This window comes from Budorcas taxicolor, chromosome Y, assembly GCF_023091745.1.
Source record: "Budorcas taxicolor isolate Tak-1 chromosome Y, Takin1.1, whole genome shotgun sequence".
Lineage (NCBI taxonomy): Eukaryota > Metazoa > Chordata > Mammalia > Artiodactyla > Bovidae > Budorcas > Budorcas taxicolor.
In genome coordinates this window covers 8542722-8686900 of record NC_068936.1, presented here as the reverse complement: position 1 = coordinate 8686900, position 144179 = coordinate 8542722, and the positions used below count along the sequence as shown (strand labels likewise).

The 144179-nt window shown below is 39.1% G+C and overlaps 3 pseudogenes; all 3 read right to left on the bottom strand.

Annotated features, from left to right (window-relative positions):
• Nucleotides 1–11403: 11403 nt before the first annotated feature.
• LOC128070956 (heat shock transcription factor, Y-linked-like) lies at nt 11404–13629 on the bottom strand (annotated as a pseudogene).
• Nucleotides 13630–27345: 13716 nt separating this feature from the next.
• On the bottom strand, nt 27346–102862 carry LOC128070955 (zinc finger protein 280B-like; annotated as a pseudogene).
• Nucleotides 102863–103291: 429 nt separating this feature from the next.
• On the bottom strand, nt 103292–120484 carry LOC128070954 (zinc finger protein 280A-like; annotated as a pseudogene).
• Nucleotides 120485–144179: the final 23695 nt, after the last annotated feature.

Sequence of the window (144179 nt, the reverse complement as noted above, 5' to 3'; positions counted from 1 at the left end):
CATATTATTTCTCTGCCTTTTCATTCTTTTTATAAACTTTTTGTGTTTGAGGTCTCCTTTTCCCAGCTACAAGGTTTAATTCTTTCTTCATTTTGGTTTCTGTCCTCCTAAGCTTGGTCTATTTGTTTGCATATGGATTGTAGAGTATGAGATTTGAGCTGAGTTTTTGTTTGTTTTCCCTCTGATTGTCAAGGATGAGTGATGTAGAAATACTGTCTGCTGATTATTGGGTTTTTATTTTTATTTATTTATTTTTGTTTGTTTGGATGAGGTGTACTTTACAGGGTGCTACTGGTGGGTGGGTGGTTTCTCAGCTTGTATTTAAATGGTTTCCATTCTGTGAGTTCTCACTATTTGATACTCCCTCGGGTTAGTTCTCTAGTAGTCTAGGTTCTTGGAGTCAGTGATTGCATTACAACGACTCCGTAATTCCCAGTCAGGAAGGAAGATGGCACAACTGGCTTATTATGGGGTTAGGTGAAATTAAAATAAATATCCGAAAATGAGAAGCTATTCATGAACCCTAGACAAATGGCAGTCACAAAATCAAACAAATAATTAAAATAATGGAATATACACATACACATATACACCCAGGAGCAAAGTGAAAATCAGTACAGTTCAGTCACTCATTCGTGCTCAACTCTTTGCGGCCCCATGAATCACAGCACGCCAGGCCTCCCTGTCCATCACCATCTATCAGAGTCCACTCAGACTCATGTCCATCGAGTCAGTGATGCCATCAAGCCATCTCATCCTCTGTCTTCCCCTTCTCCTCCTGCCCCCAATCCCTCCCAGCATCAGAGTCTTTTCCAATAAGTCAACTCTTCACATGAAGTGGCTAAAGTACTGGAGTTTCAGCTTTAGCATCATTCCTTCCAAAGAAATCCCAGGGCTGATCTCCTTCAGAATGGACTGGTTAGATCTCCTTGCAGTCCAAGGGACTCACAAGAGTCTTCCCCATCACCACAGTTCAAAAAGCATCAATTCTTCAGTGCTCAGCTTTCTTCACAGTCCAACTGTCACGTCCATACACAACCACTGGAAAAACCATAGCCTTGACTAGACGGACCTTAGTTGGCAAAGCAATGCCTCTTCTTTTGAATATGCTATCTAGTTTGGTTATAACTTTTCTTCCAAAGAATAAGCATCTTTTAATTTCGTGGCTGCAATCACCATCTGCAGTCACTTTGGAGCACCCAAAAATAAAGTCTGACACTGTTCCCACTGTTCACTCATCTATTTCCCATGAAGTGATGGGACTGGATGCTAAGATGTTCGTTTTCTGAATGTAAAGCTCTAAGTCAAATTTTTTACTCTCCACTTGCGCTTTCAAGAGGCTTTTTAGTTCCTCTTCACTTTCTGCCATAAGGGTGGTGTCATCTGCATATCTGAGGTTATTGATATTTCTCCTGGCAATCTTGATTCCAGCTTGTGTTTCTTCCAGTCCAGCACTTCTCATGATGTACTCTGCATATAAGTTAAATAAGTAGGGTGACAATATTCAGCCTTGACGTATTTCTTTTCCTTTTTGGGACCAGTCTGTTGTTTCATGTCCAGTTCTAACTGTTGCTTCCTGACCTCCATACAGACTTCTCAAGAGGCAGGCCATGACTGAACTGACACATAAAAAGAGTTTAATTCTACTTTTCTAAACTTCTCAGTCATTTTCTAATATTACTTCATTGAGAGAAATTCAATAGAATAAGAGTGGACAACTTTTTGTTGATTCTGATCTTAGAAATGAAGCACCCAGTCTTCTACCATAAAATATAATGTTAATTATGCAGTTTATTACCTTCATTAGATTGAAAAAGTTTTCTCTCTGTTGTTTGCTATGAGTACTTTATACAGAATGTGCTCCCTTGCTCAGCTTTGTGCAGGTCTTTGTGACCCCAAGGACTGTATGCCCATCAGGCTCCTCTGTCTATTGGGAATCTCCAGGCAAGAATACTGGTATAGGTTGCCATGCCCTTCCCCAGGAGATCTTCCAAACCCTGGGAAGGAGCCCAGGTGTCCCTCATAGCAAATGGATTCTTTACCAGCTGAGCAAAAGGGAAGCTGTAGAATAATCAAGTGGGTAGCTTATCTCACTCCTCCAGATGATCTTCCCAACCCAGGAATAGATGTTAGATTTTACCATATTATTTTTCAGCATTTTTCATGATAACACTATGGTATTTAATTTCTAGTTATTCAGTAAGTTGAATTACACTGATTGATTTTCAAATATTTAACCAATGCTGCATCCTTAGGGGGACAAAAAATAAGATTATGCTGTGTTGTACATTGTATATATTGGTGTAGTCTGTGCTTCATTCTGAACACTTTCTATTGCTACCTCTTCAAGGGGACAGTTTTCTCCTGTGGCCCAGTCTAATCTTTTATTTTTTTCTATCATCGGTGTTTGTCATCTGACAGTATAGTTTTCATATCAGCAAGATTAAATTGAGTGTATTTTAAGACTTCCATATCTCTATTTAAATTTACAACCTACTGAGCGTATTTTAAAACTTCCATGTCTCTACTTAAATTTACAACATAAAACACAGTTATTCCAAGTTTTTAATGTCTGTGCATTTTTTAAAATCTATTTCATTTCTGGGTCAGTTTGATATCTCAAGGAAATTTTAATATGATTTTTCTTACTTTGGTGAGATTAAATGTCTTCTTAATGTGGTTAGGGGCTAGATCAATACCTATCTTGTGAATTGGCTGCTCATGTTTTTTAAACAACTCTTAATCAAGTTAATGGACATTACTACATCTTTCTTAGAAACTGTTGGCTCATGTCTTTTTTACATTTTTCTAACTTGTTTTAGGGTTTGTTTTTTTTTCCAAACATTTTTGAGTCATCTTTTATGTTTGTTTATAGTGTGCTTTCTTCTACTTCTTAACATTTTAAACAGTGTAATGCATCCTGGGTGACTAAGCAATTGGAAGACTCCAGGAAAGTGAGCACATCACAGGAAACCTGGGATACCCACTAAGGCAACAAACAGTGTCCACAGGGCACACTTCAGGCTAACTGACCCTGCTAGTCAATTAGGAACACAAGGACGGCAGTGAAGCACACAACTCGTTACCCTTTCTTCCAGAGCCAGCAACCTCAATAAGAGATCTTGGGAACTAGATGAGTAGGTCAGATTACTCTCTGTTTCCTATAAGAAGTTGGAAGCTTTTGGTAGCTTTTCATGGAAATGAATTCCACCATGGTCTCAAATGTGAGGTAAGCTCCTATGGATGTGCCAGCAGGAAAACAAGATGAGAAAAGAGATTTGTGAGGGCAAATGTTGAGAACACTTCTGCACATGTGGCTTACACACCTCTGAGAATGTTTCACCCCTCCCTGGGAACACTAATCAGTTGCAGGTGGTCATTCCCTCTCTGGAATCATCTGGCACAACCTGAAACATATATTTTAAAACCCTAGCTTGGGTATTATATCTAGTGAGGTGAACATGAATCCTAGACTTGAACCAAGACAGTTTCAAGTGGAGCAAGAGCAAGTGTATTCAGTGCAGACTTACAGCATAAAGACAGGGGTTTCAGGCTGGAAACTAGAAAAGCAAGGAGAGGTAAGTGAACACTGAGAAAAGAGGTAGTATGGAAAAGGTTTCTGGTAGGTGGCCCAGAATTAAAAGGTCTTCAATGTGTTTTAAGACCACTTTGTAGAAAAAATGTGGAATGATTCTCATTTCCACAGACACTGAAATACAGCCTAATTATTATGGAGTAATTTTAGAAAATATATTGAAAGCTAGATAATGACTGAAGATGAGCGAGAACGGAATGAAACCCCGAATAGCATGGCTGTCAGGTGAGGTTTGGAGGAGACACACTCTCCCTGCTGTGTGACCCTTCAGAGTTGACTCAGAGAGATGACGATGCAGGTTAACTTGGAGGGCTCTTTTGGGGGCATTAAAATGCCTCATATTTCCTACTAAAACATCTGAGTTGCTCCCCAACCTCCTCTAGATGTGTCAGGATGGGGCTTTGTGATGTCAAGGCTCACTCAGGGCCACTATTGGATGGGGAAGTGATTTTCTGACCTCATAAAGCATAAGGGCGTGCCCCTTTAAGGAGAGTATATATAGGGGTGCTCAGGCGCTCTGAAGCAGACTGCTGGGAGTCCTCAAAATCACTAAGGTGACTGGGAAGCCACAAGATTCTTGCAGTTATGGAACAGCCGACTCCATATACCTAGGCAAAAAGATGAAAACCTCCTATCAACTGAGATCCAAAAGAAATGTCAAGGTAAGCTGAACCCACCTGAGTTCTTCTTACCCATTGACACTGCCCCATAGGATGCCCTCCCCTGTCCTTGCCTGGCACATACCCCTTCTCTGCCCAAGTCCCTTCTCCTGAAGCCATCATTTCCAACCATCTTCACCCTATTCCCCTAACCAATGCCCTTCTGTGCTCCCTCTCTTGTTTCCTCCAGGTGGCCAGGTTAACCATGTGGGTGAATAAGCATATTCAATCACAGCTGACCCAGAATACTCCCATCTCTGAGAAACTTATGAAAATCAGAGATTCAAAATCTGTAGTCAGTGTTCCAAAGTGAATGTAGAGCTGAATCAGAATTAACTGGAGAAGGTTCCAGAGATCATGGAGTCCCCTGTCACTCCAGCTGGACCAGTGGGCAGGCAGTGACTTCATAGCATGACTAGAGACCTCAGAAATCTTTGAAGGTCTCACCACTGAGAAGTGGCCAACAGTACAAACGCTGAATTTTATACCAACAGCACACATTAAAATTAGATAAATGCAACCCGATGTGAAATTATGTGTTTCTCTGAGCTCTATGGAAGATTGGGGGCGGGGGGAAAGAGGGCATGCAAGGGGAAATTGTGTGAAGAGGGATGGAGTTGAATCCTGTGGGTTTGAGGATGAGACAAGAAGGTCCATTTATCCTGAAAATAGGGGAAGAACTGGGATCAGACTGAAACCCAAAAACACACTTCCAATGGGAGAAGAGGTTGAAGACTTGGTGTTTCTGTGTGTGTGTGTGTAGAGTTGGGAACTTAGCTGGGAAGTCATGTCATGTGTAGTGTCAGTGCCAATTGCTAAGAAGGCACACAAAGTAGACTCTTGGGCACCTATATAATAGTAGTGTTTATTATACCTCAATATATGATTGAGCCTCACAAACTCAATCTTGCTTAGTAACAAGTAGTCCACAGGAGTGAAATATTGATGATTTCCAATATGGAGATTTCTTACAAGGCTAAAGTGGGACAACATATGACCTAGTGATTTCGTTAATGGATATATATTAAAACACACACACACACACACATAATGTTAATTAAAGAGAGACATGTACCCCACTGTTTATTGAAGCACAACATTCACCAAGACATGGAAGCAATCTAAATGTCCATCAGATGACAGATGAATGGATAAAAATGTATATATATACACACACACACACACATATCATATGTATGCATATATACACTATGGGATAATCGTTGTTCAGTCACTAAATCATGTCCACTCTTTGTGACCCCATGGACTATACCCCTCCAGGCTCCTATGCCCATGAAATTATTCAGGCAAGAACCCTCCAGTGGGTTGCCATTTCCTTCTCCAAGGGAACTTCCTTACTGAGGGATCAAACCTGTATCTCTTGCTTGACAGACAGATTCTTTGCCATTGAGTCACCAAGGAAGAACTATAGAATAAAGCTCAGCCATAAAAAGAATGATATATTGTCATTTGCAGAAACATGGAAGGTATAATACTAAGTAAAATAACTGAGATGCAGAAAGACAAATACTGAATGATATCTTCATAGAAACTAAAAATAACACAAAGTAGAGAACTTAACAAAAATGAGGGTCACAGATTTAGAGAACGATATCCTGTTTATCAGCTATGAGGGGTAGTGGGAGGGGAAATACAGAGTTTGAGGAGTGGGAGGTACAAATTGTTAGGTGTAAGATGTGCTCAAGTATGTATTGTGCAACATGGGTAATACATATAATGTACTTATGAAACCACACACACTATGACATCATGTGCAGTGTATCTATGATATCACTTCCACTGATTCAATGACATCACACATCTATTAATGACATCACACTCACTATATATGACATCACACCCATTGTCTGATGTCACATCCACTATACATGTGACATCGCAGCCACTATATCTATGACATCACACCCACTTTCCTTATGATATCATGTTAGCTATATATGACATCACACCCACGGTGTTGATGACAACACAACTGCTATATCTGACATTACAATGACTATATCTGACATCATATCCACTGTATCTGTTTCATCACACCCAGTGTATCAATAATATCACAACCACGGTATGTATGACATCACACCCACTATATGTATGACATCATAAGCACTATATGACATCACATCCATTCTTTATGACTTCACATCACTGTAGTTATTACAGCGTACCCCCTGTATTAATCACATCACACCCATGTATTTATGACATCACATGTCACATCCATTGTATAACATCATATCCACTATACATGTGACATCACAGCAACTGTATCTATGACATCACAACCACTATCTTTATGACATAATATCCACTATATCTGCCATCACACCCACTGTGTCTGTGACAACACAACGATTATATCTGACATACCCACTCATCAATAGAGTGGGTGTTATATCACAGATATAGTCGATTTGATGGCAGTCATAGTGCGTATGATGTCATAAGTAAGAAGGGTGTGGTGTCTAATATAATCAATTTGATATCATATATAGTTGATGTAATTTCATAAATACATTTGATGCTATGTCATAGATACAGTGGGTGTGATCATAGTTATGGTGGGTGATATGTCACAAGTATAGTGGCTGTGATGCCATATATACACAGTGGTTGTGATGTCATAAATATGATAAGATTCATAGATATGATATAGGACACACCCATTCTGTGTGACATCACACACACATCTTATTCACTACATACAACATCAAACCCAGTATAACTATGAGACAACACCCATTGTATTTATGACAAAACATAGACTATATTTGACATCACAACCACTCTAAGACATCACACCAACTGTATGAAATAGTGCCCACTCTATCACATCATATCCACTGTATCTATGATAAAACATCCAATACATATGCATCACATCCACTTAATCTATGATAAAACAGCCACTGTATTTATGCCTAATATTAGGTGTAAATTAGGTGTAATCTAGCCACTAATTAGGTGTAATCTAGTAGTAATATGTAGTTATTTAATCATAAGAGGTACACATGGGTTGATGTTTGCATCATAGAATAAGCAAGGAGATAGCATACAATCATGAATATCTGCTTAACTGTCTCTACTAATGACTTGGACATTGTGAGTCACACACAAACAAGACAAAACAAAAAAGAAAGAAAGAAAAATAAGCTTGTAAAATTCTTAGAGATAAGAATACAAGAATATCTTAAATGTCTCCTGGGAAAAGTGTACATTTGCCAAGGTGCAGCAGTTAGAATTGGACATGGGACAATGAACTGATTCAAAATTGGGAAGGGAACAAGTCAAAGCTATATATTCTTGCCCTGCTTATTTAACTTCTGTGCAGGGGACACCATGAAAAAAAAAAATCTAGATGAAGCTTAAGTTAGAAAAAAATTTATGTGGGATATATGAATAACCTTAGTTATCCCAATGACAACACCAAAATGACAGAAGAAAAATAGTAAATAAGGAGCCTCTTGATGAAATTATTATCTGTTTCAAGTATACACATCAGAAATGAGAGTGTCCTACATAAAAGATGAAATTCTCAGTTTCACATATGAAACTCTAGATGCAGATTTCACGATGTGAAACATAAAATTCTCCATTACTCACATATACAGATCTGGAGAAAGTTATTCCAACTTAAATTACAGAATTCTCTGTACATCATACATGAAAGTATGGACACAAAAATAATCTGCAGAAAATGTGGAATTTTTTTTTTGTTAGAGTTATGGAAATCTGGATGCAGATTCTTTGAAAGGAAATACAAAAATATCTATGTCATATATCCAAACATAGTCACATGAAACATGGAATTTTTTCATATATGTAATTTGAAAACATTTGTGAAGTCTTTCCTTCATCAAACACTGAATACTCTCTATTTAACATTTGAAAAACCTATGTTAATTTTCCTACAAGAAATATATAATTTGCAAACAGATTTCATGCTTGAGCTCTGAAATTCTCTATATTTCCATCAAGAAAGTTTGAATGAAGGTCTTCTGATATGAGATTTGGAATTATGTGTAGTTCACATTTGACAATCTGCGGAGTAATGTTCTCATATGAAATATAAGTTCTCATTTTTTCACATATGAAACACTTTCCAGATTTGTACACATGAAAGAGAATTTTCCATGATTCAGAAACTAAGATCTGAGCTAAATGGCAAACTTCAAACACCTATATTTCATGCATTTCCCTAATAACATGTAGAGTTTACTGTATTTCTTTGATGAAAATCTGGGTGAATATTTCCCTACATGAAAAAGGGAATTAATATATCTCCCAAATATAAAATCAAAACCCTTATGATTTTACAGTGGAAGTGATAAATAAATACAGGGGATTCTATCTGATAGATGAGTGCCTGAAGACCTATGGATGGAGGTTTATGATATTGTACAGAAGCAGCGATCAAAACCATCCACATGAAAAATAAATGGAAAATGGTAAAGTTACAAGCCCTCAAGGAGTGAAGCTAAATGAAAAGGGAAAAAGGAAAACTATATACATTTGGATACAGAGGCCCAAAGAATAGCAAGGGGCGATAAAACCTTCCTCAGTTATCAATGCCAGTAAATACAGGAATTTTTTTTAAACTGGAAATTCTACTTATCTCTTCAAGAAAATCAGAGATACCAAGGGAAACTTTCATGCAAAGATGGGCACAATAAAGGACAGAAATGGTATGGATGTAACAGAAGCAGAAGCTATTAAGAAGAGGTGGGAAGAATACATAGATGAACTATGCCCAAAAGTTCTTCATGACCCAGTTGAGCACGATGGTGTGATCATTCACCTAGGGCAGGATATCCTGGAATGCGAAGTCTAATGGGACTTAGGAAGCATCAGTTCAGTTCAGTTCAGTCACTCAGTCATGTCCGACTCTTTGTGATCCCATGAATCACAGCATGCCAGATCTCCCTGTTCATCACCATCTCCCGGAGTTCACTCAGACTCATGTCGATCGAGTCAGTGCTGGCATCCAGCCATCTCAACCTGTTATCCCCTTCTCCTCCTGACCCAAATCCCTCCCAACATCAAAGTCTTTTCCAATGAGTCAATGCTTTGCATGAGGTGGCCAAAGTACTGGAGTTTCAGCTTGAGAATCATTCCTTCCAAAGCAATCCCAGGGCTGATCTCCTTCAGAATGGACTGATTGCATCTCCTTGCAGTCCAAAGGACTCTCAAGAGTATTCTCCAACACCACAGTTCAAAAGCATCAATTCTTCGGTGCTCAGCCTTCCTTACAGTCCAACTCTCACATACATACATGACCACTGGAAAAACCATAGCTTTGACTAGACGGACCTTAATCGACAAAGTAATGTCTCTGCTTTTGAATATGCTATCTAGTTTGGTTATAACTTTTCTTCCAAGGAGTAAGCGTCTTTTAATTTCATGGCTGCAGTCACCATCTGCAGTACAAACAAAGCTCATGGAGGTGATGGAATTTGGTTGAGATATTTCAAATTCTGAAAGATGACCCCGTGAATGTGCTGCCCACCATGCCAGCAAAGTAGGGAAACTCAGCTATGGCCAGAGAACTGGAAATGTTCAGATTTCATTCCAACTGCAAAGAAAGGCAATCCAAAGAATGCCCAAACTACCACTTAATAGCACACATCTCACACAGTCACAAAGAACTGCTCAAAATTCCCCAAGCCAGGCTTCAACAGAATGTGAACCATGAGGTTCCAGATGTTCAAACTGGATGTATAAAGGGCAGAGGAACCCAAGATTAAATTGTCAACACCACTGGGTCCTTCAAAAAGCAAGAGAACTCCTGGAAAGCATCTACTCGTATTTGACTGTGCCAAAGACTTTGATTGACACAGCAAAATGACACAAGAAAACTATCACATCAAAATATGGAATATTCTTCAAAACATGGGAATACATGCCTCCCGAGATATCTTACATCCATATAAATATAATAAGTATTTATCAACTTGGAAAAAAAATTCTCCATAAATAGGAAATGTGAATTATGATAGTAGTACAGGTTATAAAATGTTGTTGAGTACTGTGTAATGCATATGATTGGTTATTACATTTCTTTACTGATAATTCAGTAAGCACTTAAAATGTGTCATTGACAGGCTCTAAGTTTCAACTGATGTGAAAGATACATAAACAGGGCAGACCCAAAGCACATTGAAGACATGATTTCTGTGCTCTCCTTCTTAGGAGGGCAAAATGAAGATCCTTCCAACTCCAAGAAAGGGTTGAGGCAAAGTTGAGAGAAGGAGCTTAGCATGATTGAAAACAATTTGCTTGATTTTAGCTTCAGAAGCACAGTATAAGAGAAATATAATGAAATTACTAAGGAAAACAGATATCATGTCGTCCAAGAAATTTTATCCATGCTGATGTGCTAGTCACCACCAGGAATTTATTCTGTCTCTGTGGGGACAGCTAAACAACATCTAAACATGTGTTTGGAATTACAGTGTGGAATCTTGGTGTCAGGAAATAAAGATCGGCCTTAAGGACAGCAGAGCAAAAATGACTCTATAGAATATCGCTTGTAAAGTACATATCTTGTGCTGACCATGGGCCAGTCACTGATTATGTCATGTTATCTTTGGTATCACAGTGATGGTAAAATTGTGATCATGATTTTAGACATGTTAAAATATCTATATTTTCAAGGATGAAATGAATGTCTGTAATGAAAACAATCTGTTGTCTAACCTTTTAAGACTCTACCAGTAACTAATGGGATATAATATGTGAATGCACTAAAGTTCATACTGTGTATTTTCATTTTTCTAACTTTATTTGCATCTCTTCCTTCACTCATACCATCCTAATTTAGCACCCCTTCATTTCATCAGGGATGATTTCAGAAATCACTTTACATCCATTACCTCTTTTCCCTTTGTTCTCATTTTCTTGCTTACAAATATTATATCCGGTGTCATTTACCTAGGATGCATAACAAATGTTTTCTTGAACTGACGAGTTTATAAAACCATGCAGTAAAATAGCCAACCATTGAACTAAAGCCTCATTTTACTCTTCTTTGTTTGAAAATAGAAAATGAAACAATGAAGATGAACATGTAAATTTATTATTCAAATACAATAACTGTAGGTTATTTGTTGACATCTCTGAATGTAGATTTCAATCTTCTTTAGGCTCCATAATCTGACAAGTATTTGACAGGTCAGTTTTAATTAGCATGGTTTTCATATAATGATGATTGTTGATGAGTTTACTTGAAAGAGAGGAGGCAGATGTATAAGCGATCGTTGGCACTGAGAACCATAAGTTGCCTCTCTCTTGCAGGTTAAGAAAAGGACAGTCATGGGCTGACATATCGCTATGCCTGTCTGCAAATTTCGAAGGTTCCACCATCAGTCCAGAATAACTGCTCTGTAATGGAGATTCGATGTGATTCCGAGAAGTAGATGTAGTTGTAGTAGCAAAGTCCTCAACGTGGCTGTTTACTTGAGTGTAGCTGCTCTGTGAGTGCCAGTTAAAAATGCTCAACTGTTTTAAAACGTGGTTGATCTACCACAATCTGGTCTGTTTGTCTAACTGATATTGCTAATGGGGTAGGTAACTCACATGGAGATAGGGCACTTGTATTAGCGACTATCTGGCTGGTATGAGGCTTTTGTATGAAAGGCCCACTTAAACTTGTGGAGGCTGGAAATGCGCTCTCTCCACTTGTTTCTGGAAGAAATTCAAAGTTACAATCATATTTGTTGACACTTGTTTTAACATGCTTCTTGTTATCTTGAACAAATGAAGATATTGGAGACACACTGTTAATCCCAACTCTTCTTTGCATCCTTACTAAAAGTTGGGGATGGTTTCTTTTGAAATTTGGATTATAGCTGGTCTGTAATTAAAATCAAAGGATTAAATTACATAATTTCTTTATAAACCAAGGTAAAACTGACAAAGCTGTTATAAAAATGTATTCCTTTAATGAAGCCAATGAAAGAGCATCAAATAAAACACCACCATTAGTAGTTTTAACAGGTAACATGTTAGAAAGAATATGCTCCTCAACTAAAAATATGTCGTATATATACAGTAAATACCACTTTAAGTTGCTTCAGGACTTGTATCTGGTTTCAAGTTGTTAGGAAAGTTTGTTAAACATCCAATATTTTAACTTCCAGCTGTTCTCAACTTCAAAAAAATAAAACTTTTTCAACAATTTGTTATCTTAAGTTTGAATTCCATTTTAGCTACATATGTGAACATTTAATCTTACATATTGCCAATAAATGACAATGTTGTAATACCTTACTCAAAAGAGAGATGTTGTTCTCTTCTTCCATAAAGAGAGGTAGTGAAGCAGATCTTTGAAAAGTCTGTTGCTTTTTAATAAATCCATAAAGGTTAAGCTGTAAAATTAAACTTCATACTCTTGGTTTCAAATATTCTGAAAGGTGACTTTCTTTCCAAGACATCTTTCTTAAAGAGTTCTTCATTGATCACTATACATGTGCCTCTAATCCCACCAGATAGATTCAAACTGATCACTTTCTACTATATTCCAAAGTTTTGGTGGAAATGTGAGTGAAAGAAAATCATTCACCTCATCTGTTTCAGAGACAGAATATGTGGAGTGTGACCTTTTGATCACAACTTCCTCAAAGCCTGAAAAGCATATTCTTCAATCATAGATCTCAAAACCTACTCCCCAGTAAGTGTATAATCATACAAAGAAGATCTAATGGAGATTTCTGAACCAGTGGATTTATCTTTTGGAGACCCATCTTGAGTTTCTGAATTTTCTCATTTGTCTGATTTTACACACTGCAACTTCAAATGTTGCTTGGCTGGCCTACAGAGAGAAACTCTCTAGACCATCACTGAGGTCCTCCAAGTCAAAAAGCTGTGACATCACAAAGTCACTGATCTCCTAGCAATTGAAGGGTCGTGTTCAACCAGTGTTTACTTCAACATCAACCTAAAATGGAGACTGCTTACAGAAATAATAACCAAAGCCATGAAGCATGCAAAACCTCATTCCTAAAGAATTTTCACACAGAAAAATCACATCAGTAAATATACTTGGTTTCTGAAATAAAAATGATTTATCACCCTTCTCAACACACATTCTTAATATTCAGTATTGTTACCCAAGCAAACTTGGTACTGGCTTCTGTGCAATAAAATCTATCAACTGACTGTGGGTTTCAGTGAAAGCAAGTGTTTATTGTAGGACTGAGCAAGGTGTCTTAGCAGCTGGTGCTTCAAAGACCCAAATCCCCAAATACTTTCAGGAGAAGGACTTAAATGACAGAGTGAAAGTGGGACATGGGGTGTGTGATCAATATCAGGACATTCTACTAATGGCCTGTTACTGAGGATATTGGGAGTCCACATCATTGACCGTCTGGTTCCAACTACTCTGTCGTCTATGTACTTAAATTTCAGCCTGACTGGGTCTTTAGTATCTCTAAAACTGTTCACAGGATAATGCTCAGAATGTTATCAGTGGCCATTGAGGAGGGAATAAAGACCCCTGAATTTTCTTAATGGCTAAATCATTATTATTCTCTATCACTTGATTATTTTCCTTGGTTTCTGTCTTTTCCAGCTTTTCTGATTAAAATTACCTTTTGAATACGAGGAGGTCGACAACCTCCTACCTGTCTCTCTCTCGGTTTCATACGTTTCAATCTTAAGAAAGGACTGCTTGCAACAAGAAAGGAAGTAGTGTTGGACTTAGAGCTCGATCACAAATGTGACAGAAAATCTCAGTTGCAGGTTCGACTCATTTTTCAGGTTTCCCAGCTCTTGGAGTGTTTGAGTCAGCAACAACTTTGGCTCTTTCCTGTTGAGATGGAGCATGTAGTTGGAAATAATTTTGAAATCTAAGCTTGGCATCAATATTTTCTCTTATGAAAACATATTTCTCTATTTTATATAAGATATTTATTTATCTACATACATATATATATATTTCTATATCTACTTTTGTCATTAAACTGGACACACATTTGAAAATTGGTAGATATTAATTAAAAGGATAGAAGTGAATGATATAAAAGAGGTCTCATATTTTACATGAAGCCAAGAAAACATATTTTGAATATTCAACAGCTGAGCAGACTTTTGAATCATTGTACATTTGGGTTTTAATTGTTTCTGTTTCTATTACACCGAAGAGGAATTAAAAGCCATTGCACTTTTTTTATACACACACTCATGCACACCCAGGTATATATATGTGTATATGTATAATTTTAGGCAACTTTATTTAGGTGGCCAAACTCACTACTTGCTCCCAAGATCTTAAATGAACTGTTTGGGAAGCCCTATATTACTTAATAACTTCCTGGCTGAATCATTCAGATGCTGTTGCTGAAAAGCTCTCCTTTAACCTAGCTCATTTTACACTATTCTTTCTGTAATAAGAGGTAGGGCTCATACTTATTAGGACATCTTGAACCCATAAAATTGCAACTCTCATTTATTTAAAGATATTGTTGAAAGAACGCTGTTGCTCTTCCCATGTTGGACAAAATTTTATTTATTTTAATATAAATTTATTTATTTTAATTGAAGTCTAATTGGTTTATAATATTGTATTGGTTTTGCGATACATCAACATGAATCTGCCATGGGTGTACACGTGTTCCCCATCCTGAACCCCCCTGCCAAATCCCTCCTCATACCATCCCTCCTGGGTATCTCAGTGCACCTGCTCTGAGCATCCTGTTTCATGCATCAGACCTGGACTGGAGATTCGTTTGATATATGATATAAATAAGCAGGGTGATAATATACAGCCTTGACATACTCCTTTTCCTATATGAAACCAATCTGTTGCTCCATATATAGTTCCAACTATTTCTTCCTGACCTGCACAGATTTCTCAAGAGTCAGTTGCTTCACTTGCTATTATTTTCTCCCATTCTGAAGGCTGTCTTTTCACCGTGCTTATAGTTTCCTTTGTTGTGTCATTGCGAAGTCATTCAGTCACGTCCGACTTTTCATGTCCCCATGGACTCTAACCCACCAGGCCCCTCCATCCATGGAATTTTCTAGGCAGGATTACTGGACTGGGAGGCTAATCCTTCTCCAACTTTGTTGTGTAGAAGCTTTTAATTTTATTTTTTTATTTTTTATTTTTCCTTAGTCCTTTCTGTTTCTTTTTTATTTATTTATTTATTTATTTATTTATTTATTTATTTATTTGTCTTTCTCTGACATTTCGTTTATTTATTTATTTTTAAATTGGTTTTGCCATACATTGACATGAATCCACCATGGGTGTACATGCATTCCCAAACATGAACCCCCTCCATTTATTTATTTTTGCTTTCATTTCAAATATTTTGAGAGGTGAGTCATAGAGGACTCTGCTGTGATTTATGTAGAAGAATGTTTACCTAAGTTCTCCTCTAGAAGTTTTATAGTTTCTGGTCTTACGTTTTGATCTCTAATCCATTTTGAGCTTATTTTTGTGCATTGTGTTAGAAAGTGTTCTAGTTTTATTCTTTTACAAGTGGTTGACCAGTTTTCACAGCACCACTTGTTAAAGACATTTATTTTCTCCATCGTATATTCTTGCCTTTTTGTCAAAGATGTCAACAGGTGAATGGATTCATCTCTGCGCTTTCTATTTTGTTCCATTGAGCTATATTTCTGTCTTTGTGATAATACCATACTGTCTTGATGGCTGTGGCTTTCTAATAGGGCCTGAATCAGGCAGGTTGATTCCTCCAGTTCCATTCTTCTTTCTCAAGATTGCTTTCACTATTGTATCTTTTTTGTATTTCCATATAAACTGTGAAATTATTTGTTACAGCTCTGTGAAACATGCCGTTGGTAGCTTGATAGGGCTTGCATTGAATCTATAGATTGCTTTTGGTTGTGTACACATTTTCACTATATTGACTCTTCTGATCCGTGTGCACTGTATTTTTCTCCATCTGTCAGTGTCCTCTTTGATTTCTTTCACCACTGTTTTACAGTTTTCTATATATAGGTATTTTATTTCTTTAGGTAGATATATTCCTAATTATTTTATTCTTTTCATTGAAATGGTGAAAGGAATTGTTTCCATAATTTCTCTATTTTTTCATTATTAATGTATACGAATGCAAGGGATTTCTGTGTGTTGCTTTTGTATCCTGCCACTTTCCGATACCCACTCATTAGCTCTAATAGTTTTCTGGTGGAGTCTTTGGCGTTTTCTATGTAAAGGATCATGTCATCTGCAAACAGTGAAAGTTTCACTTCTTCTTTTCCATTTGAATTCCTTTTATTTATTTTTCTGCCCTGATTGCTGTGGTCAAAACTTGCAAAACTATGTTGAATAGTAGTTGTGAAAGTGGGCACCCTTGTCTTTTTCTTGACTTTAAGGGAAATGCTTTCACTTTTTCACTATGTTTGCTGTGGCTTTGTCATATAGAGCTTTTATTATGTTGAGGTATATTCCTTCTATTGCTGCTTTATGGAGGGTTTTTTTTTTTTAATCATAAATGGATGTTCAGTTCAGTTCAGTTCAGTTCAGTTCAATCTCTCAGTTGTGCCCTACTCTTTGAGACCCCATGAATCGCAGCATGCCAGGCCTCCCTGACCATCACCACCTCCCAGAGTTCATTCAGACTGATGTCCATTGAGTCACTGATGCAATTCAGCCATCTCATTCTCAGCCATCCCCTTCTCCTCCTGCCCCCAATCCCTCCCAGCATCAGAGTCTTTTCCAACGAGTCAACTCTTCGCATTAGGTGGCTAAAGTACTAGAGTTTCAGCTTTAGCATCATTCCTTCCAAAGAAATTCCAGGGCTGATCTCCCTCAGAATGGACTGGTTGGATCTCCTTGCAGTCCAAGGGACTCAAGAGTCTTCTTCAACACTACAGTTCAAAAGCATCAATTCTTCACCACTCAGCCTTCTTCACAGTCCAAATCTCACATCCATACACGACCAAAGGAAAAACCATAGCCTTGACTAGACTGATTTTAGTCGGCAAAGTAGTGTCTATGCTTTTGAATATGTCATTTAGGTTGGTTTTAACTTTTCTTCCGAGGAATAAGCATCTTTTAATTTCATGGCTGTAATCACCACCTGCAGTGATTTTGGAGTCCCACGAAATAAAGTCTGAAACTGTTCCCACTGTTTCGCCATCTATTTCCCATGAAGTGTTGGGGCCATATGCCATGATCTTCGTTTTCTGAATGTTGAGCTTTAAGCCAATTTTTTCACTCTCCTCTTTCACTTTCATCAAGAGGCATTTTAGTTCCTCTTCAATTTCTGCCATAAGGTTGGTGTCATCTCCATATCTAAGGTTACGATATTTCTCCTGGCTATCTTGATTCCAGCTTGTGTTTCTTCCAGCCCAGCTTTTCTCATGATGTACTCTACATACAAGTTAAATAAGCAGGGTGACGATATACAGCCTTGACGTACTCCTTTTCCTATTTGAAACCAATCTGTTGTTTCATGTCCAGTTCTAACTGTTGCTTCCTGACCTGCATACAGATTTGTCAGAGGCTGTCTCTGAATCTATTGAGGTAATCATATGGCTTTTATTTTTCAGTTTTTTAATGTGATGTAGTACACTGATTGATTAGTGGATATTGAATAATATGTGCATCCGTGTGATAAAGCCTGCTTGGTCATGATGTATGATCTTTTTAATGTGTTGTTGGGTTCTGATTGCTAGAATTTTGTTAAAGATTTTTACATCTGTGTTCATCAGTGATATTGGCCTGTTCTTTTCTTTTATTTGGGCGTCCATTCAGGTTTTGCTGTTAGGGTGAAGGTGGCCTCATAGAATGAGTTTGGCAGTTTACCTTCCTCTGAAATTTTCTGGAAGACTTCGAGTAGAGTAGGTGTTAGCTTTTCATTAAATTTTTGGTAGAATTCATCTACCAAAATTTTTGAGAAGAGCTAACACCTATCCTACTCAAACTCTTCCAGAAAATTGCAGAGGAAGGTAAACTTCCAAACTCATTCTATGAGGCCACCATCACCCTAATACCAAAACCTGACAAAGATGCTACAAAAAAAGAAAACTACAGGCCAATATCACTGATGAACATACATGCAAAAATCCTCAACAAAATTCTTGCAATCAGAATCCAACAACACATTAAAAAGATCATACACCATGACCAAGCGGGCTTTATCCCAGGGATGCAAGGATTCTTCAATATCCGCAGATCAACCAATGTAATTCACCACATTAACAAATTGAAAAATAAAAGCCATATGATTATCTCAATAGATGCAGAGAAGGCCTTTGACAAAATTCAACATCCATTTATGATAAAAACTCTCCAGAAAACAGGAATAGAAGGAACATACCTCAACATAATAAAAGCTATATATGACAAAGCCACAGCAAACATTATCCTCAATGGTGAAAAACTGAAAGCATTTCCCCTAAAGACAGGAACAAGAAAAGGGTGCCCAGTTTCACTGCTACTATTCAACACAATTCTGGAAGTTTTGGCCACAGCAGTCAGAGCAGAAAAAGAAATAAAAAGAATTCAAATTGGAAAAGCGAAGTAAAACTCTCACTGGTTGCAGATGACATGATCCTCTACATAGAAAACCCTAAAGACTCCACCAGAAAATTACTAGAGCTAATCAATGAATATAGCAAATTTGCAGGATATAAAATCAACACACAGAAATCCCTTGCATTCCTATACACTAATAATGAGAAAGTAGAAAAAGAAATTAAGGAAACAATTCCATTCACCATTGCAACGAAAAGAATAAAATACTTAGGAATACATCTACCTAAAGAAACTAAAAACCTATATATAGAAAACTATAAAACACTGATGAAAGAAATCAAAGAGGACATTAATAGATGGAGAAATACACCATGTTCATGGATTGGAAGAATCAATATAGTGAAAATGAGCATACTAGCCAAAGCAGTTTACAAATTCAATGCAATCCCTATCAAGCTACCAGCGATATTTTTCACAGAGCTAGAATAAATAATTTCAAGATTTGTATGGAAATATAAAAAGCCTCGAATAGCCAAAGCAATCTTGAGAAAGAAGAATGGAACTGGAGGAATCAACTTGCCTGACTTCAGGCTCTACTACAAAGCCAATCATCAAGACAGTATGGTACTGGCACAAAGACAGAAATATAGATCAATGGAACAAAACAGAAAGCCCAGAGATAAATCCACACACATATGGACACCTTATCTTTTACAAAGGAGGCAAGAATATACAATGGAGTAAAGACAATGTCTTTAACAAATGGTGCTGGGAAAACTGGTCAACCACTTGTAAAAGAATGAAACTAGATCACTTGCTAACACCACACACAAAAATAAACTCAAAATGGATTAAAGATCTAAATGTAAGACCAGAAACTATAAAACTCCTAGAGGAGAACATAGTCAAAACACTCTCTGACATAAATCACAGCAGGATCCTCTATGATCCACCTCCCAGAATTCTGGAAATAAAAGCAAAAATGAACAAACGGGTTCTAATTAAAATTAAAAGCTTCTGCACAACAAAGGAAACTATAAGCAAGGTGAAAAGACAGCCTTCTCAATGGGAGAATATAATAGCAAATGAAGCAACTGACAAACCACTAATCTCAAAAATATACAAGCAACTTATGCAGCTCAATTCCAGAAAAATAAACGACCCAATCAAAAAATGAGCCAAAGAACTAAATAGACATTTCTCCAAAGAAGACATACGGATGGCTAACAAACACATGAAAAGATGCTCAACATCACTCATTATTAGAGAAATGCAAATCAAAACCACAATGAGGAACCACTTCACACCATTCAGAATGTCTGGGATCCAAAAATCTGCAAGCAATAAATGCTGGAGAGGGTATGGAGAAAAGGGAACACTCCTACACTGTTGGTGGGAATGCAAACTAGTACAGCCACTATGGAGAACAGTGTGGAGATTCCTTAAAAAATTGCAAATAGAACTGTGTTATGACCCAGCAATCCCACTGCTGGGCATACACACTGAGGAAAACAGAATTGAAAGAGACACATGTACCCCAATGTTCATCGCAGCTCTGTTTATAATAGCCAGGACATGGAAACAACCTAGATGTCCATCAGCAGATGAATGGATAAGAAAGCTGTGGTACATATACACGATGGAGTATTACTCAGCTGTTAAAAATAATACATTTGAATCAGTTCTGATGAGATGGATGAAACTGGAGCCGATTATACAGAGTGAAGTAAGCCAGAAAGAAAAACACCAATACAGTATACTAACACATATATATGGAATTTAGAAAAATGGCAATGACGACCCTGTATGCAAGACAACAAAAAAGACCCAGATGTGTATAACGGACTTTTGGACTCTGAGGGAGAGGGAGATGGTGGGATGATTTGGGAGAATGGCATTGAAATATGTATACTATCATGTGAGAGTCAAATCGCCAGTCTATCTCCGACGCAGGATACAGCATGCTTGGGGCTGGTGCACGGTGATGACCCAGAGAGATGTTATGGGGAGGGAGGTGGGAGGGGGGTTAATGTTTGGGAATGCATGTGCACCCGTTGTGGATTCAAGTCAATGTATGGCAAAACCAATACAGTATTGTAAAGTAAAATAAAGTAAAAATTAAAATTAAAAAAAAATAAAAATAAATTTTTGGTAGAATTCAGTCGTGAAGCTGTCTAGACTTGGGCTTTTGTTTCCTGTAAGATTTCTGATTACAGTTTTATATTCTGTGCTTGTGATAGGTCTGTTAAGATTTTCTGTTTTTCCTGGCTCAGTTTTGAAAAGTTGCATTTTTTCTAAGAATTTGTCCATTTCTTCCAAGGTGTCCATTTTATTGACATATAATTCCTGATAGTAGTCTCTTATGATCCTTTATATTTCTGTTTTGTCTGTTGTGATCTCTCCAATTTCATTTCTAATTTTATTGATTTGATTTTTCTCCATTTGTTTCTTGATGAGTCTGGCTAACGGTTAGTCAATTTTATTTATCCTCTCAAAGAACCAGCTTTTGGCTTTGTTAATTTTGCGATAGTCTCTTTTGTTTCTTTAGCATTTATTTCTGCCCTAATTTTTAAGATTTGTTTCCTTCTACTAATCCCAGGGTTCTTCATTTCTTCCATTTCTAGTTGCTTTAGGTGTAAAGTTAGGTTATTTATTTGACTTTTTTTCTAGTTTCTTGAGAATGTCTGTATTGCTATGAACTTTACCCTTAGCACTGCTTCTACAGTGTCCCACAGGTTTTGGATTGTTGTGTTTTCATTTTCATTCATTTCTATGCATACTTGGTTTCTTCTGTGATTTGTTGGTTATTCAGCAGTGTGTTGTTCAGCCTCCATATATTGGAATTTTTAATAGTTTTTCCTTCTGTAATTGAGATCTAATCTTATTGCATTGTGGTCAGAAAAGAAGTTTGGAATGATTTCAATTATTTTTTGAACTTACCAAGGCTATATTTAAGGCCCAAGATGTAATATATCCTGGAGAAAATTCCGTGTGCACTTGAGAAAAAGGTGAAGTTCATTGTTTTGGGGTGAAATGTCCTATAGATATTATTTATGTCTAACTGGTTTATTGCATCATTTAAAGTTTGTTTCCTTGTTAATTTTCTGTTTAATTGATCTATCTATAGGTGTGAGTAGGGTATTAAAGTCTCCCACTATTATTGTGTTATTGTTAATTTCCCCTTTCATACTTGTTAGCATTTGTCTTACATATCATGGTGTTCCTATGATAGATGCATATATATTCATAATTGTTATATATTCTTCTCAAATTGATCCTTTGATCATTATGTGGTGTCCTTCTTTGTTTCTTTTCACAGCCTTTGTTTAAAGTCTATTTTATCTGATATGAGTACTGCTACTCCTGTTTTCTTTTGGTCTCTATTTGTGTGGCATATTTATTTCCAGCCCTTCACTTTCAGTCTGTATGTGTCCCTTGTTTTGAAGTGGGTCTGTTGCAGACAATATACATAAGTGTCTTGTTTTTGTATCCATTCAGCCAGTCTTTGTCTTCTGGTTGGGGCATTCAATCCATTTACAATCAAGGTAATTATTGGTAAGTATGATCCCATTGCCATTTACTTTATTGTTTTGGGTTTTGAGTTTGTGCACCCTTTTTGTGTTTCCTGTCTAGAGAAGATCCTTTAACATTTGTTGGAGATCTGCTTTGGTGGTGCTGAATTCTCTTACATTTTGCTTGTCAGTAAAACTTTTAATTTCTTCTTCATATTTGAATGAGTTCTTGCTAGGTACAGTAATCTGGGCTGTAGGTTATCTTCTTAAATCACTTTAAGTATGTCCTGCCATTCCCTCCTGGCCTGCAGCATTTCTATTGAATGATCAGCTGTTTTACTTGTGGGAATCCGCTTGTGTGTTATTTGTTGTTTTCCCCTTGCTCCTTTTAATATTTTTTCTTTGTGTTTGATCTTTGTTAATTTGATTAATATATGTCTTGGGGTGTTTCTCCTTGGGTTTATCCTGTTTGGGACTCTCTGGTTTTCTTGGACTTGGGTGATTATTTCCTTCCCCATTTTAGGGATGTTTTCAACTATTATCTCCTCAAGTATTTACTCATGGTCTTTCTTTTTTTCTTCTTCTTCTGGGACTCCCATGATTTGAATGTTGGAACGTTTGACATTGTCCCAGTGATCTGTGAGATTGTCCTCATTTCTCTGAATTTGTTTTCTTTTTTTACTCTCTGATTCATTTATGTCTACCATTCTTCTATCTTCTGCCTCGCTTATCCTATATTTTGCCTCCGTTATTCTACTGTTTTTTTTTTTTCCCTTCAGAGTGGTTTTGATCTGATTTATTGCATTATTCATTGTATATTGACTCTTTTTTTATTTCTTGTAGGTCCTTTTTAAAACTTTCTTGCATCTTCTCAATCTTGGTCTCCAGGCTATTTATCTGTGGTTCGATTTTTTTTTTTTCAATATTTTGAATCATTTTCACTATCATTATTTGGAATTGTTTATCAGGTAGATTCCCTCTCTCTTTCTCTTTTGTTTGCTTTGGTGGGCATTTATCCAGTTCCTTTACCTGATGGGTATTCCTTTGTCTCTTCATCTTATTTGTATTGCTGTGTTTGGGGTGGCCTTCTGTACTCTGACAGCCTGTGGAGTTCTCTTTATTGGAGAGTTTGCTCACTGTGGGTGGGGTTGTACTGGTGGCTTGTCAAGGTTTCCTGGTTAGGGAAGCTTGTGTCAGTGTTCTTGTGGGTGGAGCTGGATTTCTTCTCTCTGGAGTGCAATGAAGTGTCCAGTAATGAGTTATGAGATGTCAAGGGGTTTGGAGTGACTTTGGGTAGCCTGTATATTGATGCTTAGGGTGTTCCTGTGTTGCTGGAGAATTTACATGGTATATGTTGCTCTGGAACTTGTTGGCCCTTGGATGTTGCTTGGTTTCAGTGTGGATATGGAGGCATTTGATGAGCTTCTGTTGATTCATGTTCCCTGGTGTCAGTTCTCTGGTGTTCTCAGGATTTGGACTTAAGGCTCCTGCTTCTGGTTTTCAGTCTTATTTTTACAGTAGTCTCAAGGCTTCTCCATCTATACAGAACCATTGATAAAACATCTAGGTTAAAGATGAAAAGTTTCTCCACAGTGAGGGACACTCAGAGAGCTTCACAGAGTTACATGGAGAACAGAAGATGGAGGAGGGAGATAGAGGTGACCAGGATGTGATGAGGTGTAATCAAAAGAGGAGAGAGCAAGCTAGCCAGTAATTACTTCCTTCTGTGCACTCCACAGTCTAGACAATTAAGAGATGTTCATGAAGTTGTACAGAGAAAAGGGAGGAAGGAGACAGAGGTGGCCCAGAGGATAAATGGGGGGATCAAAAGGAGAGAGAAAGATCCAGCTGGTAATCAGTTCCCTAAGTGTCCTCCATCGTCCAGAACACACAAACAGATTTATAGAGTTGGGTAGAGAAGAGAAGGGGGAGGGAGAAGATAGAGGCAACCTGGCAGAGAAAAAGGTGAGCCCTAAGGGGGAGAGAGCAGTCAAGACAGTAATCTTGTTTCCAAATAAAATGGTACTGAAGATTGGGTTCCTATGGTTTAAAATCAATAACAAATACCAAAAAGGAAATATTAAAAATCGAGAGTCGAGGTTATTATCAAAAATACAATATGAAAAAAAAATCATGAAATTTATTATATATATAATATATTATATATTATATATAATGTTTATATATATATTTTATATATGAAGTTTGCTTTAAAAAATATAATCTCTCTTTTTATTTTTTCTTTTTGCAAAGTAACAGTACGTTATAAAAATGAAAATTTAGTGAATAATAGAGGACTTTAAAAAAACAATGATAGTAAAAATAGCAAAAATATATCTAGGACTTTCTCTGTTGTTGTTTTGGGCAGTGTGGGGTCAGTACATTTTCAGATAGTTGCTTGATCCAGCTTATATTTCTCAGGATCTATAGGCCCCTTTCTATGCAGTTTCTACTAACTACAGGATTTTAATCTCTTGCACTTGTCACTTCCAAGGAGATTCCCTCTGTTTTAGCTTCTTCTGTTTGCTGGTCTCTTCAGTGTCTAATTTCCAGTGTTACACAAGAGGGTGGTGGTGGACACTTATTTAGAGTCAATTGTTCAGTCGTGCTGTGGAAAGGGAAGGACGCTGCAAACAAATAACACTGGTGTGTCCTCGCAGTGTCTTGGCCACACTGGGTTTGCCCCCACTCACCGCATGTGTGTTTTCCATGCATAGGCTCTCGTTTGCTCTGCTGGGAACTGTCTGATCTCAGCCCTGTATTCTATGCACTTTCCAAGGCCTAAGCCATTCAGGTTCAGGTACTTGGATAGTCCTAAGAGGCTCAGACTCGGTTAGGCCTGCATTTGTGCCCTTCCCAGTCCGAGAAGCTCAGGTGACTAGGTGTTTGGTGAGTGAGGTTGCTGCAACTTATTGTCCACACCGGTCCCTGCTGCTCTGTTCTCTGGGTGTACAACTGGCATCCATTTTCCGGATGTTGACCGTCCAGAATCTCAAGAAGTCTTGGTTAGCAAAGAAGCCTGGTTGGAGTTTGGTAGATGATGACACTCTGGGGCTGCAACTGCCGCCTTCTGGCTCTGGCTGCCTTCACCTGCCTGTCACTGGGAGTGGGGATGTGCTGGCCTGCAGCCAGCTAGCTCTGCTCAGTCCTTTGTTCTGTGGGCAGGGCTGGTGGTGTCTCAGTTTAGGGCTTTGCGTGTGGTAGCTATCCCACAGTCGGGTTTGTTATCTCGAGTTTGTTCCCTCAGATTGCCCTCGGGGCATTCAGGCCCAGTCCCAACTCTAAGCGTTGCAGCCCACACCTCCCTGTCCAGCCCCCACTTGCTAGTGGTGGATGCCAGCATCTGAGCTGCTTCTCTGCTGGGGGAGTTACCATTGGACATGTAATCTGTGGGTTTTATTTATTTATTTATTTTTCCTAATAGTTAGTTGTCCTCTGAAGTTCCAAGGCTTGCCACATACTTGGCAGTGAGAGTGTTTCCAGGTGTTTGGAAACTTTTCTCTATTTTAAGATTCCCTTCCCAGCACGGAGATCCATACCTAGCTCTTTTGTCTCTATTTTTATCTTTTATATTTTCCTACCTCTTTTCACAAACAATGAGCTTCTTTTCTGTGTGCCTGATGTCTTGTGCCAGCATTCAGAAGTTGTTTTGTGGAATTTACTCAGCGTTCAAATGTTCTTTTGATGAATTTGTTGGGGAGAAAGTGGCCTCCTGGTCCTATACTTCCACTATCTTAGGACCAACCCCCATCACGTTGGATACAATTTTAAACATTCAAGTCTATAGTAACATAGGAACATGTCAGAACCACATGCACAATTGTCAACTAGCTTGATTTGGGATACCAGGTACCCACTTAATGTGCAAAACAGATGCCCACTTGACTATGCATAGATCATAGTAGGGCTCTTCTGGCTAACTGAACATTGAGATTATATGATGTATATATCAAAATCACTGCTCCTTAATTCAGTATGTAAAATTTCCTTTCACCACATTAAAATTCTGGCACCAAATATTTCAATAGAAATCAATGATGATGAAAATTCCTCTCATTTCATGCCACAGGGGTTCAGGTTTCTGGCCACTTCCACATCATATCTCTTGTTTCTTGTCCTCCTTTGTATTTTTGTAGTTGCCATATTAGATAAAATCTAACTAGATAACATTAACAGGCTCAATATATTATGTGAATGTAGAAATATATTATAGGTGTGTATTTTGTCAACATTTTACCCAGTTTTCACAGAAGCATGGCACAAATGCTCCAGCAGGACACTTAAAACCAGCAGTATTATATATAACGAGTAGCTATCTTCTTAGAATACTCTTAGAAAATATTTTCTTATCAAAAACATTGAGAGAAAACAAAGGTATAAGGATACAATAATTCTCAATGTTTATAGGAAAACATACAATAAACAGTAAATTTGAATTCTCAGTATTACACAAAGTAAGATCACGGCATCTGTCCCACAGTTTCATGGGAAATAGAATTGGAAGAGGCAGGAGCAGTGACAGATTTCCTCTTTTGTGGTTCTAAATTCACTGAAGATGGTGACAGCAGCTATAAAATTAGAAGACAATTGGTTCATGGAAGGAAAGCTTAACAAATTTAGATAAGCTCTCACAAATGTTAAAAAGGGAAGATATGACTTGACCAATGGAGGTACATAGATTCATATCTATGGTCTTTCCACTGACATGTACAGATGGGAGAACACCAAACTGCCCTGCTGGGGAAGACTTGTGATTGTCCACTGGATTGCAAGATCAAGTCAGTCAAACATAAAGGAAATCAACTCTGAAGAGGCATTAGAATCACTGAAGCTGATTCTCCAAAGCTTTGACCACCTAAGCAAAGAACTGACTCGTTAGAAAAGACCCTGATTCTTAGCAAACAATCAAATCAGCAGGAGACATGGGTTAGAGAAAAGGAGAATGTTGTATAGCTTCACCCATTCAATGGACATGATCTCAGGCAGAACCTGGGTGATGCTGAGGGATAGACAGGCCTTGTGTGCTGTAGTGCAAGGGGTCATAAAGCGTCAGATATGGCTTGGTGACTGAACAACAAGATTTCAGTTAATAAAGTAGATCTTCCAGGGTCATGGTGGGGGTCTCATAATGTTAGAGGAATAGGAGGCACTGTCCATTATCTCCAATACAAATCCATCAAAGGATCGATTGCACATGGAACATCTTCCAGAAATCAATTTGGGAACGATGTTGATGGGCCCTAGAAATCGGGAAAGGAAAATCAGTCTCTTATAAAAGAGATAGAACAAGATAAGAGACATAACGGAAGAAAAGTTTTTAGGGATCGAGACCCCCACCCCCCCGCCCCCACCTTGGAGAGGGAGTCGTAAAGGAGGAGGAGGAATTTACACAAATTAGGAAACTCTCTCATAGGTGTCAGTGGGAGAAGGAACAGAACCAGGGGGGAAAAGAACAAAAACACAGATTATGCCAAAAAATGCAGGAAGTGGCTCAGATTCTCCCGTCCACTGTCATACATGGGGCCTGGGAAGAAGACCTGTGATGTATCAAACACGCTATGGTTAGAGCCAGCCTTTAGTGACCTGAGGACAATCTGATCAACCTAAGGTGACACAGAAACATAAACCATGGGAACGCTTGAGACAGCCATTTTAGAAAGGACGTTTCCTGAGGGAAGTCTTTAACAGCACGTAGTGAACCATGATACACTCATAGAACAGGAGACTGTGCACTAGAAAATACCAAAGAAGACCAACTAGCTTCCATTTAAGGCTCTTTCCTCAATGGAGTGAGAGGAGAATGTTTACAATTGCCAGAGGCAGGAGGAAATATGTTACTGGTATCTTTGTTCCAGAGACATCTCCTACCAATCTCTAAGCTGTTTGACAGTTGCTAACGATGAATTCCTGGATTTGTGGACAGTTCACATAGTTCAGGTTCATGACAGCTTGGGATCAGCTTCCTTGAGGGGACACATGGCACACCTGAGACTGTATGCTCTGGCACAGACTGGGTGTCAGAGACTAGAGAGCTGCATAAGAGGCATGGCCCAGCTGGGACTGTGCCTTGCCCTCCAACCAGTCACCCGAGATTTTGGACCTGCGAGGAGCACAAAGCACATAGCCAATCGTGGTCTGTGCCCCTGCTGAGCACTTTAGTGCCTAATTGGCTGGGAAATGAGTGAAACACAGGGCCCACTTGGGAGAGTGCTCTCATGTATCAACTGGACGACTGAGCAGGGTGGACCTAGAAAGTACATGCGACATTTGTCAGTGGCAAGCCCCGTGTGATCAGTGCACCTCAAGCAACCCCACATATTCCAGAGGGATTTGTTTTTAGTGTCCCACTTCACCGCCAAGTAACTCAGCAAATGAGGCCAAATAAAAGGCTACTACACCCTCGTTTCATGTTGAAAACCAGATAAGGAGAGGCTTTCAAATAAAAGAAGGAAATATAAATAAAGAAGCATAAGCCAAACCAGAATTTTAGTCAACAGAATCAGTTGGCAATTAATGACAAGACTGCTCAATTGAGGGACAATAGTAGCCTTTGACAAGTACATGCTTCAACAAGGGACTGTATGACAATTTATTGACACGAAAAAGCACGCAACTTCTTTGATATTCTGAGATTTATTTCTATATGACTTCTTTAACTTTTAACAATGTTAGTCCTTTATTGTACCCTAAACTTTTATTTCTATAAACTATTATTACCAATCAAAACAAACAAAAAACATAAATGTATTTTAAACACTATATATATATATATATATGAATGAATTTGGCTTCCATTTTCTTCTCTTTTTTTACACTATTTAAACAAGTCTAATTTTTATTCTTAGTTCTCAAGTTTTCCTTTCAATATATTGTTATCAATGCTGTAACTTAGTTACAAAACATTAGGATCTGATTTCATGTATGGTTTTGTTTCCTGAATTGATTTTCCTCTCCTCTTTTAACTCTCCCATATCTCCTCCTAGACACCTCTTTCTCCCTCTTCCCTTTTCTCTGCTGTCCGTAACTCTGTGAATCCTTTTGATTCTTTCTGGATGAGGTGAATTGTGTCACCATTAACCTGGAGTTTTATCTTTTGTATCATGAGTATGTTGCTTTTTGATCTTACTGTAACCTGAGGACAGAAACCCAGAGGCCAGGACATCGATTCCAGAAATTTAAATCAACACTGAACTCCTTACCTCAAGGATCATTAAAGAACAAGCACACACACCAGCGTTTCCATGTCTACATGGAAAGCAATCACCACACTCAAGCCAGCAAGTTCAGTAGAAGAAAATCCACAGCTATTCTCCAACAAAACAGAAACACAACAGTGAATATTATAAAAAAGGGGGCACACGAAGCTATACCAAATCCACAAACACCCTAATGCATAATCCATGGACAATTCATTTCATTTCAGTGAAAAGAGATACAGATCTGCCTGCCACCCCACAGACACCACGAAACATTAAACCTTGACAAGTCACTAGTCCTATCCCACCCACAGAGGGCAGTTTCCACAACACAGTGGAGCCATAAATCTCCAGCTTGCAGAAAGGGGACCCAAATCACAGCAATCAAGACAAAATGAAATGGCAGAGAAATATGGAGATGGTGAAGGAAAATTTAAAAAAAAAAAAAAAGAAAGAAAGAAAACAACAACAACAACAACAAAAAACAAAACACCAAAACAAACAAAAAAAGTTGAGATAGGAAGTTTTCCTGTGAAAGAATTCAGAATAATGAGAGTAAAGTACACCAAAATCTTGAAAGCTAAGTAGAGATGCCAGTAAATAACTGGAGGCTTGGAGTGAGAAGAAATAAACATGTGTACCAGAGATCTAGAAGAAATAAAGAAGAGGCAAGCAGTAATAATCAATGCAATTAATGATATTAACAACACCCTGGAAGGAGCCAAAAGTAAAATAACTAAGACAGAGAAAGAAGTAAGCCCAGGGAGTGGTGGCTGCACGGGCACAGGTGTGCCAAGAGGTGCTACTCCACGTTCAGAATTAGAAGGGGCGGCTGTGAGGATACACCCCTAGTTGAAGGTAAGGAGGAGCAGTTTTCTTAGCTGGAGCAACCGTGAAAAAATAGCCCACATTCAAGCCTTTGACAACAAGTAGAAGCGAGAAAAAGTGACAATTATCTGACACCACTACATTCACAGCAACTCAAAAGAAATTGTAAGATTATTCTTTGTCGTTTTCATGTTTTGTTTTATATTAAAGTTTTTTTTTCTTTCCTTATCATTCCCTTTACTTTCAGTTCTATATTACTATATTATAACTTGGAAAATTATTTTGACTTCTATCTATTTTACAGTAATCATAGTTAGTTAAATTCTATTCTATGTACTTAATCTTTGCTTTCAAACTTTTAATTAATAAATGTTTATACCTTTAGGAATTCTCTGCTTAGAATCTATTTTCACTTACGAATTTAATTCGTGAGTTGGTTGCACTCTCACCTTTTTACTCCCCCCTCTCCTCCTAGAAACATCTATCTCCCTCCTCACATTGCTCTCTCTGTATATCTCTGTGAATCCATTTGACTGTTTTTGACTATGGAACATTGCTTCACAGTTAACATTAGGTTTTATCTTTTGCTCTTAGGATGCAGAATTCTTGATGCTACTGTAACTCAGGGACCCAAACCCAGAGACCATGAGGTCACTTCCAGATCTTTAGATCACCGTTGAATTCCTGACCCAAGGAACATCAAAAGATAAGCATATTCAAAAGGTTCCATGCCTATATGGAAATGAAGCCCCAAGCTGAAGCCTGCAATTTAAGTGCAAGACAATCCACACCTATTGTCCAGCAGAACTGCAAAGCAGAAACACAAAAATGAATATTATAAAAAGTGCTCCTGAAACCATATCAAATCCACAGACAGCACAAAGCTCATTACAGGAAAATTCACTGTACTTCATAGACAAGTGATCCAGCTCCACCTGGCAGACCACAGGCACAAGATATTCCAAACAATAAACCATGAAAACTTACCAGTCCAATCCCACCTGCAAAGATCAGGTTCTGCAGCATATTGAATCTATAATATTCCCAGCCTGCAGAAAGGGGACCCAAACCATAGCAACCTAAACAAAATGAAAAGGGATGGAAATATGTAGCTGGTGAAGGCATATGATAAAAAATAACCAAAAAAAGAAAAAAAAGAGGAGATAGGAAGTTTTCCTGAGAAGTATATCAGAATAATGAGAGTAAAGACGATCCAAATTTTGAAAGCCAATTGGAGTTGCCAGTAAACACACTGGAGGCCCGGACTGAGAATAAAGAACCATGCTTACTCTGTATCTAGAAGAAATAAAGAAGAATCAAGCAGGAATAATGAGTGCATCCCCTTCTCCTCTTGCCTTCAATCTTTCCCAGCAACACAGTTTTGTCAAATGAGTTAGTTCTTCACATCAGGTTTCCAAATATTGGAGTTTCAGCTTCAGCATCAGTCATTCCAATGTTTTTGTTAATTATATATTTTATTATTATCTTTATATTAATGAAATATGGGTATATTACACAGAAACACACATGTTCACCTCATCAAAGAGTTACAGTTACTTAATATTCGAATGGTTTCTCTGCCTTTAGGCTAACATAAGTGAAAAAACTGAAAAACATGAGCAAGAATTATAGTCCAAGAATAAATATCTATCAATAAATATTCAAACAATTCAAGAAGACGATAAGACTGCTGAGGGAAAACAGAACCTAAACGATAGTACGAACCAGTGGACCAAACACAGATGTGCAAAACATGCCATCCAAAATGAACAGAAGAATACACATCTGTCTCTACTGCACATGGAAAATTTCCAGAATATTCCTGAGAATTGGGTTTATATTAAGACATGGAATAACCATTAATAATGTAAATCATACTAAATATCATCACTGGCATCCAAACCATGTAAACTGAAATCAACAACGGGTGGAAAATTTGAAAAATGGAATGTGTGGAAAATTAAACAGCACATTTGGAAGGGCCCAATGAGGCAAAAAACAACTCACAGGGGAAATGATATATTCTGAGGTGATTCAAGTTAAAAACTCAATGTAGCAGATCATCAGCTACAGCAGAAGAAGGACACATATATACTTAAGCTCACATAAAAAGAAAACTCTTGGGCCCTGGTAATAAGCTAATCCCTTCTTCAGAAGCTGAAAAAAAAAAAAAAAAAAAAAAAAAAAAAAACAAACAACCAAAAACCCTAAACACACAGCAAGGAGAAAGAGGAAATCAGCAAATAATAGTATGGGTATAAGACACTATAAATAGAAAAAGAATAGAGAAAATTGAGCAGAAAACAAAATTAGTAAAAAGAATATTAGTCAAACTAAATAGTGAAAGGAGATTTAGTTACTGAAATGAGAATGGATAAATTGCCATTGCTACTATAAAGAGGAATTTTAGATATTTAGGACATGTTGTTCTGTCAACAAAAGTCTCAAGCTATGTGTAATAGTCAAATGGCTAGAATAACAAGTGGCTAAAACACTAAAAAACTGGGAAAAAAAGAAGACATTCTTAAAAAAAAAAAAAGAGGTTGAATTGGTTATCCCATTCTTTGTAAATAAGCCCATAGAACCGGATTTTTTTAATGCTGTAGTATACAGGTCTGTAGGTGCCCAATATGTTACCGGAGATCAGTGGAGACATAACTTCAGAAAGAATGAAGAGATGAAGCCAAAGCAAAAAACAATACCCATTTATAGATGTGACTGTTGATAGAAGCAAGATTCGATGCTGTAAAGAGCAGTATTGCATAGGAACCTGGAATATCAGGTTGATGAATTAAGGCAATTGGAAGTGGTCAAATAGGAGAAAGCAAGAGGAAATGTCAACATTCTAGGAATCAGTGAACTAAAATAGACTAGAATGGGTGAATTTGACTCAGATGACCATTATATCTGCAACTGTGGGCAGGAAGCCCTTAGAAGAAAGATAGTAGCAATCATGGTCAACATAAGATTCCGAAATACAGCACTTGGATGCAATCACAAAAAAGGACAGAATGACGTCTCTTGGTTTCCAAGAAAAGCCATTTATTATCACAGTAATCCGAGCTTATAACAAGTGAAGCTAAAAAGCTGAAGTTGAACGTTTCTATGAAGACCTACAAGACCTTTTTGAAGTATCACTCAAAGAGGATGTCTTTTCATTATAGGAGAATGCAGTGCAAAAGTAGGAAGTCAAGAAACACCTAGGGTAAGAGCAAACATGCCCTTGGAGTATGGAATGAAGCAGGGGAAAGGCTAATAGAGGTTTGTCAAAAGAATGTACTGGTTATAGCAAACACCCTCTTCCAACGACACAAAGAGAAGACTCTACGAATGGACATCACCAGGTGGTTAACACTGAAATCAGATTGATTATATTAGTTGCAGCCAAATATGGAGAAGCTCTATACAGTCAACAAAAAACAAGACACGGAGCTGATTGTGGCTCAGAACATGAGTCCTTATTGACAAATTCAGACTTAAATTCAGAACGTAGGGAAAACCACTAGACCATTCAGGTACGACGTAAATCAAATCCCTTATGATTATCCAGTGGAAGTGAGAAATAGATTTAAGGGCCTAGATCTGATAGATAGAGTGCCTGATGAACTATGGAATGAGGTTCATGACATGGTACAGGAGATAGGGATCAAGACCATCCCCATGGAAAAGAAAAGCAAAAAAGCAAAATGGCTGTGTGGGGAGGCCTTACAAATAGCTGTGAAAAGAAGAGAAGTAAAATCAAAGGAGAAAAGGAAAGATATAAGCATCTGAATGCAGAGTTCCAATGAATAGCAAGAAGAGATAAGAAAGCCTTCTTCAGCGATCAATGAAAAGAAATAGAGGAAAAGAACAGAATGGGAGAGACTAGAGATCTCTTCAAGACAATTAGAGATACCAAGGGAACATTTCATACAAAGATGGGCTCGATAAAGGACAGAAATTGTATGGACCTAACAGAAGCAGAAGATATTATGAAGAGGTGGCAAGAATATACAGAAGAACAAAAAAGATCTTCATGACCCAGAAAATCATGATGGTGTGATCACTCATCTAGAGCCAGACATCCTGGAATGTGAAGTCAAGTGGGCCTAGGAAAGCATCGCTACGAACAAAGCTAGTGGAGGTGATGGAATTCCAGTTGAGCTGCTTGAAATCCTCAAAGATGATGCTGTGAAAGTGCTGCACTCAATATGCCAGCAAATTTGGAAAACTCAGCAGTGGCCACAGGACTGGAAAAGTTCAGTTTTCAGTCCAATCCTAAAGAAAGTCATCACCAAACATTGTTCACTCTACCACATATTTGCCCCTATGTCAAATGGTAGAAAAGTAAAGTTCAAAATTCTCCAAGCCAGGCTTCAAGTGTTCATGAACAATGAATTTCCACATGTTCAAGCTGGATTTTAAAAGTGTGAGGAACAAAAAAAATCATATTGCCAACATCTGTGGGATCATTTAAACAGCAAGATAGTTCAAAAACGAAAATATATTAAAACATCGACTTCTGCTTCATTCTTTATACTGAAGCCTTTGCCTGTAGAGATCACAGAAAAATATTTTTAAAAAAATTTAAAGTGGTGGGAAAACCAGACCACCTGACCTGCCTCCTGAAAAATCTGTATCCAAGTCAAGAAGCAATACACCATGGGACAACAGGATTCTTCAAAATCAGGAAAGGATTATGCCTAGGCTGAATATTGACACCCTGTTTATTTAACTTCTATGTAGTGTCAGTCAGTTCAGTTCAGTCGCTCAGTCGTGTCTGATCTTTGCGACCCCATGAATAGCAGCACGCCAAGCCTCCCTGTTCATCATCATCTCCCGGAGTTCACTCAGACTCACGTCCATGAAGTCAGTGATGCCATCCAGCCATCTCATCCTTGGTCAGCACATACTCCTCCTGCCAGCAATCCCTTCCAGCATCAGAGTCTTTTCCAATGAGTCAACTCTTTGCATGAGGTGGCCAAAGAACTGTAGTTTCAGCTTTAGCATCATGCCTTCCAAAGAAATCCCTGGGTTGATCTCCTTCAGAATGGACTGGTTGGATCTCCGTACAGTTCAAGGGACTCTCAAGAGTCTTCTCCAACACCACAGTTTAAAAACATCAATTCTTTGGCACTCAGCCTTCTTCACAGTCCAACTCTCACATCCATACATGACCACAGGGAAAACCATAGCCTTGACTAGACTGACATTAGTTGGCAAGATAATGTCTCTGCTTTTGAATATACTATCTAGGTTGGACTTAAATTTTCTTCCAAGCAGTAAGCGTCTTTTGACTCCGTGGCTGCAATCACAATCTGCAGTGATTTTGGAGCCCAGAAAAATAAACTGTGACACTGTTTCCAATGTTTCCACATCTATTTACCATGAAATGATAGGACCGGATGCCATGATTTTCGTTTTCTGAATGTTGAGCTTTAAGCCAAATTTTTCACTCTCCTCTTTCACTTCCATTAAGAGCCTTTTTAGTTTCTCTTCACTTTCTGCCATAAGGGTGGTGTCATCTGCATATCTGAGGTTATTGATATTTCTCCAGGCAATCTTGATTGCAGCTTGTGTTTCTTCCAGCCCAGCGTTTCTCATGATGTACTCTGCATATAAGTTAAATAAGCAGGGAGAGAATATACAGCCTTGACATACTCCTTTTCCTATTTGGAACCAGTCTGTTGTTCCATGTCCAGTTCTAACTGTTGCTTCCTGACCTGTGTACAGAATTCTCAAGAGGCAGGTTAGGTGGTCTGATATTCCCATTTCTTTCAGAATTTTCCACAGTTTCTTGTGGTCCACACAGTCAAAGGCTTTGGCATAGTCAATAAAGCAGATATAGATGTTTTTCTGGAACTCTCTTGCTTTTTCCATGATCCAGCAGATGTTGGCAATTTGATCTCTGGTTCCTCTGCCTTTTCTAAAACCAGCATGAACGTCAGAGAGTTCAAGGTTGGTGTATTGGTGAAGTCTGGCTTGGAGAATTTTGAGCATTACTTTACTAGCATGTAAGATGAGTGCAATTGTGTGGTAGATTGAGCATTCTTTTGCATTTGCTTTCTTTGGAAGTGGAATGAAAACTGTCCTTTTCCAGTCCTGTAGGCACTGCTGAGTTTTCCAAATTTGCTCGCATATTGAGTGCAGCACTTTCACAGCATCATCTTTCAGGATTTGATATAGCTCAACTGGAATTCCATCACCTGCACTAGCTTTGTTCATACTGATGTTTTCTAAGGCCCACTTGACTTCACTTTGCAAGATATCTCGCTCTAGATTAGTGATCACATCATCATGATTATCTGGGTCGTGAAGATCTTTTTTGTATAGTTCTTCCATGTATTCTTGCCACCTCTTTTAATATCTTCTGCTTCTGTTAGGTCCATACAATTTCTGTCCTTTATCGAGCCCATCTTTGTATGAAATATTCCCTTGGCATCTCTAATTTTCTTGAAGAGATCTCTAGTCTCTCTCAGTCTGTTCTTTTCCTCTATTTCTTTGCATTGATCACTGAAGAAGGCTTTCTTATCTCTTCTTGCTATTCTTTGGAACTCTGCATTCAGATGCTTATATCTTTCCTTTTCTCCTTTGCTTTTTGCTTCTCTTCTTTTCACAGCTTTTGTAAGGCCTCCCCAGAGAGCCATTTTGCTTTTTTGCATTTCTTTTCCATGGGGATGGTCTTGATCCCTGTCCCCTGTACAGTGTCACGAACCTCATTCCATAGTTCATCAGGCACTCTATCTATCAGAGCTAGGCCCTTAAATCTATTTCTCATTTTCACTGTAGAGTCATAAGGCATTTAGGTCATATCTGAATGGTCTAGCCATCCTCTCTGCTTTCTTCAATTTAAGTCTGAATTTGGCAATAAAGCGTTAATGATCTGAGCCACAGTCATCTCCTGGTTTTGTTTTTGTTGACTGTATAGAGCTTCTCCATATTTGGCTACAACTAATATAATCAATCTGATTTTGGTGTTGCCCATCTGGTGATATCCATGTGTAATGTCTTATCATGTGTTGTAGAAAGAGGGTGTTTGCTATGATCAGTGCATTTTATTGGCAAAATTCTATTTGTCTTTGCCCTGCTTCATTCCGCATTCCAAGGCCAAATTTGCCTGTTACTCCAGGTATTTTTTGACATCCTGCTGTTTCATTCCAGTCCCCTATAATGAAAAGGACATCTTTTTTGGGTGTTAGTTCTAAAAGGTCTTGTAGGTCTACATAAAACCGTTCAACTTCAGCTTCTTCAGCATTTCTTGGATAACTGTGATATTGAATGGTTTGCCTTGGAGACAAACAGAGATCATTCTGTCGTTTTTGAGATAGCAACCAAATACTGCGTTTCAGACTTTCGTTGACCATGATGGCTACTCCATTTCTTCTGAGGGATTTCTGCCCACAGTAGTAGATGTAAATATAATGGTCATCTGAGTTATATTCACCCATTCCAGTCCATTTTAGTTCGCTAATTTCTAGAATGTCCACATTCACCCTTTCCATCTCTTGTTTAACCACTTACAATTTGCCATTTTCATGGACCTGGCATTCCAAGTTCCTATGCAATATTGCTCTTTATAGCATCGGATCTTGGTTATATCACCAGTCACATCCACAAATGAGTATTGTTTTTGCTTTGGCCCATTCATTCATTCTTTCTGGAGTTATTTCTCCACTGATCTCCAGTAGCATACTGGGCACCTAATGATCTGGGGAGTCCCTGTTTTGTTATCCTATCATTTTGCCTTTTCATACTGTTCATGGGGTTCATGGGGTTCTCAAGGCAAGAATACTGATGTGGCTTGCCATTCCCTTCTCTAGTGGACCATGCTCTGTCGACCTCTCCACCATGACCCACCTGCCTTGGGTTGCCCCACAAGCATGGCTTAGTTTCATTGAGTTAGACAAGGCTGTGGTCCTAGTGTGATTAGATTGACTAGTATTCTGTGAGTATGGTTTCAGTGTGTCTGCTATCTGATGCCCTCTTGCAACACCTACCATCTTACTTGGGTTTCTCTTACCTTGGCCATGAGGTATCTCTTCACGGCTGCTCCAACAAAGCACAGCTGCTGCTCCTTACCTTGGATGAAGGTATCTCCTTACTGCTGCAGTTCCTGACCTTCAACGTTGGATAGATCCTCTAGGCCCTCCTGTGCCTGTGCAGCCACAGCTCCTCTGGATGCAGTGTACAACATGCCAAATGCTAGGCTGGATGAAGCACAAGCTTGAAATAATACTGCTGGGAGAAATATCAATAAACTCAGAGAAGTAGACAACATCAGGCTTATGACAGAAAATGAAGAAGAACTAAACAGCCTCTTGATGAAAATGAGAGAGGAGAGAAAAATATGGCTTCAAACTCAACACTCAGAGAACTAAGATCATGAGATCCAATCTAATCACTGCTTATCAAGGAGATGGAGAAACAATAGAAAGAGCAAAAAACATTATTTTGGTAGTTCCAAAATTACTGCAGATGTTGACTGCAACATGAAATTAAAAGATATACTCCTTGGAAGAAATCTAAGACAAAACTAGAGAGCATATTGAAAAGCTGAGACACTGCTTTGCCAACAAATCTCCACATGGTCAAAGCTGTGATTTTTCTAGCAGTCATGTATGGGTGTGAGTTTTGGACTCACAAATAATTGTGTGGAACAATTGATGCTTTTCAACTGTGCTGTTGGTGAAGACTCTTAAGTGTCTCTTGGCTTTAAGGTGGCTAAAGGAAATCAGTCCTGAAAATTCACTGGAAGGACTGATTCTGAAAGTGAAATTCCAGTAAAGTGGCCACCTAGTGCAAAGAACTGACTCATCTGAAAAGAACTTGATGCTTGGAAACATTAATGGCAAGAGGAGAAGAGGACAGCAGAAGATGAGGTGGTTGGATGGAATCACCGACTCGATGGACATGAGTTTGAGTATGCTGCAGGAGTTGGTGACGGACAGGGAAGCATGGCATGCTCCAGTCCATGGGGTCGCAAAGAGTTGGACACTATTCAGAGACTGAACTGAACTAAACTCAAATGTAGAATCACCTACATTTTTACATGCCAGTATAATGATGCTGGATTTACTACATGATTTATTGCATTTTTTTATTCCACTTCATGAAAATATGGAAGCTGTTTTTCTTACATGAAAGGTGGAATTCTCTACACCACATGTATGAAAATCCAGGTGGTGATTTTCTTCCATTAAGTCTGTAAATTTGTATATTTCACATATGAGAATCCTAGCACTGGCTTTCTGAAGATAAGAAGAACCAGTATGGAATTTCAATTTTATTGCACAAATGAAAATCTAAATACCACTGTTTTTTCATAAATTAGAGAGAGTTTGCATTTCTCAAACATATATCAAAACAAAGAGTTTTTCTATGAAATGTGTAATATTCTGTATTTTCTGTACAGAACAAAGGTGCTAATTTCATATCTAAGATGCTGGACTTCTCTATATATCATATTTAAGGTCAGAATGGAGATATTCCTATAAAAACATGAAAATCTCTGTATTTCACAAGAAGCACTGGTTCTTCATCTACAGAAACACCTATGTTCCCTCTTTGCCTGTTTGCCTGTGCCTTCAGCATTTGTTTGTGTCTACACGTGTGAGATTGTTGCCTGTGTTTTTGTGTTTTTTCTGTGTGGATGTGTGTCCTTCCACAGCTGATGAATAGATGAAGGTGACAGATCATGAATCGTGTAGCACGCAGAAGGATCTCTGTTGGTTTCCAAGACAAACCATTCAATAGCACAGTAATCCAAGTATTTGTCATGACCAGTTATGCTGAAGTAGTTGAAGTAAACAGTTGTATGAACTTACAAGACCATCTAGAACTAACATCCAAAAAAAAAGAAGTCCATCGCATCATAGATGAATGTAATGCAAATATAGAAAGTCAAGAGATACCTGGAGAGATACCAGACAAATTTGGCATTGGAGTACAAAAGGGATCCAGTCAAAGGCTAACAAAGTTCTGCCAAGAGAACACACACCTTTGCAAGCACCCCAGTCCATCAACACAAGAGAAGAGTACACATGGAATCACCAGATGTTCAATACTGACATCACATTGATACTTTTACTTGCAGTCAAAGTTGGAGAAGCTATATACAGTCAGCAAAAGCAGAATTGAAAGCTGACTATTGCTCAGATCATGAACTCTTTATTGCCAAATTCAGACTTAAATTTAAAAAGAAGGGAAAACCACTAGACTATTCAGGTATGACCTAAATCAAATCCCTTAAGATAAAACAGTGAAAGTGACAATTAATTTCAAGGGATTAGATCTGATAGAAAGAGTGCCTGAGGAACAATGGGCAGAGGTTTGTGACATCATACAAGAAGCAGTGATCAAGACCATTTTCAAGAAATAGAAATGCAAAAAAGGCAACATAGTTTTCTAAAGATGCCTTATAAATAGATGAGAAAAGGATAGAAGCTGAAAGCAAAGGAGAAAGGGAAATATATACCCATTTTAAGACAGAGATACAAATTATAGAAAGGAGAGATAAGAAAGGCTTTGTCAGTGAACAATGCAAAGTAATAGAGGAAAATAATAGAATGGGAAAGACTAGATATATCTTCAAGAAAATTAGAGATACCAAGGGAGTATTTAATTCAAAAATGGTCAAAATAAAGGACAGACATTTCGTGGACCTAGTAGAAGCAGAAGATATTAAGAAAAGGTGGCAAGAATACACATAAGAACTATATAAAAATGGTATTCATGAACCATTTACGAATGATGTGATTACTCACCTAGAGACAGAAATTTTAGAATGTGATTCAGGAGTCCTTATGAAGCATCCACATGCCCCAACATTGTGAAGTTGATGGAATTCTGCTTGAGTTATTTTATAATTATGGAAGTGCTTCACTAAGTATGCCGGCGAATTTGGAAAACTCAACAGTAGACACAGGAATGGAAAAGTTCATTCCACTTAGAAAGGCAATGCCAAAGACTGTACGCAAAAAAATACAGTTACTCTTATCTCGCACGGAAGCAAAGTAATCAAAATTCTCCAAGCCAGGCTTCAATGGTACATGAACCGTGATATTCCAGATGTTCAAGCTGGATTTAATAAAGGCAGAGGAACAAAAAATCAAATACCCAACATGTGTGGGATGATCAAATTGACAAGACACCTCCAGAGAGGGGAAAAAAAAAAAAATCTACTTCTAAATTGTTTATACCAAAACTTTTGACTGTGTGGATCAAAATAAATTGTGGAAAATTCTTACAGTGATGGGAGTACCAGATCACCTGACCTGTTTCCTAGGAAATCTGTATGCAGCTAAAGAGGCAACAGTTAGAACTGGATGTAAAACAACAGATTGCTTCCAAATAGGAGAAGGATTATGACAAAGCTGCATATTGTCACCCTGCTTATTTAAATTATATGTAATGTTCACTTCAGTCGCTCAGTTGTGTCTGACTCTTCACAACCACATGACCACAGCATTCCAGGCCTTCTTATCAGTTACCAACCCCTTGAATTCACCCAAACTCTTGTCCATTGTTTTGGTGATGCTATCCAACCATCTCATCCTTGTCATCCCTTTCTCTTCCTGCCCTCAATCTTTCACAGCATCAGGATCTTTTCCATTGAGTCACTAGTTTGTATTAGGTGGCTGAAGCATTTGAGTTTCAGCTTGAAAATCAGTCCTTCCAATGAACACCCAGGACTGATCTCCTTTAGGATGGACTGGTTGGATCTCTTTGTAGTCCAAGGCACTCTCAGGAGTCACCTCCAACATCACAGTTCAAAAGCATCAGTTCTTGGTGCTTAGCTTTCTTTATAGTCCAAATAACACATCCATACACGACTACTGGAAACAACAACAACAAACCAAAAAAAAAAAAAAAAGCCTTGACTAGACAGAACTTTGTTGGCAAAGGAATATTTCTGCTTTTTCATACAGTGTCTAGGTTGATCATAACTTTCCTTCCAAGGAGTAAACAGTTTTAATTTCATGGCAGTAATCACAATCTGCAGTGATTTTGGAGGCCTTCCCCCACCAAAAAATAAATAAATAAATAAATAAATAAATAAATAAATAAATAAATAAATAAATAAATAAATATATATATATATATATATAGACAGCCACTGTTTCCACTGTTTCTCTATCTATTTGCCATGAATTGATGGGTCTTGATAGCATGTTCTTCGTCTTCTGAATTTTAAGGTTTAAGCCAACTTTTTCACTCTCTGCATCATTTTAATCAAGAAGCTCGTTTTTTGTTCTTCATTTTTTGTCATAGTCATCTGCATATCTGAGGTTATTGATATTTCTCCAAGCAATCTTGATTCCAACTTGTGTGATTTCAGTCCAACGTTTCTCATGATGTACTCTGCATTTATGTTAAATAAACAGGGTGATAATATACAGCTTTGACGTACTCCTTTTCCTGTTTGGAACCAATCTGTTGTTCCATGTCCAGTTCTAACTTTGCTCCCTGATCTGTATATAGGTTTCTCAAGAGGCAGGTCAGGTGATCTTGTATTCCCATCTCTCTCAGGATTTTCCAGTTTATTGTGATCCACACAGTCAAAGGCTTTGGTACAGTCAATAAAACAGAAATAGATGTTTTTCTGGAACTCTCTTGCTTTTCCATTATCCAGCAGATGTTGGCAATTTGATCTCTGGTTCCTTTGCCTTTTCTAAAACCAGCTTGAATATCTGGAAGTTTACAGTTCACGTACTGCTGAAGCCTGTCTTCAAGAATTTTGAGCATTACTTTACTAGCGTGCGAGATGAGGGCAACTGTGTGGTAGTTTGAGCATTCTTTGGCATTGCCTTTCTTTGGAATAGGAATGAAAACTGACTTTTTCCATTCCTGTGGCCACTGCTGAGTTTTCCAAATTTGCTTGCATATTGAGTGCAGCACTTTCACAGCATCCTCTTTCCATATTTGACATAACTCAACCGGAATTCCATCACCTCCACTAGCTTTGTTCGTAGTGATGCTTTCTAAGGCCCACTTGACTTCACATTCCAGGATGTTTGGCTCTAGGTGAGTGATCATACCATAGTGATTATGTTGATCATGAATATCTTTTTTGTACAGTTCTTCTGTGTATTCTTGCTACCTCTTCTTAAAGTCTTCTGCTTCTGTTAGGTAGCAGTATATATTTTGGAGGACATATATAACTGCTGCTGCTGCTAAGTTGCTTCAGTCGTGTCCAACTGTGTGTGACTCCAGAGATAGCAGCCCACCAGGCTCCCCCATCCTTGGGATTCTCCAGGCAAGAACACTGGAATGGGATGCCATTGCCTTCTCTGATATATAACTGCAGGTATATATTTTTTCAGTATCTAATGATTTGTTAAAAGGCCTTTCAGTTATAGTCACTTCAGGTAATTATCTGATTTCCCTTATGACTTACACATTGAATTATTGGTTGTTTAGGAATATCATGTTAAATTTTATACACATTGCCAAATTTGCATACATGAATCCCATTTTTAACATTTAGCTCCACTTCTGGTTTTCAGAGAACATAGTTGGCATGATTTAAAATACTGACTTCTGTTATGCCTTAATGTAAAGCCTATTTTTGAGAATATTCCAAAGAAAGTTCAGATACATATGGAAATATATGTGTGTGTGCATATATATATATATATATATATATATATATATATATATAATTAAAGATAAATATATAAATAGTATGTGTATATATGTCTATTTGAATGCATCAGTGTAGGTACATAATTGTAAATATACATATACACATATATTTTACCCTTCTTTGATATTGAATTGTTTCAGGTCATGTTTTTCAGATTTATATTTTGCTTTCCATCTCCTTTCTCTTTTGGATTTGTACTAAATCTATATTAGGTATTTTCACATTACTTTAGGTCCTGTTGAGGTAGAAGCCCACAGTCACCTCCAGTGAGAGTATATAAATCTTTCTACAGATAGTAACATTTTCTGAGTCTGTACAGTACAGAGCACACTGTGAACAAAGAAATTTGCCAGACATATCAGTAAACAAATGATGCTGCTGTCATCAAGTCATAAGCCATTGTATCCATCCATAAATGTGAAACCTGGGGAACTCCTGATGCAATCAGTTTGCCCACTATCAAGTCCTTAGTTTACTGCTGTTTCCACCAGTGTTGACTGAAGAACTGACTTGAGACAGAAAGAACAGATACTAACCCTAGTTAAGGTACTTATCAAATGAATTATTCCAAGGAGCACAGATTCTTGCATCTTCCCACAAGCAGAAATGATCTCAATCCAGTCATTTGAGGTGTACAGTTTTTTTTCATTAACCATAATATTAGGACATTCTCCATACCTGATCATTGTACCAAAACTTCTGTAAAACCTGGATCCTTCTATCCTTCACAGCAGTCTTTTCACAGTACTTGAAAGTTACTCCTCATGATTAAATCCTTCTTAGGAAAAAAAAAAATCCTTCTTAGGATGAAAGACCTGAGGAAGAAAACATAATTCTCCACTTTTGGGCTATGCATTTTTCCCAGTCAGGAGCGCACATTCTAGAATTGCAATATAAGGGATACTTGGGCAGCACCTCGGTTTTAACCTGTGTTTACTAATTCCCACTTAGCATAGTTCTGAAAGGTATGCTATTACTTATTAAAATGGAAGGAATTCATGGTTTCATAAATTGGTGACATTGATTTATGAAAACATATAATCATATATGTTTGCTTTACTTTTAGATACCCCTTCTTTACTTTAAGAAACAATGACAAATTAGTGAAGTGAAGGGACTTAGTGTAGATTCTGAATGCATTCTGGCTAACTTAGCTCTGTATTTAATAAAGCAATTCTAGGTGCACTTACTCCTTGGAAGAAAAGTTATGACCAATGTAGATAGCATATTCAAAAGCAGAGACATTACTTTGTCGACTAAGGTCAGTCTAGTCAAGTCTATGGTTTTTCCTGTGGTCATGTATGGATGTGAGAGTTGGACTGTGAAGAAAGCTGAGTGCCAAAGAATTGATGCTTTTGAACTGTGGTGGAGGAGAAGACTCTTGAGAGTCCCTTGGACTGCAAGGAGATCCAACCAGTCCATTCTGGAGGAGATCAGCCCTGGGATTTCTTTGGAAGGAATGATGCTAAAGCTGAAACTCAACTAAAACTGAGGTACTTTGGCTACCTCATGCGAAGAGTTGACTCGTTGGGAAAGACTCTGATGCTGGAAGGGATTGGGGGCAGGAGGAGAAGAGGACGACCGAGGATGAGATGGCTGGATGGCATCACTGACTCGATGGACGTGAGTCTGAGTGAACTCCGGGAGTTGGTGATCGACAGGGAGGTCTGGCATGCTCCGATTCATTGGGTCACACAGAGTTGGACTCGAGTGAGCAACGGAACTGAACTGAACTGAACTGAGGTACACATTTTATTTGACATGCACTGTGATGCTTTATTTGTCACTTGCACAAGTTCACCAAGGATTGATTTTCTTTCTTCATTTGAAACAAAATGATTAAAATTTGGAGTATAATTAATTTACAGCGTTGTGTTAGTTTCTGCTGCCCAGCAAAATAAATCAGCTACTAGTAAATGTGGCTGACCCTCCCTTTTCAGCAGTCTTCCCCTTTCCCTCTTGAGCCTCCTCTCCTACCTCACTACCTACTGCACTAGAGCACTCCATAGCACTAGCTATCTACTATATACTTTTACATACATTTTACATATATCAGTGCTACTTGTTCAATTTATTCCATTCTTTCCTTCCCAAAGTGTGTGCATAAATCTGTTTTCTATAACTGCATCTCTTCCTACACTCCAAATGGGTTCTTTAGTACCTGTTTCCCATATTCCACTTATATGCATTAATATACCACAATGGGCTTTTTGTTTTTTAACTCCTTAACTGTGTAATAGCTTCTAGATTCATCTGCACCTCTACAAATAAACCAACTTCATTCCTTTTTATCAGTAAACAATTTTACATCCTGCACATGTACCATAGTTCCTTTAACCATTCCTCATTCAATGGACAGTGAGGTTTTTTCTCTTTATAGGCTACTCTAAATGGTGTTGCAATGGTTACTGGCATAAATATCTATTTTTCATTAAGGTTTCCTTTGAGTATATGCCAAATAGTGGGGTTGTTGGGTTAAATGTAGTTTTATTCCTGGTTTTCTAAAGAACTTCCATATATTGTTTGGCATCATGGCAGTATTCATTTACATTCCTAACTATAGTGCAGGAGGGTAAGAGGATTATCTTTTGTCCACACCATCTCCTTCATATATTATTATGCAACTATATAACTATATATAGCTATAATTATATAACTATATAACCATATATATATATATACTTCTTTATGTGATTGTCACAAACCTCAATCACTGCATGTGCAATCTAATTCCATGACCAGGGATCAAACCTGCGACCCCTGTAGTGGGATCATGGTGTTTTAGCCACTGAACCAGCAGAGCAGTCCTCTGTTGTAGATTTCTTTTCTTTCTTTTTTTTTTTTTTTTATTTTTATGATGGCCATTTGGAATGGTGCGAGGTGATACGTCATTGTAGTTTTGATTTGTGTGCCTTTATTAAGTTGAGGTAGTTTTTGCTATGCCAAGTTTTTGGAGAGTTTCTATCACAAACATTTGTTGAATTGTATCAAACATTTTTCAGTGTCTACTGAGGTGATCATATGGTTTTACTCCTTCACTATACATTGATATGCAGCTACTGAATAATGTTTCCATATCTGGGATAAACCCCCACTTAATATCAGTGTTTGATCCTTTTAAAGTATTGGTAGATTCCTTTGCTTGTACTCTGCTAAGGATGTTTGCATCTGTTCATCTATGTGATATTGGTCTCTAACTTTCCTTTACTGTGTTATCTCGGTGTTGGTATCAGGGTGGTACTTACCTTGTAGCTTGAGTTTATGGGTTGTCCTTCCATTCTAGAATTGTGGAAGAGCTTCAGAAGTGCTTGTGTTAGCAGTTCTCTGACTGGTTTGTAAAATTTCCATGTGAAGTCATCTGGCTTTAATTGTGTCAAATGGAAATTTTTCATCACAATTTCAATATTAGTGCTTGTAATTACTCTGTTCATATTTTCTGTTTCTTCTTAGTTGAATTTCTGAGCAATTGCCAAGGATTTCAGATTCTAAATTTTATTGACTTATAGTTGTTAGCTCTAGTCTCTTATGATTCTTTGTTATTCCTGTGATATCATATATAATATCATTCTTTGGCATGTCAAATTTGAGTGTTTGTCCTTTTTTTTTTTTTTCTTGATAAATCTGGACCATGATTGATCTATTTTGTTTCTCCTCTCCAAGAGATCCCTTTTAGTGATACTTATTTTGACTATTTTTTTTTCATCATATATTTTCTTTAATTTCTGTTCTGATTTTTATCATATTTCCCCCTTCTATTTACTCTGGGGAATTTTGTCTGCTTTTTCCTTCTTTCTCTAAATGCTTTAGATTTCAGGGTATGTTGATTACTTGAGATGTGTAGTATTTATCAACTTCACTCTTTTACTGCTTTAGCCTGCTCCATAACTTTTGGATAATCATATTTTTAATATTATTTGCTTCTGAAAATTTTCTTTTATTTTCTCTCTGATTTCATTAGTGATCTCTTGGTCATGTAGAGGTTTTACTTGTTAGCATACATGGATTTGTGTATTTCACAGTCCCCAACCCAAAATCTGATGTGTAAATCACAGTGTTGTAGAAAAAAAAAAAAAAAAAAAAGAAAGATGAAAAAAATGATGGATATAATAATCACCATCTTAAATTTACCAAGGCTTGATTTGAGATCCAGTTTGTGATTTATCCTGGAGACATTTCATTTGCAGTTTAGACAAATGCATATTCTGCTGTGTTTGTGTGGAATGTCCTATAAGTATCAATAAAATTTATCCGGTCTCTTGTGGCATTGAACACTTGTGTTTCTTTTTAAACTTTATTTTTAAATTGGAGGATAATTTATTTCCAAAGTGTGTTGGTTTCTGCAGTACAACAGTGTGTATTAGCCTATAGTAGACCAAAGACCATTTTTGTGTTGTTAATTATTTGTTGTTACTTATTCATTTTTTAAGGCCCTTCAGAAATTTATCTCGTCTTTTCTCCATTCCATTTCTCTAATGTTTCATCACCTTTATAACCATAACTTCCAAGTTTGTTTCAGTGTTCCTGCCCTTTTTTTATTTAATTATGTTTTAAGCTTTTACCATGTTCCTTTACTCGCAACTTACTTCTCTCTCTTTACATTTCCTTACTTACTGTGTTAATGGTAATTTCTTCCCAGCCTGCTGGATTATAGTTATTACTCTTGGTCTCCACTCCAAGTCAATAAAGTTGGTCAGTGGCTAGTGTGGGATTTGGAGTGGGAAAGACTAACAAATATGTTCTTGAGTCAACAGCTGAGTCTTCCATCTCTAATAGTGGGACGATGTCTGTTCGTGTCATTTGCAGGTGTCTGTAGGATTAGTCCTTTTTACCAAATTCAGACTTAAATTGAAGAAAGTAGGGAAAACCGCTAGACCATTCAGGTATGACCTAAATAAAATTCCTTATGATTTTACAGTGGAAGTGAGAGATAGATTTAAGGGCCTATATCTGATAGATAAGAGTGCCTGAAGAACTATGAAATTAATTTCATGACACTGTATAGGAGACAGGGATCAAGACCATCACCATGGAAAAGAAATGCAAAAAAGCAAAATGGCTGCCTGGGGAGGCCTTACAAAAGCTGTGTAAAGAAGAGAAGCAAAAAGCAAAGGAGAAAAGGAAAGATATAAGCATCTGAATGCAGAGTTCCAAAGAATAGCAAGAAGAGATAAGAAAGCCTTCTTCAGTGATCAATGCAAAGAAATAGAGGAGAACAACAGAATGGGGAAGACGAGAGATCTGTTCAAGAAAATTAGAGACGCCAAGGGAACATTTCATGCACAATAAAGAACAGATATGTTATGCACCTAACAGAAGCTGAAGATATCAAGAATAGATGGCAAGAATACAAAGAAGAGCTGTACAAAAAGATCTCCATGACCCGAATTATTATGATGGTGTGATCACTCATCTAGAGCCAGACATCCTGAAACGTGAAGTCAAGTGGGCCTTAGAAAGCATCAGTATGAACAAAGCTGGTGGAGGTGATGGAATTCCAGTTGAGCTATGTCAAATCCTGAAAGATGATGCTATGAAAGTGCTGCAGTCAATATGCCAGCAAATTTGGAAAACTCAGCAGTGGCCACAGGACTGGAAAAGATCAGTTTTCATTCCAATCCCAAAGAAAGACAATGCCAAAGAATGCTCAAACTACCTCACAATTGCACTCATCTCACATGCTAATAAAGTAATACTCAAAATTCTCCAAGCCAGGCTTCAGCAATACGTGAACCATGAACTTCCTGATGTTCAAGCTAGTTTTAGAAAAGGCAGAGGAACCAGAGATCAAATTGCCATCATCAGCTGGATCATGGAATAAGCAAGAGAGTTCCAGAAAACATCTATTTCTGCTTTATTGACTATGCCAAAACCTTTGACTGTGTGGATCACAATAAACTGTGGAAAATTCTGAGAGAGTTGGGAATACCAGACCACTTGACCTGCTTTTTGAGAAATCTGTATGCAGGTGAGGAAGCAACAGTTAGAACTGGACATGGAACAACAGGTTGGTTCCAAATAGGAAAAGGAGTGCGTCAAGGTTGTTTATTATCACCCTGATTATTTAACTTCTATGCAGAGTACATCATGAGAAACATTGGAATGGAAGAAACAGAAGCTGGAATCAAGATTGCCAGGAGAGATATCAATTAACCTCAGATATGCAGATGACACCACCCTTATGGCAGAAAGTTAAAAGCAACTAAAAAGCCTCTTGATGAAAGTGAAAGAGGAGAGTGAAAAAGTTGGCTTAAAGCTCAACATTCAGACAACCAAGATCTGGCAGCTGGTTCCATCACTTCATGGGAAATAGATGGGGAAACAGTGGAAATAGTGTCAGACTTTATTTTGTGGGGCTCCAAAATCACTGTACATCGTGACTGCAGCCATGAAATTAAAAGACACTTTCTCCTTGGAAGAAAAGTTATAACCAACCTAGAGAGTATATTCAAAAGCAGAGACATTACTTTGCCGACAAAGGTCTGTCTAGTCAAGGCTATGGTTTTCCCTGTGGTCATATATGGCTGTGAGAATTGGACTGTGAAGAAAGCCACGAGCTGAAGAATTGATGGTTTGAACTGTGGTGTTGGAGAAAACTCTTGAGAGTCCCTTTGACTACAAGGAGATCCAATCAGTCCATTCTGAAGGAGATCAACCCTGTGATTTCTTTGGAAGGAATGATGCTAAAGCTGAAACTCCAGTACTTTGGCCACCTCATGCGAAGAGTTGACTCATTGGAAAAGACTCTGATTCTGGGAGGGATTAGGGGTAGGGGGAGAAGGTGACGACTGAGGATGAGATGGCTGGATTGCATCACTGACTCAATGGACGTGAATCTGAGTGAACTCTGGGTGTTAATGATGGATAGGGAGACCTGGCATGCTGCATTTCATGGGGTCGCAAAGAGTCAGACATGAATGAGTGACTGGACTGAACTGAACTGATGGGTTTAATCTGACATAAGGCAGTCTATCTGCTTAGGATTTTGTTTGTGTTTCTGTCTTGCTTGTTGTGTGGTGTAAAGCATCAGCCCTGGGTTGTACAGGTATTTGGGTGGAGTTGGGAGATGGGGCATAGTTCTCTTTCCATAACTGCTTCCAAGCTCACAAGGGGCGTTGTCTCTCAAATGATGAGGCAACACATTCTCCTAATCCTCCTATTGAGGATATCTGATCATGGGACTCCAGATAGTGATTGGAAAAAGCTTTAGCAGTAGTAGGAGTTCAAGCAACCATTTGTAACTTACAAGCTTTTGTGCGACTAGAAACAAATCCAGTTACACAGTTACAGATGCAGGGCAAAACAGTCATTAAACAAGTTATAATCCAAGTTAAAAGTCAGATTATGTACATAGGTAAAGTGCAATGTGTTGTACTAGTCCATTTTAGGAATGTTAGATGTCATCAGATGAAGAAGAGGCAACCCATATGATTGTTGTCGAAGGTATTCACAGACTTGGAAAAAGTCTTTTCCTTGAAGTGGAGTTGTCCACCACAGGAAGTCTTCCATGATGAAGAGGGGAGTGTTCCACAGATCCCACAGTTAGACCAATAGTGGAATGAAGAGTAAGAGTGAGTCTAGAACAGGAAGGCATTTTCTTGTGAATCAAATGGCAGACTCGGGATTTTTGGAGTTAGCAGAAGTAGTCTCACATAGATATCAGGCCCATCTGAAAAATACAAAGTCAGAGCATAGAAAGTAAAGACATAAAATGAAGTCACTTCTGGTCATGGTGCCACCTCTTAACTTGAGTGTGTTGTACCCATGAATCAATTCCTGGCACTTTGACAGCTATGGGAAAAGAAAGGATAATCTGGTAAGGGCCTTCCCAGAAGGGCTCCAGAGATGGGCCCCCAGATCCCAATGTTTTTCTGAGGACCTCAATTCCTGGCTCAAAAAAAGGCTCTCTTGATTCAGAAGTTGGTCAGGAGTCGTCTCCTGGAGTTGTGTTAATGCCTGTTGAAAAGCTGAGAGCTGAGTTACATAATTCCAAGGCTTCAGGGTCTACACAAATAAGAAAGGCTTTCCATAAATACATTAAAAGGTGGGCAGTCCCTCCATTTTGGGGGCAGTTCAAGCCCTCATTAAAGCTATGTGTAGGACTTAAATCAAATTGTCCTGCATCTCGAGTTAATTTGTGCAGATGTCTTTTGGTAATGTCCTTAGCTTTTTCAACCTTTCCTGAAGATTGGGGCCTCCAGGACCCCAATGTAAGTGATATTCCATTCTTAGAGCTTTTGATACTCCCTGAGTTACATCTGGTCCCATCACTTCATGGGAAATAGATGGGGAAACAGTGGGAAGCATGTCAGATTTATTTTGGGGGGCTTCAAAATCACTGCAGATGGTGACTGCAGCCATGAAATTAAAAGACGGTTACTCCTTGGAAGGCAAGTTATGACCAAACTAGATAGCATGTTTAAAAGCAGAGACACTACTTTGCCAACAAAGGTCCGTCTAATCAAGGCTATGGTTTTTCCAGTGGTTATGTATGGATGTACGTGTTGGATTGTGAAGAAAGCTGAGTGCCAAAGAGTAGATGTTTTTGAACTGTGGTGTTGGGGAAGACTCTTGGCAGTCCCTTGGTCTGCAAGGAGATCCAACCAGTCCATTCTGAAGGAGATCAGCCCTAGGTGTTCTTTGGAAGGAATGATGCTAAAGCTGAAACTCCAGTAGTTTGGCCACCTCATGTGAAGTGGTGATTCACTGGAAAAGACTCTGAGGCTGGGAGGGATTGGGGGCAGGAGAAAAAGGGGATAATAGAGGATGAGATGTCTGGATAACATCACCAACTCAATGGATGTGAGTTTAAGTGAACTCGAGGAGTTGGTGATGGACATGAAGGTCTGGCGTGCTGCAATTCATGCGGTCACAAAGAGTCAGACACGACTGAGTGACTGAAATGAACTGAACTGAACTGAGTTATAGTAGCTTTATAGATGGAGCCATTGTCACCCTGAAGGCTCTGTGGCAGCCCAAACCTAGGGATAATTTCATGGATTAAAAGCTTTATATCCTCCTTAGCCTATTCACTATGACAGGGAAAGACTCAATCCATCCAGTAAAAGTATGTATCAAAACTTGAAAGCAAGAATATCTATCAGCTTTTGCCATATGAGTAAAATCAAGTTCCCAGTCCTCACCAGAATACTTCCCACTTCGTTGTTATCCAGATGTTGCTAGCTTTTCAGTCTTTGGGCTATTTTTCTGACAAACCTCACACCTTTTGATAATATTCTTTGAACTTTTTATTACTTTTTTTTTTTTTTTTCCCCCTTCAAACAAATGAGAAGCCATTTGGTAAGTACTCTATGCACCCGAATGAAAACTCTCATATATACCCTTAAGAATTTTCCACTAAGCATTTTCAGGAATTATTAATCAATCATTCTCAGACTTTAACCATCTTTTACCAGTAATCTTTGCTCCTCTTTTCTCATATCTTTCTAATTCTTTCTCAGTATATTGTGGTTTTTCCTGTTCCACAGGACCTGTCCAGGTCAAAGGCATCTGTAGTGAAGAGGTTTCATAAAGTGCTACTCTTCTGGCCTGACAGTCAGCCAGCTGATTACCTTCAGCCACTTTACTCTGATCCCTGCTGTGCCCTTTGCAATGCATTCTGTTGCTATTCTTTCTATATGGCAGCATAAGCATGTAAAGTCAAATAAGAATACTTAGAATCAGTGTAGATATTCACTTGCTTTCCCTTGCTTAACTCTAGAGCTCGGGTCAGAGCCACAAACTCCACTAACTGAGCACTGGTTCCCTGAGGGAGAGATTTTGCTACCAAAACCTGTTCAGCAGTCACCACAGTGTAACATGCTTTACGCTTTCCATCCCAAACCAAAGAACTGCCATGTGTAAATATTTCCAGGTCAGGATTATCTAATGGGATATCCATTAGATCTTCCTGAGCTGCATAGTTTAGAGTTAGTAATTGGGAACAACTGTGACCAGGTAATTCATTTTCCTTCTCAGGAAGGAAAGTGGCAGGATTTAAATTTCCACAAACTTTAAGCTTAGTTACTGGTCCTTCTAACAACGACTGACATGTAAGAAGCCTACTGTCTGTCATCCAAATATTAACCTTAGAATTTAAGATTCCACTCACATCATGAGAAGTCAGTATAGTAAGGTTTAATCCATTGATTATTTTTAAAGCTTCAGGTGCTAATAAAGCCACTGCCCCAATTACTGTTAGGCAGTGAGGCCACCCACATGAAATTACATATAATTATCTGCTTAGATAAGCAGAAGTTTGCTGGTGAGGCCCTCGCGGTTGTGTCAAAACTCCCAAGGCCACAGCTTTTCTTTCAGTGACAAACAAATTAAATTCTGATACTGTGGGCAAGGTTAGAGCTGGAGCTGCATGAGAGAAGTCTGAAGAACCTTAAAAGCCTTTTTAGTATCTGGAGACCAAACCAGTTTGTTGGTTTGGGCCTGCTGAGTTTTAGCTATAAGTTTATATAAAGGCTGGGCAAGTTCCTCATAACCCAGAATCCAAATGCGACAGCAACTTGTGATTCACAAAATCCTCTGATTGTCTTAAAGTCATAGGTAGGAGATTATTTAATTCTCTCAGGGCCTATGGCCCTAGTCCCTTCTGATATGATTAGGCCCAGATATCTAACTGATTGTTGACAAAGCTGAGCCTTTTCTCTCGATGCCTTGTAACCACAGCCTGCCAGAAAGCATAAGAAATCTTCTGAGCCTCGTGAACAGTCTTCCTCTGTCTCAGCACAGAGCAAAATGTCAACTACATATTTTAACACCACTGCTTCAGACTTATTAAAGTTTTGTAGATCCCATGATAAACTTTGTCCATATAAGTGAGGACTGTCACGAAATCCCTTGGGCAAAATTGTCCAGGTTAACTGAGAAGCCAGCAGCGGAGGATCTTCAAAGGCAAATAGAAATTGACTTTCATCCACCACAGGCACAGAATAGAAGGCATCTTTCAAATAAGTTACTGATAAATATTTGGCTCATTCAAGAATTTCAGACAATAGAGTATAAGGATTAGGCACCACGGGGTGTAAAGGAACTAAAGCCTCATTTATTATTTGTAAATCTTGAACTAGTCTTCATTTACCATTTGATTTCTTTACATCCAAAATAGGAGTGTTGCAAGGACTGTTACATGGAATTAATAGTCCCTGCTCCTTTAAATTTTTGATAATGGGTTTTAACCCTTGCTTAACCTCAGGTTTCAGTTAACACTGCTTCTTATGGGGACGTAAGTGCGGGTCTTTGAGCTTGACAACTACAGGAATAGCATTTTGTGCTCGACCCAAAGATTTTCCATCAGCCCATACTCTAGGATTTACATTTTGTTCAACTAAAGGAAGAAAAAGGGAGGGTTCCATATTCATGAAAAGAGAGGCATGGACATTCCTTAGTATATCCCTTCCCAAAAAGGGTGAGGGGGATTCTGGCATGATCAGAAACTCATGTGAAAATAGTACAAAATATCACTTAAAAGACAAAGAATAATTGAAATAATATGTTTTGGCTCATCCAGAGACTCCCATTACGGAGTGGATGGGAAGAAAGTGGGCCAGGTGCTTCAGTAAGCACAGAATAAGTTTCTCCAGTATCTAAAAGGAAATTGATTGATTACCCTCCACCCCCCAATTATAATACCCAGCTTTTCTCAGGTGTAATGAGGATGGGAGCCTGTGTGGGGACTCCTGGGCACCTTCAGTCATGATTGTCTTGAGATTCTGACCCTGGACACGTATGCCTCTGGGGGCAGTCTCTCTTCCAGTGTGGTCCTTTGTAGACTGGACATGGAGCCAGAAGTGGGGGTGGGGGGTGGTCTTAGATGCCTGCTGAGGTGCCCTCCTTTGCATAGTAATAGCAAGCCCATCCCTTTTCACCTGGGTCCCTCTGGGCGTTTTTCTCAGGCTGTTTAAGAATGTTTTTCATAGCCATTGAGAAGGCTTCTGCCTTTTCCTTTGTCTTTTCCCCCCTTTCATTTGCTTCCTTATATTCCCTACAATAGTAGACTGGCTGAGCCAGTTGTAACAGAGTATCTTAGACTGATTTGGCCCATCAGTTCAGTTTAGTCACTCAGTCATGTCCAACTCTTTGTGACCGCATGAATTGCAGCACGCCAGGCATCCCTGTCAATCACCAACTCCCGGAGTTCACTCAGACTCATGTCCATCAAGTCAGTGATGCCATCCAGCCATCTCATCCTCTGCCATCACCTTCTCCCCCTGCCCCCAATCCCTCTCAGCATCAGAGTCTTTTCCAATGAGTCAACTCTTCACATAAGGTGGCCAAAGTACTGGAGTTTCAGCTTTAGCATCATTCCTTCCAAAGAAATCCCAGGGCTGATCTCCTTCAGAATGGACTGACTGGATCTCCTTGCAGTCCAAGGGACTCTCAAGAGTCTTATCCAACACCACAGTCCAAAACCATCAATTCTTCAGCGTTCAGCTTTCTTCAGAGTCCAACTCTCACATCCATACATGACCACAGGGAAAACCATAGCCTTGACTAGATGGATCTTTGTTGGCAAAGTAATGTCTCTGCTTTTCAATATGCTATCCAGGTTGGTGATAACTTTTCTTCCAAGGAGTAAGTGTTTTTTAATTTCATGGCTGCAGTCACCATCTGCAATTATTTTGGAGCCTCCCAAAATTAAGTATGACACTGCTTCCACTGTTTCCCGATTTATTTCCATGAAGTGATGGGACAAGATGCCATGATCTTCGATTTGGCCTATACATCCATTTTAATAGCTTACAACGGATATCTGGAGCTGACTGTTTAAAAAATCTGTCCTTTAAGATCATTTCCCCCTTGTTCCTTGCAGAACTGGTCTAATTGTAAAACAATTATTCTATTCTGTGATTCAGAAAATTGCCCCAATGTGGGATTGGACCCTTGCTTCAGTTCCTTCACCCACTGAGGGCAGATCCAGTCCTACTAACACTCCTTTTCCCCTCATCCCCAGTTCTTTCATCCTACTGAGTTTTGAATGGTTCTATATATTATTTTACACTGATCAAGTACTCCTGTCTGCTTTCACTTGTTGTTCTGATTAATCTTATGTGTCTGAAGGCTTATGCCTGATGTATCCATGGAGAAATGTACTCCACATCCACCTACAGCTCCAACCATCTTGTTCTTTCATCTCACAATAATTTTAGAGTACATAATTCACAGTGGTAATAGGCGTGCTATAAAATGTGAGTTCAGATATATTCCTGAGGGCAAGCTCAGTGATTTCAGCACAGCTGATCTAAGGCGTGGATTTAGTGTTGGCCAAACCCATGCTTCAGATGTTAAGGAAATTATGTATGGTGTGCCAATTCTACAGCATAAGATCAGTGGTTGTGTAACATTTGCTGTAGAATGAAATTTCAGTTGTGGAAAGAGATATGCTCCACAATGCAACTGAGCAGTTTTAGACATCTTGTGGTAGAGTACATGCTCAATAGTGGTAGGAACTGTGCTCTACTGTGCATTCAGCAGTGGCTGGATGCATGTTGCCAGTGCCAATGGGATAGCTTCAGACAGCCTGTTCTAAAGTGCAAGCACACTAGTGGCAAAACATATGCTCCAGATTGCAAGCTAAGCAGTTTCAGTACTTTTATGCTACAACTCAGACACAGTAGTGATGTATGTAGGCTCCAAAGTGTCATCCTACTATTTGTGGCACGTCTGCTCTAGAGCACAGTGTTAGTAGTGGTGGGAAGAATCCTCAAAAGCACAATCTCAGGAGACAAAGCACATGTTCTCTAAAGCAAAAATTCAGTATTTGAAGCATGACTGCTCTAGATCATGGGTTTGCATTAACAGGGATATGTCTAAAGCGTGTTTCACTGTTGAGATGCATACTGAAGGTTAAGCTCAGCAGATGAAGCATGCCTGCTCTAAGTATGCTTCAGAGTGTTGTCTCAGAAGTTGCCGAGCACTAGCTCAAGAGTGCGGACTCAGTAATTGAGGGACATGTTCACTTGAGTGCTGAATTTTTATTTTTGGGTGCTATCCAGAGATCAAATTAAGGAAGTATGATACACCTGTCCTGCCACGCAAGCCCAGTGGGACGGCAGCTCCTCAACAGTGCAAGCACAAGGGTTGTGGCATATGTGTGTTGTGACTTGTGGTCAATTAAGGCAGGGAATATAAAGTATACACCAGGCCTGTAGTTGTGGCACATCACACTGTTCACAGCTTGCACAGTCTAGAGTGCTGGATGGCTAGCAGCATAATAACTGGTATAAAACGCCACTGGAATAGTTGTTGCACACACCTTCTAGACCAATATCTCAAGGAAGTGACTTTAATGCTTCAGAATTAAAGATGGCTAGTGGTCACACAGTTGATCTAGAATGACGGTTCACTCGTGGGTAGGATATGTGATTTACAATTCAGCCCCCATTTTCCTGAAATAGGTCCTCCAGAGTGCAACCTCAATAGCTGGAACACTTGCTCTAGGGTACAGGAAGAATAGTGGGAGAACATATACCACAGAGGGCAAGCCAAGTCATTGGTAAGTTTCAGCTGCTGAGTGTGGGCTTACTAGTTTAAGCACACAGGCCATGGAGCAAGATTAGTAGTAGTAGAACTCATGCTCTACAAGGCAGGCTCAGGAGTGATAAAACAGTGTACCAGGGTGCAAAATCAGTAGCTGAAGCATGAGTGTTTTGGGGCCTGGGCTTACAAGCAGCAAGACACATGCTTCAGAGTGCAAAATTAGTAATAGCCACACACATGCTCTAGACCACATGCTCACTAGCTGTGCCATGCCTGCTTAGTGTAAGGACTCAGAAGTAACAAGTGTGCTGTAGTACTAGGATTTATGCTGCTGGGATGCATGATTCAGTGTGCAGTTGTTTAGTTTAGGCATTCTTACTCTACAGCACAGTCTCAGTAGTGTCAGAACATTGGCTCTTGAAGGCACACACAGTCATGATGGGAGATATGCTTCTGAGTAAACCTCAGTAGTGCAAAATCCATGAGTCAGACAAGGCTGAAGTGACTTAGCAGCAGCAGCAGCAGCAGCAGTAGTTTGAAATCAGGGGTCAGTAGTTGTGAAAAGCTTCTTACATTTCAGCCGTTACAGCATGCCAGTTCCAGAGCACAGACACACTTGGTTGTGATACTTATGCCCTAAAGTTGCAATGTATTATCCAGAGTGCAAGCTAATTAGTACACCTGTTCTAATTTAATTCTCAGTAAAAGTGGAATGCAAACTCGTGATTTCAACTGCAGTAGTTTCTGCATGCATAATCAGGAGTAGCGGTTCATGCACTCATAAGTGCCAGATCATGAGTTGCAGCATAATTGCCACAGAGTGGGGCACAACAGTAGTAAGAAGCATACTTCAGAGTGCAAACTAAGTAGCTGCTGAATGCATACAACAGAGGGTGAGCTCAGTAGCTTCACTGTGTGCATGCTTCACACTATGAGCTCAATAGTACTTGATGGTATTATATTGATAGTGTGCCTACATTAGAGCACTTGCTTAGTAGTAGCAGAATGCATACCTTTGAATATAAACTCGGTAGACTGGTTCAAAGATGGCAGTGAAATATGACAAGGAGTTCAATTTTTCCCCAGTAAATACTTCAAAAGATTGTCAGCATATGGAGTAACTTTCAATACACAAGTTCTATATGCTGGCAGAGGACACCAGATACCCAGAGAGGCCAATCAATTTACTCAATATGATGTAGGAAAAGAGGTAAACAGGAAAAGAGAGACAAAGGATTTAGGGATAGAGACTGATTCTAGAACCAGACATGCAACAGTGGACTGTAACCATGCTTATTTATATTAGACGTAGAGTACATCATGTGAAATGCCAGACTGCATGAACCTCAAGCTGAAATCAAGATTGCTGGGAGAATATTAATAACTTCAGATAGGCAGATGACAATTCCCATATGGCAGAAAGTGAAGAGGAACTAAACAGCCTCTTGATGAAAGAGAAACAGGAGAGTGAAAAAGCTGGCTTAAAACTCTACATTCAAAAACGAAGATTATGACAGCTGGTCCCATCATTTCATGGCAAGTAGATGGGGAAACACTGGAAACGGTTAGAGACTTTATTTACTTGGCTCCAAAATCACTTTAGATGGTGACTGCAGCATAAAATTAAAAGATATGTGTTTCTTGGAAGAAAAGCTATGCCCAACCTAGGTAGCATATTTAAAAACTGAGACATTACTTTGCCAACAAAAGTATTTCTACCCCAGGCTATAATTTTTCCAGTAGTCATGTATGGATGTGAGAGTTGGACTATACAGAAAGCTGAGCCCTGAAATTGTGATGATTTTGAAGTGTGGTGTTGGAGAAGACTCTTGAGAGTCCCTTGGACAGCAATGGAATAAAATCAGTCAGTAAGAAATTCAGTCCTGAATATTTATTGGAAGGACTGATGCTAAAGCTGAAGCTACAATACTTTGGCTACATGAGGCAAAGAACTGACTCTTGCAAATGACCCCAGTGCTGGGAAAGATTTAAGGCAATGGAACTCCACCCCAGTACTCTTGCCTGGAAAATCCCATGGACAGAGGAGCCTGCTGGGCTGCAATCCATGGGGTTGCTGAGAGTTGGACATGACTGAGTGGCTTCCCTTTCACTTTTCGCTTTCATACATTGGAGAAGGAAATGGAAATCCACTCCAGTGTTCTTGCCTGGAGAATACCAGGGATGGCAGAGCTTAATGGGTTGCCGTCTATGGAGTCGCACAGAGTCGGACACAACTGAAGTGTCTTAGCAGCAGCAGTAGTCACATAATTTATTTTGTTCCTTTAATCCTGGAACTGATGATTACACAGCAAACAACTCAGTTTACACTCTGTAATTAGGATTATATAGCAACAATGTATTATGCTTGAGGACAGTTTCTCCTTCCTGAAAACCTTCTAACTAATCCTAATATTTGAGAAGGTATATTATGGTAGTGAGTCTGGTAGGATCTCTCTATTGTTAAATTCTAACCTTGTTATCCTAAAATATAAATTGTGGGGGTAGGTCTGGTAAAAATTTCACAAACTTGAGACATTATTTTGATTTATTATAATAACTAAATTAAAATGTGTGTAACTCCCTTGCTAACACTAGCAAGGGAGGCATTCTTTGGCCCCCTTCTGATGTCCATGACAGAAGCTTTCTCTGTCCTTTTGCTTACTTTAATAAAACTGCTATGCAAGGGCTCTTGAGTGATCAAGCCTGGTCACTGGTCTTGAAGTTAAATCTTTTCCTTCAGAGATCATGAATCTGGCACCATTCATCTTAAGCTATTTGAGAAGGAAAAGTTGTCATACCACAGGAAACCCTCTAAGAGATTGATTCAGAGGGCCACTTTGGAATCTCAGAGGGTAGTATAACCATCCACTCCGCACCACCCCCCCCCCCCCCAAACAAAAATCATTTCAGAATTCAAGCCAAAAAGGCAATTATCGATGGAGAATTGCCTCACAGTCTCGTGTCCACCTACAATGAGTGGAGACTATGTACAGAGGTGCCCTCTGCATCTTCAGTCCTTAGAATAAAGATGGGGTTTGAATGTCCTGAGAACACTCTGAGAAGACTAATGTGATGCAGCAGCTGTAACGACAGAATGTCAGATAGACAAAAATTAAAAAAAAAAAAAGAAAAGTTATGTTCCCATTGGAAGGCTCTAAGACCAAACTGCGACCCCTGACCTGCTCACAGAACAGACTATACCCTAGTATTCACCAAAGGAGAACAAGTCAGCTTCCATTATGGCCCTCTCAGGAGGGCCAAAGATTCAGAATGTTGACAACCAGAGGTAGAAGGCCACGATCTAGGCCCAGGAGACTGCATCTCTTGCCAATCTGTGAGCAGACTCTATCCATGAGCAGCCACTAACCATAGCTTCCTGGGATCTGGGACAATTTATAGCTGTCAAGAATGTCATAACCTGAGAACAAATCCTCTGAGGAGATGTACAGCACACCCCATGGTGTATCCTTAGTATCCTTAGCTGTATCCTTGTTAAGTATCTGAGAAACTGACCAGATTGAACCTGAGCAGTGCACGAAAAAGATGGGCCACCTGGGACTGTGGCATCACAGCTATCCTGCGAGCCTGAGTGGCTCTCTGGAACAGTGTATTCTGGAACATCCTGGAACCTGAACAGCTTCGACCTGGGGAGTGCATGAGACAAAGAGCCCACCTGGGACTAAGCTCTGGCAGAACACTAGACCACTTGGGCCTGGGAAGAGCAGGAGATGAATGGCTCAACTGGGACTGGGCATTCATAGCACACCCAGGAATCTGGGCAACTTGGGCCTGGGAAGTACAGGAGACAATGAACCCACCTTGAACTGTGCCCTGACAGAGAAGTGGGGAGTCTGGGCTGCTTGGGCCTGGGAAGTGCAGGAGACAATGAACCCACCTTGAACTGTGCCCTGACAGAGAAGTGGGGAGTCTGGGCTGCTTGGGCCTGGGAAGAGCAAGAGATACAAGGCCCACCTGTGACTGTGCCCTCATGGAGCACACAGGAGCTTGAGCGGTTAGATCTGAGAAGTGCACATCACCTTGGACTTTGGGAGACCCTGTGCTGTCCATTCACTACAAGAGCTCCCCACAAATCCCAGGGGTATTTGTTTGCAGTGTTCCTGTCTCTCCACAACACAACAGAGCAAGCGACCTTGAATAAGGGTCTACAGCCGCCTCTTCCTATCAAGGCTTAGATTAGATATTGAAGAGACTTGCAAGCCAGTCTGAGTAAAGATAAGACAGGAGAACCAATCCAGAAATGGAAGGTGCAACAGATTGAATCAAGCAGTAAAACTGGATTTAAGAACGATTGCAGACTTTGAGAAAAAGTGCAAGCTAGAACAGGGATTACCTGACACTGAACTGACTCCACATTTTTTTTTTTTCTAATTTTTGTGTTCGATTGTTTTGATTTATTTTATATGGTACATTTAGGATTCCAAATTCTAGTCTAGGTTTTTAATTTTTGCTTCCTGATATTTGTTATTAGTTTTGTAGCATTAACAGTCGATTTTTTAATATCCATTTTTACTCAGGGATTTGATTACAGGCTTGATTGCTCTCTTTCATTTTGACTTTCTTTTCTCCTCCTGATCACTTCTATCTAGCTCTTCCTTCTTCTTTTAGATATATATAACACTCTGGTCCCTTGACTGTTCCAGATGTGGAGTTATTTCACCACTAACACAGGGTTTTGCCTTCTGTGCAATGTTGAAAAAATAGTGTTGAGGTTACTGGAAGAGGGGAACCAAAAACCAGAGGCAGGTAGCTAAGCACCAGAACTCTGGATCATCATAGAACCCCTGGACCCAGGGAATAGTGATAGACAAGATCCCATCCAAAAGGATGCATGCCTACACTGAAAGCAAGCTCCATCCAAGAGCAGCAAGCTCCAGTGCAAGACATCACATGCTCATCTTCCAGCAAAACAAGAACAAGAAAATTAAAAGACAAGCTTCTCAGTTCAGTCACTCAGTTGTATCTGACTCTTTGCAACCCCATGGACTGCAGCACACCAGGCCTCACTGTCAATCACCAACTCCCAAAGTTTACTCAATTCATGTCCACTGAGTCAGTGATGCCATCCAACCATCTCATCCTCTTTCATGCCCTTCTCTTCTCGACCTCAATCTCTCCCAGCATCAGGGTCTTTTCAAATGAGTCAGCTCTTCACATCAGGTGGCCAAAGTACTGGAGTTTCAGATTCAGCATCAGTTTTTTCAATGAATATTAAGGACTGATATTTAGGATGGACTTGTTGGATCTCGTTGACGAACGAGGGACTCTCAAGAGATTTCTCCAACACTACAGTTCAAAAGCATCAATTCTTCGATGCTCAGTTTCTTTCCAGTCCAACTCTCACATACATACTACTAGAAAAACCATAGCTTTGACTAGACAAACTTTTGTTGGCAAAGTATTGTTTCTGCTTTTTAATATGTTGTCCAGGTTAGTTATAAGTTTCCTTCCAAGGAGTAAGAATCTTTTAATCTCATGGCTGCAATCACCATCTGCAGTGATTTTGGAGCCCCCCAAAGAAAGTCAAACACTGATTCCCCATCTATTTGGCATAAATTGATGGAATCAGATACCATGATCTTAGTTTTCAGAATGTTGAGTTTTAAGCCAACTTTTTCATTTTCCTCTTTCAGTTTCATCAAATGGCTCTTTTGTTCTTCCCTTTTTACCACAAGGATGGTGTCATCTGCATATCTGAGGTTATTTCTCCTGGCAAACTTGATTCCAGCTTGTGTTTCATCCAGCACAGTGTTTCTCATGATGTACTCTTCATAGAAGTTAAATAAGCAGAATGACAATATACAGCCTTGAGGTACTCCTATTCCGTTATGGAACCAGTTGTTCCATGTCCAGTTCAAACTGCTGCTTTCTGTGCTGAATAGAGACTTCTCAAAAGGCAGGTGAGCTGATTTGGTATTCCTATCTCTTTCACAATTTCCCAAAGTTTATTGTCATCCACACAGTCAGAGTCTTTGGCATAGTCAATAAAGCAGAAGTAGATCTTTTTCTGGAACTTTCTTGCTTTATTGATGATCCAGAGGATGTTGGCTGTTTGATCTCTGGTTCTTCTGACTGTTTGAAAACCAGTTTGAACATCTGGAATTTTGTGGTTCATGTTTTGCTAAAGCATGGCTTGGATAATTTTTAGCATTACTTTACTAGCATGTGAGATGAGTGTGTAGTTGTGTGGTAGTTTGAGCATTCTTTGGCCTTGCATTTCTTTGGGATTGGAATGAAAACTGACATTTTCCAGTCAGGAGCCACTGCTGTGTTTTTTTCAAATTTGTTGGCATATTGAGTGCAGCACTTCCATAGCATATTTTTTTTAGGATTTGAAATAGCTCAACTGGAATTCTATCACTTCCGCTAACTTTTTTCATAGCGATGCTTTTTAAGGCCCAATTGACTTCACATTCCAAGATGTCTGGCTCTAAGTGAGTGATCACATAATCATGATTATTTGGGTTGTGAAGATCTTTTGTGAACAGTTCTTCTGTGTATTCTTTGCCACTTCTTAATATCTTCTGCTTCTGTTAGGCCCATATAATTTCTGTTCTTTATTGTGCCTATCTTTGCATGAAATATTGCCTTGATATCTCAAATTTTCTTGAAGAGATCTCTAGTCTTTCTCATTCTATTGTTTTCCTCTATTTATTTACACTGATCACTGAGGAAGGCTTTCTTATCTCTCCTTGCTATTCTTGGAACTCTGTATTCAAATGGGTATATGTTTCCTTCTCTGGGCTTCCCTGGTGGATCGGAGGTTAAAGCGTCTGCCTGGACTGTGAGAGACCCGGGTTTGATCCCTGAGTTGGGTAGATCCCCTGGAGAAGGAAATGGCAACCCACTCTAGTACTCTTGCTGGAGAATCCCATAGAGGGAGGAGCCTGGTAGGCTACAGTCCATGAAGTCATAAAGAGTCGGACACAACTGAACGACTTCATTTCCACTTTGTTTCCTTCTCCCCTTTGTCTTCCACATGTCTTCATTTCACAGCCTTTTGTAAGGCCTTTTCAGGTAGCCATTTTGTTTTTGTGAATTTCTTTTTCTTGGGGATGGTCCTGATCCCTTTTTCCTGTACAATGTCATGAACATCCATCCATAGTTCATCAGGCACCATATCAGATCTATCCTTTAAATTTATTTCTCACTTATACTGTATAATCATAGGGGATTTGTAATAGGTCATTTCTGAATAGCCTAGTGGTTTTTCCTACTTTCTTCAATTGAAGTCTGAATTTGGCAATAAGGATTTCATGATCTGAGCCACAGTCAGCTCCCGGTCTTCTTTTATGATGTCTAGGATGAATAAGCATCTTTTAATTTCATGGCTGTTGTCACTATCTGCAGTGATTTTGGAGCCCCCACAAATAAAGTCTGCCACCGTTTACACTGTTTCCCCATCTATTTGCCATTAATTAAAGGGACAGGATGCCTGCCATGATCTGTTTTCCTAATGTAGAGCTTTAAGCTTACTTTTTCACTCTCCTCTTTCACTTTCAAGAGGGTCTTCAGTTCCTCTTCACTTTCTTCCATAAGAGTGATGTCATCTGCATATCTGAATTTATTGACATTTCTCCCGGCAATCTTGATTCCAGTTTTTGTTTCTCCCAGTCCAGCATTTCTCTGCATAGAACTTAAAGAAGCAGGGTGACAATATACAGCCTTGAGGTACTCCTTTTCCTATTTGGAACCATTCTGTTGTTCCATGTCCAGTTTTAACTGTCCTTCCAAACCTGCATACAGGCTTCTTAAGAGGCAGGTCCGGTGGTCTGGTATTCCCATCTCTTTCAGAATTTTCCACAGTTTATTTTGATCAATACAGTAAAAGGCTTTGGCATAGTCAATAAAGCAGACATAGGTGTTTTTCTGGAACTTGCTTGCTTTCTTGAAGGTCCTGCAGATGTTGGGAATTTAATCTCTGGTTCCTCCATATTTTCTAAAAGATGCTTGAACATCTGGAAGTTCACAGTTCCTGTATTGCTGAAGCCTGACTTGGAGATTTTTGAGCATTACTTTGCTAGCATGTGAGAAGAGTACAATTGCATGGTAGTTTGAGGATTCTTTGGCATTGCCTTTCTTTGAGATTGGAATGAAAACTGATCGTTTCCTGCCAAGCCACTGCTGAGATTTTCAAATTCCCTGGCATATTGAGTGCATCACTTTCACATCATTATGTTCGAGGATTTGAAATAGTTCAACTGGAATCAAAGCCATAATAGAGACCCCTAATTCTCTAATGGACACTGCATTGTCTCTAAGAAAAAAATGAGATCCACAGCTATCTCCTATAACATCAACAATAACAAAAATCATCTCAACTAGAAAGCCTTCACAAGCCACTGGTCCCACCACATTCACTGGGAGGAGACTACCCAATTAATAGCAATGATGACCCTCCTGTTTGCAGAAAATAGGCCTTATAGACAGCCATCTAAACAATGTGAAAAAGCAGAGGCATATCCAGCAGGAGAAGGAAAACAATAAAAATCAACAAACCAATGAAAGAGGAGGAGGTAGGAAGTCTACAGGAAAAACAATTCAGCATATTAATATCTAAAGTCTTGGAGACAAATGGAGCTACAGATAAATAGACTTTAGACATGGATTGAGACGATGAAACTGGTGTTTTAAATGGACCTAAAAGAAATAATGAGTAGTCAATCAATAATGGGCAATGCAATAACTGAGAGAGTAATCACTCTGGACAACAGAAACAGTTGAGTAACTGAGGCAGAAGAAAGACTAAGTGAGCTGGAAGATAGAATGTTGGAAATAAATGAAGCAAAACAGGGAAAAAAAAGAGAGAGAGAGAGAGAGAGAAATGAAGACAGCCTCAGAGACCTCTGGGACAATGTTTAATGCCCCTACATTTAAATCATAGGTTTCCCAGAGAACAAAGACAAAATGAAGGGGCATGAGAAAATATTTGAGGAGAAAAAAGTTTAAAAACTTCCCTGAAATGAGAAAGGGAATAGACACCTAAAATGAAAAACCCAGTGTTTACCATAGGGCTAAATCCAAGATAAAACATGTCAAAACACACATTAATCAAAATGAAAACAAACAAACAAATAAATATACACAATAAACAAATATTAAAGGCAACAAAGGAATAACACATATCATAGAAGGGAATCCGCATAAGGATAACAGCTGATCTTACAATAGAAACTCTTCAGCTTAGAAGGGAATGGCAGGATATACTTGAAGTAATAATAGAAAAAAACATGCATGCAAGATTACTCTGTCTAACAAGGATAGCATTCTAATTCAAAAGAGAAATCAAAAGCTTTACAGACAAACACAATCAATTAGAATTCAAAACCACCAAATCAGCACTTCAGGAAATGCTGAAGGATCTTCATTAGATAAGAAAGAGAAGAGCTTTATAAAAACAAAGTCACAAAACTATATAGTAAATGGTAACAAGATACTTATCAACAACTACCTTAAATATAAATGGGCTAAATGCTGCAATGAAAAGACAAAAACTGGTTGAATGCATACAAGAATACACTGCCTGCAAGAAAACCACCTCATAACTAGGGATACATACAGACTGAAAGTGATGGCCAGGAAAAAGCTATTTTGTGAAAGTGGAGAGCAAAAGAAAGTGGGAGGAGCAATACTCATACCAAATAAATGGAATTTAATTAAAGACCACTATAGGAGAAAATAGAGAAGGCAATGGCACCCCACTCCAGTACTCTTGCCTGGAAATTCCCATGGACAGAGGAGCCTGGTGGGCTGCCATCTCTGGGATCACACACAGTCAGACACGACTGATGACGATGTGTATGATAGGAGACAAAGAAGCTTGCATTACATAATAATCAAAGTAACAGTCCAAGAAGAACCTATGTGAACCCAATGTAGGAGCACCTCAATACAAGAGGCAGATCCCAACAACACTTACAGCAGAAATAAGCACTATCAATACTATTGGGTCATTTAATACTTCACTTATAACATGGAAAGATAATACAGACAGAAAATCAATAAGGAAAACTCAAGTTTTAGATGATACATTAGACCAGTTTAACCTAATTTATATCTATAGGGCATCTCACTCTAAAAGAACGGATTTCACATTTCTCTCCTTTTTCTCTAGTGCAAAGGGAACATTATCTTAGGACAGATCACATCCAAGGCCACATCTAACCTTGGTAAATTCAAGAAATTGTAATATTTCAAGCATATTTTCTGATCACAATGTTGTTAGATCAGATATCAACTACAGGGGGGAAAAAAACAGCTAGAGGAAACACAAATAATTTGAAGGCTAAACAGTACAAAATTCAAATTTGAATTCAACAAAATTCAGAGTTTTTTAGGAAAAAACTCTCTGCCAAAGTAGTCATAGATGGAACATATCTCAACAAAATGAAAGCCAAATATGACAAAGCCACTGCAAACATTATTTTCAATAATGAAAAACTTAAAGCATTTCCTTTAAAATCAGCATTAAGACAAGGGTGCCCACACTCATCACTACTAGTTTTGAGAATTCTAGCCACAACTTTCAAAGAAGAAAAAGATATAAAAAGAATCCTCACTGGAAAAGAATAGGTAAAACTCCCTGTATTTGCACATGATATTATCCTTTATACAGAAAACCCAAGAGATGCCACCAGAAAATTACTGGAATTAATCAATGAATAAAGTAAATGTGCAGGGTATAAAAGTAATACACAGAAACCCTTATATTCCTATACACTAACAATGAAACAATCAGAAAGAGAAATTAAAGAACAATCCTGTTCACCATTGCAACGAAAGGAATAAAATAACTAGGAAAAAAATTGCATAGAGACAAAGGGCTTCCCTGATAGCTCAATTGGTAAAGAAGCTGCCTGCAATGAAGGAGACTCCTGTTCAATTCCTTGGTCAGGAAGACCCCCTGAAGAATGGACAAGCTACCCACTATAATAATCTTGGGCTTCCCATGCTGCCCAGCTAGTGAAGAATCCTCCTGCAATGTGTGATACCTGTGTTTGTTCCCTGGAATGGGAAGATGCCTTGGAGAAGGGAAAGACTACCCTTTCCAGTATTCTGGCCTGGAGACTTACAAACTGCATAAACTGATGGGATTGCAAAGAGTCAGACATGACTGAGCAACTTTCTCTTTCCCAGAGAGATTAAAAAAAACAAAAAAAAAACACTGATGAAAGAAGTCAAAACACATATAGATGCAAAAATATATCATGTTCTTGGATTGGACAAATTGATATAATTAAATGAATACTCCAACCAAAACAATCAGTAGATTCAATGCAATACCTCTCAAACAACCAACAATATTTTTCATAAAACTAGAACAATTTATTTTACGAGTTGCATGAAAATATATAAGACCTCGAAGACCCAAAGCAATTTTGAGGAAGAAAAATTGAACAAGAGGAATTAAACTTTCTGACTTGAGACTACACTGCAAAGATATCAAGAGAGTATGAAAGTTGAACAAGCATAGAAATATAGACCAATGAAACAAAATATAAAGTCCAAAAATAAATACATGCACCCATTATCTTTGACAATGGAGACAAATTTTGCAACATAAATATACATTTTCCTCAAAAAGTGTTACCAGGAAAACTGGACTGCTATGTGTAGAAACTAGAACACAATATAACATCACTTTCAAAAAGAAACTTGAAATGGATTACAAATATAAGTGTAAGACCAGAAAATATAAAACCCTTAGAGTAAAACATAGGTATAACCACCCCAAAATAAGTCACAACAAGATTCTCTATGACCCATTGCCTAGAGTAAAGGAAATAAAAACAAAATTTTTAAAAAGAAACATAATTAAGCTCTATAACTTTGGAACAATGAAAGAAAATGTAATTAAGGTGAATATGTAGCCTTCAGAATTGGGAGAAAATAATAGCAACTGAAAAACTAACAACACAATTAATCTCCAAAACATGCAAGCTGCTCATGCATCGCAACACTCATCTACAAATACTACTGAGAAAACAACCCACCAATCAAAACATAAACAAGACAGAGGAATATCCAGCAGGTAAAGGAACAGGATAAATGTCCAACAAACCAAACAAAAGAGGAAGAGTTAGGGAATCTACCTGATAAAGAATTCCAAATAATGATAGCGAAAATGATCCAAAATATTGAAATAACAATGGAATCACAGACAAGGAATGAGAAGATGCAAGAAAGGTTTAACAAGGATTGGAAGAAATAAAAAAGAGTAAATATACAATTAATAATGCAATAAATGATATAAAAACACTCTGGAGGCAACAAGTAGTAGAATAACAGAGGCAGAAGATAGCATTAGTGAATTAGACGATGGAATGGTAGAAATAAGTGAATCAGAGAGGAAAAAAGAAAAACGAATTAAAAGAAATGAGGACTATCTCAGAGACCACCAGGAAAGTATTAAAGGCCCAAACATTCGAATCATAGGAATCTCAGAAGAAGAAGACAAAAAGAAAGACCATGAAAAAATACTTGAGGGGATAATAGTTGAAAACGTCCCTAAAATGGGGAAGGAAATAATCACCCAATTCAAGAGACCCAGGGTATCCCAAACAGGATAAACTCAAGGCAAAACACCCCAGTTCAGTTCAGCTCAGTTCAGTCGTTCAGTCGTGTCCTACTATTTGCGACCCCATGAATCGCAGCATGGCAGGCCTCCCTGACCATCACCAACTCCCGGAGTTCATTCAGACCCACGTCCATCGAGTCAGTGATGCCATCCAGCCATCTCATCCTCTGCCATCCCCTTCTCCTCCTGCCCCCAACCCCTCCCAGAATCACAGTCTTTTCCAATGAGTCAATTCTTCTCATGGGGTGGCCAAAGTACTGGAGTTTCAGCTTTAGCATCATTCCTTCCAAAAAAAAGTCCCAGGGCTGATCTCCTTCAGAATGGACTGGTTGGATCTCCTTGCAGTCCAAGGAACTCTCAAGAGCCTTCTCCAACATCACCATTCAAAAGCATCAATTCTTCGGTGCTCAGCTTTCCTCACAGTCTAACACTCACATCCATACATGACCACAGGGAAAATCATAGCCTTGACCAGACAGACCTTCGTCGGCAAAGTAATGTCTCTGTTTTTGAATATGCTATCAAGGTTACTTATAACTTTTCATCCAAGAAGTAAGTGTATTTTAATTTTGTGGGTGCAGTCAGCATCATAGCCTTGACCAGACAGACCTTCGTCGGCAAAGTAATGTCTCTGTTTTTGAATATGCTATCAAGGTTACTTATAACTTTTCATCCAAGAAGTAAGTGTATTTTAATTTTGTGGGTGCAGTCAGCATCTGCAGTGATTTTGGCGCCCAAGAAAATAGTCTGACACGTTTCCCCTGTTTCCCCATCTATTTCCCATGAAGTGATGGGACCGGATTCCATGATCTTCGTTTTCTGAGCACTGAGCTTTAAGCCAACGTTTTTACTCTCCTCTTTCGCTTTCTTCAAGAGGCTTTTTAGTTCTTCTTCACTCTCTGGTGTCATCTGCATATCTGAGATTATTGATATTTCTCCAAGCAATCTTGATTCCAGCTTGTGTTTCTTCCAGCCTAGCGTTTCCCATGATGTACTCTGCATAGAAGTTAAATAAGCTGGGTGACAATATACAGCCTTGACGGACTCGTTTTCCTATTTGGAACCAGTCTGTTGTTCCATGTCCAGTTCTAACTTTCACTTCCTGATCTGCATACAGATTTCTCAAGAGGCAAGTCAGGTGGTCTGGTATTCCCAACTCTTAAAGAATTTTCCAGAGTTTATTGTGATCCACACAGTCAAAGGCTTTGGTATACTCAAGAAAGCAGAAATAGATGTTTTTCTGGAACTCTCTTGCTTTTTCCATGATTCAGCAGACATTGGCATTTGATTTCTGGTTCCTCTGCCTTTTCTAAAACTAGCTTGAACATCAGGAAGTTCACGGTTCACGTATTGCTGAAGCCTGGCTTCGAGAATTTTGAGGATTACTTTACAAGCATGTGAAATGAGTGCAACTGTGCAATAGCTTGAGCATTCTTTGGCATTGCCTTTCTTTGGGATTGAAATGAAAACTGAGCTTTTCCAGTCCTGTGGCCACTGCTGAGTTTTCCAAATTTGCTGGCATATTGAGTGCAGCACTTTCACAGCATCATCTTTCAGGATTTGACATAGCTCAACTGGAATTCCATCACCTCCACTAGCTTTGTTCCTAGTGATGTTTTCTAAGGCCCACTTGACTTCACATTCCAGGATGTCTGGCTGTACATGAGTGATCACACCATCATGATTATATGGGTCATGAAGATTTTTTTGTAGAGTTCTTCTATGTATTCTTGCCACCTCTTAATTTCTTCTGCTTCTGTTAGGTCCATACCTCTTCTGTTCTTTATCGAGCCCATCTTTGCATGAAATGTTCCCTTGGTATCTCTATTTTTTTAAAAAAAAATTATCTTTAGTCTTTCCCATTCTGTTGTTTTCCTCTATTTCTTTGAATTGATCACTGAAGAAGGCTTTCTTATATCTTCTTGCTATTCTCTGGAACTCTGCATTCATATGCTTATATCTTTCCTTTTCTCTTTGGCTTTTTGCTTCTCTTTTCACGGCTATTTTTAAGGCCTCCCCAGACAGCCATTTTTTCTTTTGCATTTTTATTTTTCCCATGGGGATGGTCTTGATCCCTGTCTCCTGTACCATATCACGAACCTCATTCTATAGTTTATCAGTCACTGTATCTATCACACTAGGCCTGTAAATCTATTTCTCACTTCCACTGTATAATCATAAGGGATTTGATTTAGGTCATACCTGAATGGCCTAGTGGTTTTCCCTACTTTCTCCAATTAAAATCTGAAATTTAGTAATAAGGAGTTCATGATCTGAGCCACAGTCAGCTCCTGGTCTTGTTTTTGTTAACTGTGTACAGCTTCTCCATCTTTGGCTGCAAATAATATAATCAACCTGATTTAGGTGTTGACCATCTGGTGACGACACATATTAATCAAATTTAAAAAGGTCAAGCACAAAGAACAAATATTAAAAGCAGCCTGCGAAAAACAACAAATAACAGACACAGGGATTCCCATAAGGATAATAGCTGATCTTCCAACAGAAACTCTTCAAGCCAGGAGGAAATGGCAAGACATACTTAAAATGATGAAATAAAATAACCTAGAGCCAGATTACTGTACCCAGCAAGGATCTCATTTAAATATGAAGAAGAAATCAAAAGCTACACATACAAAAGCTGCGACAATTCAGCACCACCAAGCCAGTTCTCCAACAAATGCTAAAGGATCTTCTCTAGACTGGAAACACAAAAAGTGTGTATAAACTCGAACCCAAAACAATAAAGCAAATGGCAATGAGATCATACTTATCAGTAATTACCTTAAATGTAAACGGGTTGAATGCCCCAACCAAAAGGCAAAGATTGGCTGAATGGATACAAAAAGAAGACCCCTATATATGTTGTCCAAATAGACCCACCTCAAAACAGGGGACAGATACAGACTGAGAATGAAGGGCTGAAAAAAGATTTTACATGCAAATAGAGACTAAAAGAAAGCAGGATTAGCAATGCTCATATCAGATAAAATGGACTTTAAAACAAAGGCTGTGAAAAGAGACAAAGAAGGCCACTACATAATGATCAAATGATCAATCCAAGAAGAAGATATAACAATTATAAATATATATGCACCCAACATAGGAGCACTGCAATATGTAAGACAAATGCTAACAAGTATGAAAGGGAAAATTAACAATAACACAATAATAGTGGGAGACTTTAATACTACACTCAGACCTATGGATAGATCAACTAAACAGAAAGTTAGCAAGGAAACACAAACTTTAAATGATGCAATAGACCAGTTAGACCTAACTGATATCCATAGGGCATTTCACCCCCAAAACAATGATTTCACCTTTTTCTCAAGTGTACACGGAAACTTCTCAAGGATAGATCACATTCTGGGCCATAAATCTAGCCTTGGTAAATTTAAAAAATAAATAAATAAATAAAAATAAAATAAATCATTCCAAGCATCTTATCTGACCATAATGCATTAAGATTAGATCTCAATTACAGGAGAAAAACTATTAATGATTCCAACATATGGAAGCTGAACAACACGCTGCTGAATAACCAACATATCACAGAAGAAATCAAAAGAGAAATCAAAATATGCATAGAAATGAATGAAAATGAAAACACAACAACCTAAAACCTGTGGGACACTGTAAAAGCAGTGCTAAGTGGATAGTTCATAGCGATACAGGCATATCTCAAGAAAAAAGGAAAAAATCAAATAAATAACCTAACTCTACACCTCAAGCAGCTAGAAAAGGAAGAAATGAAGGACCCTAGGGTTAGTAGAAGGAAATAAATCATAAAATTTAGGGAAGAAATAAATGCAAAAGAAACAAAAGAGACCATAGCAAAAATCAAAAGAGTCAAAAGCTGCTTCTTTGAAAGGATAAATAATATTGACAAACCATTAGCCAGATTTGTCAAGAAACAAAGAGAGAAAAATCAAATCAAGAAAATTTGAAATGAAAATGGAGAGATTACAACAGACAACACAGAAATGCAAAGGATCATAAGAGAATACTATCAGCAATTATATACCAATAAAATGGAGAATGTGAAAGAAATGGAAAAATTCTTAGAAAAGTATAACTTTCCAAAACTGAACCAGGAAGAAATAGAAAATCTTAACAGATGCATCACAACCTCGGAAATTGAAGCTGTAAGCAGAAATCTTCCAGCAAACAAAAGCCCAGGTCCAGAAGGTTTCACAGCTGAATTCTACCAGAAATTTCGAGAAGAGCTAACACCTGTCCTACTCAAAGTCTTCCAGAAAATTGCAGAGGAAGATAAACTTCCAAACTCATTCTATGAGGCCACCATCACCCAGTACCAAAACCTGACAAAGATGCCACAAAAAAAGAAAACTACAGACCAATATCACTGAGGAATATACATGCAAAAATCCTTAACAAAATTATAGAAATCAGAATCCAACAACATATTAAAAAGATCATACACCGTGACCAAATGGGCTTTATCCCAGGGATGCAAGGATTCATCAATATCTGCAAATCAGTCAATGTAATTCACAATATAAACAAATTGAAAAATAAAGGCCATATGATTATCTCAATAGATGCAGAGAAGGCCTTTGACAAAATTCAACATCCATTTGTGATAAAAAACACTCCAGAAAACAGGAATAGAAGGAACATGCCTCAACATATTAAAAGCTATATATGACAAACCCACAGCAAACATTATCCTCAATGGTGAAAAATTGAAAGCATTTCCCCTAAAGTCAGGAACAAGACAAGGGTGCCCAGTTTCACTACAACTATTCAACATAGTTCTGGAAGTTTTGGCCACAGCACTCAGAGCAGAAAATAAATAAATAAATAAGTAAATAAACAAAATAAAGGGAATCCAAATTGGAAAAGAAGAAGTAAAACTCTCACTGTTTGCAGATGACATGATCCTCTACATACAAAACCCTAAAGACTCCACCAGAAAATTACTAGAATATAGTAAAATTGCAGGATATAAAATCAACACACAGAAATCCCTGCATTCCTATACAATACTAATGAGAAAGTAGAAAAAGAAATTGAGGTAACAATTCCATTCACCATTGCAATGAAAACAATAAAATACATAGGAATATATAAACCTAAAGAATCTAAACACCTATATATAGAAAACTATAAGACACTGGTGAAATAAATCAAAGAGGACACTAATAGATGGAGAAATATACCATGTTCATGGATCAGAAGAATGAATATAGTAAAAATGAATATACTACACAAAGCAATTTACGATTCAATGCAATCCCTATGAAGCCATCAACAATATTTTTTGTAGAGCTAGAACAAATGATTTCACAATTAGTATGGAAATACAAAAAACCTTGAATGGCCAAAGCAAACTTGAGAAAGAAGAATGGAACTGAAGGAATCAATCTGCCTGACTTCAGGTCTACTACAAAGCCACAGTCATCAAGACAATATAGTACTGGAACAAGGACAGAAATATAGATCAATGAAACAAAATAAAAAGTCCAGAGATAAATCCAGGCACCTATGGACATCTTTTTGTACAGTTCTTCTGTATATTCTTGCCATCTCTTCTTAATGTCTTCTGCTTCTATTAGGTCCATACCTCTTCTGTTCTTTATCGAGCCCATCTTTGCTTGGACTGTTCCCATGTTATCTCTAATTTTCTTGAAGAGATCTCTAGTTTTCCCATTCTGTTGTTTTCCTCTATTTCCATTGATCGCTGAAGAAGTCTTTCTTGTCTTTTCTTGCTATTCTCTGGAACTCTGTATTCAGATGCTTATATCTTCCCTTTTCTCCTTGGCTTTTCACTTCTCTTCTTTTCAGAGCTATTTGTAAGGATTCCCCAGATGGCCATTTTGTATTTTTGCATTTATTTTCCATGGGGATGGTCTTGATCTCTGTCTCCAGTACAGTGTCACGAACTTCATTCCATAGATCTTCAGGCACTCTATCTATCACATCTAGGCCCTTAAATCTATTTCTCACTTCCACTGTACAATCATAAGGGATTTGATTTAGGTCGTACCTGAATGGTCTAGCAGTTTTCCCTACTTTCTTCGATTTTAGTCTGAATTTGGTAATAAGTAGTTCATGATATGAGCCACAATCAGCCCCTGGTCTTGCTTTCATAGACTGTATAGAGCTTCTCCATCTTTTGCTGCAGAGAATATGATCTAACTGATTTTGGTGTTGATCATCTGGTGAATCCATGTGTAGAGTCTTCTCTTGTGTTGTTGGAAGAGGGTGTTTGCTATGCATTTTCTTGGCAAAATTCTATTAGTCTTTCCCCTGCTTGATTCTGCATTCCAAGGCCAAATTTGCCTGTTACTCCAGGTGTTTCTTGACTTCCTACTTTTGCATTCCAGTCCCCTGGAATGAAAAGGACATTTTTGGGGGGCGTTAGTTCTCAAAGGTCTTGTAACTCTTCATCTTCAGCTTTGTCAGCGTTACTGGTTGGGTCATAGACTTGGATTACTGTGAGACTGAATGGTTTGCCTTGGACACGAACAGAGATCATTCATCATTTTTGAGATTGCCTCCAAGTGCTGCCCGGATAATCACGATGGTGTGATCACTCATCTAGAACAAGACATCCTGGAATGTAAAGTCAAGTGGGCCTTAGAAAGCATCACTACAAACAAAGCTAGTGGGGGTGATAAAATTCCAGTTGAGCTCTTTCAAATCCTGAAAGATGATATTGTGAAAGTGCTGCACTCAATATGCCAGCAAACTTGGAAAACTCAGCAGTGGCCACGGGACTGGAAAAGCTCAGTTTTCATTACAATCCCAAAGTAAGACAATGCCAAAGAATGCTCAAACTACCGCATAATTGCACTCATCCCACACGCTAGTAAAGTAATCCTCAAAATTCTCCAAGCTAGGCTTCAGCAATATGTGAACCATGAACTTCCTGATGTTCAAGCTAGTTTTAGAAAAGGCAGAGGAGCCAGAGATCAAATTGTCAACATCTGCTGGATCATGGAAAAAGCAAGAAAGTTCTAGAAAAAACATCTATTTCTGCTTTATTGACCATGCCAAATTCTTTGACTGTATGGATCACATTTAACTGTGGAAAATTCTGAGAAAAGTGGGAGTACCAGACCACCTAACCTGCCTCTTGAGAATTCTGTATGAAGGTCAGGAAGCAATAGTTAGAACTGGACATGGAACAACAGACTAGTTCCAAATAGGAAAAGGCTTATGTCAAGGCTGTTTATTGTCACCCTGCTTATTTAACTTCTATGCAGAGTACATCATAAGAAACAGTGGAGTGGAACAAACACAAGCTGAAATCAAGATTGCCGGGAGAAATATAAATAACCTCAAATATGCAGATAACATCACCCTTATGGAAAAAAGTGAAGAGGAACTAAAAAGCCTCTTGGTGAAAGTGAAAGAGAAGAGTGAAAAATTTGGCTTAAAGCTCTCAGAAAACGAAGATCGTGGCATTTGGTCCCATCACTCCATGGGAAATAGAGGAGAAACAGTGGAAACAGTGTCAGACTTTATTTTTTGGGGCTCCAAAATCACTGCAGATGGTGACTGGAGCCATGAAATTAAAAGACGCTTACTCCTTGGAAGAAAAGTTATGACCAACCTAGATAGTATATTCAAAAGCATAGACATTTTTTGCCGACTAAGGTCCGTCTAGTCAAGGCTATGTTTTTTCCAGTAGTCATGTATGGATGTGAGAGTTGGACTGTGAAGGAGGCTGGGGCTGAAAAATTGATGCTTTTGGACTGTGGTGTTGGAGAAGACTCTTGAGGGTCCCTTGGACTGCAAGGAGATCCAACCAGCCCATTCTGAAGGAGATCAACCCTGTGGTTTCTTTGGAAGAAATGATGCTAAAGCTGAAACTCCAGTACTTTGGCCACCTCATGAGAAGAGTTGACTCACTGGAAAATACTTTGATGCTAGGAGGGATTGGGGGTAGGATAAGAAGGGGATAACCAAGGATGAGATGGCTGCATGGCATCACTGACTCGATGAACATGAGTCCTAGTGAACTCCAGGTGTTGGTGATGGACATGGAGTCCTGGCGTGCTGCGATTCATGGGGTCGAAAGAGTCAGACAGGACTGAGTTACTGAACTGAACTGAACTGATGGACATCTTATCTTTGACCAAGGAGGCAAGAATATATAAAGGATTAAAGGCAATCTCTTTAATGAGTGGTTCTGGGAAAACTGGTCAACCACTTTTAATAGAATGAAACTAGAACAGTTTATAACACCATACACAAAAATAAAATCAAAATGGATTAAAGGTCTAAATGTTAACCAGAAACTACAAAACTCCTAGAGTATAACATAGACAAAACACTCTCCAATATATATCACAGCAGGATCCTCTATGACCCACCTCCAAGATTAATGGAAATAAAGGCAAAAATAAGCAAACAGGACCTGATTAAACTTAAAATCTTCTATACAACAAAGGTAACTATAAGCAAGGTGAAAAGACAGCCTTCAGAATGGGAGAAAATAATAGCAAATGAAGCAACTGACAAACAACTAATATCCAAAATATACAAGCAACTTATGCAGCTCAACTCCAGAAATATAAATGACCTAATCAAAAATTGGCCCAAAGAGCTAAATAGACATTTCTCCAAAAAAGACATATGGATGGCTAACAAACACATGAAAAGGCGCTCAACATCAGTCATTATCAAAGAAATCCAAATCAAGACCACAATGGGGTAACATTTCATGACAGTTAGAATGACGGTGATGCAAAAGTCTGCAAGCAATAAATGCCGGAGAGGGTGTGGAGAAAAGGGAACCCTCTTACATTGTTGGTGGGAATGCAAACTAGTACAGCCACTATGGAGAACGTTGTGGAGATTCCTTAACAAGTACTGGAAATAGAACTGCCTTATGACCCAGCAATCCCACTGCTGGGCATACACACCAAGGAAACCAAAATTGAAAGAGACTCATGTACCCCGATGTTCATCGCAACACTGTTTATAATAGTCAGGACATGGAAGCAACCTAGATGTCCATCAGCAGATGAATGGATAAGAGAGCTGTGGTACACATATACAATGGAGCATTACTCAGTCGGTAAAAATAATACATTTGAATCAGTTGTAATGAGGTGGATGAAGCTGGAGCCGATTATACAGAGTGAAGTAAGCAAGTAAGAAAAACACCAATAGAGTATACTAATACATATATATGGAACTGAGAAAGATGGTAAAGATATCCCTGTATGCGAGACTGCAGAAGAGACACAGATGTTTAGAACAGTTTTTTGGACTCTGTGGGAGAGGGTGAGGGTGGGATGATTTGGGAGAAGGGCACTGAAACATGTAATATCATACATGAAATGAATCACCAGTCCAGGTTCGATGCATGATACTTGATGCTTGGGCCTGGTGCACTGAGATGATCCAGAGGGATGGTACGCAGAGGGATGAGGGAGGGGGGTTCAGGATGGGGAACACATGTATACCTGAGGTGGATTCATGTTTATGTATGGCAAAATCAACACAATATTGTAAAGTAATTAACCTCTAATTAAAATAAATAAATAAATATATATGTATATATATAAGTTTTGTTCTCTTGAATCACTCTTGTCCAGTTAATGATTTGGGACCTGAATTGATGCAGATTGGTACGTAGATGGCTATATTTGTGTAGATGGGTCATTTTCATTTGTTTATAATAACCAAAAATTCCCAGAATGATTTGTGAATAAAAGTAATTTATGTGACAAAGATCTATGCTTTTGTAATTTTAAAAGACTTAAGTTGAAGTAAAATTATTGTATATTTTGATTTACTAAACTGGAAAATTTACCCAAACTGAACTGCCAAAAGATGATGCTGTGAATATGCTGCTCTAAATATGCTAGCAAATTTGGAAAACTCAGCAGTGGCCACAGGACTGGAAAAGTCCAGTTTTCATTCCAGTCCTGAAGAAAGGCAATGCCAAAGAATGCTCAGTTCAGTTCAGTCGCTCAGTCATGTCTGACTCTGCGACCCCTACCACATAATTGGACTGTTCTCACATGCTAGTAAAGTAATGCTCAAAATTCTCCAAGGCAGAACTCAGCAATATGTGAACTGTGAACATTCAGATGTTCAAGGTAGTTTTAGAAGAGGCAGAGGAACCAGAGATCAAACTGTCAACATCTGCTGGATCATTGAAAAAGCAAGAGAGTTCCAGAAATACATCTATTTCTGCTTTATTAAGCATGCCAAAGCCTTTGACTGTGTGGATCACAATAAACTGTGGAAAATTCTGAAAGAAATGGGAATACCAGATCACCTGACTTGCTTCTTGAGAAACATATATGCAGGTCAGGAGGTGAAAGTCAGAACTGGACATGGAACAACAGAATGGCTCCAAATAGGAAAAGGAGTACGTGAAAGCTGTATATTGTCACCCTGCTTATTTAATTTATACGCAGAGGACATTATGAGAAACGCTGGGCTGGAAGAAGCAGAAGCTGGAATCAAGATTGCCAGGAGAAATATCGTAACCTCAGATATGCAGATGACACCACCCTTATGGCAGAAAATGAGGAGAAACTAAAAAGCCTCGTGATGAAAGTGAAAGCGGAGAGTGAAAAATTTGGCTTAAAGCTCAACCTTCAGAAAATGAAGATCATGGCATCTGGTCCCATCAATTCATGGGAAATAGATGGGGAAACAGTGGAAACTGTGTCAGATTTTATTTGGATGGGCTCCAAAATCACTGCAGAGGAGACTGCAGCCATGAAATTAAAATACACTTACTCCTTGGAAGAAAAATTATTACCAACCTAGATAGCATATTGAAAAGCAGCAACATTACTTTGCCAATAAAGATCCGTCTAGTCAAGGCTATGGTATTTTCCAGTGGTTATGTATGGATGTGAGAGTTGGACTGCGAAGAAAGCTGATTGCCAAAGAATTGATGCTTTTGAACTGTGGTGTTGGAGAAGACACTTGAGAGTCCCTTGGACTGCAAGGAGATACAACCAGGCCATTCTGTAGGAGATCAGCCCTAGGATTTCTTTGGAGGGAATGATGCTGCAGCTGAAACACCAGTACTTTGGCCATCTCATGCGAAGTGTTGACTCATTGGTAAAGACTCTGATGCTGGGAGGGATTGGGGGCAATAGGAGAAGGGGACGACGGAGGATGAGGTGGCTGGATGGCATCAATGACTCGATGGACATGAGTCAGTGAACTTCGGGAGTTGGTGATGGACAGGGAGGCCTGGCGTGCTGTGATTCACGGGGTAGCAAAGTGTTGGACACTACTGAGGGACTAAACTGAACTGAACTGCTGAACTTTAGTTTTTGCTTAATATTCTGTAGCTATCTATAACTAGACTGTCTACAGGCATTAGCACACACACACATCATACACACATGCCTGCACATGCACACAAGACACACACACACACATATACATCTGTAATTTTCCCCAAATCCTTAGCAGATACTTTTCACACACTGTGTGAATTGTATTTTTTGTATCACGTTAAGTATGGCTTAACATCAAACACTATCATTTGTCTACATTTAAATATAATATACAGTGAGATTTATTTTATAGATTTGGATAAATACTTCAGATATTATATTGGTTGGTCTTTGAGACTATCAGGTAGCAATTACACTTAAATTTGTTACGTTCTTGAATTTGGCAGCATTAATATCAGTGTTTCACTGATGCAATAAAATGCATTTTACCTGTTCTAGCCAGTTATGATTCTCATCCTTCTGGCATCAAAATTTGTTATGATCCACTTATGTTTAAGATGATAGGATTCTGGCTGACTGTCAGTATATGCGTTCTGTGGGAAGACTAGTTGTTTCTTTTTTGATTTTAAATATAATATGCAATACATATTCTCTTATAATTTTGGATAAATACTACAGCTCATCATTCTGTCCTCATTTAAAGTCCAGGTGTATTCAAGGCTCTGTGTTAGGTTTCCAGGGTTTATGCTGCAGGCTGACTTTTTCAGTTTCTGTAGTAAAATGAGAAGATATCTTTGTATTTTATGATATATATTTCACAGAGCTAGATTGTTCATTTTCCTTTCAAATTTTTATTCTTTAATTTTTGATGGCACTGCAGCTTGTGGGATCTTAGATCCCCAGTCAGGGACTGAACCCAGAATACTGCTGTGAAAGCCCTGGGTCCTAATCATTGGACCACCAGAGGATTACCTCCAGATTTGCTTTCTAAATATTTTTGAAAAATGACATTTGCTGAGAAGAGAACAGTAGCATATGACAGTGATTTTCATTAGCATTCTCACTCATCAAAAGAAAAAAAATTAGTAAGTTTATATTGGGTTCTCAGTTATAATTTTTAAATTTAAGGGTCTCAGATCCAAGTTAGAGAAACCATTGCTGTAGATGATGCAATTAAATAACACAAAACCTCTATCTCCAAAAAATGGTTTTTTTGGGCTTATAGGAGAAAGGTAAGACATAGACCAGGTCTTTTAAAGTGTAAGTTGTAAATCTGAGATGCATACTTGGAGAACTACTTGGTAGTTGCCCACTATGATCTCCATGTGTGTAATATGAGACAGAAATCCTTTCGATTTCTGTGTCAAACCAATCACTTGTGCTTAATTAAATTTTGAGTGAAATGATTGCTGTTTCTCTCTATTCTATTATCAGGTCATGTGTTCTGTAAATACCTAAGACTTTCTGATTTGTAAAGTTTCAGTCTTCTATTTCCTTATTGATTTTTTGATGTGATTGTTCTATTAGTGATTTACAGAAACAGTTTGAGGTCAGCCACTCCTCTTTTCATCTCCACTGGTTTTCTTTTAAAGAATCTGTATGTCCTAATTCTCCAGTGAAGTATTCATGACAATTAAATAAAAAATTATACACATTGTTTCTTGTATTATTTTTATCTATACTACCTGATGTAAAGTCTCTATTAAGTCTAGCTTTTAGGCTTTCTGAGCCATGCTTTGTATTAACTACTTATATGTGACCAGACACCTTCTCCTTCTTTCTTCGTGTGTCTCATGTTTCGCTGTTGTTAAAAACTAGAAAATGCAGATATAATACGGTGAGACAGGACATCAGATTTCTTCTCCCAGAGCCTTTTCTTGTCGTTGTTTGTTGGATGATTTCTGAATCAGATTCTGTACGGTATGTATCTTTTCCTTGAGTGTGGCCACTGAATGTTTATTTATAACCTAGCAGACAGCCTATGTTTGAGGTTTCATTAAAAACCAGTAGGCCTCTAAACCTCTGCTTTTAGGTTCTGTGCATGCTGGGGTATACCTTTAATATTCAGGCAGGTGATTGAGGCGACTGATAGTTCTTCTCTTCATTTCAGGCTTGTGCAGAAATTTCAGGTCACTCAAACCTGACAGATTAGGAGCGTCCCTGAACTTTGATGAGTTTGTATTCAGTCCTGATTCCACATATAAATGAAGTCCTGCAGTGTTTGCTTTCTCTATGCGACTTGTTTCTCTTAGCACCCTGCTCTCCAGGTTCATCCATGTTGTTGCAAACGACAGGATTTATCTACCTTGGATGTTAATCCACTATTGGTCATATCATTTGCAAATATTTTTATCGATCTACTACGCTGTCTTTTTTTTTTGTTTTTGTTGACAATTTCCATTTCCGTGCAAAAGCTATTTAGTGTAATATAGTTTCACTTACTAGGTTTTGCTTGTGTTGCTTATGGGTTTGGTGTCTTATACCAAAAGCAAAGAGCAAGAATTGCATTCGATAGTTTTACACTGTGTTCTCTTGCAGTAATTTTATGGATTCAGCTCTGTGTTTAAATCTCTGATCTACTTCAGGGTAATTTTAGGTAGATTCTGGTGTATGAAAGGGGATCTACTTTTATGTTAAGTATTGTTTTCTAGTCCTGTCAATTGGAGAGGATGTCTTTTCTACACTGTGATCTTGATTCCCTTCATAATTATTGGTTGACCAGTTTTGAAAAATTTTATTTCTGAGTTCTCAGTTTTGTTCCAGGATCTGCATTAGTGGTGGAATGCCAGTGCCAGATTATTTGGACAGTTACATTTCAAAAGCAGGAAGTGTGTGTCCTCCAGCTTTATTCTTTCTCAAGATTGCTTTGGTGGTTTGAATTGTTTGAGGTTCCTTATAACTTTGTCTGTGAAAAAAAAAAAAATATATATATATATGCTACTTAAATTGTTATAGGAATTACATGCAATCTGTACATTACTTTGGGTAATATGGATGCATTAGTATTATAACTTATTTAAATATGTTGATTTTATATCCTGATACTTTATATATATACATATATATATATATACATATATATATATATATATATATATATATATATATTCATTTGTATGTTTTGTGATCTGGAACATCCATTGATAACCTTTCCAGTTTTTGTATTTGATGACTAAAAATGTAGAATCTGTCCATAAAAGCGCATTATCTTCATGTCCATTTATTTTAGTTTAACTACATATAACCCCACAAATGGATCAAATAATAATTAATTCCAAGTTTAATTTTCTGTTTGATTGTCAGTGTAACCACAATTATATTAATCCCATAAGGGATTTAAATACTAACTGTAAAGTGATAGCCTCAAATAGATCTTCTGATTTTTAATCTGTTGTGGGTAATTATAAGCCCTTGCTTCTCAAATCATAATCTAAAGATAATAGCAGCATCACTACTCCATGGAATTGTATGTGCAGGTTATTAGCTTATCTCTTCACTACTGAGTTACTCTCAGCATTTTAACAAAATACCTATGTGTTTTTGCTGCACATTATAGTTTGAGAATTGTTGGTTTATATTACATTGCAGTATTATGACTGTGATGTTTTCGGTTGCCTTTCTTTAGTCCTTTTCTAGTTTAATTGTAAGCATTCAGAATATTTTCTTCTGTCAATGACTTAGCGTCTTTAAAATGGAGGAAAGTAAACTCTCTTAAATGCAGTAATTCTCAGGCATATTTGCAGCACAAACACACAAAGACTTCACTTTAGGCCTGTCAGGTTTTAGGAAGATATGGCATCTTTTTTTAAAGCACCATAGATAATTCAAATCAGTAAGATACTCTAAGAACTATGGGTTATAGAAAGGTTTCTCTTCGGTAATAATACCACTTTCAGTGTGAAAGAGTGTGGACAAGGACCACATTGCCACCCCACGTGTTTTCTTTCTTTGATTCAGTGCATTGTAAACATTACTTTTCTAGTCTATATTTTATTTGGTCATGCAGGCAAACTTTGTCATGTGGATTGTGTGTGTGTGTGTGTGTGTGAAGATGACAGAAGGAACATGAGAGAAAGTGAGGTTTTTCTAAACTGTGTATAGTTTGAAAGTAATTTATGAGACAATTGATGATTCTTTGCATAACTAGTTTTGATCCTTCCTTGTTTTTCTCTAAGGATAACAAAGCTGATGTAATTTTAAAGTACAATGCAGATGAAGCTAGAAGTCTGAAGTCTTATAGAGAGTACAGTTAATATCAAAGTTATTACATTTCCCTGTCTTCATATAGTATTTGCTAATTAGTATTTCGGAGAAGGCACCCCACTCCAGTACTCTTGCCTGGCAAATCCCATGGATTGAGGAGCGTGGTAGTCTGCAGTCTGTGGGGTCTCAAAGATTCTGACATGACTGAGCAAATTCCCTTTCACTTTTCACTTTCATGCATTGGAGAAGGAAATGGAAACCCACTCCAGTGTTCTTGCCTGGAGAATCCCAGGGCCAGGGGAGCCTGGTGGGCTGCAGTCTATGGGGTCACACAGTCAGACACGACTGAAGTGATTTAACAGCAGCAGCAGTTAGTATTTAGGTGAAATGGTCTTTTCAGAATTCTCTCTTTTCTGTATTTTTGCATAGATGCTTAAATCACTTTAAGTATGTACTAAATACTTCAGAATATTAACAACTTAGTAATGGATTCTTTTCCTAATATATGTTCTTTTGGTGGGGAATTAAAAAGCTTAGACATCCTACACTTGTACATAATCCTTGTTTTTGTTTTTGTTTTAATCAATTAGGTCTGACACTGGGTAGTCCATAATGATGCTTTATTAGGCAAGGGGGTCTACAGTGATTGTAGTAAGTTTAGCAGGCAGTTTTAAAATGTATCATCTCCCAAGACTGGTACATTAAAAGAGAAAAAGCAGTTGTTTTTTTTCCTTTTAAAAATTTTTCATTTTTAACTGGAGGATAATTGCTTTACAACGTTATGTATGGTTCTGCTATAAAACAACATGAATCAGCCATAAGTATACATATATCCCCTCCAAAAGCCAGCTTGCTGAAGCATTGGGATTTTAGTGTCTCCAAAACATTTTTAAATGAAGGCCTGTGTTTTTGCCCATTGATTTAGAGGTTACATTAATTGTCTGGTATCACTCTAGGACGCACTTTTGGTTTGAAGTTTGTGGGAAATGGTTGTTTATCTTGGTTACGAGATAGTGATGATAGGAGTTTTAAATGCCTCACTTTGATATGGATGTATTTAAGTAAACATTTTATTGATTTGTATCTCTTGATTTATTAGACAGGGATGTCAAGTAATTGGAATGACAGTATGGCTTATACTCTTGTAAGCCCTGTTAGACTTCTTGTTCTTTGGGTACTTCTGTAGTAAAAATGTACTGTAGAAACCAAAAGTGCAAAAGGTTTAATGAGTGTTTGAATGAATACTGAGGCAGAAGTTTAGACTTCCAAGAACGGATTTTAGGAAGTCTAAATTGGATCACTGATCTAGAACACGGATTTCAAGATCTTTTCAGTGACCAACATTCTAATTAAGAGCATTTTCAGACACTCAGAGAAAGTGAATTTTAATGTGAAGTGAGCAATCACATATTCACCAAGATTATACAGTTTGTATTTTTCTACTCAGTGTGTCACATCTATCCTGTTCATACCAGTCCATATTATACATTGATGGATTTCCAAATCATTTAGGAAATAAAACCAAGGCACTACCCTGATGGTCTAGTGTTTTAAGATTCTCACTGCAGGGTTCATGAATTAAATTCCTGGTTGGAAAAGAATGATCAATGTCCTGCTGCGGCATGGTCACAAATAACAATGAAAACCCAAGTTGTTTCAGATTACTCACACCATGAATTAGAACAGCTGAATATTTATCTTTAATGGCAAATTTTTTCCATAATTTTTTATCATTTTTAAATAGATTTTTCAACATATGATAATACTCTACTAAAGTGAAAGGTAAGTTGCTCTGTTGTGTCTGACTCTTTGTGACACTGCGGAATCCTCTGTCTGGAGGATTCTCTAGGCAGGGATACTGGAATGGGTTGCCATTTCCTTCTTCAGGGCATCTTCCTAACCCAGGAATGGAATCCGGGTCTGCATTGCAGGCAGACATTTTACCCTCTGAGCAACCAGGGAAGCCCAATACTTTACTGATGATGTAAGGCATTTTAAAACACATGAGAAATATGAAATGAAAAAAAAGATTAGAAAAATATTGTTGAAATATTAAATGTTTTTAAAATTTATCTGTCCCAGTTTTGCTATCATTTATCAGAAGCTCTAAAAATTTGACATACATTTTAATTTTATGTCTTTATGATGTTTTTGTCATCATCTTTTATGTATTTGGAGTTATGAGTTATGTAAATATTAAAATGAACATATAAAAGATGTCAGTTAAATCTTGGCTTAAAAAAAAAAAAAGAGTTTTATTTGAAAAAGTGGACCCCAGGTTTTAAGAATCAGTTGCAAATCAGAAAGTATAAAATTATTATTTACAAAGAAAGAATTCAGTAATGAAATGTGCATTAAGTAGATGTCTATTTAGTGATGACTTTGTAGTTTATAGGTTGTTTGTAATGCTGACAACAGATTTCAAAGAAGTGCTGTCCTCTCTCTCTAACATTTTGTTCAGTTTTGCCAGAGATTCCTTGTGGTAAGTTAATACTGTGGAGGTACAACTGATAGTTATTTTCTGTGGTAAGAGTGTAAAATTCACCGGTTGCATAGTATGTTATTTGAGACCTGAAATTGTCGCCACTGATCTGGGGTTGAAGGCAAGGAATCTAACCAAAGGGAACACTTGAATACCAAGCCCCAAAGAAGTAACTTTGTCCTTAGAAGGAAAAAAGAATTGCTTTCTGGAGTGGTGACTAAGCAGCTCAGTTGGGGAAAAGACCGAAGACAATGGTAAGGAAAAGAGTCTGTGTTAGTTTGGAAATCTTGTTTATATGTTTTATGTCAGAATCCCACTCCTTGCCAGAGTCAGTTATCCTGGTGATTTACTAGAGTACCACTCCTGTGATAAGACTGAGTCAGAAGAACTTGATTGAGTACCATCCTTCCCTCTTTCAGTTCAGTTCCATTCTGTCACTCATTCGGGTCCGACTCTTTGCAACCCCATGAATCGCAAAGCCTCCCAGACAATCACCAACACCTGGAGTTCACTCAGACTTGTGTCCATCGAGTCAGCGATGCCATCCAGCCATCTCACCCTCTGCCGTCCCCTTCTCCTTCTGCCCCCAATCCCTCCCAGCATCAGAGTCTTTTCCAGTGAGTCAACTCTTCACATGAGGTGGCCAAAGTATTGGAGTTTCAGCTTTAGCATCATTCCTTCCAAAGAAATCCCAGGGCTGATCTTCAGAATGGACTGGCTGGATCTCCTTGCAGCCCAAGGGACTCTCAAGAGTATTCTCCAACACCACGGTTCAAATGCATCAATTCTTCCATGCTCAGCTTTCTTCACAGTCTGACTCTCACATCCATACATGACTACTGGAAAAACCGTAGCCTTGACTAGACGGATCTTAGTTGGCAAAGTAATTTCTCTGCTTTTGATTATGCTATCTAAGCTTCTTTCTTTAGGAGGAAATAAGATGCTAAACTCCATTTAAAATGAATTCTGCTGCTGCTTCTAGGTCGCTTCAGTCATGTCTGACTCTGTGCGACCCCATAGAGGGCAGCCCACCAGGCTCTTCTGTGCCTGGGATTCTCCAGCCAAGAATAATGAATGGGTTGCCATTTCCTTCTCCAATGCATGCATGCATGCTAAGTTGCTTCACTTGTGTCTTTGTGCAACGTTATGTACAGCAGCCTTCGAGGCGCCTTTGATCACAGCATTCCCCAGGCAAGAATACTGAAGTGGGTTACCATTTTCTTCTCCCATTAAAATGAAAGAGTTAATTTAAAACATTAAAAAAAAAAAGAATACCTTGTATAACATGTGATCATAGAGATTTTGTGAAAACAGATAGGAATTGAGAAACCAATCTGGTTGGTGTCCTTGATTTTAGTTCAAAAGGATTCATTTTCTAAGTAGTGTAAAGAAGATCCCATATGTATTATTACAAGAATATTTTTTTCTGTAGATCTGATGTTCTTTTCACTTACAGATCTGAATTGAACTCAGAGGTCTGAGATCGTGGTATAGTTTGAATTTTGGTCATCATCTGTTACAATGAGTAAAACTTCAGTATGAATGTAATTTAAAGCACACTGGTCCTTAAATAAACAACGGCATATTTTCATTTTTTAAATATATTTCTTTTAAAAACTAATGGACCTGAACTATTTTGAGGAAAATGTTAACACTTGGTTCTTTCAATATAATGAAACTTAAGGGTAAATACCACAATATATGCTGTGAAAATACTGGGAAGAAAGAAAGGAGAAAAAGGATTTCTCTCCTGATTTGCCTCTGGTTAACAGATATTTTGAATAAATTGTCTCATCATCATAAACCCTAGTACGAACTCATCTATTTGCAGAGTCTTTCTATATATTCCACTTATTTAGATATTTTCTTGAGATTTTTTTTTTTTTAACAGAATTTAAGGGAAAGAGAAATATACATTATAAGTTAATAAAATAGATTATTTTCGAACAGACATTGCCCAAGTGTAGTTTTATGCCGTTTGCTAACATATATTCTTTTCATCATTTTGTGTTGCCACTATCATAAGATCATTTCCAAAGTGAAGCTTTCATAAGGCAGATTGGAGTCATAATTTTCAATTCATGTGATTAGAAGTTGCAGACATTCTATACTAAGTAATCCTCAGTTTTCTTAACAATGAGTTTTAATCTGTTTGTTGAGAGTGTTTTTACTTAGCATTTTAAATATTTCTCAAGTACAAAAGTCATTAAGGATAAAATAACTAGGTGATCTTTAAAGATAAAATAGATTGTATGTAATTTCATTTTCTAAAGTCATATGCGTTGTAACCAAATAATGCTGAATTTGATGAACCCTATAATTATGTTGTTCGAATGAAAATCTAATTTCATAACTAAATTCTATAAACTAAGACTTTCATAAATTTATACCTTAGCTGAAATAAGGGAAAGGGAGGAACAGCCACTGAAAATTTTTAGAAAGTGTTGCACACAGTGTATTTTGGCCTTTCTTTTTGTCACTGGTGTATTTTTGTGTGTGTATATTTTCCTGCAAATTTAGATACTAACTGTTATGCCCAGCATCCAAGTCCCCAGAACTGAGACAATAAGATATCCACAGCAATACAGAAGAATAAAGGGGTTTATTGCCAGCTCAAGCCAGGGCTCCTGTCACATCCAACACAGTGGAGTAGAACAAGAGCCCTGAGCCCAGATTTACAGCAGTATTTATAAGTTTAGAACAAAGATAGGGAGTTGGCAAGGGTTGATTGGCTGCAGGGGTTTCCTGGTATTTACTGATTGACCAGTTATCATCCCTCTGATTGGCCAGAGTTATCATCCCCAGAAGCCCCGGAAGCATGACTCAGGGATTATTTTTGGCCTAGTGCACCTCTCTAAGCCTGTCATGGCTCTGGTGAGGTTGTAACACTAACCTTGCTTTTTAACTGTGTGCTTTGACTATATCCTCTGTAGTAAGATGAAATTAAGTTCAGGGCTAGTTCATTAAACTCAATAAAATTTTACTCGTGTGTAGTGAGAGACCATCAAGTAATTTCTGAAACACTTTTTCTTCTGAGAATTTGTAGGGGATACACATTTATCTGGTTTCTGTAATATAAAAAACAGGTAAGTAAACCCTCAGATGGTTTCATTTCACTTTGCTAGAGTTTTCTTTCCCCAATTTATAAACGAAGTATACACATAAATAAATCCAAGAAAAAACTTCACCAATGTGGTTTGTTTTGCTTCATCTGTGGAGGTCCTGAACCCTTATATTCTGAATGTATATGAGATGGAGGATTAATTTTAGTATGCTGAAGAAAAAACTTGAGAAGTTGACTTCATGGATAATCAAAAATTCCTGGTTATTTCATCTTTTTACATACCTTTCTTCAACCATTTGCCAAATATATCAGAATCTACACACATGACAAAGCGAAAAACTTCTCTGTGGACTTTCTCAAACACATACAGGTTTGTCCAAAGTTTTAATCTACACTTAAATTGTGTTCGTTAGTTTTCATGCTGATTGTTGCATGCTTGTTTGTTTATCTGCTTGTTGGTTTTTTTTCATCTTCCTAAAAATTGTATACTGATACCCTAACCCCAGAAGACGATAGTATTGGGAAGCAGGCCCTCTGGGATGGAGGAACTGTTGGGAAAGGAATCTCTCCATGTATGAAGGAGACCACAGAGGGTTCATGAGCAGAGGCAGCAAGAACTCAGCAGTTTGCAAATCAGAAGAGGATCTACACCAGAACCCTAACCCTACCAGCACACCGATCCTAGACTTTGCATGACTGGAAGTGAAACTTTCCGTTCTTGAGAAGCCAGTTCGTAGTATTTTGATGTAAGAACTTGAATGATGTGAAATACTGGTGACAACACATTTTATTCTCACTCTGTATTAACTATGAGGCATAGTATTTCATCTTGAGTTGCTTATGTGCAATTTTCCATGGAAGAATTATTTTGATACATGTCATGTAGAAATTGTATAGGTAAATATTTGTCAGGTCTAGAAATTTATTCAGAATTGAATGTCCCACATTAATTTGTGCTAAAAAGTGACTGATCTCTTTTGTTTCTTCTCCAGTCACCTGAAACGTTTTGTAAGATACCCTGGAGGGGAGAATACCCTGGAGATGAAGAATGTTCAGGTGTTGGCGTATGTCTGTGCTCCTTGCTGGGGTGTGCCTATGAGGAAGGGAACAGGGAGGAAGCAAGGATGCGGGGCTTATTGTATGACACAAGGGACCTCAGGAGAGTGGGAGACAGGGAAGACCGTGGGTGCAATTTTGGGCCTGCTGGTTTTCAGGGTCAAGGGGGAAGTCCTGCCAAAGATACCCCATGGCTTGTGCTGAAAGTCTTGATATGAATTCCTTCTTTCCTCTGGGTCTTGCCCCTGGCTTTGGTGGCCTGAAGGGCAAAAGTGTGTATCTGCACCAGAGGAAGGATTCTGGAAGTCTCGCTGGAGCAGAATCTCTGATTTTGTCATAGGGGATCTACACCAGGTGACACTCTGAGGGATGCTGCCTTCAGGTGACTGTCTTGGATGCCCCTGGGCCAGACTGGGCACTGGCTTCCTTGGCATGTGGGCTGTGTAGGGAAGCAGGGATGTGTGACCGTAGGGAGTCCTACTTGGGCCTAATGAGGGCAACTGAATCAGAGCCTTGGCATTTAACAAATAAATCACTGAGGCCTGGATGGTGCAAGCCCTATTGGTGCATTTGAGATAGAAAAGCTGTTTTCTTCCCAAGGGAGGCATGAGGTGAGGGCCCAGAAAGGGCAGATTTCCCAGGGCATCATCTGTTTGGGGACTCCATGTGGATGGGAAGTGTTAAACAGAAGGGACGACATCTGGGGATGCCACCTTATCTTTACAACCTCAGATTCCATTCTTTGTATCAGAAGAAACCCTGTATCTATATGCACCTTCTTCACAATGTTGGATCAGACCCAGGCCTATCACAGTCTCCTGGGGCTCTTGGAGACTCAGGTGTTTCTTTGGTCTTTTCCTGGTATATGGACATAGCACTTGGAGGCACAAGTAGACAGGTGCACACAGAAAGCTACACAGATAGGAAGAACAGGGGGCCTCACTCAGAAAGTTGTGGGCTCTAAGGGGTGGTAGGCTAGCAAGAAGGGCACAACATTGACAAGGAATGACTTAGATAGGAGCACATCGATAAAGCAGTTCTCCAAGTCAGCTAAACCCAGAGATCCTTCCTTACTGGTCCCCTGAAGGAATGCACAGGCAATGGATCAGGCCAAGATGACTGGTACTGTGAAGCTGTCCAAGGTGATGGGAGAATGCAGAAGGCAGGCGCATGTTATATAGTTGTTCATAGCAAGTGCTTCCAACCCTGACCGCTGATCTGCAGGTTGGTCACTGTCACTAGCAAATGCCAAGATTTTGTAAACTTTGAGGATAAGTCACAGACTTAGAAGTACAACCTGACGTGATCAATGAGCAAGTGAAAGAAAACAACCGGGACAAAGAAATTCGGGTGCTTACCAAAATTCATGTTCCTAGGAAAGAAAGCTTGTACTTCTGCATATATGCAAGTTTCCTCTCAGGGATGTTTGTGCACATGTGCGCATAGAAGTCCCTGCCAGCACACTTGTGAGTACGAGCTGTTGGAACTGGCCTAACCAGGTGATGGAAGTGGATAGTGAAAACATGAAGGTCTTAGGGAAAGGTACATAAACTCTGGCCAGCAGAAGCACTGAAGCTGGGGGATCGATCCCCGTTATCTCTCTGAGTGAACACGTTCTAAGTGGAATCACAGTGGTGCACCTAGGATGTCTGGTAGAAAGGAGGGGCAGGAGGAACGAGTCTGGTCAGTGTGCAGAGGAAAGTCCACTACACTTGCAGTTTATGAAAAGTAGAAAATATACCTAATGAGCTGGAAGGAAAAAACTGTACCTAATTAATTGAATTATCTAGCTAAGGATATTTCCATCCAAACAGCCAAAAGTGCTTCCTGGTTTCTTCTTGCTGCCTATATTAAAATATGAAGGGAAATTAAAAAAAAAAAGTTTAAGAGAAAGATTATTAAAAAAGGAGACAGAACTTGCTGATTTGGAAATTTTGCAGTCTTTTAAGATGACAGAAGATGCTAAAATTAATGGCTCTCAAGCAAGATCATATCCAGGGCTTTGAGATAAAGTGGTCTAAATACAACATTTTACATCACCTATATGTCAGTTTTTTTTTTTTTTTTTAATAAAGGTGATCTAAAGATGAGTGTGACTGTAAGATTCTTTGTTAAGCATCAGAAAGCTGGAAGGGAATGTTTCATGGCATTATTTAGTCAAGCCAATGCCCTCCAAAGAGTTTAGGGGTGTCACTCAGAGATCATTTCAGTTACACAATAAGACTTCTATCAAACTCAGAATGTTATCCCTCAGCTATCTCAGTGGAAAACCAAGACAGAGTAGGCCTTAATATGAAGACATATGTGATTGTGGCTTTGCAGTGGGGTGCTTTGCCATGAACACCAGTAAGATTATCAGGAGACACAGCAACTATTTAAGATAACATTTTTAAGTTCAATTCAGATTGAAAGGACCAGCAATAGTACAAAATAAGAGAGCTCTCGACTTCTACCTTCCTCAAGCTGGAAGCAGGCTAGGGAGACTGTTTCACTGTAACCATATACTACCCACCTTTCATGCAATGGAATCATGTCAGAAGGCAGAATTAAAAATTCAGAGACTGAAGCCTAGGAAGTTTCCAGGCCTTAAATACTAATCAAAGGACTGCCAAACTGAACCCGTGGGATTTCAGAACTGCTACTGACTCCCATCTCCCCTCCCCTTTCTGGAACAGGAGTGTCTGTTAAGGTTATCTATGCCTGACTCACCACTGTATGTTGGCTATGAAAGTGAGCAGATTAACTCATCTCCTTTGGTAACAGACCCTCAGGTCTAGAGGAACTACACTTGTGTAATTTGAACTGATGTGTTGGAGAAGACTTGAGAGTCTCTTGGACTGCAAGGAGATCAAACCAGTCAATCCCAAAGTAAATAAGTCCTGCAAGTTCATTGGAAGGACTGATGCTGAAGCTGAAGCTCCAATACTTCGGCTACCTGATGCAAAGAACTGACTCATTGGAAAAGACCCTGATGCGGGAAAGTTTGAAGGCCAGACAAGGGGGCAGCAGAGGATAAGATGGCTGAATGTCATGACCAACTCAGTAGACTTGAGTTTGAGTAAGCTCCTGGAGTTGATGATGGACAGGGAAGCCTGCAGTGCTGGTGTCCATGGGGTCACAAAGAGTAGGACACAACCGAGCGACTGAACACTTGAGATACTGCACAAGTGGACCCTGATCCATATCTGGACCTGATATCGATAACAAGGTCCTGAACTTCAAGTTAATGCTTTAATGGATAAATTATTTGAAAGCATTGGCAGGAAAATGCATTTTGGACATACAATTATGTAAACAATTTGTGGCCATATGTGTACTATGTGGTTTTAAATTATGTCCACAACCCTTTCCTTCACGGGTGGACTTTATACTCCCCTTCACATATGTGCTGGACTTAGTGGCTCACTTATAATGTTATAATATTGTACAAATGAAAATGAAGCATCTGAGAGTAGGTCATAAAAGGCACTGCAGCCTCTTTACTCATCCTCTTGGATCACTCACTCTAGAAGCCAGGTTAGTCGTCTCTTGAGAACACTCAGGCAGCCCTATAGAGAGGCCCTCATGAAAGAACAGAGACTTTCTCGCACAGCCAGCAAGGGAAGTGGTTTCAACAGCTATATGAGTAAACCATCTTGGAAGGAAATCCACCAGCTTATATCAAGGCTTCAGATGACGGCAGTCTCATGAAACACTGAGCCAGAACACTCAGCTGAATTACTTCTGGATTTCCAACTTTCAGCAGCAGTGTGAGATAATATTGTTTTAAGCTGTTAGTTTGGGGTAATTTGTTATGCAGCAGTAGTTCATTAATGCATTGCCAACTTTGGGCAATGTCTTTATCCAGGGGCGCCTGTCCATTTAGTCCAATCTAAGCCGGAACCTGCTACTTCAGTTTAGAAAACATACCCCACCCTTGATCTGACCACCCTCAGTATCAGATCAAATTCCTTCTCACTCACCTCAATATCTTATCAACCTTGCCTAGCTTCAGCAATGACCCTCTCAGTTGAGCTAGAATCCACCCTCACCCTTATGGTGCTCTTAATAAGTTTCCATCCACTGACACCCACCCTGTTGTCATTCATTGCTTTTCAGTCTCCCAGTCTCTTTGCAACCCCATGGACCCATCCTGTTCTTTAGCTGTAAATCCCAGCTGTGTCCCTGCTGGAGTCAGACATAAGCTGAATCTCTCTCCCATGTTATAAAACCCTGCTGGAGTACTCTTAACTTGAATAAAGGTTTTCTGACCACCTTTAGTGTTATGAATATTTTTTATTTAACAATTCCAAGTTCTGTTAGTAAGGATTATTATCAAAGGAATATAGTTTTATACCTTTACTTTTTCTACTATATTCATTTGGGGGAAATTTTTTCTAGAATTAAAACATTTCATGTTTTTACCATACAAATAGAAAATATATTTTAAATATATTTATATATCTTTCAAAAAATGTAGTAATCTGAAAGGATGTGTATATAGACATGTCAGTGTATACACACACATACCCTCAGAGCTCCAAGGAAAACTTAATTCTCAGTAAACTATAAATTAAAACATTCAGCCTGCAAATAGTGAAATCTTTGGAATTAACTTGCTAAAAATCATAGAGAATGAAATTTTAATTAAAAAATGTATACATAGAAATATTTGGGATTCAGATAAAATTGTTATTTAAATAAAGGTAGGTCAAGCCCTAAACTGTCTATAAAAAGAAAAAAAGAAAGAAAGGAAGAAATACTAAGTATCATGTAATAACCTATAATGGAAAAGAACCTAAAAAATAATAGATATGTATATGCATAACTAAATCAATCTGAAATACATCTGAAAGACAACATTGTAAATCAAATATATTTCCATAAAAATTTGTAAATAAAGCTTTACAGGATTATAAAGAAAAAAATTCTAAAGAAAGTTGAAGGTATATATGAATTGAAAAAAAAAAAAAGAAAACAACAAAAACTAAAATTTGTTGGGGTAATAAAAGAAGCGCTGCTTCTTGGAAAAAGAAAATCAGAAACGTTAATACAACTGCGGCAAATCTAATAAGGGGAAGAGGAGGTTAATTCAAATACTAGAAATGAGAAATGGAATGGGATTCTTAGAGGATAATATTGAACCCTGAGTGAAATTCCTTTTTTTCAAGGAAGTTTTAGTTAAGCAAAAACCTGGGGAAAGAAAGGGAAGGAAAAAAAGAGGAAGAGAGACAGGGGAAGAAATAAAGAGGAAAGGAAGGGAGAAAGAAAGAAAAGTAAATGTCTCAACAGATGTTGTAAACTATCCAATAAAGGAAGTCTCTTTAAAATCTAAAGACAGAAATGGATATTTATTAAGCCATATACTCATTGCCTTTGATGGTACTAAGAACAAGAAAACCCATTTACACATCACTGTTTAGAAACCTGGCCAATACAATAAGATTATTTTTTAAAAAAATCTAAAAATATGCCATGTTATTTGTAAAAGGACAGACAGCAGAAGTAATTTTAAAAAAGAATATTTTATTTCTATAAATTCTAATTTTACTTACAATGTTTGACAACGTTAATAAAATAATAAATTTTACCTAAAAGAACAAGCAAAGTAGACAGGGGAATTCACAAAGGACAATAATAAAATAGTAATCTTGACAGATATTCAATATATTTGTAATAAAACAAAGTGTCATTGCCTGAAAAAAAAGAGGTATCAATAGAAAGACAGAGGAAGCTCCTGAAAGAACTCATCTCACTATTAACTATCTTTCATTTGCAAGCACAGAAACTGACTCAAGTTGACTCTAAGAAGCAAACCTCTGATGTTATTATCTCTTCTGTGTGTGTGTGTGTGAAAGTCTAGGAAATTCAGGCTGGAGAGGAAAGAAGAGGGTAGAGACTTAAAGTGCCTTTAAGGAGGAGGAGGAAAGGGAGGGGGTTGGAGATTTCATTGTGTGATTTGAGAAGCATTGGTGAAGTTCAAACAAGGGAGGTAGCAAGCCATGCAGGCCTAGGGGAAGAGCATTTCCAGAAGAACAGCAGTTTCAAAGTCTTTGGATCAGGAAGAAATGGAATTTGCTTGAGGAAAATCAAGGCCAGTGTTGCAAAAAACAGTGCACCAGTGGGGAAAATTGTAGAGTAGGATGACAGAATGGAAGAGAGGAGGCAGCCAGGGACCATATCACTGGAACCTTTTTATTTGGCAATAAATACAACTTGTACTCCTTAGGTGCATGCTTCAGAACAAACAAGAGTAACAGCGTTGTTAATACTAAACAACAATGAAAACACATAACTAAAACATTTCATATTTTCCCTTTGAAAATAGAATAAAGGAGATAGGAATGCAGTAGTCTGTACATTTATTTCTACACAGAGTTTTCACCTGAGACCAGAACACACAAACACACACACACACACACAGACACTTTATACACCTAAAAGTGGTTTAAGCTGACACTTAGCAAAGTGCTTTGGCCCAAGCAAACCGACTGGAAAGGCCTAGTAAAACATTCAAAGTGCAAATCAATCAATCAAGCATTAAGTAAATAAACACAATTTATTTGTATTTGAATTTACACTCAGGAAACTGCCTAAAATGGAGACAATAGACTCACTACAGCTTAGTCATCTGTAGTCCTTCCTCTTCAGTTCTAAGAGGGATGCTAACCCCTTGTTGATTATCACTTTCCAGCATTTTGTGAAAGCTTAGAGGATTTAAATAAATTGAGGAGCAGGGGAAAGATTGGGGAGAGAAAAAGAGGAGGAGAAAGGAAGAGGAAACAGAGAGATTTCTCCTGGCATAGGTCTTCAGCCAGGATCCCAGATTCCTTGAATGGTGCACAGAGATTGCTAGGTATCTGTGCCAGAAGTGGAGAAGGGATGCCATTAAACTCCAGGAGGAGACTCAACTCCAGGAACCCACGGAGACAGCCAAGTGTGCTGATGTTCAGGAACCAGTACTTAGAGGGTACACTCAGGTCTGCGAAAAATCCTCTGGAGACCACAAGAAAAAAGGTTTAGCTGTTAACCATAATATATTTGTGTCCAAGGCAAGATACAATACAAAACTGAAATATTTACATGTTAAATTAGGATAAGGCACAGGTAACTGGAAAAGGTAAGGAAAAGTTCTCTAAAGTGTTTAATCACTCTAGACCATTTTTATCCACTACATTTACTATTCTCAGACAACTCTATTGTAGCTTAAAGGTAAGAGAACTAAATTTAGCCCAGTTCATAAACTGAACAGTTTCCCTGTGTTTGAGCATTATTCAGGTAAAACTATGGGCCCAGTACAAATCAAACTGGATGTCAAGACTTTTTTCCTTTGGAATTTAACTTATTTTATTACTGTGTCTGAGACAGATATGGCTACTTCACTGTGACTAAAGGCCAGCCAAATGTGAAAGGGGATGGAATGAATCAAATTCCCATTTTGGTCACTCAACGAGAGGTCCACAGGCACCAGGTCTCATTCTATTAACTATCTCTGCATCTCCAACTGCAGTCAATGATACACAGGGCCTGCTTGATGCTTGCAGGGGCATTTCACCAAACACAGGCATTTTAATGGTTGGCTTCCTTGAGATGTCCCTGGGCTAGGTAAAGGCACTCTGAGACAGTGTTCCTTCTGCCTTGGCTCCATGTCTGGAGTGAATATATGCCTCTTCCTCAACTGGGACAAGAAACCACAACTCTCCACTGACTAAATCCCATGTCTGGTCCAAACTCACATCATAGCCTCTCCATCAACTTATCCACAGCAGGCTTTTGGAGCCAGGTTATTTTAGATCAGCACAACAGAGGTACTTCGGAGAGTTCAGCAGCACACAGGACAATATCATAACAAAGCCATTCTAATCTGGCGATATAGTTGATACTGAGATATTTATGGCATGAAAACAGTTGAAAATAACGTTGCTAAAACACTCTACAGAATATATGTATAGCAGAACTTTCAAACTTACAAATAGCATGAAATACCATAATAGGTTGTTACTTTACCTTTCTGCACCCCTCTCATTCTCTCTCTCTCTCTCTCACACACACAAATACACATAATTTTTTTACATGTTAAGACAATCATATGAAAAACAGGTAATAGATTTTTAGATAGCATCTCAATATTCAGATCAAACAAAACTGTGCTTCATGTATTTAAAACAAAAACACATGCTACCCATTGGTTTCTCTATATTTTATATTATTGAATAACGATATAATTTGAATTTTCGTTTTGAATGGGGATTTTAACTTTGACTGAAATACTTGCTTCAGACTTACTGAAAGTAATATTAACTTTTTCTTTCTTTTTTTAACCTCCTACTTTTAGATTTGGCGGGTGATGATTCAGAATCAGATGTGTTCACAGTAATGGATGCTACTTCCACCAGTCCTGGTTAAAGGGCTTCCAGTGATACCTGAATAACATTTTTTGTTTCAGGAGATAATCCTTCTAGCTGCTTAGGCTTCTTAAACATTTGATGACACTGGGTCTTGTGCTCCCTTTTCTCTTTGAAAGTTAAAAACTGTAGCCGACATTTGGGAACACTGGTGAAAACTCTTTTCCCAGTGCCCTCTATAATGACGTCTGTATGGTGTTGCAGTTTTAAGAATTTTGAGACAAACTGGCAAAGCAAATTCTTAGTGTTACCATGGTATGCTCTGAAATGTGCATCCACATCTGCAAAACTTGATGATCTGTAACTGCAAACCTGGCATACATAGGGCATTTCACCAGGCTTATGATTGTCTTTCATGTGCTCTAAGAGAACCTGATCTGTCTCAAAGGACAACTCACAGATGTGACAGACAGCGGAGGGCCCCTGGGGAGTGTGGACACTTTCAATGTGACACTGCAGCTGGAAGGGAGTAGGAAACTGGCGGAGGCAGTGCCGGCAGGTGGTGTGGGTTTTCCAGCTGTCACCTCTCTGCCTCTTAAGTTCCAAGTGGTGCTTCATGTGATTCATAAACTTGACAGTTTTTTAGAACTTTCAAGCAGCTGAGTTATTTAAAGGCTGTGTGAGCCTTCGGTTCTGGCTGCCCAACTCCTATATGCTCTCCATTGTAGAAGTCATGAAGTAACACAATCAGATTTCCTTCTGTGGGATCAACAATCTTGTTTGGACTTGCTAAACTTGGAAAATCAGTTTTTGTCAGTCGATTTTCCCCTAAAGGTCTTACAGGCTTGCAATGAACATTGTCCTTTGGAAAAGGTGTTGGACAATGTTCTCCATTCTGAACATGGCTTAGTGAGGTATGAACATTGTCTGGTGTGCTTTGCTGAATAGTCACTGTATGAAAAATACCTGAAGGGGACAAAGCTAAAGGATGTTCCCCTATAATACCATCTCTGAGTTTAGGCCTTTTGGGATTTCTGCTGTTTATTTCAGAAGTGGAAAGTCACTTTGATACATGAGTACTTTTATTCATATCTCCTACAGAAACGGCTGTTTCTACTGGATGCTGCAATGAACTTTTGAAGATAATCAAAGGGGACCATAACTCTGAAAAGATATTAGGTACTATTTGTGGTGAAATATTTTTATAATCAGCTTGAGACGGAGGTTCAATAATAATAGGACTATCTGTTGATATTGATTCAGAGTCAGAAACTGGCAAGACATTCTTTGCTTCTGATGTAGGAGTCACATAACTAACAGCTGAAATTTGTGAGCATTATTTTTCCTGAAGTGAACATACCTTTTTCTCCTTGAATAAGAACCTAGGGTAACACTGTTCAGTATGTTTGAAACGACTGGTTTTGAAGTTGAGGTCATCCAAACAAAGATCACATCAGCATCTTCATTTACATTTTCCGCTCCAACCAAGATTAGTTCAGCATCTTCATCATCTGCTTGTTTGGTTTCCCCCTCACTTTCCTGTGATTCTGGCTCTTGTCCTTCTGCACATAACATACGCTGTGGTTCCATATTTTAAATATGTTTTTATTCTTGGAGAATGTAGCCACAAGTCCCAGTGCTTCATTTATGTAAACTGTCACCTAAGTATAAACATACTACGTAGTAGTTAAGTACAGAAAAATGTGCTATTTGATTGTCTCCAAAACTCTAGTGTAGTTATAAACACCCTTATCTTATAGATGAAGGCACTGAGCGTCAAAGAGACTAAATGACAGCTGAAACACCTATGACTACAAGTCTACATGACTCTAGAATCATAGTTTTTGTCCCATGTTGACTTTAATCTTTTCTATGTAAAAAATAAAGAAAAAAAAATACTGATCATTAGGTGAAATCACATGTAAAGGACGAGTATTTTTATGAAAGCACTATTGTGTGTTTAGAACCATGGACTTTGGAGTAGAAGAAGATTAAGTTGTAATTCTAAGTTAACCACACCCCAGCTGCATCTTTTTGGGCAAATTTATAACCTTTAAATGTGTTTCTGTAACTTAAACACAAACACGCTTATTTCTTAGACTTAAGATTAACATCTCTTTTTAAAAAGCATCAGTTATTCAATGGCATCCTGTTTTGTAGTAAAATTGGAAGAAAACCTATCATAAATGCACATTGCAATTGATTCACAAATACTATTTCATAAATGTTAATACAGAAAATAGGTAGTAAATTCAAAGTATAAAGTATCTATACATAGTTAACAAAGAGCATAATTCAATGTCAAGCACTTAACACAGGCCTAGCAAATTGAGAATGAACTCTCTTGATAATCTCACCCCAATTCCACACTGATATATCCTAAATTTCTCCCTCTAATCCTGGCTAAACTTAAATTCAACAATGCTTCATCCTTCACTCCACAGGTCTCTTCCCCACATCGCAGGCAAAGTGATACCAGTATTTCTCTAACAACAATATCAGACAGAAACATCACACACACACACGACCGATATCCCTTTGAATGCAGGTGAAAACGTCCTCAACAAAATACTGGCAAACAAAATCTAACAACATTTTAAAAAGATTATGTACCATGATCACGTGGGATTTATGGAGATATGCAAAGTTGGTTCATTATATGAAAATCAATCAACATTATGCTATTTTAATACAATAAAGGACAAAAAACACATCTGCCTGCAGAAAAAGCATTTTCCTGAATCTAGCACCTTTTCATAATAGTGGTTAAAAATAAAACAAACAAAAACAAAAAGAAACAATAACTAAGAACAGAAGAAAACTTCTTCAATCAAAGGATACCTGTAAAAGACCCACAGCTAACATCATACTTAATAATGAAACACTGAAAATTTTCCCTCTAAGATTGGGAACAACACAAGGAAGTCTATTCCACACTTTGGCTTAATATTATACTGGCAGTTCTATAACCAGAGCAATCAGGTAAGAAAAACTGAATTGTTATTGTTTAAAAAACAAAACAAAAACAAAAAACAAACAGCCTTCAGAATGGAAAGGAAAAAGTCAAAGTATATTAATATGTACAAAATATATACTTTTGTATATAGAAAATCCTGAAGGAAATCACAAGTATTAGAATTAATAAAAAGCTTGCAGAATACAAGATAAATATTGAAAAAATCAATCACATTTCTATATAGTAGAAACAAATGTTCTTAAAATGAAGTTAAGTAAACACTTAGATCTACACTAGTGTTAAAAAGAATACTTAGGAAGTCAGAAAGAGCAAGACAAATATCATATGGTATCATTTACATGTGGATTCTAAAATATAACACATAAAGTTATCTACGAAACAGAAACAGACTCACAGATATAGAGAGCAGACTATGTGATTACCAAGAGGGAAAGGGTGGGACAGGCATAGATTGGGAGCTGGTGATCAGCAGACACAAACTATAATATTAATATATAGAATAGATAAATAAGATCGTACTGTAGAGCACAAGGAACTGTATTCATAATTTGTGATAAATAATAATGGAAAAGGATATGAAAAAAGTTGTATGTGTATATGTGTGTGTGTGTACATATGAAGGAAAGGAAAGGAAAAGGGAAGGAAAGGAAAGGAAATGGCAACTGTTGGCAAGCACGTACAGAAACCGGATTCTTGTGTGTTATGGGTAGATTATAAAACGGGGCAACTGCTACAGAAAACAGTACAAAGGCTCCTCGAAAAATTAAAAATAGAACTACCACATGATTCAGTAATTCCACTTCTGGATATAAATTCAAAAGAAGCTAACACGCGGTCTTGAGATATTTGCACAGCCATGCTCACAGCATTACTAATCACAACAACTAAGAGGTGGAAGCATCTAAATGTCCATCAGATGTGATATATACATACAATGAAACATTATTTAACCACATAAAGGAAAGTCTATCACATGCTACAACATGCATGTTCCTTTAAGACATCAAGCAAATGAAATAAGCTGGTCATAAAAAAGACAAATGCTGTATGTTTCCACTTATATAAAATATCTAATATAGTCAATCAATAGAAAGGACTTATATGAAGTATCTAATATAGTCAATCAATAGAAAGGACTTATATGAAGTATCTAATATAGTCAATCAATAGAAAGGAAACAAGGAACAATGAGTCCAGGGTCTAGGGAAACAGGGAAGAAAAGAGGAGTTGTTGTTTAATGGGACAGGTGATGGGTATAGACTTTCAATTTTGCAAGATGAAAAGGTGTAGATAGCTGTTTCCTAACAATGTATTAAGGAATTCCCTGGTAGTTCAGAGGTTAGGACTCCATGGTTTCCTATCAGGGGCCTGGGTATGATCCTCAACCAGGGTACTGTCATTCAAGCTGCAGAGCACAGCTATAACAACGACAAAAACAAAATAACACTATGACTGTGTGTGTGTGTGTCAGTCGTGTCCAAATTTTTGCATCCCCATGGACTGCAGCCCACCAGGCTCCTTTTTCCATGGGGTTCTCCAGCAAGAATACTGGAGTGGGTTGCCATTTCTTTCTCCAAGAAGGCTGATGAAAGTGTGTGAAATACTTAGCATGTAAAAATGATAAAAATGGTAAAAACTTCAGGTAGATTTTTTTACAACAATTAAAAAAAAAAGCATTTAACAATTAGGAAAAAAAAATTGAATAGACATTTCACCAAAGAGAATATACAAATGGCCAACAACCAATGGAAAATACTGCTTGACATGATTGAAAGTGAAAGAAAGTGAAGTCGCTCAGTCGTATCCGACTCTTTGTGACTGCATGGACTGTAGCCTATCAGGCTCCTCCATCCATGGGATTTTCCAGGCAAGAGAGCTGGAGTTGATTGCCATTTCCTTCTCCAGGGGATCTTCCCAAACCAAGAATTGAACCCAGGTCTCCTGTATTACAGGCAGACGCTTTACCTGCTGAGCCACCAGGGAAGCCCCTAGCAAAATGTAAATCAGTCTCAGTGAGATACTACTTCACACACATTAATTTGGATATAATAATAAAGGAGAATAATAGCAAGTGCTGCAGAGGATGGGGAGAAAAGGAATCATCATATATTGTTGATGTAATTACTTTAAAATGGTACAGGTCAGTACCTCAAAAATTAAATAAAGAATAGCCATATGATCCAGCAATTTCACTGTTTTGTATATATCCATAAAAACTGAAAATGTTAAGTCCATGCAAACACTGTTCACAGCAACATTAAGTACAGTAGCCACAAAGAATACAACATCCAAATATTATGCATTAATTGATGAATGGATAAATAAACTGTGGTATATGCTCACAATGGACTACATGGAAGCCATGTACCATATTCAGCCATTAAAAAAAAAAATGCACTGCTATACAACCATGAAATGGATGAATCTTGAAAATACACAAACTGTGGGACTTCCCTGGAGATCCAGTGTTTAAGACTCTCCACACATTCCATCCCTGGGCTGGGAACTAAGATACAACATGCCACATAGCTAAATAAATAAATATTTAAAAAGAAAATATGACATCTGAATCAAGCCAGACACAAAGGTCACACATTGTATGTGGAAGAACTGTAGGTAGAAGAGAAGCACGAAAGAGAAGCACTCTGTAACCCAAATGAAACATTTTTTCCACCCCCAGGGAGGAAATGAACTACTCTGATAAAGGCTGACAATAAATTAAATAAAATAACAACTAAAAATGACCACTGAGTTAAACATTTGAAATTCATTGGTGACCTTGGCAAGAGTAGATTTAAAGGAAAATGAGAGAACTGGAGAGAACAAATTCTACAAGCACTGCAGAAGTCTATAATAAGCAAATATGAAACAAAAGAAACAGAAGCAGGATGTGTCACCAAAAGATGGATTTTTAACAAGAGATAACATTATAGTCAGTCTGTTTGCTGATGGGAACCATCCAGAGAAACAGAAAACTTAGTTCAGGACAAAGAAGACACTTGCTAGAATATCACTGAATAAACAATTGAATAGATCTAGTACACATGAAAGAGAAGGCAATGACAACCCACACCAGTACTCTAGCCTGGAAAATCCCATGGACGGAAGAGCCTGGTAGGCTGCAGTCCATAGAGTTTCAAAGAGTCGGACACGACTGAGTGACTTCAGTTTCACTTTTCACTCTCATTCATTGGAGAAGGAAATGGCATCCCACTTCAATGTTCTTGCCTGGAGAATCCCAGGAATGGGGGGGGCTGCTGTCTATGGGATTGCACGGAGCTGGACAAGACTGAAGCGACTTAGCAGCAACAGCAGCAGCAGCACACAAGAAATGTACACAAGCCAAATAATTCGCTCACAGTAACGGAATTGAGATCATATGAAGAAAGCCTGGCATGGTGGATTAATGGATATGGTAGCCAGGCTTCAAATGAATCACATCTTCTGATATTCCCAGCCCTGTGTAATTTTCTCTCAGTCTATCACAGGGTTTACCTGCGAGACTAAGCAAATAGAGAAGTGAAGATGTGTAACATCTGAAAAAAGACTCTGCACTTTATCCTGGGTGCAAGTTCTTTCCTGAATCACTCATTCTGGGAAAAGACAGCAGCCTCCACAAAAGCAGCCACTTGGAGAGAACCACAGAAGGAGGAACTGAGGCTTCATGAGTACAGCCAAGTGAGAGAGCTTAGATTCAACAAGCCGAGTCTTTGGAGGTTGCCAAAGCAGATAAAAGCTTGACTACAACCTCAGGAGAGACCCTGAGGATAAACTACCCAACAGGATTCTAGACCAAGAGATAACAAGTGTAAGTTCTTTCAAACTATTCAACTTTGAGATAATATGTACAACACAAACATTTCAAATTATAATATCTTTGACATCATGCTTACATTCAGAGAAGTTCTACAGATATGGCAAAATTAAAAAAAAAAAATCAAAGCACCTAAAAACAGGAGTTTACTGGCAGTCCAGTAGTTTGGTTAGGACTCAGCCCTCTCAGTGCCAGGATCCTATGTTCAATCCCTCATTGGGGAACTAATATCCTATGAAGCCACATGTTGTGACCAAAACAAAACATGCTGTGAAGTTCAAAGCTGTACCAGCAATAGATAACTGTACAACACAGCTGTAAGCACACGTTTCTGGACATAGAGCTACTTATGATCTTGTTTACTCACATGAAATGAACTCAGATGGTCCCCCATCCCCATCCAGTGGAGTTCCCTTACTTAATGAAATAAAGCCCTTAAGGGTACAGAAACAAGCAAGTAATCCCATGTAAAGATGTTAAATCACAACACATTTTCTCTGAATGAACCACTTTATTTGTTTATTCATTTGTCCATGCTGCTTGGCTTATGAGGTCCCAATTCCCTCACCAGAGATTGAATCCAGACCACTGCAGTGAAAGCCCAGAATCAAAATCATCGGGCCACCAGGGAACCCTCACACCTTCATTGCTTTGCTTTTGTAGCTAAAACCTTAGGATATGTGCATTGCCCCCTTTTAGCCTCATCAAGTGGTAAGAGTCAGCCCTACATAGCTTAAAATCCATGGTGCTCTTACTTTTTTTCTTTTAAGAAGGGAGGAGAAAGCAAGCCACCAGCCTTCCTGCCTGTTTTTAAGGTTGCAACTCAGAGAGCTGCAAACCTGAAACCATGATTGCCCTGAAGTCAGCACCTATAATCAGGGTCAGCTAATCCCCAATCAGAATTCTCTCAAAAGCAACGTGTCATCCCATGAATGAAAGGAGAAAAATGGAAGGCAAGAAAGACACAGCTTTGTTCCTTATTGTAAAGATGTCTGTCACCTTACCTCAGGGGCACACTGAAAACCTGAGCACTTGAGACTTCCCAGGCAGGAAAAGGTCACATCTTGGGGGCAGGCAGAGGAAAAATTCAGGACGAGTCACCTGTTCAGGGAACGTTTTATCCCCCAGGCCTTACCAGGACCTACCCTTTGGATGCTGACCAGGCATCTGACACTCAACCAGAGCAAGTGATTGAGCTCCTCTTCCCTGAGCTTCTTCCTCCCACCTCCTTTCTCTCAGTAACAAACAAAGAAACAAATACCTCATCTGTCAACTTCTTGAACCAAATGCCTGAATCTCAGGACCCCCAGGGACAGGGGCAGCCCTGGAATCTGAGGAGAGGCAGAGGAAGCAGGAAAACAACCAAAGCGCTGTGGTAGTGAAGAGACCACTAAAGCATTTTTTTTTTTTTTCTTTTCCTGCGCCTGTCCGACTGTGCCTGGGTGCAGAACCAGTTTGGGTCCAAGTCACAAACCCACCATGAAGATTTGTGTGTATGTTTAAATATATTAGGTTCCACACTGCCGGAGTCCAGCTCCAGCAGCCAGGGTTTCAACCTGAAGGGGTGAGTGTTGTTGGTGAGAAACCGAGGCAGCCTCTCAGTTTTCTTGGACTGCCTGTTTATTTCAAGGTTATGATTCTCTTTTATACTTTTACAAAAGCAGTAGGTCAGAGGTTTGATAACTTTAGTTCCCATTGACCCAGATTTATTTTTCCTCCAAAATCACTGTTGCCCCTCAAAAAGAGTTTGTTCCTCAGCGATTCTCTTATCTAAATTCTCTCATCTAATTTCTCTCATATGTCCTTGTCAATACACAGTAACGCATGCTAATGTATGGGCTGCATACCACATTCCTCAGTTTAATATTATCTTTCTAAGTCCTGTTTGCCCCTAGTGTCCTAAGCTCACTATTTCTCAGAAAGGGCTTTGAGCTATAAATATCTCTAAAGTCCCTAATCTCTATAAGCTATAGTAGAGTATGCTAACATTACAGCATCCCTTAAATCTTTAGATTCTAACTATTTTAATTATTCCTAAGCTCTAAATTCAGCAAACTCCTTTGCCATAAACACTTTTCTCACAAATAGGCTTCAGATAGGAATCCCTCCCATGGTCTCAAGATGTGGACTGTGCTCACCCTGGAACACTCTTTTGCAAAAGTCCTTGAACAAGTGTTAGTGATCAACTTTATGAATTATTCTTGGAGCACAGCTGCAGAAGGCTTTATGCCTTCTCTTGCTCCTCTCAAAAACAATAAGCACCTTAATATTCTCTTCAGTCAATTCAGCTGAGGAAAGGAGAAAACAAGTCAGAATCACAAAGCCTAACTCCTTCATTCCAGGTCGTGCCTATGGAAAAAAGGGAGGTGTTTTAGGGCTGTGCCTCCATTTGTCAGTAATGCCTAACTCAGCTCTTGAGACCACAGGAGACCTGGGTGGGGGCCAAGGGCCAGGGCCAAGGGCCTGACAGGTCCTTTCCCCAAGCTGGCTTGTCCCACCCCCGGGACAGGAGGGCTGCTGGAGAGCAGTGCCCACCCAGACTATAGAGGGGAGTGGATGAAAGGGGCCTGTGGCCTGTGGGCCTGGCCACACACTCTCTCCTGAGGGCCTCCAGGCCCTCACATGCTGCCCCACAGAGCAAGGCCCCACACTAGTGGGGACCCAAGAAACCCTCCCCTTGGCCCTCAGGCACCTCTTTGGCCACACCATGCACCAGTCCTTACCGGTCCCCATTGGTGGCAGTACCAGAACTGTCGGCAGCTCACCTGCCCTTAGTGGGTCCCCAGGTTAAGCCTGAGGAGGCAAGCCTGAGGGGACTATGGTGCCACCACAGCTGCCCCTACAGGCGTGCCCACTGCCAACGATGATTGGCTGCCAGGTGTAGGTGCCTGGAATCTATTTGGCTGTGAGGCCAAGTTGGATGCATGGGTGCGTGATGGCACCTCTGGAGTCACCCGCTGGGGGCGTGGTCAGGCTGAACCTGAATCTCAAGGGTCTCTGGTCTGTCAAGATTGCGCAGCTCACCAAAGGGGAAAAAAGAAAAAGAAAAAAACAGACTGCACAGTCGCCAGAGCATAGGGTTGAGAATGGCCTCCAAGTCTACCAGGGGAGTCCAGTGATGGTGTCCAGCATTCACAGCCCTCAGGGGTGACCTGCCCCTTGCTTAAGGAATTTGACCATACACCGGGATCTTGAAGCCCCACCTCTTGGTATTCCATTTAGATCAATACAGGGCAGCCTTTCCCTGTTTATGCCCAACATATACAGAGCTGAGAATGAGCTTTACTACTACTAATTCTTCTTCTTCTTCTTCTTCTTCTCCTTCTTCTTCTTCTTCTTCTTCTTCTTCTTCTTCTTCTTCTTCTTCTTCTTCTTCTTCTTTTTTCTTCTTCTTTTAAATTTTAGAGCGTATGCCTTTTAATGACTGAGGAAAATTGAAAAAAAAATTATATTCTGAAGTGAAAATTGTGTGAAATTCAATTTTTGGAATCCTTAAAGTTGGAACAATAACCAGTTCATTTTATTATGGTCTATGGCTGAAAACTTGATTAATTGCCAAAGATCATATTCGGAAAGCCTAAAGTATTTCTTTTTTTGCTCTTTACAGAGGTTTTTTTTTTTTTTTTTTTTTTAATGCCCTGTTCTGCTGGACGTCTCCTAGTAGTCATATGGGAGAATAAAGTTTTGGTTTTGTTTCAATATTTCCTTCTCTATTATGTTCACTTTTCATTCTTTATTAATTTAATTCCTTCTTATCACTATAAGTTTGTTCTGTTGCTCATCTTCACAACTTTGTGAGATAATTACTTGTAACTCTCATTTCTCTTATATCTAATGCTATAAATTTACCATAATTTGTTGTTGTTCAGTCCCTCAATCATGCTGGACTCTGCAACGCCATGGACTGCATGCAGCACACCAGGCTTCCCTGTCCTTCACTGTCTCCTGGAGTTTGCTCAAACTCATGTCCATTGAGGTGGTGATACTATCCAAACATCTCATCCTTTGCTTCCCACTTCTCCTGCCCTAGCTGTTTCCCAGCATCACGGTCTTTTCCAATAAGTTGGCTTTTCACATCAGGTGGCCAAACTATTGGACCTTCAGATTCAGCATCAGTCCTTCCAGTGAATGTTCAGAGTTGATTTCCCTTAGGATTGACTGGTTGGATCTTCTTGTCCAAGGGACTCTCAAGAGTCTTCCCCAACACCACAGTTCAAAAACATCAGTTCTTCAGCACTCAGCCTTCTTTCTGATTCAGTTGTCACATCAACATACGACTGCTGGAAAAATCATAGCAGTGAATGGACAGACTTTGTCAGCAAATAATGTCTCTGCTTTTTATATGCTGTCTTGGTTTGTCAAAGGTTTTCTTCCAAGGGGCAAATACGTTAAGCTCATGGCTGCAGTCACCATCCACAATCATTTTGGACCAAAGAAAACAAAGTCTGTCACTGTTTCCATTGTTTCTCTGTACAAATTTAACTGTGTCCCCTCCCATAGTTTGTGCTGAATAATATGTTCATTATCATTCACTTCCAAGTATGTCCTAATAGGCTTTTCTTAAGACAAAGATTATATATTGTATGGGCTTCCCTGGTCGCTCAATTGGTAAAGAACTTTCCAGCCAATGCAGGAGACATAAGAGGCCCGGCTTTGATCAAGAGTCAGGAAGATCTCATGGAGAAAATAATGGCAATCTGCTCCAGTAGTCTTGTCTGAAAATTCCATGGAAATATATATGTATTAATATAGTTATTGATATTTTCCAAATGCATGACATTTTAAAAGATGTTTATTTGCCAATTTCTAATTATTGCCTTATGGTCAGATCGTACAGTCTAAATATTATTGATCCTTTGTATTTGAAGATTTCCATTCAGTTAAGTACACCATATTTTAGATTTCCATTCCAGTGAAGTCAAAATGAAGTGGGTGTGATGTAGAGAAAATACTTGCAATGTCTAAAATGTATATATGTGAGATTACCTTCTTTAAGCCTCACAATTATTCCAGCATCTTTCAACAGGGTACCTTTGACTAAGTTCCAGGTTTTACTCAAACTTTACCAGTTTTTCCACAAATGTTCTTTTCCAGTTTCATATTCCTATATAGGATAGTGAACTGCATGAGGATATATAGCAAAAAGCTACAGATATCTCCCTTAGCTTACTCTGGTCTGTAGCAATTTCTTAAACTTTCCTTGCTTTTGATGACTTTTGACAATTTTCAGGAGTCCTTCAGGGACAGGTATTTTGCAGAATGAATCTCAATATGGGTTTTATATATTTCTCCTGGTTGCACTGGTGTTTATATATTTTTAGAACTATACCTCCAAGGCAGAATATCTTTCTCATCACTTCCCATCAAGGATTCATACTATCAATATGACTTACCACTAGTTCTTCTGCTATAAATTATCTCCTCACCTCTGACATATTATGTTCTTTGGAAACAAGTCACTAAACCCAACCTACATTTAGGGAGGGGCATGGGCTCTCATCTTGAGGAAAATATCTAAGAGATACACAAATTACTGAGTATACAAATTAATTGAAACTGATTTATAAGGAAGATCTGTTTCTTCCAGCCATATCTTTTAATTTTAAATTAATTAAATTAAAGATTTAAGAGGTTTCCCAGGTGGTTGTAGTGGTAAAGAACCTGCCTGCCAATGCAGGAGACATAAAAGATGAGGGTTCAACCCCTGAGTCAGGAAGATACCCTGGAAAGGGAAATGACAACCTACTCCAATATTATTGCCTGGAGAATCCCATGGACTGAGGAGCCTGGCACGCTACACTGATGGGGTTGCAAAGAGTTGGACAAGACTGAAGCGGCTGAACACACACAAAGATATAATACCTCAGTCACACTAGCTATATTTAAAATCTCCAAAGTGACATATTACACAAGGGCATTGAAAACATTTTCATTGAGAATTCCCTAGTGATCTGGTTGTTAGGGCTTTGTGCTTCCACTTCAGGGGTCAGAGATTCGATCCCTGGTTGAAGATCTAAGATCTCTTAGTCCTCAGAGCAAGGGAAAAAGAGAAAAAGAAAGTCCTACCACATGAACACTCCATCTGAAAATACAGATAAAGGATATCACCTCACTGATGAGAAACATATACACTTATCTATGTGAAAAGCTGATCATCTTTATTAGGGAATACATGTAAAAAATATTTAAAATTTTCTATTGCTGCAGAAACTTCTGCAAATAGCACTGACTTAGATCATTGTTTTGCCAACCTTTCTTCTTTTCAAATATAATGCACATTAACGCATGAAACTGCTTTAGCTCTGTCTAAAAAATTTGCTATTTTCAATATCATTCAGTTCAAATATTTTCTTTTTCCCATAACAATTCTCTTAGGAGAAATGCTATTTAGGTTCAGAAGCAGGAGTAGGAGGAGGCTAAACCACAATATTAGAGAGGCTTGTGAATTACAAAGGTGCCACTTTTGCACTTTGGGTCCCTGGCAATCCTTATTCTATCATCAGCCCATTTGCAGTTATATTGCTTCATTTTCAAACCTTGGGAGTTCTTTCCTCCTCAGTTATCTTTCTGGGTTTTTGTTTGGCCCTGCCATGGAACCTGTGGGATCTTAGTTCCACAACCATGGGTTGAACCCTGGCCATTGGCACTGAAAGTATGAAGTCCTAACCGCTGAAACATCAGGGAATTGTCGTATCTTTTTCTTTCTGTCTTTCAAATATTTATTCATTTACTTGACTGTGCTTGGTGTTAGTGCGAGCACAGGGGATCTTCAATCTTCACTGTAGCATGTGGGAGGCAGGATTTTTAATTGTCACAAGTGGTATTTTTAGTTGCAGTATGTGGGATTTAATACCCCGAGCAGAGAATGCCCTTGGATGCCCTAATTTGGGAGCACCGAGTCTTACCACTGGGCTACAGAGATGTCCTTCCCATGATCGAACCTAGGTTTCCCATATTACAAGTGAATGCCTTACTGTCTGAGCCCCAGTAGCTTTGATGATAAGAACTTTGGTCAGCAGAGTGATCCCTTAGCTTTTTTTTTTTTTTTTTAAATGCTCTCTATGTTTGTTATAACTTTTCTTCCAGGGAGCTGCTGCTGCTGCTGCTAAGTAGCTTCAGTCGTGTTCGACTCCGTGTGACCCCAGAAATGGCAGCCCAACAGGGTCCCCCGTCCCTGGGATTCTACAGGCAAGAATACTGGAGTTGGTTGACATTTCTTTTTCCAATGCATGAAAGTGAAAAGTGAAAGTGAAGTCACTCAGTAGTCTCTGACTCCTAGCGACCCCATGGACTGCAGCCCATCCATCCATGGGGTTTTTCAGGCAAGAGCTCTTCTTTCAAGGAGCTAGCTTCTTTTAATTTTGTGGCTATATTCACCATCCACAGTGATTTTGGAGTCCAAGAAAATAAAATCTGCTGTTATTTTCATTTTCTCTCCACTTGTTTGCCATGAAGGGATGGGACCAGATGTCTCAATCTTTATTTTTTGAATGTTGAGTTTTAACCCAGCCTTTTCACTCTCCTCATTTGCCATCATCAAGAGGCTCTTCATTTTCTGCCATTAGGGTGGCATCTTCGGCATATCTTAGGTTGTAGCTATTTCTCCCAGAGATCTTTATTCCATACTGTGCTTCATCCAGCCTAGCGTTTTCCATGATGTACTCTGAATATTAATTAAATAAGCAGGGCGACAGTATACACACTTGCCGTACTCCTTTCCCTATTTGAAACCAGTCTCTTGTTCCATATCCAGTTCTAACTGTTGCTTCTTGACCTGCATACAGATTTCTCAAGAGGCAGGTCAGATGGTTGGTATTCCCATCTCTTTAAGAATTTTCCAGAGTTTGTTGTGTTCCACACAGTCTCATCACTTCATAGGAAATATATCAGGAAACGATTGGAACAGTGACAGACTTTATTTTCTTGAGCTCCAAAATCCCTGCAGATGGTGACTGCAGCCACAAAATTAAAAGACGATTGCTCCTTGGAAGAAAAGCTGTGACAAACCTAGATGGCATATTAAAAAGCAGAGACATTACTTTGCCAACAAAGGTCCATGTTGTCAAGGCTATGATTCTTCCACTAGTCATGTATGGATGTGAGAGTTGGAACATAAAGAAGGCTGAGCACCAAAGAATTGATGCTTTTGAACTGTGGTGTTGGAGAAGACTCTTTAGAATTGCTTGTACTGTAGCAAGATCAAGCCAGTCAATCCTATAGGAAATCAACACTGAATATTCACTGGAAGGACTGATGCTGAAAGTGAAGCTCCAATACTTTAGCCAGCTTATGGGAAGAGCAGACTCATTAGAATGCACCCTAATGCTGGAAAAGATTGAAACCAGGAGAAGAAGGGGATGACAGAGAATAAGATGGTTGGATGGCATGACAGACTCAATGGACTTGAGTTTGAGCAAGCTCCAGGAGATGGTGAAGGACAAAGAAGCCTGCAGTCCATGGGGTCACAAGGAGTGAACACGACTGCTCAAAAACAAATTATTGTTTGTCTTGCTTGATGTTTTTTCTTGTTTCTGCAGTTTTTCACTTCTAATTAAATTTGTTCTTTGAAACTCGTGGAAGGTCTAGGACCTAAAGTTTTTCTACAAAAAAGAGACAGAGTACATTGGTGGGGGTGGGGTTGGGGGTGGGCCGGGGGTTTAGTCTGTCCTTGGGAAAGCTCTGCAGGGTCCTGCTCAGTTATATGATGAAACAGAGTGACAATGCTAAGTGTTAGATATAAATGGAAATGCCAGTACTGTTCAGTTCAGTTCAGTTCAGTTCAGTCGCTCAGTCATGTCCGACTCTTTGCGACCCCATGAATCCCAGCACACCAGGCCTCCCTCTCCATCACCATCTCCCGGAGTTCACTCAGACTCACGTCCATCGAGTCTGTGATGCCATCCAGCCATCTCATCCTCAGTCGTCCCCTTCTCCTCCTGCCCCCAATCCCTTACAGCATCAGAGTCTTTTCCAATGAGTCAACTCTTTGCATGAGGTGGCCAAATTACTGGAGCTTCAGCTTTAGCATCATTCCTTCCAAAGAAATCCCAGGGTTGATCTCCTTCAGAATGGACTGGTTGGATCTCCTTGCAGTCCAAGGGACTCTCAAGAGTCTTCTCCAACACCACATTTCAAAAGTGTCAGTTCTTCAGGAAATAAACATTATTTTAATCAGTCTGAAAAAGCATTTGCCTGTACCTGCATATTTGAATGGCTCAGTCAGTAGCAAATCTGTCTGCAATGCAGGAGACCCACGTTTGAACCCTGAGTCAGGAAAATCCTCTGGAGAAGGAAATGTCAACCCATTATTGTATTCTTGCCTGGGAAATTCTATGGACAATTGAGTCTGGTGGGCTAGAGTCTATGGGGTTGCAAAAGTTAAATACCACTTAGCAACTAAACCACTAGCACATGCATTATCAGAAAATCTCATGCCTAGACAACAGATATAGCTATCCTAGAGAAGTTACTATGAAAGACACACACAGGTTCATAGGCAGCTTATTCAAAAAGGCAAAATAAGAGCCTCAAATTCCAGGCACAGTAAAATGGACATATAAGACTATGCCCATTCATCCAAGGGAATTCTACCCAGCAATGAAAAAGAGTGTTCCACAACTACATACAATAAGAATGCATCTCACTTATTTAAAAGAAAACCAGGACTAGGGGAACAGAAACTCTATTGTGTGATTCTATTAATTTGAAATTTGAAACAAAGAAAAATGAATCCCTGGTGCTAGATGTCAGAGAAGTGGTTACTTTGGGGAGCATAGAGTGGCCAGGAAAGAACATGGAGATTTCAAAGCTACTTGATGGTAGAAAGATGAAGCAAATGCAATCTCAGTTATGGTAAAGCCTGACTTTATTTTCTTAGGCTCCAAAATAACTGTGGATGGTTACTGAGCCCATTAAATTAAAAGATGCTCACTACTTGGAAGAAAAGTTGTGACAAACCTAGGCAGTGTATTAAAAGACAGAGTCATTACTTTGTCAACAAATGTCCATAAAGTCAAAACTATGATTTTCCCGGTAGTCAGATACAGATGGAAGAGCTGCACCATAAAAAAAGGCTGAGTGCTGAAGAATTGATCTTTTCGAACTGTGGTGCTGGAGAATGGAGAAGACTCTTGAAAGTCCCTTGGACTGCAAGGAGATCCAACTAGTCAATTGTAAGGGAAATCAGCCCTGAATATTCAGTGGAAGAACTGATGCTGAAGCTCCAATACTTCGGCCTCCTGATAGGAAGAGTCAACTAACTTATGCTGATTTCTTCTTGTAAGGTATTTGCTTATTAGATTATAATTTTGATTTACGTTTTTTCAGTTGTTTACGTCCTAACAGTTGTTTTTGATTGTAACTCAGAAAACCAAATGTTTTCAGTTGTTAAAAATATACTGAACCGGTATTTAAATCAAGTTATTTTACAAATAAAGTAATTCTGTAGGTACAAAAAAAAAAAAAAAAAAAAAAAAAGCCTTGATACTTGGAAATATTGAAGGCAGAAGCAGAAGGTGTGACAGAGGATGAGATGGTTGAATGGCATCAGCAGCCATCAGTGGAATGAGTTTGAGCAAGCTTCAGGAGATGGTGAGGGACAGGGAAGCCTGGCATACTGAAGTTCATAGGGTCACAGGGAGTCAGACATGACTGAGCTACTGAACAACAAAAACCAGGCAGGGTCTTTATGTACAGCTGGCTGAACCTCAACAGGGCTTTTTTTGAATTTCTGGAGGTAGGTAGAACATAATTTTTTTAGCTAGATCCCTTGCTGCAACACATCTGGAATATTTTGTGTTCATAGTCAATCTTATTTGTAATTTTTCTGGGCAGCACTTGGGAGTCAGTGTTCCTCACAATGTTGGATGCTGTCTCTGTCAGTTCCAGCTGAACTGAAGTTCAGATCATGACCTCTGCTTCAGGAGGCAACCCTCACAATTGCTCTGGCTTCTTGAATGACTGATGATTCTGGTTTGGAGCTCTGTCTTTTCCTTCAGGTTCAAACACTGTAGCTGGCACTTGGAACATGGAATGACCCTCTTATTTCACTGCCTCCAACCGTGATTTATGAAGGATGTCACCAGTTTGAAAATTTCGAGGCCAAACAGACAAAGCAAATTGTTCATGTTTCCATGCCATGTTCAAAAATGTGCCTCTACATTGGCAAAGGCTGACATTCTGTAATTGCAAACATGGCACATATAGGGCATTTCGCCAGGTTTGTGACTGTCCTTCATGTGCTGTAAGAAAACCTGATCTGTTCTGAAGGACAATTCACAGATATTACAGGCCATGGAGGGCTTCGGGGAAGCATGGACGCTTTCAATGTGACACTGCAGCTGGAATGGACTGGCGGTGGTAGTGTTGGCAGGTAGTGTGGATTTCCAACTGTCACCCTTCTGCCTCTAAAGCTCCACATGGTTCTTCACTTGGGTCATTAACTTGACATTTTTTAGAACTCTCGAGCACCTGAGGCATTTAAAGGCTGTGTGAGTCTTCTGTTCTGGCAGTCCATCTCTTGTACGCTGTCTATAGTAAAAGTCATCAAATAAAATGATCAGATTTCTTTTCATGGGATCAACAGTCTTGCTCTGACTTGCAAGAGTCAAAAAGTCCATTTTATCCAGCCCTTCCAAAGTACGTGTTCTGTCTGGATCCATAAGACTGAAGTATGCCTGGTCATTGGCGTGAGTCCGTGAAAATGATGCCTCACCACGAACATGGCTCGGTGAGGTCGGGAGATCTTCCAAGGTCATAATCGTGTTCTTTGTAGGAGAGACACCTGAAGGGGCCATGGTGGAGGCAGGTCCCACTGGGGTTCCATCGCTGAGTTTGGGTCTTTTGGGATTCCCACTGCTAAATTTTACATCTGAAGTAGGACATAGCTTTGAATTAAGAGCACGTTCATCCTTGGCTCCTAATGAGAGAACAGCTCCAGACAGACAGTGAGGCCATGGAGAGAGCAATTCTGAATTGTGAAGCACAGCTTCCAGACAGCTCATTTTATAATCAGGTTTAGATGAAGGGTCAAAAATAATAGGACTGTCTCTTTCTCCCCATTCAGACTGAGAAGCTGGTGATATGGCCACTGGCTCAGATGCTGGGGTTCTCAGATTTGCAGGTTGCAACATGCAGGAGGGAATTGGACTCACATGGCCCTTCTTTCTTCTTGAAGATGAGTCCCTGGTCACTCTGTTCAAAATGTTATAAATATAATATATAAATATATATTTGAACTTGAAATCTCCCTGACAAAGAGGGTTTCAGCATCCTCATTGATGTGCTCCACTCCAACAAAGATGACCTCAGCATCGTCATTGTCCTCATCTCTGAATTTGGACCCTCTGGTCTTTTTCTCAGGTTCTAGTGATGCTTGTGCTTCCTCACACGGGGAGAGATTGGACATTTTACAATCACTTTTGGCTTCAAGTGGCCCCTTCTACTGTTTTTTCCACATAAAGGCAACCACAGGACATGGTCATCCCCTCTGATCTCAGGTGTCACTCTGTGGTTTCAGTTAACCCTCAGTAGTTCACCGAGAATATTAAATGGAAAACTCCAGAAATATATAACTCATAAGTTTTATTAGTTTTTATTTTTATTTTTTTAATTTTTATTTTTACTTTATTTTGCTCTAGAACATGGTATTGGTTTTGCCATACATTGACATGAATCCATCACAGGTGTAGATAAGTTCCCAATCCTGAATCCTCCATCCCCCTTCCCACCCTTCTGGATCATCCCCATGCACCAGCCCCAAGCATTCTGTATCCTATATTGAACATAAACTGGTGATTCATTTCTTACCTGATAGTATACATGTTTCAATGCCATTCTCCCAAATCATCCCACCCTCTCCCTCTCCCACAGAGTCTAAAAGTCCATTCTATACATCTGTGTCTCTTTGGCTGTATTGCATACAGGTTATCACTACCATCTTTATAAATTCCATATATATGCTTTAGTATACTATATTGGTGTTTTTCTTTCTGGCTTACTTCACTCTGTATAATCGGCTCCAGTTTCATCCATCTCATTAGAACTGATACAAATGTATTATTTTCAATGGCTGAGTAATACTCCATTGTGTATATGTACGACAGCTTTCTTATCCATTCATCTGCTGATGGACATCTGGTTATTTCCATGTCCTGGCTATTCAGTGTTTTATAATTTTATATATATATATATAGGTTTTTAGTTTCTTTAGGTAGATATAATCCTAAGTATTTTATTTTTTTTGTTGCAATGGTGAATGGAATCGTTTCCTTAATTTCTTTTTCTACTTTCTCATTATTAGTGTATAGGAAGGCAATGGATTTCTGTGTGTTGATTTTATATCCTGCAAATTTACTATATTCATTGATGAGCTCTAGTGATTTTCTGGTGGAGTCTTTAGGGTTTTCTATGTAGAGGATCATGTCATTGGCAAACAGTGAGATTTTTACTTCTTCTTTTCCAATTTGGATTCCTTTGATTTCTTTTTCTGCTCTGACTGCTGTGGCCAAAACTTCCAGAATTATGTTGAGTAGTAGCAGTGAAACTGGGCACCCTTGTCTTGTTCCTGACTTTAGGGTAAATGCTTTCAATTTTTCACCATTGAGGATAATGGTTGCTGTGAGCTTGTCATATATAGCTTTTATTATGTTGAGGTATGTGCCTTCTATTCCTGCTTTCTGGAGAGGTTTTATCACAAATGGATGTTGAATTTTGTCAAAGGCCTTCTCTGCATCTATTGAGATAATCATATGGCTTTTATTTTTCAATTTGTTAATGTGGTGAATTACATTAATTGATTTGTGGATATTGAAGAATCCTTGCATCCCTGGGATAAAGCCCACTTGGTCATGGTATATGATCTTTTTAATGTGTTGTTGGATTCTGATTGCTAGAATTTTGTTATGGATTTTGGCTGATTCATGTCAATATATGGCAAAACTAATACAGTATTGTAAAGCAAAATACAGTAAAAATAAAAATTAAAAAAATAAAATTAGATGTTCTTATATACAGTGTTATCATTACCATCTTTCTAAATTCCATTTATATGCATTAAGATAGCAAAAGAGACACAGATGTATAGAGCAGTCTTTTGGACTTTGTGGGAAAGGGAGAAGGTGGGATGATTTGGGAAAATGTCATTGAAACATGTGTAATATCTTATAACAAAATGAATCGCCAGTCCAGGTTTGATACAGGATACAGGATGCTTGGGGCTGGTGCACTGGGATGACCCAGAGGAATGGTATGGGGAGGGAGGTGGGAGGGGGGTTCAGGATGGGGAACACATGTGCACCCTTGACAGATTAATGTTGATGTATGGCAAATCCAATACAATATTGTAAAGTAATTAGCCTCCAATTAAAATAAATGCATTAAAATAAAAAAAAAATAGTGTGAAGATTGTTGTTGGTTAGTTTGAATAAAAACAATAAACTTTGAAGTGATCTTTGGCTCAAATAAATAAATAATGTCTCAAATTTGTGAATATTTTGCTAGACTTACTCCCATAAATTATATGTTAGGATAATGGGATTAGAATTTAACAATAGAAAGATCCTACCAGACCCACTCCCATAATATACCTTCTAAAATATTAGGATTAGTCAGAAGGTTTTCAGAAAGGACAAACTGTCCTCAAGCATGATACACTGTTGCTATATAATCCCAAGTACAGAGTTTAAATGGAGTTGTTTGCTGGGTAAACACCAGTTCCAGGTTTAAAGCAAAAAAAAAAAAAAAAAAAATGTGACCAAGACTAAGTAATATAGAGAAAAACAAACAATGAGCAAACAAACATGTTTGCCCTTTTCTCCTCCTTGAGAATTCCAGAACACTATTTCCTCCTCAAGAATCCAGACATCTTTCTCCTCTTTGGGGAGCCAAGACTTCTTATCAATCTGACTAGGAATCGACTCTCTATCCCAACACAAGTTCAGTTCAGTTGCTCAGTTATGTCCAGCTATTTGTAACCCTAAGGACTGTGGCACACCGGGCTTCTCTGTCCAACATCAACTTCCATAGCTTGCTCAAACTCATCTCCATTGAGTCGGTGATGGACTCAATCTCATCCTCTCTCATCTGCTTCTCCTCCTGCCTTTAATCTTTCCCAACACGGGGGTCATTTGCAAGAGTCAGTTCTTTGCATCATGTAGCCAAAGTATTGTAGCTTCAGCTTTAGCATCAGTCCTTCCAATAAATATTCAGGACTGAATCTCTTATTGACTGATTTTATTCCCTTGCTGTCCAAGGGACTCTCAAGAGTCTTCTCCAACACCACACTTCAAAAGCATCAAGTTTTCAGGGCTCAGCTTTCTGTATAGTCCAACTCTCACATCCATACATGACTACTTGGAAAAATGTAGCTTGGACTAGAAAGACTTTTTTGGCAAAGTAATGTTTTTGTTTTTAAGTATGCTGTCTAGGTTGGTCATAGCTTTTCTTCCAAGAAGCAAGTATCTTTTAATTCTATGCAGTAGCCACCATCTACAGTGTTATTGGAGCCAAGAAAATAAAGTCTCTCACTATTTCCATTGTTTCCCCATCTACTTGCCATGAAATCATGGGGCCAGAGGCCATGATCTTTATTTTTGAATGCTGAGTTTTAAACCAGCTTTTCACTCTCCTGTTTCACTTTCATCAAGAGGCTCTTAGTCTGTCTTCACCTTCTGCTATATGGGTTTTGCCATCTGTGTATCTAAGGTTATTGCTATTTCTTCCAGCAATCTTGATTCAGGCTTCTGCTTCATCCAGTCTGGCAGTTCACGTGATGTACTCTGCATCTAATTTAAATAAGCAGGGTTACAGTTCAGAACCAGTCCATTGTTACATGTCTGGTTCTAGAATCAATCTCTATCCCTAAATCCTTTGTCTCTCTATTCTTGTTTATCTCTTCTTCTACTCCATATGAACAAATTGATTGGCCTTTCTGGGTGTCCAATTTCCTCTGCCAGCATATAGAACTTGTTTAGTGAAAGTTACTCCATATACTGATAATCTGTTGAGGTATTTACTGAGGAAAAGATGAACTCCTTCTCATATGTCCCTGCCATCTTAGGACCAGTCTACTGAGTTTATATTCAAAGGTATGCATTCTGCCACTACAATGAAAGTGTTCTAAAATACGCATACTGTCAATATAACACCATTAAGTACTATTGAGCTCACAGTGTGAAGCATGCATGCAGCGAAGCTACTAATCTCACCTTCTGTAGTATGCATCCATCAACCACTTAGTTTGCACTCTGAAGTATGCTTCTTACCACTGTTGTGCCCCACTCTGTGGCAATTATACTGCAACTCATGATCTGGCAATCAGGAGTGTATGATCCACTACTTGTGATTATTCATGCAACTACTGAGATTGAAATCATGAGTTTGAATTTTGCTTTTACTAATAATTAAATTAGAACAGGTGTACTAATTAGCTTGCACTCTGGAACATACATTACAACTCTAGAGCATAAGTATCACAACCAAGTGCATCTGCACTCTGGACCTGGCATGCCGTAATGACTGAAAATGTAAGAAGCTTGTCGCAACTACTGATCCCTGATTTCAAACCACTACTGCTGCTGCTGCTGCGGAGTCACTTCGGTCGTGTCCGACGCTGTGCGACCGCATAGGCAGCAGCCCACCAGGATCCCCTATCCCTGAGATTCTCTGGGTAAGAATACTGGAGTAGGTTGCCACTTCCTTATCCGATAAATGTATGCATACTAAGTCGCTTTAGTCTAGTCCAACTCCGTGCGAACCTATGGACAGCAGCCCACCAGGCTCCTCTGTCCACAAAATTCTCCAGGCAAGAATATTGGAGTGGGTTGCCATGGGGCTTCCCATGTGGCTCAGAGGTTAAAGCATGTGCCTACAATGTGGGAGACATCGGTTCGATCCCTGGATCGGGAAGATCCCCTGGAGAAGGAAATGGCAACCTACTCCAGTATTCTTGCCTAGAGAATCCCATGGATGGAGAAGCCTGGTAGGTTGCAGTTCACGGGGTCGCAAAGAATCGGACACGGCTGAGCGACTTCACATCACTTCACTTCACTTCGCTTCACTTCTCCGATTTCAAATCACACATGCTGCGAACACTGAGCATACCTTCTGGAATAGGCACTTGTCAATAGAGTGCCATCTAGTGAGACCGCCATCTAGAGGACGCTCGCTGGAACTACTTCATCTCCAATCTGGATCACCCTTGCTGCCCCATTCAGATTATTAACAAGATTTAGAACAAGTGCGTTGCTGTCACTGAGACTGCACAGTAGACCATATATCACATCACTCTTGAACCTGGGTTCTTGAGAATCTGGCCTGCCACTACTGAGCCTGTGCCTAAAACAGGACTGTTGTAAGTACACATGCACTTTTGATATATTACACTCTGGGTTCTGCATCCCTGCACTATGAAATTGCCTTCCAGAACAAGAGTTCATCACCAGCTGAACTTTCACTCTAAAGCATAAATACCACAATAATTAGCATGTTGCTTTATAGGTGAGTCAGGCCATTTCTCAACCTGTTCAGGTGAGCCTAAACAATTACTGAAATTGGACTCTGAAGTTTACTTCTGGACACAACTGAGCCAGCACTCCTGTGGACATAGTGAGTTTAAACACTGGAGGACATGGTACATCACTACTGAGCATGAGTTCAAGTGCAAGCCATCCGGGCTCTGCTAAAAACATGCTCTAGTTGCACACATGCCACAGTAACTGAACGTGCAGCTAGGGGTACAGATCTCATGACTACAGAGTGCCCACATTTCATCATGGGTTTTGCACTACTGAGGTTTACTCAGAAGCATATCTCCCATCATGACTGTGTGTGCCTTCAAGAGTCAATGTTCTGACACTACTGAGACTGTGCTGTAGAGTAAGAATGCCTGAACTACACAACTGCACACTGAATCATGCATCCCAGCAGTATAAATCCTAGCACCACAGCACACTTGTCACTTCTGAGTCCTTACACTAAGCAGGCATGGCACAGCTGGTAAGCATGTGGTCTAGAGCATGTGTGTGGCCATTACTAATTTTGCACAGAGAAGCATGTGTCTTGCCACTTGTTAGCCCAGGCCCCCAAACACTCATGCTTCAGCTACTGATTTTGCACCCTGGTACACTGCTTTATCACTGCTGAGCCTGCCTTATACACCATGAGTTCCACTACTACTAATCTTGCTCCATGGCCTATGTGCTTAAATTAGTGAGCCTACACTCTGCAGCTGAAAATTGCCAATGACTTGGCTTGCCCTCTGCTGCACATTTTCCCCACTTTGCTTCCTGCACTCTAGAGCAGATGTCCCAACTACTGAGGTTGCACTCTGGAGGACCTATTCCAGGAGGCTGCATTGTAAAACACATATCCTACCCACGAGTGAACCGTCATTCTAGATCAATTGTGTGACCACTAGGTCCTTGAATTCTGAAGTATTAAAGTCATTTCCTTCTGGTATTGCTCTAACAGGTGTGTGAAAAAATTACTCCAGGGGTATTTTACACCAGCCATTATGCTGCTAGTCATCCAGCACTCTAGACTGTGCAAGCTGTGAGTAGTGTACCAACAAGTACATCTATGGATGATGTGCCACCACTACAGACCTGGTGTATACTTCATATTTCCTGCTTCAGTTGATCATGTGTCACAATACACATATGCCACACCTCTTGTGCTTGCACTGTTGAGGACTTGTCTTCCCACTACTGAGCTTGTGTGGCAGAGCAGGTGAATCACATTTTCTGAATTTGATCTCTGGATATGCAACCAAAAATAAAAACCCATCCTTCAAGAGAACATGTCCCTCAATTACTGAGTCTGCACTCTTGAGCAAGTGCATTGCAACTCCTGAGACAACACTCTGAAGCACATGTAGAGCAGGCATGCTGCATCTGCTGAACTTAGCTCTTCAGCATGCCTCTCAACAGTGAAACACACTTTAGGCATACTCCTGTTAATACAGACCCATGATCTAGAGCAGGCATGCTTCAAATACTGAATTTTTGGTTTAGAGAACATGTGCTTCATCTCTTGAGATTGTGTTTTTGAGGACTTTCCCTACCACTGCTAAGACTGTGCTCTAGAGCAGATGCCACACAGATATTAGGATGGCAGTTTGGAGCCTGCATACATCACTACTGTGTCTGAGCTCTAGCCTGGAAGTACTGAAACTGCTTAGCTTGCATTCTGGAGCACACTTTCTGCCACTAGTGTGCTTGCACTTTAGAGCAGGCTGTCTGAAGCCATCCCGTTGGCAATGGCAACATGCATCCAGCCACTACTGAATGCACATTAGAGCACAGTTCCTACCACTATTGAGCATGTACTCTACCACAAGATGTCTAAAACTGCTCAGTTGCATCGTGAAGCATATCTCTTTCTGCAACTGAACTTGCATTCTACAGCAAATGTTACACAATCACTGATCTTGTGCTCTAGAATTGGCACATCGTAAATAATTTTCTTAACATTTGAAGCATGTGTCTGGCCAACACTAAATCTATGCTTTAGATCAGCTGTGCTAAAATCACTGAGCTTGCCCTCAAGAGTGCGTCTGAACTCACATTTTATATCAAAAGTACTACCACTGTAGATTATGTACTCTCAAACTCTCGTGAGATGACAGAACAAGATGGTGGAGCTGTAGGTGGATGTGGAGTACATCTCTCCATGGATACATCAGGGATACACCTTCAAACACAGAAGAGTAATCAGAACATCAGCTGAAAGCAGACAGTAGTACCTAACCAGTGGAAAAGAATATATAGTGCCATGCAAAATGCAGTAGGATGAAAGAACTGTGGGAAAAAAAAAAGAAAGAAAAAAACAAATGAACCAGGAGTGTTAGTAGGGCTGGATTTGCTCTGAGTGAATAAAGGAACTGAAACAAGGGTCCAATCCCACATTGGGGCAATTGTCTGAATCATAGAATAGATATATTTAAAGCTGATATTGAAAGAGCTGATCTGTGGAAACCTAGATGCAATGAGAATCAGAGAGTCCTTGCTGCAGCCATACATACCCCAGACAAGGACATGTTTCCCCTGAAAAGCACAGTGGGTGGAAGCTGGAGTTTAGGGATTCTGGAGCAATTCCAAAGTGTGGGCTGCTCTTTACTGTGGAGAGATGGAGAGAGGGGGTGTGAGGAAGAAGACTGTGGTAGGATATGCCTATGGAGGAAAGCCAGGCAGCCATGGAAGCAAGGCAATATCACTGAGTCACATGTAGGGTTGGAGCAATCACCATAGCCTCTCTCTCCCCACATGCTAGCACTAGCAGTTACTACAATAGTGAGGCTGACCCATCAAATGCTGAACACACTGAAATACAGAGCAGGACACCACCCAGGGTGCTCCTTTAAGTGCCTGATGCACCAAACTAGAGTAGAACCCCACTCAGGATGTGCCTTTAAGTGCCAGATTCACTGATCTACAGAGTAGGACCCCAGCCAGGGAGGTCTGTCTATGTGCTGATACATTGAACAACAGAGAAGGATCCCAGGCTAGGAAGATTTCTAAGTGCCTAAACGGGTGGAACTATGGAGAAAGACTGGCCAAAGAGGACTTCTGATCACCAGCTACAAGGAGCTCAAAAAAGAATCTGATAGGGCCACAACTCTTGTGGTTTAGTCAGTTTGTGTCCCTGCACCCTGCACACTTGATACCATCAAGGTCCCTGAAAGCCAAGCAGCTGCTCCACCTTCACAGTTAATTCTCACTGGGTAAATGCTGCCACAGGTTAAAAAGAAAAAAAAAAAAAATCTTGCAAACATTTGCATAGGATTGCTTCAGTCCTGTCTACCTCTTTGTGGGACACATTTCACTGCTACAGAGAACAAGGTCTAAAATACATATACTGGAACAACTGATCTTTTCCATTCCTGTTGGCACTACTGGGTTTCCCAAATTTGCTGGCATATTGAGCTCGGCACTTTCACAGCACTATCTTTTAGGATTTGAAATTGCTCAACTGGAGTTCCATATCTCCACTAGCTTTGTTTGTATTGATGCTTCACATCCTGGAATGTGAAATCAAGTGGGCCTTAGAAGGTATCACTCTGAACAAAGCTAGTGGAGGTGATGGAATCCAGTTGAGATATTTCAAATCCCGAAAGATGATGCTGTGAAAATGCTGGACTCAATATACCACCAAATTTGGAAAACTTAGCAGTGGCCACAGGACTGGAAGAGGTCGATTTTCATTCCGATTCCAAAGAAAGACAATGCCAAAGAGTGCTCAAACTACTGCACAATTGCACTCATCTCACATGCTAGTAAACTGATGCTCAAAATTCTCTAAGCCACGCTACAGCAATATATGAACCATGAACTTCCTGATGTTCAAGCTGGTTTTAGAAGAAAACAGAGAAACCAGAAATCAAATTGCCAACATCCACTGTATCATGGAAAAAGCAAGAAAAACATCAATTTCTGCTTTATTGACTATGCCAAAGCCTTTGACTGTGTTCTGAAAGAGATGGGAATACCAGAACACCTGACCTTCCTCTTGAGAAAGCTATCTGCAGGTCAGGAAGCCAGTTAGAACTGGACATGGAACAACAGACTGGTTCCAAATAGGAAAAGGAGTACATCAAGGCGGTAAATTTTCACCCTGCTTATTTAACTTATATGCAGAGTATATCATGAGAAACTCCTGGCTGGAAGGAGCACAAGCTGGAATCAGGATTGCTGGGGAAAATATCAATAACCTCAGATATGCAGATGACCCCACCCTTATGGCAGAAAGTGAAGAGGAACTAAAAAGCCTCTTGATGAAAGTGAAAGAGGAGAGTGAAAAAGTTGGCTTAAAGCTCTACATTCAGAAAATGAAAATCATGGCATCTGGTCCCATCAATTCATGGGAAATAGATGGGGAAACAGTGGAAACAGTGTCAGACTTAATTTTTTGGGCTCCAAAATCACTGCAGATGGTGACTGCAGTCATGAAATTAAAAGACGCTTACTCCTTGGAAAAAAAGTTATGACTAACCTAGATAGCATATTCAAAAGCAAAGACATTACTTTGCCAACAAAGTTCCATCTAGTCAAGTATATGATTTTTCCAATGGTCATATATGGATGTGAGAGTTGGACTGTGAAGCAAGCTGAGTGCCGAGGAATTGATGCTTTTGAACTGTGGTGTTGGAGAAGACTCTTGAGAGTCCGTTGGACTGCAAGGAGATCCAACCAGTCCATTCTGAAGGAGATCAGCCCTTGGATTTCTTTGGAGGGAATGATGCTGAAGTTGAAACTGCAGTACTTTGGCCAGCTCATGAGAAGTGTTGACTCATTGGAAAAGACTCTGATGCTGGGAGAGATTGGGGGCAGGAGAAGAAGGGGATGACAGAGGATGAGATGGCTGGATGTCATCACTGACTCGATGGACATGAGTTCTGAGTGAACTCTGGGAGTTGATGATGGACAGGGATGCTTGGTGTGCTGTAATACATGGGGTCTCAAAGAGTCAGACATAACCGAGCGACTGAACTAAACTGAAGGATAACTCTATATGTGAGACAGAAAGAGACACAAATTTATAGAACAATTTTTTGGGCTCTGTGGGAGAAGGCCCTCAGACCTTCTATGAGTGTGGGATGTTTTGAGAAAATAGCATTGAAACATGCATATTATCATATGTTAAACAGATAACCAGTCCAGGTTCAATGCATGAGAAAGGGTGCTCAGGGATGGTGCACTCGGATGACAAAGAGGGATGGGGTTGGGCTGGAGGTGGGAGAGGTGGCTCAGGTTGGGGAGCACATGTACACCCATGGTTGACTAATATCAATGTATGCCAAAAACCACTGCAATATTGTAATTAGCCTCCATTTAAAATAAATAAATTAAAAAAATATGTTTTCTCTTTTCTAATTGTATATATCAATGCAAGGGTTTTATCTGTGTTAATTTTATATCCTGAAACATTGAGATCTTAAATGATTAGCTCTAGTTATTTTCTGGTGGTATTTTAGGGTTTTCTATGTAATGAATCACATCTGAGGGAAACTGTAAGAGCTTTACTTCTTCTTTTCCAATCTGTATTCCTTTTATTCCTTTATTTTTCTTCTCTGTTGGCTGTGATAAGGACTTCCAAAACTGATGAATAGTAGTAATGAGAGTGGACACCCTTGTCTTGTTACTGTTTTTAGAGGAAAAACTTTCAATTTTTCACTATTGAGAAAAATGTTTGCTGCGGGGTTGTTGTATATGGCTTTTATTATGTTGGAATATGTTCCTTCTCTTCCTGTTTCCTGGAAGATTTTTATATCACAAGTGGATGTTGAATTTTGTCAAAGGCTTGCTTGCCTCCTTTGAGATAATTATATGGTTTTCAATCCTTCAATTAGTTAATATGTTGTATCACATTGATAATTTGTGATGTTGAAAAATCCTTGCATCCCTGGAATAAAGCCCAGTTGGCCATGGTGTCTGATCTTGTAAATATGTTGTTGCCTTCTGTTTGCTGAAATTTTGTTGAGGATTTTAGCATTTATATTCATCAGTGATATTGTCCTGTAGTTTCCTATTTCTGTGACATCTTTGTCTGGCTTTGGTATTACACTGAAAGAGGCCTTGTAAAGTGAGTTTGGGAGTTAATCTTTCTCTGCAGTTTTCCGGAAGAGTATACCGAGGATACCTGTTAGTTTTTCTTTAGATTTTTGACAAAATTCAGCTGTGAAGCCATTTGGTCCTGGGTTTTTATTAGTTGGAAGATTGTTTTATTACAGCTTTGATTTATATGCTTGTGATGGGTCTGTTAAGATTTTCTGTGTATTCCTGGTTCAGTTTTGGAAAATTATACTTTTCTAAGAATTTCTCCATTTTTTTCCAACCTGTCAATTTTATTGGCATATAATTGCTCATAGTAGTCTCTTATGATTTTTTTTTTATATTTTTGTGTTGTCTGTTGTGATTCTCCATTTTCAATTCTAATTTATTGATTTGATGTTTTCCCCATTTTTTGCTTAGTGATTCTGGATAATTATTGTCTATTTTATTTATCATCTCAAAGAACCAACTTGAAGTCTTTGTGATTTTTTAAACAGTCACCTTCTTTTCTTTTTCATTAATGTCTGCTAGGACTTTTATGATTTATTTCCTTCTACAAACTTTGCAGTAAACAAAGTTTACTTCTTTCAGGATGGTGGGAGACATGTACACACTTGGCAATTCATGTAGATATATGGCAAAAGCCACCACAATATTGTGAAGTAAGTAGCCACTAATTAAAATAAATTTAAAAAAAAAAGGAATAGTAAGGAACAAACTTTTTTGGTAAATTAAAAAGTGATTATAGTAAAAATATATCTGGTAATTTCTTTGGAACTGTAATGGGCAGCATGGAGTCAGTTCAGGGTCAGATAGTTTCTTGTTCTGGCTTGTGCTTGTTCTCAAGTTCTATTGGTGTCTCTGAAAGACACAGTCCCCCGGATTAAACGCAGGCTTTTAATCTCTTGCACTTGTCACTTCCAGAGCGGTTCCTCCTCCATTGTTTATTTTGGCTTCTTCTGTTCACAAATCGCCTCACTGTCTAATTTCTGCCCTGACACAAGAAGGAAAGTTACATGGCTCAAAATAGCCTGGAGTTAAAACTCCCCTCCAAGTCCTCCCCACCATTCTATGCAAAACAAAGAACTCTCTCAGCCAAAGAAGAAATAGCTATTAAGGTTGATTATGTCCAGCTCTCAGCCCGTCCAACCTCTGGCCGATCTCCAAAATATCTTTCCCCAGCTTCTTAAGAGATAACTACTCCAAACAACTTTGGAGAAGACCAAGCCCACTTAATACAGTAACTTTCCACATGCATGCCTATATATACTTATTATTTTCGTGGGTAAGTGCGGCAGCTTGCTAATCTGACTGCTGCCCCTTCTCACCACATTAAAGGTGATCTGTTCCTGTAAAGTGCCAGTCTTCTTCTTTTTCTGAACCTTGCCACCTCTAACTCCCTTACCTTACAGTAAAGGTGGCCACTTACTTAGGTTCACTTGTTCAGTTGTGTTTTGGGAAGGGAGGGGCACATCAAATACCACTGGCATGTATGGGGAGTGCTCACAGTGGATGACCCACCCTGGGTTTGCCAGAGCCCCAGTGGAGTGTACTTCCAGGATCTGCACTGCTCAGTCTCCAGGGTGCTCTGCATGGTCACCGTCAAGTGGGCCCTGATTTTCATGAAGTTCCCAGGACTATGTCTCTCAGGTTCTCAGGTGCTCTGTAGGAGGTCCAGACCCAGATGGGCTGTGCATTTTGTGCCCTTTCCAGGTTTGAGAAGCTCAGGTGACAGGGTGCTCTGTGACCACACTGTCCAGGCCTCTTATTCACATGCCTGGTCCAGCTGCTCACTTTCCCAGGTGCACTGAGAGGGCACAGTCCCAAGTGGGTCATGTGTCTCCTCTGGGGAGCTGATATCAGGCTGTGGCATTCCCGTCTGATGTCAAATAATCCAGGATCCCAGGAAAACATGGTTAGCAATTGGGAACCTGTTCACAAGTTGGTGGAAGATGCAGTCTTTGGGGTCAACAGTGCAGCAACCCCTTGCCTTCCAGCTTTGGCTGTCACTCTACTGCCACTCTGTCTTTGAGGAGGGAGGTCCCTGTATGTCAGGCAGCTGGCTTACTCTCCTTTAGTATTTCCTCAATCCTTTGTTCTGTGATTGTGCCAGGGATTAGAGCCTTTAGTGGGAAAAGTATTCTTCCTTTTGTCTCTCTGGCCATCCCACAGTTTAGATTGCTATTTCTTGTTAGTTTCCTCAGATTGTCCTCAGGGCATTCAACCCAGTCTTTACACTAAGGACAGATGATGCAGCCCATGCCTCCTTGCCCAGCCTCCTTTCACTGATAGCAGAAACAAGCATTCTGGCCACTTCTCTTTGATAATAATTATCAAAGTGCCTAATACTTTTAAACTAAGTGAAATAAGGAAAATCAAGGCAAGATTGGCACCACTTCAATGTCCTGTCAGGAAACTAGAAAACTATTGGTATTTTTTACAAAGGTAATCAAGGGGTCTTGCCGTATTTCTCTGCTGGTCATTACAGTTAGGTGCATATTCTGTGAGCTTCACCCCACTCCTTGTTATGTTGCCCTCCGAGATTCCAAAACTCTCCACAGACATGCATATGAGAGGGTTTCCTGCTGTTTGGAAACTTCTCCTTGTTCATGACTGCCTCCCCAAAACAAGTCTCCATCCATAAATCTTTTGTCTCTGCTTTTGTCTTTTATATTTTGTCCCACCTTATTCTGAAGAGATTGGGCTGCCTTTCTGGGTGCCTGATGTTCTCTGCCAGTGTTTAGAAGTTGTTTTGCAGGGGTTCCTCAGCATTCAAGTGATCTTTTGATGAATTTAGGGGGAGACAGTGGTCTCCCCATCCTATCCCTCTGCCATCTTAGGATCACCTCCATTATATCCTCTTATGATTGTTATTTCTGAGTTTTTTGTTATAATTTCTCCATTTCAATTTCTAATTTTATTGATATAAGTCTTCTCCCCTCCACCTCCCTTTTTTTATTGAAGTGTCTGGTTCAGGATTTTTCCATTTTGTTTCTCTACTCAAATAAGTATTTTTAGTTTTATTGATTTTTCTGTAATCCCCTTCATTTCTTTCTACCAACACTTGGTTTTTTGTGAGTATATCTGATTCTTTTTCTATTTGTTTTGGATGTAAATTTAGGTGTTCTGTTTGATTTTCTGTCTGGATGATCTGTCGATTGGTGTGCATGGGTTATTAAAGTCCGTCACTATTATTGTGTTGCTGTCAATTTTCTTTTATGAGTTGTTAATATTTTCCTTATATATTTAGATGCTTCTGTATTTGGGTGCATATGTATTTATAATTGCTATATCTTATTTTTTGATTTATCCCTTGATCATTGTGTAGGGTTCTTCTTTGTATCTTATAATGGTCTTTATTTTAAAGTGTGTTTTAACTGATATGAGTATCTACTTCACTTTCTAGGTCTAAGCCACTCAGTCTCACAGGGATGCTGGGAGTACACATTTCCAGATTGGCCATATGTCTCATCAACATCCTAGGTCTAAGCCAGTTAGGTTCCAGGGTGTTCCCTGGGGTGGAACAGTCCCAGGTGGGCTGTGGATCTCAGGAGATTTGGTTGGAGGCTGTAACACTCCTGGCAGATGTGAACAGTCCAGGATGTCCGAAAGAAGTGGTTTGTGACTGGCAGCCAGATCACACTTAGATTTAGATGACATCTCTGGGGCCTAGATTACCACGGGTCCTCACTTTCTGCCTCTGGCTGCCACACCTGCCTCTCAGGCTTCGCAGTGGACCTAAAAGCATCTGGCTTTCTCTGCTTTGGCATTCACTAGGATGTAACCCTTTGTTTCATAAGTGTCCCAGGGAACACAGTGTGGCTTTAAAGCTTTCCTTGGGAAAAAAAAAAAAAAAAAAAAAGATCCTTTGTTTTTCCTTGTCTCTCGGGTCTTCCCAAAGTTTTGGATGCTATGTCACAGTAGTCCCCTCAGAGTGTACTCAGGGCTTTTAATCTGGTCCTAACTCTAAGGACTCATGATGCTGCCAACATCTCTGTAACCATCTCACATTTGGTTCTGGGAAACAAGAGTTGTGAGCAGTTTCTTCACTGGTAATTCCATTTTAGTGCAAATTCTGTGATGATTTTCCCCCTCCTCAGTTACCCTGCCCTCTGACAATCCAAAGTTCTCCACTGACTTGCCTGAGAGAGGGTTTCCTATTGTGTGGAAGCTACTCTTTCTTCATGTTTCCCTCCACAGGATGAGTCTCCATCTGTCAATCCTTTGTCTCTTTTTTGTGTTTATCTTTTGTACTGCTTCATTGGGAAGATATTGATGTGCTTTTCTGTATATCTAGGTTCCTCAGTGAGCATTCAGAAGTTGTTTTGTGGAAGTTGCTCCCAATGCAGATGATCTTTTAATGTATTTATGGTCTTCCTTTACTATTTGTCTATCATCTTGGGACCACCTCAGGCATGCTTCAAGTGCTTAGCTAGTGCTTTAAAAACACGTGCTACATTTCCTGAGCTTGCATTCTACAGACTATCTCCATCACTAACAAGCCTGTGGTCTAGAGCAGACATGGCAAGCTAGTGGGATGGCACTCTGGACATGTGTCTGAAAACTACTGAGTCTAAATTCGAGTACAAGTGCTGAAAATACTTAACTTGCAGTATGTAGCACAGCACCCTTCCTGCCACTATTGTGCTTGCACTTTAGAGCAGGCTGTCTGAAAACAGCCAATTGGTTCATGGAAAGATATATCCAGCCACTACTGAGCCTGAGTTCTAGAGCAAGGTCCCACAACTGTGTAGCCCATGCACTACAGCAGAACGGCTAAAACTCCTAAGTTGCATTCTAAAACATGGGATTTTCTACTATTGAGCTTGAATTCTACAACAAATGTTCCACAAGTACTGAGCCTGTGCTATAAAACTGGCATACCCCAAATACTTTCCTTGACTTCTGGAGCTTGTGTCTTGCAAACGCTAAAACCCTGCTTTAGATCAACTCTGCTGTAATCACTGAGCTTGCCAGAGCATGCCTGAACCCACATTAAATACCACACCTGCTGCCACATGGACGCTGTGCTCTAATAGCTATGATGACACGGGAAGTAAACCCCAACTGCAAACTATGTGTGCTACGAGTATTGATTTTCACTCTGCATCATTCATCTCACCAGTACTCACTCCTGGCACTAAAATATACATGCTACATTTACTGAGATACACACTGGAGCACATGTCACACCATGAGTGAGTTTCACAGTAAGCAACTGTACTGCAACTACTCAGCCCATTCACTAGAGTATGCATTCATAGCCACTGTTGTTAGACTCAGGAACACATATTCTGCAACTGCTGAGACTGTGCTCTGGAGCACAGATGCTGCAACTACTGAGTTTCCACTATGAACAACACATTCCACCACTAATGAAATAGTAGTCTAGAGCAGACATGTCCAAGCTACTACCTTGTACTCTGGAGAACCTATTATAGAAATCTGAATGCTAAACACATGTGCTGCCACTTTTGACCATATGTCTAGAGAAAGCATCTGCAAAAACAGTTTTTGCACTCTGGAGCATGTGTTCCACCACTGCTGAAACTGAGCTCTAAGAAACACATTCTCCAACTTTTGAACTTGAAACATGGAACACATGTCCCACCACTACTCAACTTGTACTCCTCAGCTTTCATATGAGGCTCTAATTCTGCGACTACTGAGCAGGCTCTCAAGCAGGCGTTATACCAATACTGAGCTTGATTTCTATAGCATCTCTGAGTACTACTGAGCCCAAATGAACAGCATGCATTCATCAAAACTACTGAGCCTGCCCTCTGCAGCCTGTGCCACAAAATTATGCAGTTGCACTCTGAATCATGTTTCTTGTAGCCACTGAATCTCAGACTATGGTACTTTTATTGCAACTAATTAGTTGGCATTCTGGAGAACATTAACCACCACTACTAAGTGCATGCTCATGTGTATGCATCTGGCCCCTAAGTACCCTGTGCAACAGGAATGCTGCTGCTACTGAATTTTCAATCTGGAGCTTGTGTTCTGCAATTAGTATGCCTGTGACCTTAAGCACCGTGATGCAACATTGTTGTCTGAAGTATTCCTCTAGTGTCTACTTGCTTGTATTCCAAAGGATAAGTCCTCTCTCTCCTAAACCTGTGATCTTGGTAGACATGAAAAATCATCTGAACTTTCACTCTGAAATGTTTTTCCCACAGCTTGGAAACTTGAATTCTGAAGTACCCAAATGAAAGGTTGCTGCTATGAGCAATGAATGATGCTAGGATTCTTGGCCTCTGAAAGAGAGGAATTCAATCTGGGGCCAGTAATGAGGCTTGATCTCTTAGAACTTTTGTGTAATGAAGTTTTACTAAATTGTCAAAGAGACAGAGAAAGTTTCTGACATAGACATCAGAAGGGGTCAGAAAACAGTGCCCCCCTGCTAGTTTTTTAGCAAGTAATTATAGAAAATAATAATAATTATAGCAAGTAACTAGAGAAAAGAAATGCTTCAAAACTGAGGGAGTGGTACCAGGCACCTCACCCAGAGCATGCATTTTAAGATAGCGTTGGCAGAAGGTTAGTTATCTTGGGCCATAAAAAAACTGACATGAATTTTGAAGAAAGTCAGATTTCCAAGCAAATACTGAGTTCATTAACATAGTTTAAGGGAACATATCCATGAGTAAAAGATACTGATTTGCTGAGCCACTATGTGTTCTGAGTCTTAGGCAGAACTGACTTGAAGAAAGAAGATTCTAAGGTAAATACATAGCTCATCAACATAGCTTAAGAAAAAAATTCTATATTTTAGAAAAGTTAGTTTCAGGTGGAACCAGATGTCATCACGGCAACACAGAATTTTAAAAGAAAGCTTGTTTTAATTTTTGTGTAGAGAAGGGAAGAAAAAAAAAAAAAGCCTGACCTTTGTAGTCTATGTTTCTCTGCTTAGGAATCCCTAGCCAACACAGTTTTGCCTGATTACAAGTTCATTTATTGCAACAGGTGTGTGCTAGAGTACTCTTCAGCATGTGTCTCATCATAACAGGACCAACCTTTTAGTACATAGGCCATTAACAACAGATTCATGATCTAGATGAGATATGCTCAGTACTGAGCTAAATTATGATATAGAGAACACGTGCTGCATCTCCTAAGCTTTCATTCTAGAGCACACTTCTGACTAACCTTGTGCCAGTGCTCCAGTGCATATGTGTCACAATGAGTGGGATGACACTCTGGAGCCTTCATCCCACCACTACAGAGTCTGAGTTCTAGAGTACTAGTGCTAAATCTACTGAGCTTGTGATCTGGAGAAGATACCCTGGTACTAGTGTGCTTGCATTTTAGAGTAGTCTGTCTGAAACCAGTTAACCTGAAACGTGGGAAGATGAATCCAGTCACTACTGGACCTGCATTCGAGAGCACACTTAGCACCACCACACAGCACATGCTTTACAGCAGGATGGCTAGAACTGCTCAGTTGCTTTCTGAACATGTAGTTTTTACTACTAGACTTACATTCTATAGCAGATATTCCACAACTACTGGGCCTGTGCTTTAAAACTAGGATATGCCAAATGCTTTCCTTGACTTCTACAGCATGGGTCTCACTATCACTCAGACTAATTTTAGATCAGCTATACTGCTATTACTGAGTTTGTTCTCAGGATCATGTCTGAAGCCATGATTTATAGCACACCTACTGCCACAATGGAGTCTGTGCATTATAACTATCATGCCACAAATGAGCCTTCCCTCTAGATTATATGTATGATTATAAGTACTGTTTTTCACCTTGGAGCATAATTCTCACTTCTACTGAACCCTGGCTCTTAGGTACACATGCTACAATTACTGAACATCACTCTTTAACACTCATCACAACTGAGCTTCACCCTAAGTAAGTGTACTGTAACTAATCAGCCCACACAGTAGACTATGAATTGATGACTAATTTTATGGCAATCAGGAGCACATATCCTGTCAGTAGTGAGATTGTGCTCGAGAACACAGGTGCTGCAACTACTGAGTTTTCACTGTGGAGCACATATCCCACTGTTGTGAAATAGTAGTCTATAGTAGGTGTGCCAAAGTTACTGACTTTGCACTCTGGAGAACTTATCACTCATTACTGAGTATGCACTCTAAGCATATGTGCTTCCACTTGTGATCCTGTGTGTATGGTAACTAGCTGCAGTTACTCTTCTTGCACTGTGGGGTATATATTCCACAACTACTGAGACTAAATTCCAGAAATCACATGAAACAATTACTGAACTTGGACTGTGGATAAGATCTCCCATGACTACTCACCTTGCACTCAGGAGTATGGACATTGCAATTACTGAGCTTGAAATAAGAGGTTAGTATTCTGCCACTACTAGCATGTACTCTAAGGCAGGTGTCTTGCCAATATTGAGCCTGGCTTCTATAACATCTCTGAGTACCATTGAACCAATTGTGTACACCAGGCATGCCTCAAAACTACTAGATCACCCTGTGTAATATGTGTTCCACAACATCTCAATTTGCATCTAAACCATGTTACTTGCTGCTACTGTACCACACTTTATTTCACTCTTGTTGCAACTTGTGATCTGGCACCTTGTAGCACATTATCTACCACTACTGAGCACATACTAAAATGCATGCATCTGGTCAATCCAGAGCCTTTGTTCCAGAGCAAGCATGCCACAGTTACTGAAATTGTGCTCTGGAATTTATGTTTTACAACTACTATGCCTGTGACATTTAGCATTATGCTACAGTGACATAGCATGTTGTCTGCTGCATTCCTCCAGTATCCATCGGGCTTCTATTCCAAAGCAAAAATCCTGCCTTCATAACCTGAATATTTGCGTAGACAAGACAAAACTGCTGAGCTTGCCCTCTAAAATTTGTGCCTCAATACTAATGAGCTCAGATGTTTTTATCAAATATACATCACTTCTGATCAATGTTCTAAGTCTTATGTACAAAGACCACAATCTAAATTATGCCTACAGCAATAACTGAACTTGGACATGGAGCACATGCCCTGCTTCTAATGAACATGATATTTGAGCACATATACCACAGACAGGTAATTAGTTTGTACTCTAGAGCAACCATTATAACTCTAGTCAGCCCACACACCTAAGCATATATACCACAACCGATTTTGCCTATGCTTTGGAACTGGCATGCCACTACTATTGAGCATATACTGTCCAACATGCTTTCACCATCCCTAAGACCTCATTTGAAACTATGTGTGCTGCAATATTGAGATTGCACTCTGAAATATGTGTCTCCTCACTATCGAGGCCACCATCCACAGCACGGGTACCACAATTCTGAGCTTCAATTCTGGAGCACCTTGATGCCACTATTGTGCCTGTGCTTTAGAGCCATGCACTGCAAGTACAATGTAGTATACAGTCCACTACTATTGAATTTGTGCTGTTGTGTATATGGCCTGCCACTACTAAGCTTGAATCATGAAACTTGCCCACTGCAACCCAAGTAAGATGGTAGGTGTTGGGAGAGGGCATTAGTGGGCAAACACATTGAACGCATAATCAAAAAAAAATCTAGCCAATCTGATCACATGGACAACAGCCTTGACTAACTCAATGAAACTAAGCCATGCAGTGTAGGGCCATCCAAGGAGGACAGGTCATGGTGGAGAAGTGTGACAGAAAGTCCACTGGAGAGGGAATCACAAACCACTTCAGTATTCTTACCTTGAAAACCCCACAAACAGTAAGAAAAGGTGAAATGATAGGATACTGAGAGAGGAACACTCCAGGTCGGTAAGTACCCAATATGCTACTGGAGATCAGTGGAGAAATAACTCAAGAAAGAGAGAAGGGATTGAGCAAAAGCAAAAACAATACCCAGTTGTGGATATGACTGGTGATAGAAGCAAGGTCCAATGTGGTAAAGAGCAACATTGTGTAGAAACCTGGAATGTTAGGTCCATGAATCAGGGCAAATTGATTTCAGTTCAATTCAGTCACTCAGTCGTGTCTGTCACTCAGTCGTGTCTGACTCTTTGCAACTCCATGAACTGCAACAGGTCAGGCCTTCCTGTCCATCATGAACTTCTGGAGTTTACTCAAACTTATGTCCATCGAGTTGGTGATGTCATGAAGCCATCTCATCCTCTGTTGTCCCCTCTCCTCCTGCCCACAAACCCTCCCAACATAAGTCTTTTCCAACATGTCAGCTCTTCACATGAGATGGCCAAAGGATTAGAGTTTGAGCTTAAGCATCAGTCCTTCCAATGAAAACCCAGGGCTGATCTCCTTCAGAATGGCCTGGTTATATCTCCTTGTACAAGGGACTCTCAAGAGTCTTCCCCAACACCACAGTGCAAAAACATCAATCCTTCGGCACTCAGCTTTCTTCATAGTGGAACTTTCACATCCATATGTGACCACTGGAAAGACCATAGCTGTAAGTAGATGGACCTTTGTTGGCAAAGTAATGTCTCTGCTTTTGAATATGCTGTCTAGGTTGGTCATAACTTTCCTTCCAAGGAGTAAGCATCTTTTAACTTCAGGGCTGCAATCACAATCTGCAGTGATTTTGGGGTCCCCAAAAATGAAGTCTGACACTGTTTCCACTGTTTCCCCATCTATTTCCCATGAAGTGATGGGACCAGATGCCATGTTCTTCGTTTTCTGAATGTTGAGCTTTAAGCCAACACTTTCACTTTCATCAAGAGGCTTTTTAGTTCCTCTTCACTTTCTGCCATAAGGGTGGTGTCATCTGCATATCTGAGGTTATTGATATTTCTCCCAGCAATCCTGATTCCAGCTTGTGCTGCTTCCAGCCCAGTGTTTCTCAGGGTGTGCTTTACATGTAAGTTAAATAAGCAGGGTGACCATATACAGACTTGATGTACTCCTTGAAGTGGTCAAACAGGAGATGACAAGAGTGAACATTGACATTCTAGAAATAAGTGAGCTAAAATGGCCTGAAAAGGATGAATTTAAGGAATCCCTTAGAAGAAATGCAGTAGCCATCATGGCCAACAAAAGAGTCTGAAATGCGGAACTTGGATGCAATGTCAAAAACGACAGAATGATCTCCATTCATTTCTGAGGGAAACCATTCAATATCGTGGTAATCCAAGCTTATGTCCCAACAAATAATGCTCAAGAAGCTGAAGTTAAATGTTTCTATGAAGACCTAAAAGATCGTCTAGAACAAAAAAGATGACCATTTCATTTTACAGGACTGGCATACAAAAGTAGGAAGTCAAGAAACACCTGGAGTAACAGGCAAATTTGGCCTTGGAGTAAGGAATGAAGCAGGGCAATGGCTAATAGATTTTGGCCAAGAGAATACACTGGTCATAGCAAACACCCTCTTCCAACAACACAAGAGAAGGCTCTGCACATGGACATCACCAGACGATGAACACCAAAATTAGATTGACTGTATTATTTGCAGCCAAAGATGGGGAAGCTCTATACAGTCAGCAAAAACATGACTGGAAGCTGACAGTGGCTCAGTTCATGCACTCATTATTGCCAAATTCAGACTGAAATGTAAGAAAGAAGGGAAAACCACTATACCATTCAGATATGACATAAATCTAATCCTTTATCATTGTATAGTGAAACTGAGAAATATATTTAAGGGACTAGATCTGATAGAGTGTCTGATGAACTATGGACGGAGGTTCAAGACATTGTAGAACAGACAGGGATCAAGACCACCCCCTCTGAAGAGAAATGCAATATAACACAATGGCTGTCTCAGGAGGCTGTACAGATACCTATAAATAGAAGGAAGAGAAAAGCAAAGGGCAGAAGGAAAGATATAAGCATCTGAATGCAGAGTTCCAAAGAACAACAAGGAGTGATAAGAAAGTCTTCCTCACCAATCAATCCAAAGAAATAGAGAAAAACAGAATGGGAAAGACTAGAGATCTCTTCAAGAAAATTACAGATACCAAGGGAACATTTCATACAAATATGGGCTCAATAAAGAACAGAAATTGTAGAGACCTAACAGAAGCAGAAGATATTCAGATGAGGTTGCAAGAATACACTCAAGAACTGTAAAACGAAAGATCTTCATGACCCAGATAGTCACGATGCTGTGATCACTCATACTCACCCATAGCCAGACATACTGGAATGTGAAGTCAAGTGGACCTTAGAAAGCATCACTACAAACAAAGCTAGTGGAGGTGATGGAATTCCAGTTGAGATTTTTCAAATCTTGAAAGATGATGCTGTGTAAGTGCTGCACTCGATATGTCAACAAATTTGGAAAACTCAGCAGTGGCCACAGAACTGGAAAAGGTCGGTTTTCATTTCAATCTCAAATAAAGTAATTACCAAGGAATACTCAAACTTCTGCACAATAGCAATCATCTCACACACTAGTAAAGTAATGTTCTCCAAGGCAGGCTTCAGCAATACGTGAACCGTGAAATTCCAGATGTTCAAGCTGGTTTTAGAAAAGGCAAAGGAACCAGAGATCAAATTGACAACATCTACTGGATCACCAAAAAAGCAAGAGAGTTCCAGAAATGCATCTATTTCTGCCTTATCAACTATACCAAAGCCTTTGATTCTGTGGATCACA